The sequence below is a fragment of the Globicephala melas genome, chromosome 10 (genome assembly GCF_963455315.2).
Source record: "Globicephala melas chromosome 10, mGloMel1.2, whole genome shotgun sequence".
NCBI lineage: Eukaryota > Metazoa > Chordata > Mammalia > Artiodactyla > Delphinidae > Globicephala > Globicephala melas.
The window spans coordinates 10,529,062-10,668,345 of NC_083323.1; the positions used below are offsets into that span (position 1 = coordinate 10,529,062).

General features: G+C 56.9%; 2 protein-coding genes across 17 annotated transcripts; one reads left to right on the forward strand and one right to left on the reverse strand.

Annotated features, from left to right (window-relative positions):
* The first annotated feature begins 847 nt into the window (after positions 1–847).
* On the forward strand, positions 848–58,290 carry ELFN2 (extracellular leucine rich repeat and fibronectin type III domain containing 2). 13 transcript variants are annotated; one of them, XM_070046404.1, is made up of 5 exons: positions 1,320–1,431; positions 10,148–10,287; positions 37,311–42,091; positions 49,606–49,845; positions 50,346–58,290. In XM_070046404.1, exon 5 carries the CDS (start codon positions 50,806–50,808, stop codon positions 53,263–53,265), a length of 2,460 nt encoding a protein of 819 aa, XP_069902505.1. In that variant the 5' UTR covers positions 1,320–1,431; positions 10,148–10,287; positions 37,311–42,091; positions 49,606–49,845; positions 50,346–50,805; the 3' UTR covers positions 53,266–58,290. The 13 variants fall into 13 exon arrangements, with proteins under 13 accessions (XP_060161625.1, XP_069902505.1, XP_060161623.1 ...); XM_060305642.1 differs by lacking the exons at positions 1,320–1,431; positions 49,606–49,845 and adding an exon at positions 848–910; XM_060305640.1 differs by lacking the exon at positions 49,606–49,845.
* A 45,758-nt stretch (positions 58,291–104,048) lies between these two features.
* CYTH4 (cytohesin 4) lies at positions 104,049–134,851 on the reverse strand. 4 transcript variants are annotated; one of them, XM_030856057.3, is made up of 13 exons: positions 134,739–134,772; positions 125,961–126,043; positions 123,953–124,017; positions 122,686–122,752; positions 121,060–121,178; positions 119,308–119,388; positions 117,433–117,545; positions 115,329–115,477; positions 109,444–109,555; positions 107,917–107,993; positions 107,469–107,540; positions 106,824–106,978; positions 104,049–106,026 (listed from the first exon to the last, which is right to left on the reverse strand). In XM_030856057.3, the coding sequence occupies exons 1-13, from the start codon at positions 134,755–134,757 to the stop codon at positions 105,954–105,956; spliced, it is 1,185 nt and encodes a 394-aa protein (XP_030711917.1). In that variant the 5' UTR covers positions 134,758–134,772; the 3' UTR covers positions 104,049–105,953. The 4 variants fall into 4 exon arrangements, with proteins under 4 accessions (XP_030711917.1, XP_060162508.2, XP_069902576.1 ...); XM_060306525.2 differs by lacking the exon at positions 104,049–106,026 and having other exon boundaries at positions 106,033–106,978; positions 107,465–107,540; positions 134,739–134,851; XM_070046475.1 differs by lacking the exon at positions 104,049–106,026 and having other exon boundaries at positions 106,033–106,978; positions 125,961–126,058; positions 134,739–134,824.
* Between the last annotated feature and the right edge of the window lie 4,433 nt (positions 134,852–139,284).

Here is a 139,284-nt window from a genome sequence, read left to right on the forward strand (position 1 = left end):
CCTGGGACATACTTCTCCACCTTCTTCAGTTGACCAACTCCTATTCGTCCGTCAAGATTCAGCTCAGGCAATGGCTTTTTCCAGGGAGTCTCTCCCATTCCTGGCCTGGGTGAGATGCTCCTTCTGGGAGCTCCTGCAGCCTGTTCTGCTGTGCACTACTTGAGGACAGGCACTGGCGCACAAGGCCCCATAAAAGTGATTGAGACGCATAGGGCTTGTCCCAGGCAGGGCTTCGACGGGAAGGTTTGCGGGTCCCAGGAGCCGAGACGGCGCCTGTTTCTTCCTGCACGTGACATGAGCCAAATCTCCTCACCAGGTACTTGTGTGCCCAAGTGTGTGTGTGTTGGGTGGGGGTGGGGGTGGAGGTATAGGCCCCGGATGTCAGAGCTTCTTTCTGCATCTCCCACCTCTGTGTGTGTTTACGTGGGGGGCGGTGGCCAGAGAGAGGCTAGGGCTCAAAGGTCTTAGGAAGCGTCTCTGGGCAGCAGCAGAGACCAGTGTGCCCCTGGGCATACTCCGTGAGGGGTGGGGAAAGGTAGTGAGCGGCAGCCCAGAGCCCTAGCCCAAGGGTAGAGAGACCCGGAGTCTACTACTGTCTCTGCTATCAAGCACGCTGTGTGACCTTGGAGGAGTCACTGCGCTCACCGAGCCTCAGTTGTCTCGCCTGTAAAATGGGAACGCAGCAGCCACAGTTCTCCGGTTGTCAGCGGTTGAGCACTGGACGGGCGAGCCGGACGGCTGCCGGGGATGGGGTGGGGTGGGGGATCCACCTGTAGTGGGAAGACCAGGGGGCTCGGGCGTCTTCGGGCGGCCGCTGGGGGGCGCTGCGCACCTCCGGCGGCCCGCCCCGCATTAAGTTTGCCTCCAGCTGTTGAATCCGCCGGCGGCGGCGGGACCCGGTCCCCGCGGGGTGAGCGGGGCTGGGGTCCGGGGCATGCCGGGGGCTCAGCCGTCCGCGGGGCCGCGGGTGCAGCTGAGGAGCCAGGCGCGGCCCCCGCCCGGCGGGCGTGTGTCTGCGAGCGTGCGTGTGTCCGTGGCGGCCTCGAGCCGGGAGAGGGGGCGGGAGGGGTCTCGCTGCGGAGAGGCCTGCGGAGGGGGCGGAGGGCTCGGGCGGCTAGGGCGGCGGACAGACCGCGGCCGCGGCCGCGGGCCCTGACGCACGCTGCGCTCCGGCCCCCTCCCGGGCGCGGGTCCCGGCGAGGCAGAGGCGCGGCGGGCGGCGGCGGGGTCTGCGCGCACACGGCGGCTCACAGACACACACTGGTCGCGCCACAGACACACGCCACGCACCGAGCCGCGGCCGGCGCGCCAAGCCCGCCGGGCGCCGCGCGCATCGCTCCGCGCTCGCACTCGCACTCGCCCTGGCGCGCAGGCCCCGCAGCCGCCGCGGCCGGAGGCGGCGCTCGGCCAGGAGCCCGGCTGGGGCTGGAGGTGAGTGAATTCCTCCAGATCCGAGCGCCCGCGGCCGGCGGAGACGGTGGGAGTGGGCGCTGGGACCGGCGGACACCCCCTCCGCCAGTGGGGGTGGGGCTTGGGAGGGGGACACAGCCAGGGGAGGATGAGACGGGGAAAGCCACCCGCGGCGCCTCCTGGGTCTGGGCATCCCCGTGAGACCCCCGGAGGACCACCCTATGCGGGGCGGCGGGGGGGGGGCGGTGGTGGTGGTGGGCGGAGGCGGGGTGGGAGGACGAGGAGGACGGTCGGTGAGGTGAGCAGTTTCGGGGGCTGGTGCAGAGGCTTGGTGGTGGACGGTCGTGCCAGCCAGTGCCACAGCGCACCTCTCTGCCCCCATCTTTGCGAATCGGGGGCCCTCGCTCCCCTCTTTCACGGAGTGCTGCCGGGTCAAGGGATTCATCTTCGTAGCTGGTAAGGGGGGTTTGATTGGTGCGGGATGACAGCTCCAGCGGGAGGGGGCCAGGGTGGGGCTTTCCCCCTGCTTCCCCGCAGGAGGGCGATGGGTTTGGTAAGAGGACCGGAATTGGGGAGTGGAGGCTCCCAGGGGGTGGGAACCCTTGCAAACGCTTTGCCCCTTTTTCTGGTGGCGCTGGTGTGGGGCAAGCAGGGAGGCGGCCCAGGGAGGCAGCAGAAATCGGCAGAGATCTGCAGACTGCAGCTCTGGCAGGGCCGGGGCCACTGCCGGTGTGTGTGTGTGTGTGTGTGTGTGCGTGCGTGTGTGTGTGTGTGTGTGTGCGTGCGTGTGTGGGCTCCAACAACTGGCAGAAGAGAGGGGCAGGGGGTGGGTGTGTTGGCTGGTGAGGCAGTGTGTGCACGTGGGGAAGGATGTGTGTGCTGTGTGTGCACACGGGGCTGTGTGCAGGAGTGGACCCTGTGCTGTCTGTCTGTACACACACACACACACACACACACTCTCTTCGTGGCTCAGCAGGGTTTCCTCGGAGTGTTTGGAGGGGAGAGTGCTGTTGTGTTCGTCTGTGTGTGCTCGGGGAGCTCGTGTCCAGGACAGAGGCGGCCAGGCTGTGGTGTGTCAGCCGTGCCCAAGGAAGGAGACGACAGGGGATGGTGGCATTCACCCTCTCTGGGCTCAGCTTGGGAGAAATGGAGAAACGTGGTACTTGAGGACACTTTCTGCAGCTCTGGGCTCCCTGCTGTGTTCCGTCCACCTGGACCCCTCCCACCCCAGGGGCTGCCTCTGGAGGGCGCTTCGATCCCGTTGCTGAGACACAGGTGTTGGACCGGAGTGTGTGTGTGTTTGTGTGTGCGTGCGTGTGTGTGTGTGTGTGTGTGTGTCCGGGCTGCGGCTGTTGGAGGAGAGAAGCTGGGGGGGGGGGAGGAGGGAGGTGCTGGCAGCACCTGGAGGAATGTGGTGGAAGCTGCAGGCCCCAGGCTGCCAGATTTAGTTACTGAGGGACATTTTTATCTGCCTCACCAGGGGAGTAATTTGCATGTGTATGTGTGTGTGCCTGGCTCGAACACCTGTTCTCAGGGCCTGTGGGCACCTGTGGGACGTGTCGTGTCTAGGCCATCAGCAGGGCATGGGGGCCTGCACATGTGTGTAAACGTGTGTCCTAGGAGAGGAATGTCTGCGCACTCGCATGCGCACACGCGCGCACACACACAGGCACCGTCCGTAGATGCCTGTCCTGAATGAGCTGTGTACATGGGTGGGGACCTCTGGGCCATCGGCCCCTGGGCAGGAAGAAATAGGAGTAGTTGAAGGGGGTATCAGGGAGCTCTGTGTGTGTGTGTGTGTGTGTGTGTGTGTGTGTATGTGTTTATGTGTGTGACGTCAGTGAGAACCTCTGGGTGTGACATCAGCTCCAGGTTGCCGGTGACGTCACTGGGACAGCAGTGTGAGGGGTCACCCCCAAGGACCGGGTGATGTCAGTGGGAGGGTGAGGGAGGTGTCATGGTGAGGGTGTGGGGCTCAGTGTGGTCACATCCCCTGTGTTGTGAGGGGTGAGGAGGGGAGAGGGATGGAGCCTTGGGGTGAGCAGTCCCTCCCAAGAGGTCCCATTTCCTGAGTGGACGTGGGACCCCTTTCCGTAAGGCCTGCCCCCCTAATAGCACATCTCTGTTGCCTAACACCCGACCCGTGGTGTCCCCCCTCCCCCTCCCCTGCCTGGACCCCGCCAGTTCCTGTTCTCCACCCCATCCCAACGGGGTTGCACAGACCCTTCGGTGACTGTGTTCTGGTGAGTGAATGTATGTGTAAGTGCAGGTGACAACAGAAAACGGCCACAGCGAGGGAGCCAGAGACCTTAGGTTCTAATCCCATGTTGCCTCTCTGTGTTTTGTGGTTTAGGCATTCCTGTCACTTCTCTGGGTCTCAATTTCTTGTCTGTCACCTGGAAAGTGGTTAGGGAGGCGAGGGGGGATTACAGGAGTTCATGGGCTTCTGGGGGGCCAGATGCCCAGCACATGATAGAAGGTCAGTCCACGTGAGCCCCATCCCCTAGCCTCCTGTCCCCCAGCCCAGAAGCTGCTCCCCTGTTTTGCTTTAACTCTGGCTTTGTAAACAACTTTCTCTTCTCTCCTTGGATCCTCACAGCAGTCCTGTGAGGCTGGTAGGCTGGCAATATTATGTGGCCATTTGACAGATGAGCAAACTGAGGTCCAGAGGGTAAAGTAAGCTGTTGTCGTTTCATTCCTTAGTGAGAACTCCCCTGCTTGGTGGGTGCGGGGAGACCCGTTGGATTGGCAGGGCACTCTCATTTAACGGAGGGACAGGGCGCTCTGCGCAGTGGGGGCAAGGAGTGGGAGGCGCCAGGGTGAGGGGCCCAAGGTGGAGAGGTCAGTGGCTGCAGTACAGGCTGCCTCCTGACTCGGTCCAGTGTCTGCTTGTTCTGCCCCATGAGATTCCGAGATGGCCCGGCTGATAGAAATGGCCGCATCCAGCTGCTTAGCCGCCTCTAGTGAGGTCAGCCAGGGGTGCTCACAGGAGGCTCTGTGCCTGCTCCCCGGTGTGGCTCCCTTGTCCCCGATATCTGGTGGGGTGGCTGCTGTGGAAGTAGACCTCGTGCCAGTGACACCTCTGCTGTGTCCTGGCCGCGTGTGACGCGGGGATCAGCTCCTGTCTGTGTCCGAGGTGGTAGCAGCTTGCCTTGTGGGCTTTGCTGCGCGAGTGTGAGAGTGTGGCATCCCCATGCAGGGTCGGGACTGCACCCATCACAGCTACTCTCACCGCTTCAGCTCCGGTGCCCCTGAGCCAGGTCCTCTCTCCTGCCACCTGCCCCCCACCAAATCTGCTAGGACAGTGCACTGTGCAGACACGACAGCCAGGAAGCAGATTGCCTTGAAGCCCAAGACTCCTTAACAAGTCAGGCCTCTTCGGGGACAGCGTTAATAGTCCAGGTTAACTCAGTCCTCTGTCTCCTGCTGTCCCAGCCCAATCCTCTATTAAATTAACCTTCTCCTGGCTCAATTAGCACCTGGGGCAGAGGCGCTGCCGTTAGTACTGGGGATGGTGTCGGGGGAGGGGGGGTTGGAATGATAGAACCCCCTCCTCCTCCTCCCAGCTCTGCAGACAGTCCCCAGAGAGCCCCTGAGGGCTGGCGAGCCACCTGGGCAAGCTTACATTCAGGGTGCCAAAGGAAGGGCGCTGGCTGCATGATGCTTCTGACGGCAGTAATTATAGTGATAATAATAATGATATTAGCTAATATTCATTGAGTGTGTACTGAGAGCCAGGCCTGGTGGGAAGCTCTTTTAGGGGCACTCATTTAATCCCACAAAGCCTTCTGTAGTAGAGCTATTATTCCTCATTTTCCAGATAAGAAACAGAGAGGTTCCAGACCAGCTCAGAGCCACACAGCAGTGGAATGAGGACTGGAAGCCCCACGGGTGGACTCTTTGCATCATTAATTGTTAATTGATGAACCCTTTTGCTAGGGAACCCTGGGCATCTTGGGGTGCCCCTCTCTCTGAGGGACCTCTCAGGGCCTTGCTTTGCTTATCTGTAAATGGGGGCAGTGTAGGGAAGCAGTGGGTGTGGCTGCAGGCAGAGAGGAGCAGAAAGGCTGCTGGGTCTCAGTTCTCTCTGCATTCCTCCTGTGCGCCCCCCCTCCATAGTGACCTGTGACGTTCCCAAAGGTAGCTCCTTGCTCCCCGGTTCTCCCACAGCGCTGGGAGTACAGGGGGTGCTCGGTGGGGGCTCCCCTCAGAGGTGGAGGGGCTGCTGCTCCAGGATCAGTATGTTCCCCAGGCCTGAGTCTGTCGTGGCCTCAGCCGGGGGCCCCTGGCCACTCGGCCACACTCTCCCTGTCTCGCCTGTGGAAGAGCAGGGAGGGGCTCAGGGCCCAAATTCTGCCCCTTTTCATCCTTGATGTGTGTCCTGGGCAAGAGAATTCACTTCCGGAAGGTTCTGTTTCCTCAATGGAAAGTGAGGGTAGTGGTACCGAATTTCTAACTCTGCCGGGTTAGTTATATAAGAGAATGACAAGCGTGTAGCATTGTGTCTGGCACATAGTAGGTGTCAATTAGATGATTTCCCTCCCCCTTCCCATCTGTGTCCTTTATGCATTCCTGGTTCCCTGGAATGGGGCTTGGGCTGCGAGTCTGTGTGTGTGTCCATCCTTCCCTCTCTTTTTAGCCTCCACTTTCATCCCCTGAAATGCATAGAAACTCTTTCTTGGAGCCAGGCTGGGGGGCCCAAGGAAGCATGAGAAGGGCCTGGGAGCTGCGTACCCCACAGCTGGAGCGTGTAGAGGGGTTGGGGGCGGCAGGGCATGCTTTGTGGGTGTGTCTATGCGTGTGTGTGCACACTGGTCACCACCTCTCTCAGGGGCAAGCGGGGAGCCATTCTCAAGGGCCCAACCTCGTGGCTCAAGCCTGACTCAGTTTCCCTCCTTGGCCTGTTTCTATCTTTTCTCTTCCTCTTGGAACTTGGGGAGACACAGGCTGTGGGGTCAGCCTGCCTGCCAGCCTCCCTTCCTTGCCCTTCTCATTACCTGTGGGGGGGTCTCCTGTCTGTCTCTCCTGCAGCGTGTCAGCTCCAAATGGGTAGAGACTAGTGGGCCCTCAAAGAATACTTATTGAACAACTTTCTTTCATTTACGTGCTATGGAGGATGGGCTGATGTATTTTGTATTCAGTCCACACACACACACACACACACACACACACACACACACACACACACACAATTATAAGCACGTCTCACCCAAGGATAACTGCTATGCCCAGGACTCAGGTGGAAACCCCCAGAGATGAGCTCCTGTCCCGAGGAGACGGGAGATACCTGGACCATCTGCCAGGTGCCGGGCGTGGGGCCTGCACACAGTAGGGCTTCCTTGACAGGGGGTCCCTGTTAGCCTGTGGCCTGAGCCAGCCTTGTAAGCAGGGCTGGAGAGGTTGGGACGACTTCTGCTCTGGGCACTGTAGAGCCCCCATGATTGCACACCTGCTACGTGCCAGGCATAGGGCGAAGCACTCTCTATTATCTTGTTTAATCTTGGCTGGAGTACTGTGGAAGAGGTCCAGCCGGCCTCTGGGTAGGGGCATGCCAGGTGGAGACCATGTGAGCCGAGGTCTGGAGGTAGGAAAGCCCGGAGTGGATTTTGGGAAGGTGAGTCTGGACATGTAGTTTGGGGATCAACCACACAACAACCTAAATGACCCTGAAATCTGGACGAAGAAATCCAGCATTATCCTCTTTGCCAGAGCGTGTCAGAGGCTCTGGCTGTTTGTTAAAATGCAGATCCTCGGGCCCTGCCTGCTGAGAGTTGGATTCAGTACGTTGGATGTGGAGCCCAGGAACCTGCATTTTTAGTGCATTTTAGAAGGTGAATTCGCCCATGTTTGCTGGGTGGATAGCAGCTGAGGGGGCTGCTGCGTGTTCCCGGGGATCTCCGGACTCCTCCCACGCAGCCTGGGAGGCAGCAACCCGGTTTCCAGAGGAGCCTGAGCTCAAGGAAGTGAGGTGCCCTGCCTTGGGTGACACAGCAGCAAGACCGAGACCGACACTGACTAATACTAATAATCTTCGTGTTCACTGACTGATGTTCTAAGCTCAAGAAGTCCTTCAGTAAATCCTCAGAACGACCCTCTGCATCATCCCTGTTGCACAGAGGAGAAACGGAGGCAGGGTGTGCGGTCACAGTTCAAGGCCTCACTGCTGGGAAAGGCCTGAAGTGCGGTGGGGATGAGGTGAGGCTGGAGAGGGCCTCCCTCAGCATCTTGGACAGAGCGATGCCCTGATGCCCTACGTCTCCCTTCCTTTGGTGCGAGGGCGCGGGTGGAGCTGAGCCTGCGGCTGTGCGTGTGAGCAGAGGCCAGAGGCGGGGGTGGAGGGGGGAGCAGAGAAGCCTGGAGGAAGGCGGAGAGCCAGGAAGGCGTCCCGGAGGAGGCGGCGACGCAGAGTCCCGTAACGGTGGCCAGAGGCTGTTCATCCGGTGGGCGCTCTGGCCGCGGCAGGTCCGGGTCTGGCGGGCGGCGGGGAGCATCCGTCCCCGGTGCGCGTCCCGGGCTGGTGCACGCGGGCGCAGCCCCCCGCTGGGCACGTGCGCGGCGGCGGGGTGGGCGGGAGCTCGCATACAGCCTCCGCCCCGGGCCCCCAGCCTCCAGCCCGCGCGGCAGCGAGGCCCCGGGGGGTCCCAGACCCGCCGGCCGCCGCTCTGCTGCGCCCCCGCCCCGCGCGGCAGGCCCGGCTGGGTTTCCGCCTTACTTCCCTGTGCTTAGAATTTGCAGCCGCATCCCCTGGCGCTCGCAGCCAATTTCACGGCCTCTGGGCTCGGCGCGGTGCTCGGGATCTTAAACCGGCCCGCGCGCCTCCGGGGAAGGGGACGGAGGGGCCTACGGAAACGAGGACCAGCCGAGTCGTTGGCGAGGGGGTGTGTGGGTCAGGTGGGTGTGGACGGCGGGGGGGCGGGGCGCCGCCGTGAACTGCCCTGGGAGAGCTGGGGCGGGTGCGCAGGCGTGGCCATGTGTGTCCGGAGCCGTACCCCGCTTTGGGAGCTAGCTTGGAGCATGTATGTGTTGGCCTGTGAGTCTTTTCAGGGACCCCTGTGCCCGTGGGCATGCTTGTCTGGGTGTGTATGGTGAAAACTGTGTGTGTGTGTGTGTGTTGGGGGCCCGTCCCCAGTGAGTGGGCGCCTGTGTATTTCTGTGGGTGTGTTGACATGTGTCTGTGCAGTGTCCCCAGGCGTGTTGGCACATGTGCTGGTCTGCAAGTTGGAGCAGACACCCCTGTGTCTGGGTTCTGTGGGCAGCTGGGTACAGTGCATCTGAGTCTGTGTGCACACGTGTGTCGGAGGGAGTGTGAAATTCTGGTGTGTTGGTTGCTGTCTGGGTGTGCCCTGTGGCTGCTGGTGTGTGTGTGTGTGTGTGTGTGTGGGCATATAGTGTGCAGCCTGGGGTGCGTCCCATCCCTGCTGCCGCTGGGCTCGGGGTTAAGTGGGAGCCGGGTAGCTAGGGGGAGGGTGTCCCTCCGGACCTGGACCTGGAGCAAGCTGGCTGCTTCCTCCTCCTCTGCCTCTGGGTGTGGGTGGTGGATTGAGGTATGGCGTGATGGGGGGCGGGTTGGGGGGTGGCCGAGAGTGTGTTTCTGTTTTGTCGCTGCCCCTGGCTGCCAGCACTCGGTGGGTATACATATGTTTGTGAATGGCAATGTCGAGGGGGCCGAGGTGTGAGCCCCTGCCTGCGGGGGAGGGCCAGGAGTACCATCTGGGCTGATGGGGTGCGGGGCCAGACAGAGAGAGGGGCCTCCGCGGGAAGGGGATGAGTGTGTGTGTGTGTGCACGTGTGCGCACAGATGGAGGGCAAGTTCGGCCGAGGCACGTCAGTCTGGGAGTCTGTGTGTCTGCGCACGTGGAGGTCAGGCAGGTACAGTGCTCTAAGAGTGTGTGAGCACGTATGGCGGGTGGTGGGGCCGAGGTGTTACCCCTGGTGGCACACGGGCGGGGGGCCCCAGGGGTGGGTGCCAGTCCTTGCAAAGTTTTGAATAAGAGATGTGCTGGGGGGGAGAGGGGTGCTGGTTCCCTGCAGCAGAGGGGATGGGGCCCAGCTGTAGGAGGGAGTGGGCCGAGAGCGGGTGTTGGGGTGACCGAGAGCGGGTGTTGGGGTGACCGAGAGGAGGCCGGCGTGGCTGGAGGGGTGTGTGGGGGTGCTGGGCATCAGGTCAGCGTGAGGGTGTGTGTGGCCATCCCCACCTGGGTGTGTGTCTGTGACTGGGAGTGAGGTGTGGGGCTGGGACAGTGACTTGGGAGGACCGTCCAGGCTGAGAGGCCCAGCAGGGGCTGAAGAGCACGGATGGGATGAGGTGGGTGGGAGTGGGGGCCCTTTAGCTCCCAGAAAATCTCTCCATCTGTTGCTTGCACCTCCTGCCCAGGGGCCATGGAGGGATTGGAAGAAGCCCTGCGGCCCTGGCTCCTCCCCTCTCCTCACCCGAGAACCCTGGGGGGTAGGGTGGGGAGTCCCCAGCCTTCCTTCTGGCTCTTGAGGCCCTTCCCTTCCCTCTTTCCTGCCCCATCATCTTTCTGTCTCCATCTCTCTGCATCTCCCTCCATTCCTCCCCTCCCTCTGCCTCCCTCCTCTCTCTCACAGTGATATTCGTTTGTGGTATATTCGGTTACCATGGGAAACCTAAGAAAAAAGTGAGTGTACCCTTCAAGACTTCAGCATTTTTCCCTCCTCCCTCCCTCCTGCTGTCCCCCCCTCCCTCCCCGTTCTCCCCCTCGCCTCCTCCCCGCAGAAGGAGAGGACTTGGGTGAGGAGCTGCTGCCGCCCGAGCTGGACCAGGACCTGAGACTCCATCGCTGCCGCCGCTGCTGAGACCAGGCCAGGGACAGGGCTTCGCTGGCCGCAGGGGCTCCCTCTGCCCGCAGAGATCTGGTAAGGACAGGGTCCTTCTGACGGCGTGTGAGTGTGTGGCTGTTGTGAGCACGGCCCACGTGACCTGGCCTTGAAAACCCGTGATGTAGCCCAGCCTCTGCCTCCTGTTTGTCCCTTCCTGCCCTGCCTCACCCCTGCCCCCAGCTGCCGGCACCCCAACTCTGCTCCCCCCCCACCCGGCTTCCCTTCCACAGAGCCTCTGAGGCAGCTGGCAGAGTGGTGGGCCTTTGGGGGGCTGGAACAGGTCCACTGGGGAGGGGAGGGAGGCAGCCCCTGTTGGCTCAGAGACCCCACTTCTGCCCCTTTGCCCGGCTGAGAGCCTGAGCCTGGCCTGCCTGCACCCCAGCAGGGCAAGGGGCATCTGTGCCCCAGCTGGGGGTGGCGGGACCGGCCTCCAGGGGATGGCCTGGAAGAACATGGCCTCTTCTGTCTCGGATGGGGCCTTTCCACGTAGAGAGGGGCGGACGGAGGGGCCGGGAGTGAGCGGGGAGCAGGGGTAGTGCCGGCAGAGTCAATACCAGGCCTGATCCAGTGTCATTGAATTTGGGAGGAGGCAGGGGAGCAGTCTGACACTAGGAGGCCGCAGGCAGGCAGGCAGGCCGGCCACTGGCAGGAGCTGTCCAGGCTGGGGCTGGTGGCTGCCCTGGAGAGGAGAGGCCGAGGCTGTCGCTGTCACTGTGGCTGTGTTGGTGGTGGCCACGTGGAGGGAGCTGTTGTCCAGGCGGGGCGCTGAGTGACGGTGGTTGCCGTTGCCCTGGCGAGGGAGCCGCCTCTGTGGCATTGTGGTCTCCATGGAGAGAGGAGGAAACAGGGAGGAGGCTGGCTGTCTGGGCTTGCTGTTGGTGGTTGCTAAGGAGAGGGAGATGCCGTTTCTAAGATGTGGTGGTCCCCATGTGGAGGGGCCGTGGCTGCCAAGGTGTTGGGGTTCCCTGGGGAAGGGCTGGTGATGGGTGCTCCATGGAGGATGGGGTGGGGGGGTGACGGGGGAGGGGCTACTGCTGTGGACTTGGTATTGCTGGCACAGGCTGAAGCAGGGTTCTTTGGTGGGGGCAGTGAGGCACACTGGGTGGGTCTGAGCTGTGCTCCCCACTTACGTTGCGCATCCTGCCCTGTCCAGGCCAGACTGCGGCCCCTGCTGCACCACTGGCATCCCTCCTCCCATGGCCTTCTGTTGCCTGTCCTTCCCTCCCACTTCGTGGCCAAGCTCTCCTGCCTCTGTTCCTTGAGCCCTCTCCCTCCTCGGGGACTTGGAGCATACTAGCCCCCCATCTGGACGCATGTTCCCTCCTTGTCCCCAAATGACTTTGTCCCCATCCTTCATGTTTGCTGAGCTCTGGGAAGCCTGGCATTGATGCCTGCCTTTGAGGTATCAGGTAGGGGAAGTGACTTGCCCAAGGTCACACAGCATACATGTGCTAGGCCTGGGATTTGACCCTGGGTGCCTGCCTCCCCAAATATTCAACTCATCAGGCCTAACTCCTCCACTAGGACTCCGGCCCCCCCATCCTGCCTCCCGCCGTTCAGAGTTGTCTCTCTTCCCTCAGTCCCCATGTATTCATTTCATTTTGGTAACAGTAGGAGGCAGCGTGGAAGAGCACAGAGTTCCGGGTTTGAATCCTGGCTCTGTCACTTACAGCTGTATGACTCTGTGCCTCAGTTTCCCCTTCTGTAAAATGGAGATGATGCACATGCCTCTCGAGGTTGCTGTCACTTGGGATAATGTCTGGATGCTCTGGTTCCTGGCACCTAGTAGACTCTCAGTAAGTGGTAACCACCACCATCATCGTTACTTTCTTTAAAAAATGATTTTCTGACATGTCTGGGGTGGACAAGGTGCCTTCTCACCAGAGATCTGCCTCATTTTTCCTTTCCTGTGTTCACTGAGCAGCGGAGGTATTGACCTGACATCAAGGAAGCAGGAGGCGGGGCTTGGAGAGGAGGAGGGTCATGCAGCACCTTGGTCGTGGAGCCAGGACGGAACCAGGTGTGGCTGGCTCCCTGTCCGGTGCTCCCTGCCTGCTAGCTCCAGGGGCCTGGGTGTGCACTTTAATCATGTGGGCCTTGTCCCCCGAGCTGTGCCTGAGCCCCCAGCCTCCTGGCTTCCTCCCAAGGGCCCAGTGTTCTGCCAGCTCAGCCAGCCCTGGCTGGTGGTACCCTGGGAGTATCAGGGGAAGTCTGTCCTGTCAACCTTGGCACCACCAGGGGACAAGCCAGGCAAGGGACTGAAAAGGATATCCAAAGAGGACTTTTTAGGGGTTTGCGGAGTGACAAGCAGGATGTCTTTTGAGTGACAGAGATCTGAGTTCAGATCCTGCCTCCACCACTGTCTAGGTGGATGGCCCTAGCCACGTTTCTCTACTTTTCTGGACCTCAGTTTCTTTTTTTTTAATAATTAAAAATATATATATATATATATATATTTAATTGTATACTTTTTGGCTGCATTGGGTCTTAGCTGAGGCACCCAAGATTTTTGGGTGCAGCATGTGAGCTCTTCGTTGCAGTGTGCAGGCTTCTCTCTAGTTGTGGCATGCAGGGTCATTAGTTGCGGTGCGAGGGCTCTCTAATTGTGGCACACAGACTTAGTTGCCCCGCAGCATGTGGGATGTTAGTCCCCTGACCAGGGATCAAACCGGTGTCCCCTGCATTGCAAGACGGATTCTTAACCACTGGACCACCAGGGAAGTCCCTGGACCTCAGTTTCTTCATCTGTATAATGGGTATGATAATCCTTACCTCACCTTGCCAATGTGAGGCAGGGGAATGAAGTTAAAGCACTGGGCCTGGTGCCTGGGGAGGTGTTTCCTGCAGCGGCAGCTGCTCTCTCTAACCTGTCAGCCTTCTCACCTTTCTGGCTGACTTGGGTAAGAGGAGATAGAGAGCAGTCCTGGGTGGTCCCAAATGGCAGAAGTGGGACCAACCAGGCATAGACCTCAGTTCATCACAAGAGACTTTCTAACAGAGCTGTCTTGGGATAGAGAGAAGGAGGTTCTGAGCACTCTAAGTACAGTGAGACCACAGAAGGCTGGCAGGAGCACAGAGTTTGGGATTACAAGACCCAGGTTCACATCCTAATGTTGCCCTTTATGGGCTGTGGGATCTTGGGAGCCTCAGTTTCCCCACCTGCAAAATTGGAGGAATAATAATGGAACAAGGGTTACTTTGTTTTTTAAATTTTATATATATATATATATATATATTTTTTTAAGTTAGATTTTAATTTTAGTTTAAAATTTTTAAAAAATTAACTAATTTATTTTTGGCTGCATTGGGTCTTCGTTGCTGTGCGCAGGCTTTCTCTAGTTATGGCGAGCGGGCATACTCTTTGTTGTGGTGCGCGGGCTTCTCATTGCGGTGGCTTCTCTTGTTGCAGAGCGTGGGCTTTAGGTGCGCGGGCTTCAGTAGTTATGGCTTGCGGGCTCTAGAGCGCAGGCTTAGTAGTTGTGGCTCATGGGCTTAGCTGCTCCATGGCATGTGGGATCTTCCCGGACCAGGGCTCAAACTCGTGTCCCCTGCATTGGCAAGCGGATTCTCAACCACTGCGCCACCAGGGAAGTCCCAAGAACAAGGGGTACTTTAAATGAATTCATGTAAGTGGAAGAGACCTAGGATTCCCTTGAATCCTCACAGCATCTCATTTTCCAGAAGAGGAAAGAAAGCAAGATGCAAGGAGCTTAAGGGGCTTGTAGCAGTAATACCAGTACCTGCTGTTTACTGATTTTCTGCTACGGGCCAGGCATTTTCCCACATGCTCCAGGTGTCATTGAATTCCCCAGCCTTTGCACTTGCTGTTCCTTCTACAGGAGTGGCCGTTCCTTCTGTGCCTGTTGATGCTCCACAGGCTTGTGGCGTGCGTGGCTGTCTCCTGTTCTGTCTCACTGTCACCTCCTCAGGGAGGCCCTCCCTGACCACACTGTTCATTGCTCTCGTTCTTCCCTCTCTCTTTGTTTCCTTCTAGCCCCTACCACAACCTATGCTATTTTGTTTATTTGCTCGTTTATTATCCACCCTCCTACCGTGAGAGCTTAGAGTATCAGCTCTGTGAAGGCAGGAGCTTTTTCCGTCTTGTTCCCTGCTCCATCCTAAGGGCCTTGAATGGGGTCTGGCACATAGTAAATGCTCAGTAGATATGTGGTGAAGGCGTGGGCTAACCCTGCCAGCTACCCTGGGAAGTCATCTCATCATTCCCATTTTACACATATGGAAAGTGGCTCTAGGGAAGCTTGGTAAACTGCCTGTGAACACGCAGCTGGAAGTAGGTGGCAGACCTGGCATTTGACCCCAGATTGGGCTGGTTACGGGTCAAGTGCTTTTCCTGCTGCGCTACACCGCCTTGGGGAGCTTTGCATTTTAGGTTAGAGAGTTTAGACTTTACTCTGAACACAGAGGCAGAATCACAGAAAGGCTTTTAAGTAGGGAAGACTCCTGCCTGAAGGAAAACCTTATGTTAGCAGCCAGAATTGTCAAAAGAAATGAGTTCAGCTGCTCACTACCTGTGTGGCCTTAGGCAAATTACTTAACGACTCTGTGTCTCAGTTTACATGTCTATAAAATGGGGATACTATCTTGAATCAGTTCAGCTGCTCACTACCTGTGTGGCCTTAGGCAAATTACTTAACCACTCTGTGTCTCAGTTTACATGTCTTTAAAATGGGGATACTATCTTGAATCAGTTCAGCTGCTCACTACCTGTGTGGCCTTAGGCAAATTACTTAACCACTCTGTGTCTCAGTTTACTTGTCTATAAAATGGGGATACTATCTTGGCTGATCTGGGCTGGCTTCTGGGAGGCAGTGGGCTTTGACCTTTGATTTGCAGCCTTGGCTTCAAGTCCCCCTCCCCAGGGTGGAAAGAACAGCATCTGCTGAATCACCCTGGTCCCGGGGGGCCTCACTGCCGGCCCTGAGGGATTTGAGATTTTGACTTCTGAATGGGGGACATTTTAAGTGCTTGGAACAGGCCATTTTCTGCCCTAGCAGCCTGGGCTCTCTTATCCTACCCCAGCCCCACCTCCCTTAAAGAAAGAGAGAAGATCAGAGAGGAGAGAGAAGGTTTTAATTGAGCACCTACTACGCACCAGAGCCATTCTTATTTGTATCCCCTTTCACAGTCACAGCAGCCCCTGCAGAGTATATTCGTTATGCCCATTTTACAAATGACCAGACTCAGGCTTGGGGAAATTCTCCATGGGGCACAGAGCAGGGACTTGAACCTAGGCTCGGAGGCTCCTGTCTGCTCTGTCTCATAAGAGGGGAGAGAGTGATGGAGGTGCCCGGGATGGGTCTGCTCTGGGGTTACCCAGGGAGTGAACTATTGGTCTCAGCCCCACCAGGATGGCGCTTAGAGTGGCCCCGATTTCAGAGGCTGGACCTTGAGGGGTTGCGGATGGGCAGACCGCTCCCACCAGCCTGGCTCCCCCCACCCCAACTGCTGGCAGCCTCACTAGCCCCTGGAATAGATCTGGCCTTGTGTGCGGTTATCCCAGTGTCTCAGTCAAGACCCCATTTGTTTGGGGAGGAGAAAGGGGGGTTTGTGGTGCCCAACAGAGGTGGGATTCATGGACAGGGCCGGGGCGGGGGTAGCCTGCCTGGTACGGGCCAGGCCTGGAGGAGGGCCAGGAGGGAGTGAGAGGAGGGGGCTGGGGCGTGGCCTGGGGTCCTGCCTGGGGCAGAGTCTTGGGCGGGGGGGCTGTGTGGATGGAGGTGCAGGAGGAGCGGGGTGGGAGTCCCACTCTCATGACTCCTGGTCTGAAGGAAGGAGAGCATGTCGCTCTGTCCTGAGGGAGCCCCAGGTGTTAGGGGAGGTGGGGAGAGACCGAGCCATCAGGATCCTTGTTTGAGGGAGACACAGCCTGACTCCAGGGAGTGCCCCGTCTGAGGGGAGATAGAGCCTCGACTCCCAGGAGCCCCAGTCTGAGGGCGGAGGCACTGTGGGTGTCCTGGACTCCATCTGCTTTCTGAGTGCAGGAGGAGGGGATGGTCCCACTGAGTGGAGTCTCCCTGAGTTCTGGGAAGCCTTCCTGGAAGAGGCAGTCCCTGAGGACTGGGAAGGGGTTGGATTCAAGGCAGCACCTACAGGAGGGCCCGTTCTGTGGTTGGAAGGAAGGCCCGGTGGGTTAGATCCTGATTCTGAGTGGTCATGTGCACCTGAATCTCAGTTTGCTCATCTGTGAAATGGGGACACTGCTGGGCACCTGGAGGGGATGGGATGAGATAGGCTTGGAGGGAGGAGTACCTGTAGACAGTAGGCCCACAGGGCTGTTGGGGGCTGCATGGTTAGTAAGGCCTGAGGAGTTCCAGAAGCTGACGAAGGCCCATGCCCCCACCCCCTGCCTCCACCTGGGGTCACAGCTCAACTAACCCAGCTTCAATCTTTACCAGCATAGGAGGGAGGGCAGACTCTGGACTGAGCTGTGAGGTGGACACAAGGGCTCCTTCTTGCCTCCAACTTGCTGTGTGACCCTGCCAAGTCCCTCACTCTCTCTGGTCCTCAGGGGTGCAGTTGGGGCCTGCCAAGGACCCCGAGCATCCTAGCAAGAGACAGACTACACAGAGGGGTCAGCAAAGCAGAACAGGTACCCCAGACGATGGTGGCTCAGGGGCCCTGGAGCTAGGCAGGGCCTGGGGGAGCAAGGCCTTTCCTGCCTCTGCCAGACACTCTGGGGTGCTGGGGTGGGAACAGTGGGTCAGAGCAGAGAAACTCCTGGGGCTGTAAAAGGGGGTGACACAGTGGTCAAGCATGTGGGCCCAGGCCTGGGGTCAGCTCCTGATTCTGCCCATAACAAGTGCCTCAGTATCCTCATCTGTAGAATGGGAGTAAAAATAGTACCCACCTCATAAGGTGGAAACTATAAAGTACTTGGCACTGCACCTGGCATACAGTGAGTGCTCAATAAACGCTGACTCTGCTTCTGGTGGTGGGAGCAGGCAGGCAGGGCTTCACGGCCTTTCCAGCCACCACCTTTTAGGCTGTTGAGGACAGGCTGTGGCTTACGGAATCCCAAAGCCTGGGGTGCTGGGCCAGGAAATGTGGGGCTGTCTGCCACTGTGGCTCTTCCCACTCTCCCCAGTGCCTGCTGAACAAGATGCTGTGGAAAGAGCCAATGAATTTCGGAGTAGGCAGCGTGGGTTCCATCCCAGCTCATTCATCCCCTTGCTGCCTGGCTCTGAGCAAATCATTTTCTGAACCTCCGTGTCTTCATCTATGAAATGGGATCAAGGGCCTTCATGAGGATTAAGTGAGAGGATACAGGAAGGCAGGACCCATCTGCTCCTTCTGTACGGATGCGTGTTTGTACCTACTGTCTCCTGTAACTGCTCTGCTCTTCCCCTCTCTGATTTGGTGCTGAGGTTGCTGGCAGGGAAGGGGCTTTGGAGACGGAGTTCCCAGCCTGGTTGAGATGGCAGCTGACCCAGAAGCTCTGTCCTGGATTCCGGAGGGAGCTTGGGGTGGGGGCTGTCCTCGGGGACCATCTGGGCCTCCAGGGCAGCTGCAGATGCTGAGGGACCTGGGGAGGGTTGGGAGCTGGGCTTTTTTTAAAACAATTAATTAATTTATTTAATTTTATTTTTGGCTGCATTGGGTCTTTGTTGCTGCACGCGGGCTTTCTCTAGCTGCAGCGGGCGGGGGCTCCTCTTAGTTGCGGTGTGTGGGCTTCTCATTGCGGTGGCTTCTCTTGTTGCGGAGCATGGGCTCTAGGTGCGCAGGCTCAGTAGTTGTGGCATGTGGGCTCAGTCGTTGTGGCACGTGGGCTCAGTAGTTGTGGCTCGCGGGCTGTAGAGCACAGGCTCAGTGGTTGTGGGCTCTAGAGCACAGGCTCAGTAGTTGTGGCACATGGGCTTAGTTGCTCCGCGGCATGTGGGATCTTCCCAGACCAGGGATCGAACCGGTGTCCCCTGTGTTGGCAGGCAGATTCTTAACTACTGTGCCACCAGGGAAGTCCGGGAGCTGGGCTTTGATGGGGGATCAGGACCCCAGAGCACTGGAGAGTCCCAGCCAGCAGGGTCTGTGCTCACGGGCATGCTGATGCCCAGAGAGGTCCTGGCCCGGGGTTACCCTGCCCCGACTGGCTGGGCTGAAAGTGGAATGTGTTCTGGCGGCTTCTAGCTTAGGCACTCACTTTCCGTGGCCCCTGGGCCAGGATGAAGTGGCTGTGTCTGGACAGGGTCACCCAGGGCCTGGGCTCAGCTTTCTTAGCTCTGCGTCTGTCTCTCTCTCTGTCTCCTTCTGCCCACCCTCTGGCCTGTGCCCGCCCTGCAAACAGCCTGGCCCTGTCTGTTTATGGCAGCCTTCGTGTCCCTCCCTCAGCCACCTGAGGGAGGTGGAGGGACCAAAGCCGGGTGTGCGTGGGTGTGAGCACATGTGCCCCGGGTGGTTTTGTGTGTTTGTTGTGTGTTGGAGGGTGTGCACCCCCTTTCTAACTAGGGGCCTGACACATGCTCTCTGTGTGTAAAATAAGAGAGGGGTAGGCTGCTGCCCCTTCCCTGTCACTGGGGGCCCTTCCCCATGTTTCTGGGCACCGGCGGATACCTGTACGGCATGTTTTCTTCCCCATGGGATTTGCTGCGCGGCCTCTACCCGGGAGGCCCTGACTCCGCTCTCCAGGCACCTCCCCTCAGGGCACAACGGGGCCCATCCTCATCCACCTCGGCCTGGGGTCTCCTCGCATGGCTGTGTCTGTGTTGTGGACGGCTGGGTTGGTCACAGTTTTTCCACTTTCACCAGTAGTGCACGACTTCAAATCCTCACCCCTCTGACCCACATGGGCCGCCCTGTGACAGGGGTGGGCTTGTTTGTGGGCGTCTGCTGCCGGGGCTGAGTGTGGACGTCTGGGCTCCCCTTGCAGCTCTGGGCTGAGGGTTTTGGGTGGGACCCCCATTCTGGATGGGATTCCTGCCTGTGGGACTCCCTGGGGCCTGGGGAGGGGTGAGGTGTGGGGGGCCTGGGCCGGGAAGCCCCTGGCTGCCCCTGGAGCAGGATGCCGGGGGGCCCCACTGCCCCGTGCCATCCCCACTCTCTGGGTCCCAGGACCAGTGGGCCTTGGGCCATCGGTGCCAGGGGGAGCTGCTTCACCACCTGGCTGCCCAGGGCCCCTGAATGGCACAAGAGTGCCTGATGCCTTCTGGAGCTGGGGGTGGGGGAGGGCGGGTGAGTGACAACCACAGAAGGAGGAGGTGCAGGAGTCTGGGGCAGGGTCCGGAGGCCTGGCCCCCAGCCTGCACTCTCACCCGCTGGGGCCTGAGTCTGGTCAGTCCCGGGACTTCTTCGTTCTCTCGCTTGAGTTGGAGGCACCTCGCTGCTGTCGGGAGAGACCTGGGCTCGGGGTCTGAGTGTCAGCTCTACCCTTAACCCTCTGTGGGACCCGGTTCTCAGGCGGCCTGTAGAACCTAAGGGAGTCATTTATTCTTTCTATTTAACAACATCTGTATAACACTTACCAAGTGCCAGGCACTGTTCTAAGAACTTTACAGAAATTAAATCCTCACAAAATATCATTATCCCCATTTTACAGATTGGGAAACCAAGGTGCTGAGAGGTTAAGGATCCTGCCCACAGCCACACAGCGGGCCAGTGATGTGATCGGGATTTGAACCAGGGCCGTCTGGCTCCCTGGGCTGTCCCAGCCACCTTGCTGTGTTGCAGGCCCGTGGTAGTCTGTGGAGGGTGGTGCTTGGGCCGGGCCTGGGCCAGCCTGGTTCCTTGGTCTGAGCCTTGACGGTGGGCCAGGAAGGTGGTCTTGGCACACAGTAGGCGTGGCAGCTTGGGATCAGGCCAGATTTGAGTCCCTAGCTTGTCACTTACTAAGTCACTTGACCTAGCTGAGCCTCAGTCTCCCCATGTGTAAAACAAGGTAACAGTACCTGCCTGGCAGGACTGTTGTGAGAATTTGGTGCGATGTGGTGTGCGGGGCACTCAGCATGTGGTGGGCAGCTGTGATGGCCCCATGGCAGGGTGAGAGGGAGGCAGTTTAAGGGGTGCCCCGTGCCAGCAGAGGGCAGTGTGTGCCCCTGGGAGCCTGTGATGGACTCCCTGTCCATCTGGTGCGTCCGCTGTGCAGCCGGGCTCGAGGCTGGGACACACACAGACACACGCACAGTGGAGAAGCAGCTGAGCAGCCTTGCGTGTGAGGGCTGGGACGAACCCTGGATACCGTCTCACCCTGCTCCCTCGTTGTTGCAAGTGGGAAACTGAGGCCCGGAGTGGGGAAGAGATTTGTACTGGGACCCACAGTGAGTTCAGATTGTCTGAAATTTCATTGGTGGGCGGGGCCTTTTCCAAGAAATGCAGCAACAGCCCTGCCTACAGCGGCCCTGTCCCGGCCACACTGGCCCACATTCTGCAGGGTCCGTGCCCTGCCGGGCATTTTTGCTGGTCTGTTGACCAGCTTACGTGCGACTTCCTGGCTTGTTTCCTGGCTCGTCCACCACCGTGGAAGCCGTGAGGACTGGGACCTTGTCTGTCCGTTCACAGCTCAACCTGTGTCCCCAGCACAGAGCCTGGTGCGTATACAGTAGGTGCTCAGTAAGCATTGGTTGAGGAATAAGCGACCTTAGGAAACATCCCCTCTGCCTCTGTCGTGGGAAAGTCTGAATTTCAGACGGGTAGAGCTGCCCAGGGCCGAGCCGGGCACTGAAGCCAGGCCTCCTGGCTCCCAGCCCTGAGCCCTCTGTGCGTTTGTGAACATATGTAACACACAGAGACACCCGCGCACACACACACAAATGCACACACTCTACGCCATGATTCAGAAGCTTCACGCTGATCATTGCTCAATTTTCTAGCTTCAAAGTGTCCATCTGTCCATCTCTCTGCCAAGGCCGTGGGCTGGACACCTACGGAGGCACCTGCTCTGGGGCCTCCCCCACAGCCTGAGGCTGCCCCCAGGAAGGGGCAGGGGTCCTGGTAGGGGAACCTGGGAGGGTGCAGCCTGCCCAAGTGAATCCCCCCGCCCCAGGTGCATTCCCTGCTCTATGCCCAGTGGATTCTCTGTGTCCCCTTCTTCTGGCCACGTCCACCTAGTCCCACCTTGACAGCCCACCTGCCCAAGCCTGATCCCTGCCCCCATCACTGGGCTGTCTGAGGCTTTGGGGGAAGGGGTGTCATTCCTGGGGACCAGGAGGATGGTAATTAGTATGAGGCAGGCTGGTTAGCTCAGAAGTTAAGTCTTTGTTTTCCTCACTCCCCAGTTTCTCTAATTGAGCAGATGTAGAGTGGGGGAGGGGGAGGGGCTGCTGGGTTGGTCCCAGGGCTGGGTGGGGGCACGCATGGCTGTGTGCTCGCTGCAGGGGGTGGCAGGGTGGGGGGCACCCAGGTGGGGGGCGGCCTGGTGGAGGAATGCCAGGGCAGGAGCGCCCACGGGCAGGTCCCCAGGCTGCAGCCCTCTGGGGGTGTGGTTGCATGGCTCTGGGAGGGCATCACACCTGGGACGCCACTGTGAGTGCTCGTCTGCGTTCGTTCATTCCTTCCGGTCTTCGCATCCAATCGCGAATCATAACTGCTGTGATTTATTGAGCACGTGCTCTGTGCATTCCCTGGGCTGGATGCCGTTCGCGTATTACCTCGCTCAGTCCTCAGACGATGGTGCAGGTATGGGACCCTCATTTCTTAGGGGAGGAATCTAAGGCTCAGAGAGGCTAGGTGACTAATCTAAGGTCGGAGTGGCCAGGGCAGGGTTCAGACCCCGGCTGTCTCCCGTGGCCCTGCCCTGGGCTTAGGGAGCCATTGGGGCTGGGAGAAAGGGGAACCTGTGACCAGGTGGTGGCCAGGCCAGGCCCTGGACACTAGGGTTGTTAGGCCTTGTCCTTCTCGTCGGTTGCATGGGGATCAGTCCATCCACCTTCTCAGGCCGTTGGGAGGAGGAGTAACAACAACTGTGATAATGGCAACGGTGATGATTGGTTGAGTGCTTGCTGTGTGCCAGGCAGGTGACAGATGCTCTACATGTTTTCATATTTCATCCTCGCAGCAATCCCGGGAGCTCTGGGTAGACACCCTTATTACCCCATTTCACATTCACAGAAGCCAAGGATCTGGGAGGTAAGGAGCCTGCCCCAGTCCCGGTTCGTAAGTCGGGGACCCAAGATTTAGCCGGGAGCCGTCTGACTCCAGGCCCTTCCTCCTTGACTGCCACTCCATGTGGTGTATAACCCCTGTGAGGTGCCTGCCACATGGCAGGTGCTCAACAAAGGTTAGTGGCCTGCACCCTTCCTGCAAGGGCTGGTTCCTGGAGATCCTGTGTCTCTGGGGCTTAGCTGAGTGGTCCAGGGAGGACAGCCCTCCTCATAATATCCTGTGGGGTAGGTATTACTTTTATTTCCATTTTACAGGTGGGGAAGTTGAGGCTCAGAGAGGTGAAATGACTTACCCAGGATCTCACAGCTGGTGAGGTGAAGGGGCCGGGATTTGAACCCAGGTGGTCTGGGTCCAAGTGCAGCCGTGCGGCAGGCTCCTGGGCACAAGCGTCTGCTCCCAGCTGTGTCCGTCCCTCAGGGGTGATCCTCCTGGCCTGATCCTCCACTTCCCTGGCTCCTCTTATCAGCCGTGTGCGGGGATGCCTAAGTTTCCATCCTCCACTGTGCCCTGCCTCTGGCTGTTGGGCATTGGGTGTGGCCACCTGATGACTGGACATGTCTTTCGGGGTGTCCCTCTGGCCCTGAAATCTCAACTTGTCCAACGCAGGACTCTGCCTCTCTCCTCCTGCATATCAGCCCATTTGCTCCTTCTCTGAGGCTCCCCGTTCCAGGGTGGGCACTACCGTCATTCGGCCACCCATCTGGACCTGGAAGTCATCCCCGAACTCCACCCCTGGTCTCCCATCTTCATCCTGTAGGTCACCAAGTCCTGTTCTTGTCCCATCACCTGTCCACTCCGCTGCCCTCACCTGCATTGAGTCACCATCGAGAGCCTGGAGCATTGCAGCAGCCTCCTCAAAGGCCAGCTCTCCCCGCCTCCAATTCATTCCGCACCCTTCTGTTGTCCTGGGCTCCCTAGCATGTCACTGCTTCCTGTTGTCCTGGGGCTGAAATCCAGGAGATTGGGTTATTTATGATACAGGTGATTCTGGCTTTTTAAGTGAGGAGGCCATAGAATTGCAGCGTTGTATAGTTATGGTACTCGATTGGTAATTGTACCAGTCAGAATCAGCCTGGATTCTGGGACCTGTTGGACTCGGCCCAGCCATGGGGCTCCTGCCTCTGGGCTCCCTCTCCCTGTCCCTCTCACATACCATTATCCCGTCTCCTGGCCTCGTTCCAGTTTCTCAAAAGTGCTGTCTTCTGGGTGCTGCGTAGGCAGTTTGATCACCAGGATCACCCTCAGCAAAACGTTCCTTGACCCCAGGATAGATGAGACCGCTCAGGTGCCTCTGCACTGGGGACGGCCTTCTAATTCTCCTAAGAACCCTTGGAGGGGAGCAGTGCTGCTCATTTTGCAGATGGGGAAGCTGAGACTCAAAAAGCTAAGCTGGCATCTGAACCCAAGTCGCTCGCCATGGAGCCCGTGTTCTCCCCCGTCTGTACGCGTGTGTGTGCACGTGTGCGCACACTGCGGGCTCTGTTGTCTGCTGTCTGAGCCAGGCGGTGTTTGGGCTGGGATGAGCCGCTGCCACCTTGGGAGAGGAGGTCCGAGGTTGCCTCTGGATGCCGGAGCCCGTCTCTTCCTGTAGGGGGTGGAGATGCTACATGTGAACGTTGTGTGTGGGGGGGTGTCAGTCCCTCGCTAGCCCCCGAGATCACAGCCTCCCCGGCTCCTCCAGCTTCTCTCCCCTTCCTTCAAAACAAACACCCGCGAGCCCAAACCACCCATCCAGCCAAGGCACAGATAGAGCCAGAGTTGGAATTAATTAATCCTGTTGCCCGGGCAACTGGGATCCAATCTTCTCCGTCCAGCCCGCCCCCGCCTGCCAGGCCCCGCCCCTGCCTGCCAGGCCCCGCCCTGCCTCTCTTGGCCCCACCCCTCAAGGCTTTGGCCCCACCCTCTCCCCCACCGGCAGCTGGTGGTGCCCTGGTGTCCTGGGAGACTCTTCCAAAGTCGAGGACGGAGAGGGTAGGGATATCTAAGAACTGGGTTCAAGAACCCACTCAGCCACTCTTGGGAGCTTGGGAGCGTGGGAGCGTGGGCAAGGCCCTGAACCACTGGGAACCACGCTATGACTCTACTTACCTGGGGAGGGGCACCACCGGGGGATTTGAGAGATGTGTGAGAGAGGAAGAATGAAAGTGGCCTGAACTGGCGATACCATTGAGACCAGCAGTGGGTGTGCAGGGCTGCAGGAGCAGGTGTCCAGTGACAGGAACTGTTACAGCTGCAGTTGACGGCAGTAATGGGGCCGCCTCCCCTGGCCACAGGTTCTGACTCAGTTCCCCCTCCTCCATCTCGACCTTCCTTTCATCCTCTGAGCCTGCACCCCTCTGGCTGGACACCAGCAACCAGGGTCGTGTTCTCCATCCTTGGCTGTTGGTCTGTCCACCAGTCCACCCCACTCTGTCTCTTCCTGGGTGACCCTGAGCAAGTTACTTAGCGTCTCTGTGCTTCCAATTCCTTGTCTGACAAATGGGCCTAGGAGCCCGCACCTAGGGAGCCGTGGAAAGCCCCCTGCGTGGTGTTTAGTCTGTGCTAACCACCCGGTTGCTTCTGTGCCGCTGCTGGCCGCAGGCCAGGGGGTGCCCTGTGAGAGGGGCTGTGGGGAGCACAGGGGACAGTAGTCCCACCTTCCTCTCGGGGAAGTCGAGGGTCGTGACCATGGCCACACTGTTGGGTCGTTGAGGCTCCCAGCCCTACCACTCTTCTCTCTAGGACCAGCTCACCGTGTCAGGCGCAGCCGTATGGCATTGCAGATGGGGAAATCAAGGCCGGCGTGGGGTGGGGGTGGGGGTGGCAGTTGTAGCTGGTGCTTCAGGGGCTGACCTTTCTAGCGTGGCCCTGTTTTCTGGATCTTGCTGGCTGGTGCTGGCTGGAGGGTAGCACAAGCCAGGTCTTTGAAAGCCGGAGCTTGAGTCTCCCTCTGTTGTAACCGTAGGGAATGTGCTTCTCTTGCTTGGGCCTCAGTTTTCTCTTCTGTGAAATGGGAGATCATGGGGGTGTAGCTGGTGGTAACTCTGACTGAAGCAGGTTGGAGTCATGGCTTTTTAGGCTTTGTGCTAGCAGAAGGGGGCCAGTGTGGGCAGACGAGGTGCAGTGTCTGGCCAGGGCCATTCCTGGCGGTGCTGTCAAGGTGGAGGATATAGAGGGAACCTGAGAGGAAGATGCCAGCTCTCACCCCCAGCCCCCATCTTTTGGAGTCCCCCGTTCTGGACTCTGCCGAGCTTGGCAAACTCAGCGGTGAGCTGGGATGAGGCCCAGGGCAGGCCCTGGCTCCTGCTCGGCCTCCCACCTGGTCCTAAGCCTGTGGAGGCTGAGTGCTGGGCCTCCCATCATCTGTCTAATAGGCCATTTGCTCCTCTGTGTGCCAGGGAGGTGTCTCTCAAGCTGGCATGGTGGGGCAGGGCCTCTGGAGAGAAAATGGCCAGGACTGGTGATGGACCTCTCCTTGGCTCCACAGCCCCTTCCTCAGGCACTGTGGGTAACTTGCTGCCCCTCCTGAGCCTCAGTTTCCTCATCTGTGAGCTGGGCCTAATGATGCAGTCAATGATAACACCTGTTGTAAAAGCTTTTAAAAAAATTTTTTTTTTATCTATTTATCCATTTATTTATTTTGGCTGCGTTGGGTCTTTGCTGCTGCGCGCAGGCTTTAGTTGCGACGAGCGGGGGCTACTCTTCATTGCTGTGCACGTGCTTCTCACTGCAGTGGCTTCTCTTGTTGCAGAGCATGGGCTCTAGGTGCGCGGGGTTCAGTAGTTGTGGCGTGGGATTAGTTGCTCCTCAGCATGTGGGATCTTCCCGGACCAGGGATCGAACCCATGTACCTGCACTGGCAGGCAGGTTCTTTATTTTATTTTTTTCATACATCTTTATTGGAGTATAATTGCTTCACAATGTTGTGTTAGTTTCTGCCGTACAGCAAAGTGAATCAGCCGTAAGCACACACATATCCGCATATCCCCTCTCTCTTGCGTCTCCCTCCCGCCCTCCCTGTCCCATCCCTCTAGGTGGTCAGAAAGCACCAAGCTGATCTCCCTGTGCTGTGCAGCAGCTTCCCACCAGCCATCCATTTTACCTTTGGTAGTGTATGTATGTCTGTGCTACTCTTTCACTATGTCTCAGCCTCCCCTTCCCCACGGTGTCCTCAAAGTCTGCATCTTTATTCGTGCCCTACCACTAGGTTCATCAGTACCATTTTTCTAGATTCCGTATATACGCGTTAGCATACGGTATTTGTTTTTCTCTTTCTGACGTGCTTCACTCTGTATGACAGACTCTAGACCCATCTACCTCACTACAAATAACTCAATTTCATTTCTTTTTATGGCTGAGTAATATTCCATTGTATATATGTGCCACATCTTTTTATCCATGCATCTGTTGATGGACACTTAGGTTGCTTCCATGTCCTGGCTATTGCAAAATAGTGCTGCAATGAACACTGTGGTACATGACTCTTTTTGAATTATGGTTTTCTCGGGGTATATGCCCAGTAGTGGGATTGCTGGGTCATATGGTAGTTCTATTTTTAGTTTTTTAAGGAACCTCCTTACTTAGTGGCTGTATCAATTAACATTCCCACCAACAGTGCAAGAGGGTTCCCTTTTCTCCACACAGTCTCCAGCATTTACTGTTTCTAGATTTTTTGATGATGGCCATTCTGACCTGTGTGAGGTGATACCTCATTGAGGTTTTGATTTGCATTTCTCTAATGATTAGTGATGTTGCGCATCTTTTCATGTGCATATTGGCCATCTGTAAGTCTTCTTTGGAGAAATGTCTATTTAGGTCTTCTGCCCATTTTTGGATTGGGTTGTTTGTTTTTTTGATACTGAGCTGCATGAGCTGCTTGTATATTTTGGAGATTAATCCTTTGTCAGTTGCTTCGTTTGCAAATATTTTCTCCCATTCTGAGGGCCGTCTTTTCATCTTGTTTATGGTTTCCTTTGCTGTGCAAAGGCTTTTAAGTTTCATTAGGTCCCATTTGTTTAATTTTGTTTTTATTTCCATTACTCTAGGAGGTGGGTCAAAAAGGATCTTGCTGTGATTTATGTCATAGAGTGTTCTGCCAGGCGGATTCTTAACCGCTGCACCACCAGGGAAGTCCCTAAAAGCTTTTGAGAGGCAAAAACGAGGGGTGGCAAACTCAGATGCCCACAGGGGCCGGGTCACGAAAAGTGTGCATCCGGGCAGAGGAAGGCAATAGGGTGAGGCGGGGCCGTGGTAAATGCCCGCGCTCAGGCTCTGCCTAATGGCATCAAACTCGGATTTGTATCAATACCGAGACTGCCAACAGAAGTGATCTGTGGGCTGCGTTTGGAGCTGCCGGCTTGCCCCAGAAGGCAGGCTCTACAAATGGATTAACTAGGAGGGGGATATTTAACTCTACTTTACATGAGAACAAGGGCTAACATTTATTGAGGGCTTCCTCTGTGCCAGGAGCAAACTCAACACTTCACTCGGATTACCATGTTTGATCCTCACACCAAGGGACCCGGAGGGCCGCAGGGCGCAAGTGCAATTCCTGCTTTGTGGATGAGCCAGTTAAACCAGAGAGGTTAAGTCAGAGCCCAAGGTCACACAGCTGTGGGGGAGGGAGCAGGGCCCCCCCTGGGACTTTGGATTCCTTATTGGGGGTTTTCCCCTCCGGCCTCATGGGGGCAGAGTGGTGGAGGCGGGGGGCAGATCTGCTTGGCACAGAAGCACCCAAATCTGTGGCTTTTTGTTTCTCTCATAGGAGGCTGGGAGAGGGAGGAAAACGGAATTAAACAGATGAAAGGTGTCGTGGGGCTGAGGAAGAATAACGTTTTTTGTGAGCTTGTTAACATTTGTGAAGTTAAGTAAGCAGAAATTTATGCCGTTCATTTGCATGCATTAAAGGGAGGGTTCCCTGGGCCCAGTGTTGTACCTGGAACCTCACCAGCCTCCCAGGGCAGCTGACCCTCAGCCCACAGGAAGCTGCTCCCGCGTAAGGAGGATTTGTTTTGGCTATTTTCTGTGATTTCTTCAGATCCACCTGTTTCTGGATGGCCTACTGTGTGCCTGGCACTAGCCTTCTGCAGCTGTGGCTGTCCTTGCTGTGTTTGGGAGCAGCTGACCTGGATGCCGTCAGAGCGGCCTGGCCCTTCGTTCAGAGGCTGAATATTCTAGATACGGTTTCCAGCCTCTCCAGGGGCTACAGAAGGTTCGGGAGGCCCAGGGACCACCAGCTTTGCTGCCCAAAGCTGGGGGACCCAACTTTAGCTCTCTGGGCCTCAGTTTCCTCATCTGTGAAATGGGGACAGTAGCAGTACATGCTCGTCTGAGATGACATTGGCTCGTGGGGGTGGTCTGCCCCCTTTGCTAGTTGACATGGCGCTTTGGGTCCCTTGGTTTCCGGTGGAGCTGGATGAACTGAGAGCCAGCTGATCCTTTCTCTAGGAGGCCTTCCCAGACACCCCTCATGGGCCTTGGCCACCTTTTCTTGAAGCCCCACGGCACCCCCACTTTCTCCCCCAAATAACTGGTCTCCTGCACTACTGCCTTTGAGCTGTGAACTTCCTCAGGGCTGAGCCACCTGTGTCTTGGTCACTGCGAGGCCCTGCTCCTGCCCCAGGGCTTGAGACATGGTACTAAATGAATGAGTGGGTGAAATACTTAACCTCAGCCTTGTTCTCACTGCTTTGGAATGAAAAGTCCCTTCCAGGTGTGTAGTGATTCGTGGTTTTAAAACACTTTCAGGCTGCTGCTGTCATTTGATCTCTACCTTTTGATCCCCACGTTCCCTTTCCCGCTCCCCCGCCCAGGCAGGAGCGTCAGGATTTGAACCCAGCACTCATTCATTTGGTTTTTTTTCATGGAAGCTTTTGAACTCCTTCTCTGTGCCGGGTATGGAGATTCTTATAAGGAGTAAGACAGGGTCCTGCCCTCCAGGGGCTTTGAGGCTGCATTCAGACACAGTGAGGGTCAGGGATCAGGAAGCTGCAAATCCTCGTTCTTTCATTCACCCAAGAGGAGCAAGGTGGCCTTTGGTGGGGCGAGCACGTGAGTGAGGAGAGAGGTGAAGACGTGAAGTCAGGGAGGGCTGTGGATTTTATTCAGATGTGATGGGAGTCAGCAGGCAGGGGAGCGTGTCGGCAGGGAGGAAGGTGATGGCCACTGCAGTAGTTCAGGTGTGCAGCTGGAGGCCAGTGGAGGTGGGGAGAAGCGGGTGGGTTCACACTGGTCGCGCTTGGCTAATGAACTTGTTCCCTCTGCCGCCAGGAGCTCTGGGAAGGCTCAGGAGGGAAGCAGCGTGTTTTTTCGGCAGACGGTTCTCAAGCATCTGGTGTGGGCCAAGCATCCTGCAGGGTTCTGGGGGATTGGGGGTGAATGAGAAGAGTCCCTGCCTTCAGGGATCCCACAGCCAAGGGGAAGGCAGAGTAGGCTGACTGATGCCTGGGTAGGCTGGAGGGCTTCCTGTAGGAGGCAGCTTTGAGTCTGAGGAGTAGCATTCAGGAGGTGGGGGTAGGGCATACCAGGTTGTGGGAATTTCAAGGGGAAAGGCCAGAGGTATTGGGTGAGAAGGGTGACGCTCCCGTGCTAGGGCCTGAGCGTGGGGAAGGAGGACGCAGGAGTCTGGGGAGGAGGGCAAGGCCTGTGAGCTCCCTGCAGGCCAGGGGAAGGAGTCCAGGCTGTGCGTCTTCCAGCAGCAGGGCTCACGCCGGGGCTTTAGAAACAGGGTTGCACATGATGCCATCCAGGACTGAGGGAGTGGCAAGAGCTGAGGAACTGGGGAGGGGAGTTCTCAGAGGTTCTCTGTTCTGGGGTCGGGTTGAGGGCTGGGAGGCTAGTGGTGGTAGAGGAGGGGTCGAGGGAGAGACACAAGTAAGGGAGGAGTCACAGGACAGGGTGGCCCAGAGCAGGGTGGTGGGAGGGGCATGTGTGTGCAGAGTGGGGCGCCGTTTTTTCTGACTGTACCCTCATTACAGGAGGCGTGTTGGAGGACAGATTTGCAGAGACAGGGCCAAGCCCGATCTTGAATGCGGGATAGGGACTAGGGAGGCACCGGAGGCTTCCAAGCAGAGCCGTGCCCCATGAGCCTGCTTCGGGACGTTTCCTCCGGCAGCTGTGCAGAGGCTGGGCAGAGGCAGGGTCGTCCGGGCATCTCCTTAGGAGACTGCTGCACCCGTCTGGTCCGGGGAGCTTTACCGGCTGGCATGGAGTGGAGGGAGTGTGGCAGAGCTCAGGGAAGGCTCAGTGGAAGAGGTGGCATTTGATCCGGGCTGGAGATGGTGAGAGGGTTCGGCTCTGTGGGGGTGGGGAGGAGGACACAGCAGGTGGCTGCAGTGGAGGTGGGAGAGACCAGTCTATTCAGAATGCCTTTGAAAGAAAGGAATATCATTATTGAGGACCTCCCCAACCCCCCGCCCCGGGGCGATCCTTCTCTGCCCAGGGCTGCACGCCCAGCTCCTCATGTACTGCCGCAAGGCTTCGGGTAGGTCCTTTGTGCCTTCATTTCGTTGTCTGTAAAATGGGGATATTGTTAGAACCTGACTCTTGTGGGGTCATTGCGAGGCTTAGGGGAGTTAATCCACCTGCTGCCCAGCCTGGGAGATGCTCTGTAGTTATTGGCTGTGGTCATTTCAGTCTCATTTAACATTCACAGCAGGCCCGCAGGGCAGCCTCCCATCTCCGGGGAAAGATGAGAAATCGGCTCAGAGAAGCTCTTCAGCCTGCCTGAGGCCACACAGCTGGGAGGGGTACAGAGCAAGGGTCTGAATCCAGGTTGTTTGGGACCCCGGTCTTGATTCTCTGTCCTCAGTGCCTGTGGCCTCCTGGAATGCCTGTAACAGCCCTGGACACTGGGTGAAAAATCGCTCCCTTCCTTCGGCTTCGAGAGCTCCTGGATCAGGTGAAAGGAGAGTAGGCAGGAGTCAGGCTCTGATCCCTAACTCGGCTGCCACTGGCCATGAGGCCCCAGATCAGCTGCTTTTGCCCTCGTAGCCTCAGTCTCCTCGTCTGTAAGCAGAGGCCCCATGTGCCCAGATAAGAGCTTCTGGGCCTCCTTCAAGTTCAGCTGTGTCAGCCCCCTGGCCCAGGTGAGGCTCCCAGTAGGGGCTCCCTTCACATTCCCTTGCTTCCCGTGTTCCTCCGCCCCTGCCTGACCACACTGCCCTGAGCGGGCTGGGGTCAGAGTGTACGTGGGAACCTCAGCACTGGCCAAGGCCCCAGTGGCCATATTATTGACGATAAGGAGCTGGGAGGCCCTGTTGTCATCATTAGTAGTAATGGGCCCACTCAGCGAGGGGGGCGGTGGGCAGGTGGGTGGGGGCAGAGGCCAGCTGGGGATGCCATGCCTGGGGGCTGTGTGGTTCTTGTGCTTTTTCAATTCCCTATGCCCCAGGCACCTCCTCTGTGCCAGGCCTCTTGTTGGTACTGGGGGCACAGAGCGACACGTGGTGCCGCCTTGGTACCGGCGTCCGGAACTTGTGCACTAACAGTTTGCTTTGGCCAGAATTACTGAGCACCTTCTGCGTGCAGACCCCTAAGATGGGGCCTGGGGCGGAGAGCGGACCCTGGCCGTGGTCCCCAAACCCTCAGCGCTCACACTGAGAGTGCAGTGAGGAAGCACCTGGAAATCCACGCGTGTTACCCTGCTTTGAGCAACCCTGATCTGTGAAGATTCAGATTCTTCATGAGAGAAATTGGAGGCTGGTTCTCTGTTTTCCAAACTAGTTTGCAGGAGGGTTTCCTTAAATAGCAGAAGTCCCCCGGGCACGGGTGCCGGGTCTCCCTTTGCCAGTGGGTCCCCTACTGGCCCCTGACTTCCTTGCCCATCTTTGTTTCTTCCACCGTGCGCCATCCTAGTCCAGGCGCACAGCAGGCGCTCGTTAGACGTGGAGTGTCTAGTTGGCAGGGTGCAGCCGCTTCGGGGATCCCTCAGAGGTCCTGAGCCCTCCCGGTTAACCATCAGCTTCTCTTCTGCCCTCCTGTGGGCTTTGTGCTGCTCTCGGTGGCAGCAGGCAGGCACTTGTACCCTGTTGCCCCTGAACCCTGAATGAGGCCCCTGCCCCTTCCCACCCGGGGTCCCCCACCCCCTGGTGATCCCCTGCGGGCCAGAGACTGGTTTTGCTAGCTCAGGGCCTGGTGCGTTGTAGGCCCTTAGGCGTGTGGATCACGTGCCGCTGATGAAGGGACACCTGGGTTGTCTTGTCACCCTCTTCCAGATGAGGGAGCCACAGTGGGCTTCTCACCCAGGGCAGCTCTGGCGGCGGAGGCCTGGGGAGATTTGAGCAGAGCTGGAGGAACAGACTAGCTCCACGGCCACAGCTTGGTGTGTCCCGGGCTCTTCCACTTCCTAGCTGTGTGCCCTTGGGCGAGTGGCTTCGCTGCTCTGGGCCTCAGTTTCTTCATCTCTCAAATGGGTATATAGTCATGCCCGTCTCGCAGGGCTGTGGGGAGGGTTGAATGAGTTAATGTAAAGCCTCACTAAGGCCTGGCGTATAGTTAGTGTCTGGCGCTCAGGCCCAGGCAGCAGGGGTTGATCCTGGCCCCACCACTTACTAGTGGTGACCCAGGAGCCCACTTTGTCTTTCTGAACCTCGTTTTCTCACTTGAGAAATGGGTCTGATGACATTTACCTTGTCATCCTGTTGCGTGGGGGCTGTGTCTGCATGCAGACAAAAGAGTGGTGAGGCCGTCACCGGGTCTTCCCGGGTTCCCGGTTGACACTGATGCAGCCCCGTGGGTTTGCCGTCTTGACGGAGGTGTTCGTTCAGCCTACAGCACTGCTGGGCTCCCTGTGCGGGGGGCTGGAGCTGCAGCGGAGAACACCCTATGCTCACTGGCTGGGCGATGTGGGAGGGGCAGACACCATCACAGGGTCAGACAGGAGACGGGAGAGTCACTGCGGCAGAGTGGAGAGCTGCCTTGGGAGGAACGCAGGAGGGAGGGTCTGGAGTGGGCGGTTGGGCCAGGCCTCATAGGGCCTTGACCTTTAGGAGGACTTTTGGCTTTAGCCTGGAGCCACGGAATTTTCTGGAAGGGCCTTAAGGGAGGGCCCTCAGTGGGTCCACAATAAGCAGGCTATTTTGAGAGGCTCTCTGGCAGCTAAGCAGAGGGTAGGGGAGGAACCCAGGGGACACTTGGAGATGCTGGAAGGCAGTGTTGCCATCCAGACGAGGGCCGTCAGTGGCTTGGGCACACAGATGTGTGGCCCGGGCAGGCGTCAGGGTGGATTGGAGATGAGGGATGAGGAAGAAGGTGGAGTCAGGCGTGATTCAGATAATGAGACCGAGGCACAGAGAGGTTTGGTAATGGGCCCCCAGCCTCACAGCCAGGGAGTGAAGCCTCAGGCCCGGCATTTGTACGAGGCAGCGGCCTGGCCTGCTGCCTTGGCGGCGGCCCCCCACAGAGACGCCCGTGGAGCAGAGGGGAGGGCAGTGGAGCGGCGTCCTCCCGCTGCGTTCCTGGCCTCTGCTCTGTGCCAGGCGTGATGGAGATCGATCAGGGCATCTGCCAGGGAATGAGGTTCCACTCCGTGCTGCCTGCAGCCCATTAGGCAGGGATTGGCGTATAGAGGAACCAGTCAGGGAAGGATGGGGCCAAGGCAAGGTGGTGGCCGACCTGAGTGACGGTGAGGAACTGGGGACCCCCGGTGAGATGGGGAGACGGCCATGACCGGCCTTGGTTTTCCCATCTGTAAAGCGGAGGGGGTTCTAAGAAGGATGAGGCAGTACAGGACTTCGCCCAAGCCCTGGGGCGTGGTATGTGCTCCGGAAATGCTGGGTGCTCTTATGATTATTGTTGTTGTTGTTGTCATTATTGTTTTGTGGTAGCTGGAGTCCACCCTTGCTGGCCCCGAGGGTCAGTTAGCCTCTCTGATTTGGGACATGTGGTCTGCCAAGCCAGCTTAGCTCAGGGACGGATGATGCTGGCTACAAAGCCCAGGCCCAGGCCCGGGTATGAGAGAGGCTGCTGGTGGGGGAGGATAAGGAAAACTACAGAGAGGACTGGTTCCTGTTTTGTGAAGAACAGAGGGTCATGTGAGTCCAAGAAAGACGCATAGGTGCAGGGAGGGGTCGAAGGAGTCTGCAGAGGATGGGACGGGCCGACTTTGACAAACCCAGGCGGTGCTTAGAGACTGTCCTTTGCCTGATTTTATGCAGGAGGCCCAGAGAGGGTGAGGGCCTGGCTCAAGGTCACACAGCAGCTGGTGCAGACCTACCAGCTTGGGGGCCTGGGCGTTGCCCCACTCTGTGAAGGAAGGATGTGATCATTTATCAGGGGAGTTTAATAATGAATGAAGTTGAAGTATCTTAAATGCAGGCAGCAGGCCCGAAGTAATAAGGGGCCTGTATTAATTCGGAAGTTAATGAATATGCAGGTGTGTCTGAATGATTAATGGGGCTCCCGAAGGCCTTGGAGAGGGGTGTGTGAGCTGCTGCTGATGGAAATATGAATATTGCATACATCTGCGAAGTTGGTTAAACCAGGGAGCAGGTGGGCATTAATGAACCAGAAGACTCTAGCGGCCACAAAGGGCTGAATATGTGGCTACAAAGGGCTGAATATACGGATACTTGGGGGCAGATACACAGGGTCATGGCCAAGTGCTCTCATTTCTTGCTGTGTGGTCTTGAGCAAGTCACTTAACTTCTCTGAGTTTCCATGTCCTCATCTGCAGAACGGGCATAAAAATAGTACCTGATTCCTAGTATCCTGAGGATGAAATTCATGACAGCTCCTTAGCACCAGGGGCAGGCATAGTGCGGGCATCTGATAAAAACTGTCACAGCCTTGTTAGAAAGGATGGCAGAGGAGTGGTTGAGGAAGGACAAGGAAAGTATAACAGTAATAATGAAACTCCCTCGAATATGGCTAGCACTTTACAGTTTGTAGGGGGGTTGGTCTCTCATCTGCTCCTTGAAGCAGCTGCGTGGGGCAGAGGAGATGGGTCTTGGGGAAGCTGAGGCTCAGGGCTGGTCCCTGCTCAAGTCACCCAGTCGGCAGAGGCAGAGTCAGGCCTGGGCCCAGGTCTACACCCCTTGCCAGTGAATTTCAGAGGGGATGGAGGTGGGACTGCCGGCTGGCAGGAGGGTCCCGCCGATGCACTGACCAGGAAGGGCCTTCAGGGTATTTGTTGGGCCCGGGGTTGGGAGATCCCACGTGCCCTCTCAGAGCCTCAGTTTCTCTGTAGTGTGAGGATCTGTCTGCCACTCAGAGCTGTTTTAAGGCTTTGGGGATAAAATGGGACACTGCACCCTCACCTGTGCTCAGCCTTTGGGGAGTCCCAGACTCTGCAAACATTATCGCTCTGATGCTCGCAGCAGCTGGACCGGGAGTTTGTGTGTACCAGCCCTTGTGTCTGGTGTCTTATGTGCGGGGAGCTGTGGGTCCTCGGCCACTCTTGTAGCTTTGGGTCCTTGGGCATATCCCCTAGCCTCTCTCAGCCTCAGTCTCCCCATCCTTCAAGTGGGCAAGTGATATATTAAGTGTGCGGGCTCCCTCCAGCTGCCCCACCTCCCCCTGCGCCCATGTCATGGCCTTGTGTATGGGCGTCCTTTCTTTGAATCTCTGTGGCGTTTTATTCATTCTTTTCTCCTTTTGTGAACATTTATGTAGCGCTTCCTGGGTGCTGTGTTGGTCTCTGGGTTTACAGGGTGAGTGAGATCACCTTCCCCATCCCTGTCCTTGACAAGGTCCTGGTCCAGGCACAAGACGAGTGTGAAGCGAGTGTCTGGTGAGGCAAGCTCGGATGGGGCATGCGAGCCAGAGGACGGCCTCTGGGCCCAGACATGGATTGCGGGGAGAGGTGCTTGTTTATCTTGCTGTCTTCGCCGCTGGAGCTTCTGCCTGAGGCTGTGTCTTTTGGCTGTGAGTCCTCTGCTCCCAGCAGGAGATGGTCAAAGAATGGCTGTTGGAATGAATGAGGGAGTGAATGAGGGAATGGCTGGTATCTAGGCCCCTTTCCCTGCCTCTCCTGGGCTCCAGGCCAGGGAGCAGAGGCCCAGCCAAGCCCTCCCTGGGTTGTCCCAGGTGGATGAGGGCAGCCTCTCTAACATCCTTTTCTGTTCCTTCCTGGGTCTCTAGCCTGGGCTGCAAGGCCCCCGCTGCTGGCCTGGCTGGGTCACAGAACTGAAGGTTGTTGGGTAAAGACCCTGAGCCGTCGTGGTCGTGGCGTAGCCTGCTGTTGACAGACGGGGACGCCGGGAAGGGGCCTGTGGGGCAGGGCTGGGGTTAGAGCGCCCGCTGGGCTGCTCCTCGGGCTTGGCCCTGCAGTGCCCAGCCTGGCTGTGTATTTATAGTCTCTGCTGATCTATATTAACACCAGGGCCTGCCCAGGCCTTTGCAGCCTCTGGATCTGAGGATGGCTTTGAACCAGCACAGCCCCGGGGCTCACGCTGGGCCTGGAGTTTTTTCGCCAGTCTGGGCCTGGGCTCTGGCCACCCTTTGGTGGGTTCTGTGTCTTTGGGGTTTGTTATTCCTCGCTTCCGTCCTCTGCAGGGAGACTGTGAGTACAGCATGGGCTCAAGCACTTGGGCTACGTGACCTCGGGGAAGCCGCCCTGCTCTCCGAGCCTCAGTCTCCTCATCTGTAGAATGGGCCATAATTCCCACGCAGCTTGGTGTCTCAGGCACTGAGCCCTCAATGCTTGTGAGCTGGAGTCACTGTTTACCCTCCTCACGTCTCTTCTGGTCCTCATCACAAGCTGTCCTCAGAGCTCCTAGGGACTGGAGTGTCATCTCCATTGGACAGATGAGGCCACCGAGGCCCTAGGGGTGGTGTGACTTGCCAGGGCCATACTGCCTGTTGGGGCAGGATTTCGGACTCATCTAAGTCCGAATGTTCCAGCTTCCCAGACCCCTTATCCTTTCCAGAGCCCCTCAGGGTCCTTGGGGCAGGCCGCCTCCTCACCCCACCAGCTTGGTTCCCACCCCTGTCGCCACGGGAACGGCTCCACTAACTCTATGCTTCTCTTACAGAGCAGAGACGACTGGCCGCCCTGAGCGCAATTCAATTCAACAGACATTTACTGAGTGCCTACTATGCGCCAGGCCTTAGGCTAGGCACGGGGGTGGGGGCACAGAGAGGAAGACGGAGTCCCATCCTCAGGTAGCTCCAGGCTGGGGGGCGTGGAGAAGACAGGCAAGGGCTAAGCAATGACAGCTCAGCTCCAAGAGAGAAGCTGCCTGTAGGGCTGGAAGCAGCAGAGGTACCTAGGTTCAAGTACATCCCTGGAGAGCTGCTGTCCCTCGCCTGTGCCTCAGTTTCCCCATCTGTAAAATGGGGGGAAGGGAGGTGGGGTGAGACAATCTCTAGGATCCTTCCAGGAGTCCATGGGGATGGAATCAGGGCACAGGGGCAGAGTAGAGAGGCCCACACTCTCCCTGTGGAAAGGAAATCTCTGAAGGCTTCTTGGAGGAGGAGGCATGAGGTCTGGGCTGCAGGGGGTGGGGAAGGTGGAAATGGTACCCCAGGCTCAGGAAGAGCATGAGCAAAGGCCCAGGGGACATGCAGAGGGGTGTCTCTGCAACTCCATAGGTTGTGACGGGGTGTCGTGGGGTATGAGTTTAGAGAGGGAGGGAGGGGCCCAAGGGCTGCATGTCGGGGTGTGAGCTCTGTTCTGTGAGCTGTTGAGGATGGAGAGTGAGGAACAGTGGTCCTGCTTTGTGCCACCCCCTTCACCTCCCCTCTCTCCTGGGTACACTTGACCATCACGTTCCCGTAGAACATGTGGCCATGGTGGTGCCCGTACCTTCCTAGACATGTTACACATTAGTCCCCATGGCAACCCCGTAAAGTGGGCATTACTGGGCCCAGTTCACAGATGAGGACACCGAGGCTGAGAGGGAAGCTTTTGCCTGTTATGATCTGACTCCCAGCTCCCCCATGCTTCTTCCACTAGCTGTCACTGTTGGGAGGGGGGCGGGTCTCTGTCCTGTGTTACACCTGCTATGCTAGGAACCCCCAAGCTCTGAGGAGTACCTGCCAAGGGGAACACAGTTGAGTTTGGAGGTGAGGGTGGGCAAACCCTCAGATGTTGTTAGCAGGACCGGCTTTTTCCAAGGCCTGAGCTTCTGCCCCTGCGGCCACCCTCTGAGATGGGGGTGAGGCAGGGCTCCTTCCCACTTTACAGATGAGCAGACTGAGGCCCTGGGGGTCCAAGGTCGAGGCAATGACAGCCTGGGCAGGGAGCACCATTTTCTTATCATCCAGCTGAGGCTGGAGGGAGGTTCAAATCCTCCGAGATCTGTGCCGAAGCTGACCCACACAGCCCTCCCCAGGCAGTGGAAAAGACTGGCATGGAATCACAGACCTGGGTTCAAATCCTGCTTTTGTCTCGCACAAACAATGTGATCTTTGTGAGCAAGTCATTAATTACTCTGAGCCTCAGTTTCCTTGTCTATAAAGGGAGAGCGCAGACCTCCTTCATTCGGTCATTAACAGACGTTCGTTCAGCACCTGCCGGGTTCCTGGTGCTGGGCTTTGATGGAGACTCAGTCCCTTCCTTGGAGGACTCAGTTCAGGAGTAAGAGCAGCAGTTTTCGTTCGGTTGTGATGGAAGAAGCCCAGGGGGCTGTGGGAACCCACAGGAGGGACCCCAAGCAGACCATTTAAACTGGTGAGGGCAGGCAGGAGGGCAGGATAGGAAAGCAGGAACCAGCTCTGCAGGACCCCAGGGCCTGGGCTTCAGATGTCTGTTGGAAATTTCCCAGATCAGTAGGGAGCCAGGGAAGGCTTTTGAGCACGGGAATATCGGAGGCCGGGAGCCCAGTGAGGATGCTGATTGAGAAACTCATTTGGGGTGAGGAAGGAGGCTGAGGCAGGGCAGGAGCAGTGGGAGGGTACAAAGGCCTTCCAGATGTGGGCAGCTGGGGCCGCTTCGAGCTGGCTCAGGGACCGGGCAGAGAAGCAGGGCTGGGGAGCATGTGGGCAGTGGGAGGCGAGTCCAGTTGTGGGGTTCAGGTGCCAGGGAGGGGTCCGAAAGGCAGCTGGCGGTCAGTACCAAGGGGATAACAGAGACCCTGAGAGGGATGGAGATGCTGGGGGGTGGGAGTGGGGAAGCAGGTTTGGGCAGAGCAGAGGACCGGAACCAGGACCTCAGAGAAGGTCACTGCAAAGTAGCCCAAGGGGGAGCAGCCTGGCAGGTAGGAGGAATCCCGAGGTATAGGGACTTAGGTCTGCCGGGAGATGACAGAAGTCACCTGTGTCGGGCACTTTGCCCAGTGCCAGGCTCACAGAGGGGCCCAGGAGGGTCAGTTCCCACCTGGCTTTCGCTGGAAAGCAGAACCGTAGTCTGTCCCCTGCCATCCCGAGGAGGAGGCTCTGAGGGGGAAGGTGTTTGGGAAGGAGGGAAGGGAAAAAAACATTTGCGTGTGGAGCAAGGCTGAAGAGAGGGAGAGAGAAAGAGGGAGCAGGGGATGAAAAGAAATTACCATCCGCCGGGATCTTGTCATTCAACCCAATTTTCAAAGGACCACAGCTGTCGCACTGAGATAATCTGTTAATTATAACAGCCATTGTGCTTTGGCAATGGGAGAGAAACTGAGGCTGAGGAACAGGCCAAAGGCAGGGGTGGGAGCCTTTGGGGGGCAGGAACAGGCAGGAAGGCAGACACTGTCAGGGGCCAGGCCTCATCCCTTCCTTGCCACCACTGTTGCAGCAGTGGGTGACGGGGACCCGCTGTGTGCCGGGCACTGTGGCACGCCTGTGAGCCGGGCCACCATAACCATTCTAGAGGCAGCTAACTTTATTGAGCACTTACTATGTGCCATACCCTGCTCTGAAGCTTTCATTCTCCCACCCTCTGAGGTAGTGCCCTTCTAGTCCCATTTTACAGAAGCGGAGACTGAGGCTCAGAGGAAAGAAATTGCCTGCCAGGGCCATGCTCTTCGTTCAGTGGCAGAGCCAGGATTTGAGTTGAATGTGGCCTGTCCTTCTAGGAGAACGCTAGGGAGGGCCGGTCCCCATGGGTTGGCCATGCGGCCTTGGTGGCCACATGTCCTGGGCTGTGGTCTCAGCGCAGCCGGCAGTCCATGGGGTAGCCCCCACCCCCACCCCGGGCATTTCCGGGGCTCCTTCTGCACGAACAGGGCTTCCTTGTTCTCTGATGCCACAGCTGCAGGCCCCTGCAAGCTCCCCCCCACCGCCATCCGCACCAGAGAAGCTAGTCTCAGGGCCAGAAGAGGGACCCCATACGACCGCCTGATTTGGGGTTGTGATGGGCTGCGGCCCTGGGAGGGGTCTCAGCCTGGCCCTGGCTGGCTGGCTATGGGGCCCCGGGTGCTGGGGCCTGGGAGAGGCAGTGGGGAGGGTGGGCAGGAGTCCCAGGTGAGCAGAGTGAGGGGATCCTGAGGCCTGTGGGGAGGGGCAAGAGCAAGGGGCCATTCCAGAAGGCCAGGGAGCTCTTTGCCGCAGGCCCTCCTCCGGGGTGTGGCTTCAGCAGCCAAGGCCTTAGGCCTCCTGGTGTTCACAGCGGCCTTGGCTGGAACCTCAGCGCAGCCTGGCTGGCAGCGTTTTACGGAGTGGGAATCCTGTTTGGGAGCAAGTAACCCTCAAACCCCAACAGGAGCCCCAAACTTGACCCAGCAACCCAAGCAGCATGGTTGGAGAGCCAGGGACCCCACAGGTTGACAGGCAGGTCTCGGAGGCTGTATGGGTGCTCTCCTGGTTTGGGGTCCCCACTCCAGTGGGCCTGCTTGGAGGCAAGCAGGGGTTGTGGATGGGCCAGGGCAGCTAAAAGTCCTGTAGAACTGGTGTCACAGAGGCCAAGACTCAGTAGACTTTTAGGATCAAGGGATTTGTAGAAACACTGTAGAACTCCTGCCTCCCAAATTCATAATTAGAGACCTCCCCCCGCCCAAAGAAAACGACCCGTGCCATTAGAGTGTCCCAGAGCCACAGAACCAGGAGGCAGGTACTGTAGCACCCTCGGGTCCCAACCGGGAGTCTCATGGGATTCCCCCCCACAGGTCCGGATTCTAATTGTCGCCACTCTGGGGTTCCCTCTGTTGCCCAGGGGTCAGTGGGAGCCTCAGCCAGAGAGGCGGGGAGGAGGATGGGTCCACCTAGGCCTGTGCCACCTGCTCTGTCTCTGCAGGGATGCAGAACCTGGGCAGCCAGTTCTTCCAGGTTTTTCAGTGGATTCCAGAAATGAGGATTTTAAAACTAAAATCTCCAGAGCTATCATCATTGGCAACTAATTAAAATTTTTTTAAAAAACGATTGTCCAGATGAAACAGGATCCCACAGCATCTCTTGACCCAGAGTCTGGTGCCATGGAGGGTCAAAACCACTATGTAGTCGTTGTGAGACCTCAGTTTCCTCCTCTGTAAAGTGGGAACAGCAGCATCGACTCGTGAGGTTGTGCAGAGGATTCAGTGAGTTAACGTGAGAAGTGCTTAGGCCTAGCCCGTGTCAGCCCATGACTCTGTTTTCATCTTGCCCCACGCTGCCCGTCCCTCCCCTGCCAGGCTGCCTCCGTGTGGGCTGCGCGCTTTGCCACCGGGAGCCCCCACGGCTCCCCGTGGGCTCCAGACACACCACTCTGCCTTGGGCCAGCCCTGAGGGTGTGGGAAGGCAGGGAAACGTTCACCCCTTGGGGCCCTGGAGAGGGAACAGAGCTGGGAGGGAGGCCTAGCCGGCGCCTGGCACATAGTAGGTGCTCCATAAATGTTTATTGAATGAATGAATGGAGGCCATGCAGGCAGAGGCAGCCGCGCGTGCGCAGGCACTGGTGAAAGAGCGGGTCCCGTGGAGACTGGTGAGTAGTGCCCGGGGCTGCAGCTGAGTGGGGCCTGGGGTTTGCCGAAGCCAAGGCGAAGGGACCAGCAGGGGTCAGGTGGGGGAGGCAGAGCCAGGTGGGGGAGGGCAGGGGTCGTGTCGGGGGAGAGGGGCAAGGTGGGGATGCAGGGGTCAGGTGGGAGAAGTCAGGGGTCAGATGGAGGAGGCAGTCCCTTGAATAGCCTGGAGGATTCTGGGAAAGCCAGAGATAACTCCTGGGGTGGGACTAGGAGATGGACTTTTAATACAGATCATTCTTGGCCATGAGCAGGAGGGTCCCATGCTCTACACGGCACCGGCGGTGGGTGGGGTGGATGCTGGGCTGCTTAGGGCTGGGGAGTGGGTACCAGGGAGTGGGCCGTGTGAGGGGGCCGTCTGTGAAGAGCTGCCCCCAGAGCCAGTGTTGGGGCTTCTCCTGCCAGGCTGCTGGGTGGTTTCCTAGGGCCAAGACCTTCTGCTAAAAACCCTTCCGTCCTCCTCCCTACCTCCTTCCTCTGAGGCCTGGACACAGCGCAGGTGCTAATGACAGATCCAACGCCCCTGGGAGCAGGGGAGGCCCAGGCATCAGTTGAGTTCCTGGGAGATGACCCAGTGAGCAGTTACAGAGGGCTTGGGGTGGGCCCCAGCAAACCAGAGAGACACAGGTGCTCAGCTGTTCTCCCCCTAAATAGATGAGGAAACTGAGGCCCAGAGGGGGCAAGGTGCTGACCTGCCCAAGGTCACACAGTGAGCCAGCCCTCTGTGTGTCATAACAGCTCGTGGCACAGCAGACTAGCCCAGCCCCCTTCTCTGGCCAAGGTTACTTGGCTTGGAGACAGATGCCCAGTACGTCGGGGCCTTGCCAACCCAATTAACCCCCAATAACTGTCAGCTGTTGCTGCTGTCGATGTGGCCATGTTCTTAGTAAGCTCTTTTGGGTAAGTCAGAAACTCGGTGAAGACAGGGTGCATCTGTCTGCAATACTGCACATCATAGGCGCACAGTAGGTGTGCAGTAAATACCTGCGGATGTGTGAGGAGCGCAGGTGAGCGTGTGGCTGGTGGCACAGCGTGCTTGACCTGCCCCAGTGGTGAGCTGCAGGCCCGTGACACGGATGCAGCCACGGCCTGCTCACCCAGCGCAGGATGGCACAGAGCTGGGAGCGGGTGCCGTAGTATCAAGGGGCAGGAGCCAGCTCCCCTGAGATGTGGAGCAGCTGGCACGGAGGGCTGAGACTAACAAGACGTGATGGAATGGGAGTGGATGGAAACCTAGCACCTCGGGTGAAACCCAAAGAGATACTTCCCAGAGCTGCCTGAGGACGTTCTGAGGGCATCGGGGCTGCCTGGCAGGATGTGAAGGGGCCCGGGGCTTTGGTTGACATCTAGGTCAAGGTGAGGACACACTGCTCTGCATATCCATGCTGCTCTCACGGAAGTGTGGCACCCGAACAAGGGAAGCAGAGGGCCCCCGGTGCCGGTCACTGCTCGGACCATGTTGACGCTGAGGCTCAGCTCCAGGTGACACCTTTTAGGAGGGATCTTAACAGCAAGCATGACCCGGGGCAGCTGGACCCAAGGGTGTGGGACTTGACACCGTGGCTTTGGAAGAGCAATAGAGGACGTGAGGCTGTTCATCCTGGATACGCGGATTGCAGGGGCATGAGATAACTGATGAAGAAATGTCAGAAGGACCTTTGCGGAGAACTCTTGGCTGCATTGGCTCCAGACAGGCCGTATCTGGCCAGTGGCAGGTTGGGACCAGTGAATGAACACAGGTACAGGAGCTAGGTTTGGCTTTGTAATATAAAGAACTCTCTAATAATCAGAGCTGTTCAGGAAGGGAATAAGCCTCAGATGGGTGCTGAGATCCCTGTCACTGGAGGTATGCAAGTTGGGGGAAGTCACATGTGCAGGGATCCTGGAAAGTCTGGTAGTTCTAAGAGCTCAGGCCAGTTCAAGTTCCTGGCTGTGTGGTCTTGGGCAGATCACAGCCCCTCTCTGAGCCTCAGTTTCCTCATCTGAGAAATGGGAAGTGTGGGTCATGGGGCTAAAAAGAAGCCTCAGCACATTTCTTGCACACCGTGAGCACCTCATCAGTGGTGGGGGCCCTCCCTCTGATAGTTATATAAAGTCCTGATTCAGTGGAGTCACGGACCCCAGGATCTCCCTCTGTGCCCCATCCCCATCCCTAGCCCTGAGCTCTCATTCCACACATCATGTTCTGGGCACCTGCTAAATGTCTGAGCCTGTTCCAGGTATGGAGGTTGCAGGTTAGCTCGAGATAAAGCCTACTCTGACTTTATTATGGGGGCAGGGAGGGGCTTATAAGGGACTAAGTGATGTCTAGTATTGTTGAGGGATCAGAAGGGACCAAAGCCAGGGTGGAGTGACCAGTGAGTCCTCTCAGATTTGGCGTCAGGGAAGGTGGGGTTGTGGGGAGCAGTTGAACAGAGATCTGAATGAAGTGAGGTAGTGGGTTGTGCAGATATTGGGGGAAGAGCATTCCAAGAGGAGACAGTAGCAGGTGCAAAGGCCCTGAGGTAGGAGTGTGCCTGGGGATATTTGAGGAACACAGCTGACCTGGACTGAGTACTTCCTGACTGATGGTAGAATTGAATTCTCTCTCGGTTTATGGGTGGTCCACTCTTGTACACTTTCCTGATAGGGAGGGAGGTGCCTACCCAAGGGGCAGGAAACTCACAAGATGGCCTGTGCATGTCCAGTCCCTGCAACGGACCCAGCTCTTTGGAGGAAGCTGGGGAGGGAGGGGGCCTCAGTTTTCTCATCTGTAAAATGAAGCCAACAGCACTCACCATGCAGGGCTGATATAAGATTCAAGGAATGTAAAATGTCAGACACAAATGAGCCATTGAGTAAAGGGTAGCTGCGACTATCTTATGGACAAGGAGACTGAAGTCCTGAGAGGTTGATTAATGTGCTCTATGTCACACAGCTCAGCATTCAATACCAGGACCCTTTGTCTCCAACATCCATGCTTTTTTCTCTCCATCCTGCAGCTGGGGCTCTTTGCACCTGAAATCCAAATGGTTCACTTACCATACAGTAGTTCAGTGGCGAAGGTATAATTATCCCATTTTACAGATGAGGAACGGAGGCCCAGAGCAGTCTGCCTGAGGAGCCCTGGTGAGGTGGAGGCAGCTACAAGACCCGGCATCCAGTTCCCAGGGGGTGGCAGGCTTTGTCCCGGAGGGTGGAGTGGTGGCAGCCCATCTCTGGAACCCCTGGCCTGGTGCTGCGCTTCCAGCAGAGGTGAGGTGGCTGCCCGCCTGTCGAGTTCTGGCTGGAACCCAGGAGTCCTCGGTCCTCGTAATCCTGGGTAATGGCATTGACACGGACAGGGTCAATGGCACCTTAGAGAGCCTTGGCCAGCCTGGCCCAGGGAGGAGCCCATGCCAGGGCTGATCAGCTGCTGCAAATGAGATTTCCCTGGCTAAGCCTCACGTCCCACTCCTGGGAGGTCAGAACACGGGCCTCACCTCCCCCATCCACTCCCTGGACCCTGCGAGCATCCTGCGGGAGTAGGACCTTACGAGCGGGCCTGCAACTCACCCAAGGTCTCAGAGCCGGCCGGCCCCGCATCTTCCCTGCTGACCTCTGCCTCCCCACTCCCCACCCCATCTGCCCTCAGCCGGGGGACACACAGGCAGACCTCACCCTGTCCATCCTCTCTGCCAGCCCAGGCAGGGGGAGCAGCCCCATGACCCCCTGGCCCTCACAGCCCCACAGCCTGGGGCGGAGAGGTCAAGGCTCCCCTCTGACTGGGGAGCTTGGGGGTCAGCCTGCAGTGGAGGGGTCTGTGGCCCAGGGGGTTAGGGAGCCTGAGTCCCGGGGAGCCCTACCCTTAGGTGATGACGGTTGTGAGGAAACATGAGAAAAACCTCATGAACAACGGCAGCTGACGTTTTCTGATGCTGCCTGCTACGTGGCACGTCTGGCGTCCGCACCCGCCACGCCAGCTCACTGCAGCCTCGCGGGCAGGGATCGTTCGGCCCACTTCCTCGGCAAAGGAGGAGGCTTGTGCCCAGTGTCCTGGGGTAGCTGAGTGGGCCGTGTCCGGGGCAGTCAGCTCCCAGAGGGCACTCGAGTTTGGCAGATCAGGATCTGTCGCTGCCACCCTGGCCCCTGAGCTGACCTCCCACCAGCTGGACGTGTCCCTTCCCCAGTGCTGGCCTCGGTTGCCCCTCTGACAGTGGCTGGGATTGGGCTAGAGCCAGGGCTCCTCGTCCCTGCTGCTCTGAGGCTCTGGGATTCTGAGTCCACGGAGGGGCCCTGAACCTCGTGGCCCCTGGAGGAGGGTGCAGAATCCAGCGGGACCGACCGGTGATGTCAGGGGGCGGGTATGAAACCCAGAGAGGGAAGGCCTTTGCCCAGAGTGACTCAGACTTTCCTTGGCTGTACCGAGCTCTGAACAGAGACCTCCCGTCAGCTCTGCCCCTCAGACCCGTACGGTCTTGCCCACTCTTCTCCCTCCTTTCTGTCCAAGGGTGTCCCCATGAGAGTGGACATCATGCAGTGTGTAGCCTGCTAGACGGGGATCCCTTGACGGCACGCTGCCCCCCAACTTCACCACATTCCTCCTTTCTGTGGTGGCAGGAGAGAGGGACCCTTGGAAAGGTGCTGGTTGGGCACTTTGGAGCTGCCCCCGCTCTGGCCAGAGTTCACTCATTACCTGACACCTGGGGGAGGGGTCCGTTGAGGTCAGGTCCCCTGGGAGCGCTGCTCTTTGCCCCCTCACGCCCTGGTGCCCTGGCCACTGGCCCACAGCCTGCTTCCGGGGTGGCCACGCCCTCCCAGGTTTAGCACCGTTTGGGTCCTAGGCAGAAGAGGCCTCTGCTTCCAGCACCTGCTCCCTGCCGCTCCCCACCCCCTTCCTGGGCTGCTCACAGGCCGCACTTCGGTGGCTCAGCCAGACCCAGTGCTCATCTGACCCCTGGATGGGGGGGGGGGCAGGCACTGTGTCCCCTCCCTCGCACCCCCGTATTTGTCATCTCGCTGTGCTTTGCTGTGCTTTTCTGCCGATCGATTCCTTTGTCTCCGACGCGCCCTCTCCGTTTATCTCTGTTCCTCTGCCTCTCCCTGCTCAGCTCTCTCCAGATTTTGGCTTTTCCCTCCTCCTCAGCCCTCGCCTCCTGTCTGCAGCTCCCTCACCTCCTTTCTCTCTCTCCCCAGCCCCCAGGTGTGCTGGGGTGGGTAGGGCCCTGTTCTTGCCACTGGTGTCTGGGCTGGGGCATCACTCCCGTGGGAGCAGGGGAAGGCCTGACCCCCAGGACCCTCAGCCCCAGGTCTGATAGCTCGGCGGCCAGCTCGCCCCTCCCCACACCTGGAGTGGGTGTGCAGCCGGGCGGGGGGCCAAGTGCTGCTGTCAGCGCCTTTGCGGCCTTGCTGTCCCCCGTCCCTGGATGCGTCAGGCCTCGACAGGTGGTGGGCAGGCAGCCCAGGGACAGGGACAGGCGGCTGACGCACACGGGATGGGGAGAGGGGGAGCCTCCTCCCCACTCTGAGTCATGGGGGGGAGTGGGGGGAGCCGGAGAGAGGGCGGGGTCACCTTGAGGGCCCAGTTGGGCAGCGCTCAGAGGGCCTGGGTTAGGGGCGTGGGGGCCACTGTACCCCCTGAACTGTTTGGGAAGGGAAGAGGCAGGACTGGACTAGTGCAGCCTCTCCAAGTCTGGGCGCCTTCTCCTACTCCCCTCCCTTCCCCTTCGCCTCTTCTTACACCCTCAGCATGGGCTGGGCTTTCCAAGAGTCTGGCCAGCTCAGCTTAGCCTGACAGCTGCTGGGTCTGGCCAAGCGGGTGACGGTTTGAGCAACTCAGATCTGAGGATGAGGGGGCTCGATGCGGCTAAAGTTACTCATGTGCGTATACATACATACGCACTCGTGTGGGCCACACATGTGCTTAACATGTCGACATACAGGCAGGTGCGGGCCTGTGTTCCCCAGAGACGCTCCACATGCATCCCTTCCCACCCCTCCACACACAGGCACGCCCTCGTTCACTCCTACGTTCACTCCTGTAGCTGGCCAGGCAGGCACACATCCTGTGCACACGGGCATACGTGTGCACAGCCGCCGGCCTGCACACCCGTCTACTCGTACACGTCAGCACGCCCCTGCTCCAGTGCTCTGAGCCAGCGCACACCTGCGCGTCACCTGCAAACAAATGCGGTCCCCAGACATTCCCAGCCAGAGGGCAAACTTGGCAACTCAGCCTCTTCCATTACAGCCTCGCTGCCTGAGGGGGAGGGGAACTGAAGCCACCGGAGGGGTAGGTCTGGCCTCAGGCCCCCTAGGAGCCAGCGGCCACGTCGGATGGGAGCCCTGGTCTCCCGACTGCAGCCCTGAGAATTTTTGTGGCACAGCCAAGGACAGAAACGCTCTCTGCTGCCTGTCCTTGCCCCCTTCTTGGCCGACAGCCTCGTGGTTGCCCCCTCCCCTGCCTCCGTCCGGCCTCTCAGCCTAAGCTGGTCCTGCAGGGGACGGGGAGGTGTGAGGCGGGCCCCCCCGGAGGTCCTGATCGTCACAGCCTCTGACGCTGCATCAGCCTTTCACCCGAGGGGTCACCTGGACGCCCTGTTCACTTGCCACCTCAACAAAAACTGCCTGCCTGGGCTTCTTTGGGGACTTCTCTCCCTCTCCACTTCCCTTTCCTCTGTTCCAGCCCTCTGGGACTCAGGGCTGTAAATTGGTTTCGCTTTAACAGCAGAGGTTTCACATTTTTTCTTAAAGTGCTTTTTTCCTGGAGTTTCCCGGGAGGAGGAGCAGGACGCAGAGGTGGGCCTTGTGAACAGTCTTCTGCTTTCTTTATCCAAACATGGATTTCTCTGGCCTAATCTTCACATCCCTGACCAGTGCCCAGGGCGGAGGGAGGGAGGACCGAGTTCTTCTCGCGGTCAGGAGAGCACTGGGTGTGAGTTAGAAAGTGATGTGGATGAGGGGCCGTGTCTGGCTTGCTGGGTGACCGGGGCAAGCCCACCCCAGACTGAGGTTCAGTTTCCCCACTTGGAAAATGAGGGTCTGTGGGCTGGGAGCCCTGCACTGCCTCCCCTGACGCTCTTCATCTTGAGCACGGGCAGCATGGCTCACCTTACTTCTCCCCGCATCAGATGGCCAGGCAGGGGCTTGGTCCCCTACTTTATAGTTGTGGAGACAGACTCAGGGGTGGTGTGCTCCACCTGGCCAATCAGGCAGGGTGGGCGGGGCTCCAGGCCTCCGGATTCCTGCTGGCTCGGTAGCCTTCATCCTGGCCCAGGCTGTGGTGTGTGTCTCTAGGCAAGTCACTGCTCCTCTCTGGGCCTCTGACTCTCCCAGCCACTGAGGGGTTGCCGGGCTTCGGTCACGGGATTCCGGAGGCCTCTGGCTTCTTCTGCCTGAGGCGTCCCCTGCAGGATCCGCGCCCCCTACCGGAAAGCGCTTTGCGGAGGGGCTGTGGAGGGTGTGTCTGGATTCCCAGACTCTCACCCTCTCTTTCCCTTGGCTCTGCTCTCGCCTGCAGGATGAGCTCATCTTGTGACCTCCCACTGCGGGAGACCCCAGCCTCTATGCATCCCCCTGCCTGGGGTCCCACGGCCATGCTGCTCTGCTCCCCCTCCCCCATGGAAGCCGAGACAAGGGAATTATTTTTGGAACAGCAGCAGTTACACAACAAATGAATGATTTATCTTTGGGCTTGGAGGAGAGGAAGCATTTTGCTGGGCATCTTAATTCTTCTCTGGATTGGAGGGTGGCTGCTTGGGTACGTGGCCACGCGTGTGTGGGCCTGTTGTCATACACAAGACTGCAGGTGTGCGTGTGTGTATACACCTGTCGACGTGAGCATGCCGTGGAGTTCTGGCTCATGTGGGGGCCTGTGGGTCTTTGTGCAGGCAGGTGGACGAGTGTGGACACTAGCGTGCTGGGGCGTGTTTGTGTGTGTGTGCGCGCATGTGTGTGTATGCACCTGGCCTGTTAACTCTCCAGTCTCCCTTCTTTGCCCACTGGCTCCAGACTCTATCCCCTCCTCCCTCCCCCTCCCTTGTTTCTTTGGTCTCCCTCCTTCCATGTCCTGTGGCCCCCTCCTCCCCCTCTTGCCACCCACCACCCCCCTTCTTTTATGTAACAGGGACCCAGAGTGCTGCTGGCGCAGGAACCCCCGGGAGGGGGTGGAAAAGGGACTGGGGGCCTGCACTGGAGCATAGTGGGGTTGCTCTGAGCCTTCACACTGATCTCTCACCCCCTCTTGGTGCTGCCTTTCAGGAACCAGGTGACAGATGGGTCTCTTCCTTCCTGTCCCCGTCTCTCGCGCTCCCCCCTCAGAGCTCCAGTCTCCAGCCTCCCGTGGGAATCGTCTGAAGTTCTGAGCCCAGAACCCCAGGGGGAAGAGGAGGAGGAGGGAGAGGAAGGCAAGCCTTAAGAGCCCGGGCACCCTCCCGGCAGGAGAGGAGCACCTCGGGGAAGCAGACTGTGGGGCCTGTAGCCCCCGTGGCCCTGGCCTGGCCGTGGCGCCCGGCTCCTGCGGGTAGCACCCCGGCAGGCCCCCGACAGTTGGCACCGGCTCTGCCTGCCTCGCTTGGGGCCCCCAAGCTGGGGGTCGCCCCCAAGATGGTGGCGGCCCCAGGGAGGACTGTGCTGCCGGCCCCAGCCTCTGGCCGCTAGGCCACCTGCGCCCCGGCCCCCGACCCCAAGCCCGGCCTGTGAGGAGGCCGCGGCCGGAGCCATGCTGCGCCTGGGGCTGTGCGCGGCCGCGCTGCTGTGCGTGTGCCGGCCGGGCGCCGTGCGCGCCGACTGCTGGCTCATCGAGGGCGACAAGGGCTACGTGTGGCTGGCCATCTGCAGCCAGAACCAGCCGCCCTACGAGACCATCCCGCAGCACATCAACAGCACCGTGCACGACCTGCGGCTCAACGAGAACAAGCTCAAGGCCGTGCTCTACTCCTCGCTCAACCGCTTCGGGAACCTCACCGACCTCAACCTCACCAAGAACGAGATCTCCTACATCGAGGACGGTGCCTTCCTGGGCCAGTCGAGCCTGCAGGTGCTGCAGCTGGGCTACAACAAGCTGAGCAACCTGACCGAGGGCATGCTGCGCGGCATGGGCCGCCTGCAGTTCCTCTTCGTGCAGCACAACCTCATCGAGGTGGTGACGCCCGCCGCCTTCTCCGAGTGCCCGAGCCTCATCAGCATCGACCTGTCCTCCAACCGCCTCAGCCGCCTCGACGGCGCCACCTTCGCCAGCCTGGCCAGCCTCATGGTGTGCGAGCTGGCCGGCAACCCCTTCAACTGCGAGTGCGACCTCTTCGGCTTCCTGGCCTGGCTCGTGGTCTTCAACAACGTCACGAAGAACTACGACCGCCTGCAGTGCGAGTCTCCGCGCGAGTTCGCCGGCTACCCGCTGCTGGTGCCCCGGCCCTACCACAGCCTCAACGCCATCACCGTGCTGCAGGCCAAGTGCCGCAACGGCTCGCTGCCCGCCCGGCCCGCCAGCCACCCCACGCCCTACTCCACCGACGCCCAGAGGGAGCCCGACGAGAACTCGGGCTTCAGCCCCGACGAGATCCTTTCGGTGGAGCCACCGGCCTCGTCCACCACGGACGCCTCGGCGGGGCCGGCCATCAAGCTGCACCACGTCACCTTCACCTCGGCCACCCTGGTGGTCATCATCCCGCACCCCTACAGCAAGATGTACGTCCTGGTTCAGTACAACAACAGCTACTTCTCCGACGTCATGACGCTCAAGAACAAGAAGGAGATCGTGACGCTGGACAAGCTGCGGGCGCACACCGAGTACACCTTCTGCGTGACCTCGCTGCGCAACAGCCGCCGCTTCAACCACACCTGCCTGACCTTCACCACCAGGGACCCGGTCCCGGGCGACCTGGCGCCCAGCACCTCCACCACCACCCATTACATCATGACCATCCTGGGCTGCCTCTTCGGCATGGTCATCGTGCTGGGAGCCGTCTACTACTGCCTGCGCAAGCGGCGCATGCAGGAGGAGAAGCAGAAGTCGGTCAAGGTCAAGAAAACCATCCTGGAGATGCGCTACGGGGCCGACGTGGATGCCGGCTCCGTCGTCCACGCCGCTCAGAAGCTGGGCGAGCCCCCTGTGCTGCCCGTGTCCCGAATGTCCTCCATCCCCTCCATGATCGGGGAGAAGCCCACCACCTCCAAGGGGCTGGAAGCTGGGCTGGACACGCCCAAGGTGGCCACCAAGGGCAACTACATCGAGGTGCGCACGGGCACGGGCGGCGATGGCCTGGCCCGGCCCGAGGATGACCTCCCGGAGCTGGAGAACGGCCAGGGCTCGGCCGCCGAGATCTCCACCATCGCCAAGGAGGTGGACAAGGTCAACCAGATCATTAACAATTGCATCGATGCCCTAAAGTTGGACTCGGCCTCTTTCCTGGGGAGTGGCAGCGGTGGCGGGGACCCTGAGATGGCCTTCGAATGCCAGTCCCTCCCTGCGGCCTCCACCACCTCCTCGACTGCCACCCCTGGGGGGCTGGAGCGGCCCAGCTTCCTCTCACCTCCCTACAAGGAGAGTTCCCATCACCCGCTGCAGCGCCAGCTGAGCGCTGATGCCGCCGTGGCCCGCAAGACCTGCAGCGTCTCCTCCAGCGGCTCCGTCAAGAGCGCCAAGGTCTTCAGCCTGGACGTGCCGGATCATCCGGCCGCCGCGGGGCTGGCCAAGGGCGACTCCAAGTACATCGAGAAGGGCAGCCCCCTAAACAGCCCGCTGGACCGGCTCCCGCTGGTGCCAGCGAGCAGCAGCGGGGGCGGCGGCGGCGGCGGCATCCACCACCTGGAGGTGAAACCCGCCTACCACTGCAGCGAGCACCGGCACAGCTTCCCGGCCCTGTACTACGAGGAGGGCGCCGACAGCCTGAGCCAGCGCGTGTCCTTCCTCAAGCCGCTGACCCGCACCAAGCGGGACTCCACCTACTCGCAGCTCTCCCCCAGACACTACTACTCAGGTTACTCCTCCAGCCCTGAGTACTCATCCGAGAGCACGCACAAGATCTGGGAGCGCTTCCGGCCCTACAAGAAGCACCACCGGGAGGAGGTGTACATGGCCGCCGGCCACGCCCTGCGCAAGAAGGTCCAGTTCGCCAAGGACGAGGACCTGCACGACATCCTCGATTACTGGAAGGGGGTCTCGGCCCAGCAGAAGCTGTGACCCTCTCCTCCCTGGTGAGGTTGGAGGGGGAGGGCCAGGGGCACGCGGGGAAGGGCCCGGGCGGCCGGGCGGGGCGCGCTGGGGGCCGAGGCCAAGGAGTGGACGTACACGCACACCCGCACGCACGCACCCACGCACACACCTGACCACCACCTGACTGTGAACCACCACCACCCGACAATACCGGACGGGAAAACAAAGACATGTTCACCTTAAAGTTTACACACTGATACTGAAACCAGTCGTCTCTACTGTGCTGCCCAGGGACTCTGCCGGGGTGTGCGTGCTGGGTGGGGCCGGCGGGCAGGCGAGGAAGCCAAAAGAGGGGGTGGGGTCTGGGGCTCTGGGACTAGGGACAGGTTTGGGGGCAAAGGAGCCCGGGGCGGGGATGGGCCGAAGCCCCCCCTGGGGCAGGGAGCGGGTCCCCCCGGCTGGGGGACAGGTCACGTGGAGATTTAGTAGAAGGTGGACAGTGGGCATCGTTTCCGTCCTTTGTGGATGGGGAAACCGAGGCCCAGAGAAGAGAATTGCTAACCCCAGGGTCACGTGGCAGGCGAGAGTCAGTCTCCCAACTCCCCGGCCCAGTGCAATCCCCCAGCCCCAGGAGCTCTCCCGGGGCCCTCACCCTCGGTTCACCCACTACCTGTTCTAGAGCTGTGGTCTCCTGGGGCTGTGGCACGTGAGAATCAGGCGGGTGCTTTTCCTTTCTAGAAAGCCCCATGGCCACGTCCCCCCCTTCCCGAGCGTGGAGCTGTGATTCATCACGTACAGGGGCCTCTGCACCATACACACTCCCCCCTCCCCCCAACCCCCGCCGCCAGCACCCAGGAGAGGTGGGAGGTCCTGTGGACAGGGGAGGAGCAGGTACGGGGACGGTCCACCGGCCCCCTTCAAGTGTCTTCCAAGTAGCCTGAGGGCTGCCGATGGGGTCTGAGGAGAGCGGCTGAGCCAGCAGCCACCGCGTCTCAGGTGCAGGCCCCATGCCCTGGCCCCCCAGCCTCTCTGGGCCTCCAGGAGCCCTGCTCGTCCCAGAAGGGCAGCAGTATACTGTGATGCCTGGGAGCAGTGGGGAGGTGGGATCTAACAGGGGCCTTCCTTCCTCTGCCCCCGCATCCTGGCCTCCCACCGGCCCGATCCCCCCTCCCCCTCCCCGCCACGGCCCTCGGGGCAGCATCTCAGCCTGCCCAGAGGAAGGAGGGCTTTCCGGAGCTTTTCCACTCACCCCCTCTTGGTTGCCCATCCCTGCCCCACCCCCCTGGCCTGAGGGGCTCCCATGTTTCCCTGAAAATGGCCACTCCTCCCTTGCTGACCCCCATCCTACATCGAACAAAGCACAAATGGTGAGCACTCCCACCTCACCCCTGCTGGGAAGGAGCAGGCTGGATTCCCGGGGCCCCTCCCGTCCCTGGCCAGCCTCTGTCGCCATGGCAACCCAGAGCCTGGCAGTTGGGACCGTTGGCCTCTTGGGGGTTCTCTCTGTCAGTGTGGGTGGTAGAGGGCGGTGAGAGAGGGCAGGGCCAGAGGGGTTGGCTGCCTTTCTCAAGAGCTAGGGGCTTCCTGGGGCGCTGTAAGGGGGTGGGTCTGGGCTCCTGAGACCGTGGGGTCTTGAACTGTCAGGGTGCTGAGGGGCTGGAGTCGGCCGTCCCTTCCCCTGTGGATGGGAGGTGGGCCCGTGGGGGGCGGAGACACTGTAGCTTTGCCTACCTGCCAGTGTGCCCCTTGGTGCCTCACCCACCGCAGGCGGGGATGGAGCCCACTTGGCTCTCCCCACCCTCCTGCCTTTGGCCTGTCACCCAGTTGGGTTTCTTGAGATTTGGGGAGTGTGACCGTGGGGTGAGGGTGGTTGCTGGGAGGGGACCAGACCTGCACTGCGGGGGGCATTCTGACAGGGAAGCTATAGTGCCGTTCCCCTAGGATCTGGGGGAGGACCGTGGAGGGCGAGGGGACCTCAGGGCTCAACCCAGCCCCTCTCACACCTACTTGGGGCACGGACCAAGCCCGGGGCTCACTTTGGGGGTGACGTTTGCAAGGAAAGGACTGTTCTCCTGGGGAGTGGAGGGGAGGGCGCCAGCATGGATGTGCAGAGCAGACCTCCCCCGGCTCCCCAAATCCTGCCCCCCAGCCCCTCCTCAGACCGGATTGGGAAAACAGAAAAGCAAGCAGGCCGAGAAGCCAGTGATGTGAGGAAGCAGATTCCCTGTTATATTTGCATGACGATTTTACTGTATTTTTCTGAGCAAACATCTGTCGTGTATGTGCCAGTTTGTCCAGACTCCCTTGCCCCCCTCCCCCCCGCCCCCCCCATTCCCACAGTCCCTCTGTTGTGATCTGACAAGCAGCTCTTGAAACGTGGGGACGGGCCAGCTCTGCAAAAGACCCAAAACAGGTACCAGCGAAACACAGCCCCCGCCCCACACCCGCCTCCTATCTTTCCGGATGTTGGGCCCACAAGTGCCGCCTCCTCTCCTCCCACGTGGCCTCGCCCCTAGGCCTCTTCCTTGCTCGGGAAGGACAGCCCCGGGCAAGGGGGCGTGGGGGGACCTCTCCTCTGTCCCACTTGCTCCCATTTTGCAGATGAGGAAGTCGGGGCCCCCGAAGAGGGAGGGGGTCTGGTGATTTGGCTGCCGGCTGGGGAGGGTCAGGCACACTGCTGAGTACAGGAAGCCCAGAGCTTGGGGCTTCATGGGTGGCCCTACGGGGAGGTTTGGGGCCCTGAGGGAGGAACCTATAGGCGGAGGGGTCCCCCCGTGACGTTGGCCTGGCCTCACTGGAGACAGAGCCGCCTTCGTTCCCCCATCATTCCTGGTTGAAGATGACCTATAAAAACCTCGGACAGGCCGGCTTCAGGGCGCTCTAAAGGATAGATCTCCATCTTAACCACAAGGGTCTTCCACTCCCAGGAGGTGAACCGACATTCACAGCCCAGGTCGTACAGATCTTTGAGGAAGAAGACGGTCCCCCAGCTGCCCAGGCCAGGCCGTAGCTCTGGGGAGGGGGCCGCTGCACTGTAGCTCACCCTGGAGGCCTTCCTGCGTCTGTGTCCTGTGTCCTGTTCAGGATAATTTTTCCTCGGGGGGCGGGCAGGGCGAAATAGTCACGAAAGTCAAATGAACATTTATGTCAAGGAGTCTGGCTGGCCCCGGTCCTGTGTTTGTAATGGAGGTGAGCACGGTGGACCTGGGCCATGGCCTGGGCGGGCCAGGAGGGCAGGTAACCAGGAGAGAAGGGAAGGTACCGGGGAGGAGGAACGAGGGACCTGGTGGAGTGGAGGGGGCGAGCCAGCTGGAGGAGATGTGAGTGCCGCATCCTGGACCTCCTGGGACCTGCCTTGGGTCGTGCCCAGGCTTGCCATCCCTTATCACAGAATCTCTCGAGCCTTCTGGGCGCCTGTTCCTGGGAAGGGGCACCCGTGGGTCCACGCTGTCCTGGAGAGCACAGGTAGGGGCCGCGAACCCTCTGTTGGAGCTAATGGCCTTCCAGAAGTGAAAAGCGGAGGTCTGGCAGGAAGAAAGCTTAGTCTGGGGCGGCCGCCTCCTTGGGGGTCCCAGGCTTGTTTCTCCCCTCTGCAGGAGGGGCCTGTATTGGCCACCCGAAGGCCCCTCGTCTCTGACCCCTCCTAGGGGACAGAGCAGGAAGACGGTGGTGGCGTGTGTCCAGGCCAGGAAAGGACTGTGTGCGGGGCAGTGGGAGTGGAAAGACCCGCTTGGGGAGAGTAGGTCTGGAGAGCCCTAGAGAGGCAGGGTGAAGAGGCTGGGCCTGGCCGAGGGGCTCTGATGGTTCCCAGCAGGAAGTCGCTCACCTGCCCCACTCCACGTCCTGGACATTTAACAGAGGGGGAAACAGAGGCACAGGAAGGGGAAGGAAAGAAAGCTTCTAAGGTCTCGAAACCAGTTAAAGACAGACTGAGGCCAGGAAAGGGGCCCGGGCATGGGAGACAAGAGTGACAGGTCCTGGCTTATAAGGGGCCTACATGCAGTGACGGGACAACCTCAAACTGTTCCCCAGTGATGGGCACTGCACGGAGAATTAAAATAGGGCGACGGAGGGTAAGGGCCTTGGGGAGCCCTCAGGGCAGGGGTGACCGGCAGCCGAGCTCTCTGAACGACAGAGTCTGAGGACTAGACTGCTGGCCGAGGGAGGATGAGACGGGAGTGGGAGGGAGTAGGGTAGGAGGAGCTGGGTGTCCCCAAGTACCTCCTCGGGTGCCCCCCACTCCCCTGGCCCTGCCCTGCGAGGACCCCACGGCTTAGCAGCATCCCACCCCATTCCTGAGGGAGCGGGGCTCTGTTTCCGGAGGGGGGGTTGGGTGGTCAAGGCATGGGGAAGCCCTGGGGTGTCCGGCCCCCACGGGGCTTAAGGGGCAGGGCTGAAGCTTGCCCGCCAGGCCAGTGTGAAGGTTGGGGCTCGCCTGACCACAACGCTGATCTCCTCTCTGCCAAGACTTCTGCTCCACGGCCACCTGTCCATCCTCCCACCTTTAAGGCAGAACCAGTGTTTAGACTCCTGTTCTCACGCCTGCTCCAGAGTCCCCCCTGTTAAAGGTACACCTCTGCTGCCCAGCAGTAGGGAGAGGAAGGGGGGTCGAATGGGGTGCGGGGAGAGGGTCTGAACGGCCTCTCCTTCCCCTGCCTGTCGCCAAACAAGCACAGGGCTGGGGAGGGCCGAGGGGCCCACTCTTGGTTCCTCCCTCCCCAAGGAGCCGCCAGCCCCTCGGCCCTGCCCTGCCGCCTGGCACCTGGTTTGGGTCTGCAGAGTTGGGCTCCTGGCCCCGGGCTACGAACCTGTGAACCCTAGCTGTGTGTGGACCCTTCCTCCCTCGGTGGGGCCTGAACTGTCCTTTTCTTCTTTTCGGGGTCGGGTGGGGGGGAAACTTCATTTATTTTCTCTTCCCTATATCTGCCTCCCCTTCCTCCCGATTTCCTGTTTTAAACCGAATGGCACGAAATTGTTTTCCTCAACTCGGAGATTCCTGTATGGAGAGAATCAATTTCTATATTTGCAATAAATTTCTTATTTAAAACAACAGGGCCAAGGTCTTTGTTGAATGCCGACCCCTCCCTCTGCAAGTTGGAGTCTCAGCGCCTCCAGTTTCTGGTGCCTGGTTTCCGTCTCCCTTTCTCACCAGAGCCTCACACTCAGGGTTATGGCAATGCCTGCCCCTGGTCAAGGAAAAAAGAAGTGTGTCCGCCAGACAGGGTGGGCCAGCAGGGAACTGAAGTGTCAGTGTGCCTCTAACCGCCAAGCCTAGCCGGCAGGGGGGCCTCGTGGCCTCTCCCCGCTGGAAACCTGGCAGCCCGTATGCCATGTGCCCCCGCTCCCCTTCCTGGTGTCCTGGCCTCCATCCCTGGATCCAGACCTTAGGGGTGGAGGGGCATTGGGGCATCACTTAAGTCTCAGCTGATTCCTGGGATTACGCCACCTAGTCAGTATCCGAGGGCCCCAGTTTCTCATACGCCTGCCTCTAACTGCCCGCAGAGGGTTGGGGTGATGCGGGAGGACCCTAAGCAGGTCCCCTGGCCTTACCGAGGACAACTTCCAGACTGCCTGCCTCTTCCAGCCCGTCTGCTGTCCTTTCCTCGCTGGGCCCCCGACCTGGGCCCCCTTACCTGCCTGTCCCCCGCCCTCCCCGCGCCACCAGTCTGCTGCCCTTTTCTCCACAGCTGTCAACCACCCCTGCGCCTTCTCAGGGATCCAGAGATGTCTCTCTGGGCAGGCATGGAGCTCGGGCCCTCATCTAGTGACCTCAGGCTGAACTGCCAAACGTTCGCTCGGGCGGGGGGAGCCTGGAGCCCACCTCCAAGCCCCAGCCTCCGTGTCTTCCCAGGAGGCAGAGCCCCTCCCCCTCTCTTCCCAGACCCCTGCTCTCCAACTGCTGCAGACCCTCCCCTGGGCAGCCCCTGGGTTCAGCCCGGATTGCTACAGGGGCACTTGGAGTGGCCTCCCAGGCACTGAGCTCTTCCCCCGCGAGTGATGCCACACGGAGGCATTCGGCAGGCCCCGCCCCGGGGTCAGCAGTCCCTGTGGCCCTGGTGGCTCTTGGCCCATGGACCCTTCCTGATACCTTTTGCCTCCCTGGGAGTTGGTGTGGACTGGGGGGAGGGGCTCCTTGGAAGGGCCCAGGCTGGAGCCTCAGCTGGCCTCCTGTCCCCTCCAAGCTGCCCTCAAGCCGCCTCAGTGCTGCTGTCCCAAGTTGGCCGCAGCCTGGGCCGTGGTCTCCCTCTGCTCACTGGCTCTTCCCAAGCAGCTCGTGTCCTGCTTCCTGAGGGAAGTTTCACTGTGAACTTGCACCGTGGTGGGGTGGGGGGCAGGTTTGTGGGGGAGGGTTCAGAGGAGCAGGTATTGGAATCTCACAAGTTCCGTCATCTCAGGTCTGCAGTTGGGACTGGCCTAGGGTCCCCCAGCCTGGCTCAGGCTCAGGCTCACCCAGCCCAGCTGCCTTCCCCTTGCCATCCACGAGGCCTCCCCAGGCCATTGTTGTGAGGATGGGGGTCTGCTACCCCTTCTTCCAGGATAGCCTTCAAATTCTGCTCCCTGACAGTAGGGTACTTAAGGCGATTTCACAGCAGCGGAGGTGTTTTCCTCAATGTTTTCCAGAATGTGGGGCTGGAGAATCCAGTTGTGAGTCTGAACTTTCTCTTGGCCCCAGCGCACCCCGCTTCCCTGGGTTACGGGTCCCAATGTCAGCTTCTCAGCCCTGCATTTGCAGCCTCCTGCAGGGGTAAGGTCTCAGCCCCCAGGAGCCACCTTCCCAGGGCTCTTTACCTGCAGGAAAGGAGACCTCGTGCCTGATGCAAGTCAGGGCAAAGGTTCTGTGCACGTTCATTGTTCCCCCATCGCCCTCCCGCGGCTCACCCGGTCCCCATTCCTAGCTCTGCTTTCCGCCTTGCTCTTAGGGAACTCAGCTACTGTCTCCTTCCTCGGGCCCTTAGCTCTCGGAGTGTCCTCCCCTTCACCCTTGTCTTTGGCACCAAGACATCCTGATGTGTGAGCCTGGATGGCAGGGTCTCTGGTTAACTCAGGGCTCACCTGCGTCCCCTCGCACTGGTGCCTGGAGGGGTTTGTGACTGGATCTCCACGGTCCATCCTCCACGTGAGGTCCAGGGCTGCCTCTCTGCCTGGCCTGGGTCCCCTTTCTCTTCCGCTAGGCCTGGAACCCCGGCTGGTCTGTCCTCTCTCCTCAGTACCAAGTCTGCCACACCCATTCCTGCCTAGCTCCCCTCGGAACTGGGAGCCCCGCCCCGAATCTCCTTTCTTGGGCTGAAACGGCCCTCCCCAAAGTCCCCGACAGCTTGTCTTGGGTCCTCATGGTTCTTGCCAAACCAAGCAAGATCATGTGTGAGGGAGTCACGGTGACGGGTGGAGACATGGGAAGTTGTAGCCTCTGAAAGTCCTTGTCCTCAAGAGTCTTGCCTTCCCTTTTCCTGACCTCCTCCAACAACTGCCCCTTCCTGTCGTTTGGAGAGCTACCAGAACCTGTAAGGAACCCGCCCACCCTCCCCTTCCTCCAGTCGCTCTTGCAAACAATATTTCTGGCCCCCCTCTATTAGTGAGGCACAATAGCTGTGAACTGATCTACTTTGCCCTGGGCTCTGTTGCAGACAACAGAATTCTCTATAGCTAACTGAGCTGGGGAAGGATTAGAGAGGGGACCAAGAGTCATACAGACTCATCTGGAGGGCTGAAGACCCAGACCCAGACTGGAGTCATACAGACTCATCTGGAGGGCTGAAGACCCAGACTCAGGCTTGTGCTTTGTGGACTCACTTTCTAAGTAACAGCGCAGATCTGGACCACCTAGCAGGCTGCTGCCCCGTGGTCCATTAGCAGGACCCGGGCTGCTGGCGCCAGGACCACAGGAGCCCAGTGGATGCCCGTGGAAGCTGGTGATGGGCTGAAGGTTCCTCTGCTAAGGCAGGGGATGGTCACAGAAGCATACCCTCGGCCTCACTGCCTCCTTCCGCGTCTCTCCAAAGAGTAACCGATCTGCAGACCCGAAACCGCCTGTGACACTCAGCTTCAGGAGGGTCTTGCTTGGTGGTCCATTTTTAGCTTTCTGGCGTCCACAGTGCCAGGAGGACCTCTGCAGGGTGATGGGCCAATCCCACGTATCCATCACACAGACCAAGTTGCATCTGATTCCCACAGCAACCCTGTGAAGTAGGTGCTTTATTTAGCTCTGTTTTGCATTTGAGGAACAGAGTCAGCAACAGGAACTTCCCTGAAGTGGCATTGCTCATCCGGGGCAGCTGGGAGGGAATGCCACCCCATTTGACTCCCATGCTTTACCTGTTCCTCTAGATGGTTTCTTCCAGACATCCCCTCAGGCCAACGTCCAAAGGCCTGAGGCCCAGTTAGGACATGGCAGCATGTCCCAACCTGTAGTCCAGCAGAGAACAGACAGAAGGCCAGCTTTGAAAGAGGCCCAGGGCCTGTGACTGGCCTGAGCCTCGGACTTATGTGAAGATGTCCCAAGCTCTGTCAGACCCTGCATTCCGATTCTTGCTGTTAAAATCCTGGCTACTTCTAAGCTATCTGTTACAAATTCCTCACTTCAAGATGAGACAAATGAAGTCCAGAGAACGGGGAATGGGGAGAGCCTTTCCGGTCATAGGGAGCGTGGCATGACCTGGGAGGACGGAGGCCGGGCCTTAAAATATTTCGATTAGGCCCGAGACATGGGAAGGAAAGGAGGCAGAGGTCAGGACCAGGGTCAAGAGGGGCCCTGCCCTGGGCCGTGCACATCAGAGGGCCTACTTTGACCTGCTTCTGCCCCCGCCCCCCGTTTCTCCCTGCAGGGCGATGAGTCTGCAAGGCCAACATGTGCATGCCCAGGGCCTCCTCATTTCTAGACCCTGTTCAAAATACCTGGGATCCCCGGGACTGTCTGCCCAGGTGGCCTTAGGTCTGCTTCCAGGATCTGCCTTTCCAAGGGCGGACAGGGCCACCCATGTGGGCACAAGAGATGGCCAAGGGGTAGCCGTGTGTGGGAAGTGCGGGCAGAGCCTAGATGTGTGGGCTGGGGGGCTACGTGCATGCACGTGAGACCCCTTAAGTTGTGGGACAGCTCTGGAGTGAGAAGAGAAGGGGTGTGCGGTGGGCCAGAAAACAGGGGCTTGCTTTCCCTGAGCTGCCTCATTCAACGAGTCCAAGAATTTGAATTCAGATCTGTTGTAGGTCATTATGAGGCATGTTTGTCAAAGCAGGAGGATGTGCTAATGATTTCTTAGCTTGATGTGTCCCTTAAATATTTAGACTTAAAGTATTTGAGCTTCCCCTTGAGCTTCCCTTTGAGCTTGCCCAGGTCTTGCAAGCACTGGGGGAGGGGCGGGGAGGGGCTGGGCTTCAGGATTAAGGGAGCCCTCGGGGAAGGGTTGGGGGAGGGACCCACTGTTTGGAGGAAAAAGCTCAATAAATGGCTTTGGATGAGGAAATGGTTTTGCTTTTTTGTGTCCGGGCCGGAGCAGGGTGGGCTTGAAGGCCAGTCACGGAGGAGGAGATGACACTGCAAAGAGGGGAGGAGATGGGAGCAGAGATGGCACAGCTCGGGCCCAGGAGTTGGGGGGTGCTGGACTTTGACCTCCTGGAGGAGAGAGGGGATGAAGGAACTGGCTTCTGGGGGAGGAGCGATGGCAGGGATAAGGGGAGGTCAGAAAGGCCATTTGCATTTGGGGTGTGTCCTCCCTTTGCCTTTGTCAGCTGAGTAAAACACCTATTTTTTCTTCCTTCTTCTGCTGCTCGGCAGAATCCCCAGCGCAGGTGGTTTTCCTAGTTTCTTACTCTGAGGGTCGACCCACAAGCCTTGCTCTATGTGCCGTCTGGGGCCCTGGCCCTGGCTGGCATCTGCAGTGGAGAAACCTAAAGGAGACATGGCCTCTGGCTCCTGGGAGGAGCACACTGGCCAGGGCCAGGCATGGGAGCTGCCGGATGTGATTATCCCTTAACTATTTATAAAGTTCCTTTCACATTCTTCAGGTGAGGAGTGAATACTGGGAATGTAACCCTAGTAGATAATGGGGCCTCATGTGGCTCAGTCTCTGAAGTGAGTACCATTCCCAACAGCACAGCCCCACCATCAAATAGCAATGAAGGAGGAATGCCACTCTTTGCTCTCTTGAAGAACATCTAGATTGCATTTCGGATTCACAGCAATCCTTCTCATAAGCCCTTTTTTTTTTGCGATACGCGGGCCTCTCACCGCTGTGGCCTCTCCCGTTGCGGAGCAACAGGCTCCGGACGCGCAGGCTCAGCGGCCATGGCTCACAGGCCCAGCCGCTCCGCGGCACGCGGGATCCTCCCGGACTGGGGCACGAACCCGCGTCCCCTGCATCGGCAGGCGGACTCCCAACCACTGCGCCACCAGGGAAGCCCCTCAGCCCCTCTCTTTGAAGCAGCCAAAGGGACCTTGGTGGGCATGCATGTGGTTGTGTTCCTCATCTGTTTAAATAATCTCATCGCCTCCTTCAGCCAGGCTGAGAAAGCCCTTCATCCAATCACGCCTCTGGGCCTTTGCACCTGCTGTTCTGTCTGCTGGGGGTTTCCCTCCAAACCCCCATGTCTCCCCTTTACCTTCCCTGAAAGAACCCTCAGTAGGTTCAGGAGAGCTTTCCCCACATACACACACCACTGGACATGGCCCTGCCCCCAGCTCCAGGCCAATCTGGATTGGGCTGAGCCAATCATGGTGGCCCTACCCCCCCTTGCCAGTGATTGGTTTAGGAATGGCCACGTGACCCACTTCCTAACCAAGGGAAGGAAACCTATAAGGGAGCTTTGAGGGGAAGGGTCTCCCGTGTTCCTCAGGATGCCCTTGTTGTATCTTACTGGGATGCGGACACGGGAACCACTGCAGCCTTGTGGCCGCGCGGGCCTTCTCTGAGAGCAAAGTTGACACACTAGGAAGGCCAAATGGAAAGAAAACAAAGGTCATATTTGAAGAAACGGTGGAGCTGAGGATCGCACTGGGCCTGGACCTGCCTGCCTCTGCTTCTCACATGAGATGACGTCTCTTTAGCTTGAACTTGCTTGAGCAGGGATTTCGTGTGACTTGCCGCCGTGTGCAGATAGACACCATCAACGTGTAGCTCCTGCTTCCGGAGGTTGTGGTAGATTTGGGCTCCGTGTCAGTTCGCAGAGTGACAGAGCTGCTTCTAGGGCTGATGCGGCCATGGGCCACATTCGTAGAAACATAGGGTCCAGGCTGGGGGAAGTGAGGGTTCTCTGCTCTTCTGTACTGCCCAGAACCCATCTGGAGAGGCTGTGGTCAATTCCAGGACCCACTGGGGTCCCTCTCCTGAGAATAATACCATTTGGAAGGGTTTGGAAATCCTGTCAGACAAGGGACACGTGAGAAAATTGGGGTTTTAGCCTGGCAGAGAGAAGGCTCGGGGAGGCCTCATTACTCTGTTCAAGATGTGTGCGGGGCTGCTGAAGGGAGGAGACACCGGCCATGTTTGTGCTGCTCCAGACAATGAAGGGGAAGCGAATGACAGCAGAAAGAGGTTTGCTAACAATTTAGGGCAAACTCAAACTTTGGCGGGTATCATTCTCACCCGGGGAACTTGGTAAAGCCACAAGGTCCAGTCCCTGTCTTCTTTCAATGAGTCCCGGCCTCTGCCTTCTTAGCCCTCCAGGGGCCTGTGATACACGCCAACGTGGGCGACCCCTGACTTAGGGGAAGGACGCTATTTGTGGGGTGCCTAAGATGAGTCAGGTGCTGAGCTAGGCCCGTCACTGTGTCTCCCATTTGATTTGGACACAGATCCTTAGAGCCAAGCATCGTTGTTACAGTAGTGAGTTCCCCACAAGAAGCATCACTAAAAATAACAACCAATGCAATAGAGAAAGAAGAGGATGAAAAGATAATTCTCAGGTGAAGAACTAAAAATGGCCGAGAAACCCGTGCAAAAATACTCCTCCAGTGTGGCAGAGATCACAGGCTGTTCTCCAGTCTACCTTCCCTTCTTCCATAGGAGAAGAACTTTTGGTTTTTGGCTGGGAACGTGATCATCTAGAATAAAGACATTCCCCCCTGGGCTTCCCTGGTGGCGCAGTGGTTGAGAATCTGCCTGCCAATGCCGGGGACACGGGTTCGAGCCCTGGTCTGGGAAAATCCCACATGCCACGGAGCAACTAGGCCCATGAGCCACAACTACTGAGCCTGTGCGTCTGGAGCCTGTGCTCTGCAACAAGAGAGGCCGCGATAGTGAGAGGCCCGTGCACCGCGATGAAGAGTGGCCCCCGCTTGCCACAACTAGAGAAAGCCCTCGCACAGAAATGAAGACCCAACACAGCCAAAAATTAATTAATTAATTAATTTAAAAAAAAAAAAAGGCATCCCCCTGTCTCCCATCTAGGTGAGGCCATGTGCCCAAGTTCTGGCCAATGAGAAGTAGCAGATTCTGGGAACCTTCCTGAAAAGACAGCTGGTAGGTGCTTTTTGTCTCTTTTTTCTTTATCCCTTCTTTCTTCCTGTGGCTGGAAGACAGGACATGATGGTTGGGGCTCCAGCAGCCATATTGGACTGTGAAGAGATCTTGGGAACAGAGATCACACACAGCAAAGTAACAAGAGAAGGAGCCTGAGTGATTGACACCGTGGAGTAGAGCTGCCATGCCAGCTCTAGACTACCAACTTTAAGATTTTCCTTGAGCAATACATTTCTGGCTTAGGTCTCTGTTATTTGTACCCATGCCTAATCCTAACTGATAAAATGACAATAGAGAAATGCAAAATAAGAAATGAACTGTCACTTTCCACTTATGAGATGGGTAAGAATTAAATGATTATTATGTCACTGGAGACAGTGTAGCCCTGTGGTTAATATCGCACCTGGGTTGGGCTCCTGCCTTGGACTTACCGGCTATGGAAACCTGGATGAAGTATGTAACCTCGCTGCCTCATGACTTTTTCAGGTGTTTCCTTACCTGACAAAAATGATTGTCAAAAAACAGTACTAGTCTGTAGCGTCATCGTGAGAAATAAATTCTTAGAAAAGTGCCTGGTACAGAGCAGGCACTAATGTGTCTGCCCTTAGTATTGATCCTTAGCTATCACATTTGCTGTTGACTTGGGTGGAGGAAGTGTAACATGTAGACAGCCATTCCAAAGGGCTCTTGGTTATATCTATTAAAACTTTAAAAGTTCACGCAAGACTCTTTCTAAGCGTCCCCTCTAATGGAGTAATTGTACTTCTAGGAACCTGAAATCCTTGGGGCCAGATTTGTTCCAGATTTTAGGAAGGTAATTTAGTGCATATGCCACATTCTTTGTCACTCTCCCACAGGGTCTGGGGGTGTCCCGTGCTGGGGTCTTCAGCCCACTTTTGATTTCAGCCTCATGCAGACAAGGTCCCACCTCAGGTGCAGCTGGGAAGTTCTGGGGAGCGAATGCTCCTTGGGGCAACCCTCAGCTAGGGCCCAGGGGCAGGTGGGTAAGTGCCCAGCAGCCTCCATCCTTCAGGCGAGCATGAGGTCCAGGCTGCTCGTGAGGTCCCAGAAGACTTGACCTCCCCTCTGTAGTGACCTTGACAATGACCCTTGTTTTGGTATCTCCCTTTCCCTAGCTCACTCTCTCCAGTCCTCACCTCCTGCTTCCTGGCATCACCTTCCAAATAAACCACCAGCACCCAAGTCCTGTCTCTGGCTCTGCTTTTGGGGAGCCCAGCCCAGGATAACCCCCTAATGAAACACAGTATTTCTTCAGCAAGCTGCCTACATATTCATAGTAAGTGGGATAAACAAAGACTCTAAGTAGCCTCACATCAATTTGGTTCAGGTTTGCTGCCATATAGGTAAAGAGAAGGTTTGCCGAGCACTGGGAGTTTATGGCTGCGGATAAGGGACCGGCCTGTACTTGCCTGGTACACAAAGGTGCGCCCTCTCATGCCCGGTTCAGTCAGTGTGAGTGGAGAATGTTCAGGGACCATGGACTGCTCTCAGAAGGCCCCGAGGACACAGCAGCGACCAGCACGTTGAGGACCTGCCCTCAAGGAGCTGACATCCAAGCAGTAGGAAATGGTCGATAAATACAGCTAGGTAAACAAGGTGATCTGACCTCTGGGAACACTGGGGAAGGAGATCCCAGGGTGGTTACATACGATGGGGTGCTCCGGGGAGGCCCATCTCTGAAGATGTCTGAGCAGAGAGCTGACAAGGAGAAGGAGCCCAGGACGCATGGTCCAGGCATCGGGAAGAGCAGATTCAAAGGCCCTGAGGCGGCGTGGCGTTTGACCTGTTTGGGGAGGAGCCACAGGGGTAGAAGGCACAAGAGCTGGCTGGCAGGGAGATGGGAGCAGGCCCTGGTGAAGGTTTTCTAGCTTCTAAGAGCAGAGGGATGGGCTTCCCTGGTGGCGCAGTGGTTGAGAGTCCGCCTGCCGATGCAGGGGACAGGGGTCCGTGCCCCGGTCCGGGAAGATGCCGCGGAGCGGCTGGGCCCTTGAGCCATGGCCGCTGAGCCTGCGCGTCTGGAGCCTGTGCTCCGCAACGGGAGAGGCCACAACAGTGAGAGGCCCGCGTACCGCAAAAAAAAAAAAAAAAAAGAAAGAGCAGAGGGATGGACTGAGGGACTTCAAACAGGGAGCACCACGATCTGCTTTGAAAGAGCCCTCTGCTTGTCGCTCGGGGAGCGGATGGGAGTATTAGTGGCAGCAAGGCAAACTCAGAATCAGCAGAGTGGCCTCTGCTGCCCACCAGCACCCATACCGCCTTTTTCCTAGCGGTAACCATGCCCATTCTGGCTCCTCCCACCTCCAACAGGTGCTTCAGGAAACACCACCACCACCACCACCACCACCACCACCACCACCACCACCACGACCACGACCACCACCACCACCACCACCACCACCACCACGACGACCACCACCACCACCACCACCACCACCACGACCACCACCACCACCACGACCACCACCACCACCACCACCACCACGACCACCACCACCACCACCACCACCACCACCACCACCACGACCACCACGACCACCACGACCACGACCACCACCACCACCACGACCACCACCACCACCACGACCACCACCACCACCACCACCACCACCACCACCACCACCACCACGACCACCACGACCACCACCACCACCACCACCACCACCACCACCACCACGACCACCACCACCACCACCACCACCACGACCACCACCACCACCACGACCACCACCACCACCACCACCACCACGACCACCACCACCACCACCACCACCACCACCACCACCACGACCACCACCACCACCACGACCACGACCACCACCACCACCACCACCACCACCACCACCACCACGACCACCACCACCACCACCCCCCCCCCCACCCCTTGATTGGTCGAAGGGGGACCACACTCTCTGCCGGTGATAGGTCGGGAGTGGGCAGGTGACCAACCCTACCCAATGAAACATCAGGGAAAGTGGCGCGGACCTTGCTGCGGAGTCCACGGACACAGCCAGCTTGGGGGTGACATCTGCAACGCCAATGAGATGGGGGTCAGCAAAATGAGGGTAGAGGCTGCTTCCTGCGTCCAGGAACCCAAAGCTCACTCCAGGCTTCCTGCTGCGCAGAAATAGGGATGTACTTGTGGTCACAGCAAGATCGAGCAGGGGTTTCTGTTGCTTGCAGCAAGAAACCTCAGAGGGACAAGCAAAATGTCTATCAGAAGGGAAGGCTTAACGAATCAGGGCACTTCTGTGCTATGGAACACAGTAGAGCCGTCGTAAAGAAGAAGGGGATCCTCACACCCAGGAAGGGAACCAGCCACAGGGGATACTTCTGGTTCTCAACCAGGGATGATTTTGTCCCCAGGTAGCTTGCCAGATTACGTAAGTAAAAATGCAGGATGCCCAGTTAACTATGAATCTCAGGTAAACAGTGGATAATTTTTGTATATAAAAAAGTCCCAGATCGTGCATATTAACTGGATGTACTGTATTTTGTCTGGCAACCCTACCCTTGGGGCTTTGACAGTGTCTGGAGACTTTTCTGGTTATCACGACTGGCAGGAGGGCACTAGTGGGTAGAGGCCAAGGATGCGGCCAAACATCCCACAGGGCACAGGACAGCCCTCCCCACAAAGCAGGATCCAGCCTGAGGCGTCAATAGTGCCAAGACTGAGGACCCCCGTAATGAAATGAAAAACAACAACCCAGTAAGATACAGTGGAATCCCATATGCGTTAAAATTCCAACTAAATTTATGGAGGTCACACTCCAAAGTCAGGTGGGGCAGGGAGTGAATATACTCCTCACTCTAAATCCTTCTGCAGAGTTATTTAAAGTTAATATATTTGAAGTTAACCGTAATTAAAGTTAACATATATATGTACACACACACAAAGTACATAGACGACAATGATGGATTTTTCACCAAGTGAACACACCCATGACACAGACACCCCAGATGAACACCAAGAAAATGACCAGCATTCCACGAGGCCCCTCATGTCCCCTTCCAGTCTCTCGCCGCCCTGCAAGGATAATGCCTCTCCTGGAGGCTAACCTGTTTTGAACTTCGTATAAACGGAATCACACAGTGTGTATGTCTGTGTATATGCGTTCATTCATTCACGTCTGTCTTCTTTCCCTCAGTGGTGTGTCTGTGAGAGTCATTCGTGTTGCTGAGTGTCACAATAGTTTGTTCCCCTTGCTGTGCAATATACTCTAATTTCTTTACTCATTCTCCTGTTGACGGACATTTGGGTGGTTTCCAGTCTGGCACTGTGATGAATGAAGCTGGTATGAACATTCTTTCACACATCTTTCGGTGGCATCTGTACTCCCTCCTGGTGGGTGTGTACCTGGGACTAGATCATTCTGCCGTAGGGGGTGTGTGTATGATCAGTTTTACTAGATATGACCAAAGAGCTGCTGAAGTACTTGCACCAATTTACACGTCCCCCAACTGTATGTGAAAGTCCTTACCAACCCTTGATGCAGTCTAGTGATTTCATTTTGGCCCCTCTGGTGGGTGTATGAATTGGTAATCACTGCGAGTTTAATTTGCATTTCCCTGAGTAAATAAAGTTGGGCACTTTTTTATATCTTTACTCACCCTTTGGATATCCTCTGTTGTGAAATGCCTATTCAAGTCATTTGTCATTTTTCTATTAGGTTATCTCCTTTTCTCTCATTGATTTGTAATGAAGTCTTACTTGCAAATATATTTTCCCACTGTGTGGCTTTTCCTTCATTCACAGTGCTGCATCCTTTTCTGGGTATCATCCAGGCTCAGGTCATAGAAGGGAGACTTTTTGAAAGCGGCTCAAGGCTGAGAAGGTGACAACCACTCAGCATTATATAATAAGGTATGGGATAAAGACACCCTTAGCCGAAGGTTAATCTCTGCAGTGTGAAAGGTCTGGTTGTTTTTTCTTTTTTTGCGGTACGCAGGCCTCTCACTGTTGTGGCTTCTCCTGTTGCAGAGCACAGGCTCCAGACGCGCAGGCTCAGCGGCCATGGCTCACGGGCCCAGCCGCTATGCGGCCTGTGGGATCTTGCCGGACCAGGGCACGAACCCGCGTCCCTTGCATCGGCAGGCGGACTCTCAACCACTGCGCCACCAGGGAAGCCCTGGTTGTTTTTTCATAAGTGCCACTACTGGGCTAGACCCCATGAGGGCTCTGCTCCTCCTCTCCCCTTGAGGACCTTAGTGCCCGCCCCCTGTTCCCCACCAGAGCAGTTGCAGAAACTGGATAAAACTGAGAAGGACGGGACAGCACGTGCTGGAGACAGGACTTTGGTGGAGAATTAGAAAGAACCAAGGTATGCAGTGAAGGGCAAAGGAATGTGAAGGTGGGGAGAGGGTCCTAGGAAAGCACTTCCTGCTCTCAAGGATGGAACAAGTTCAGTGGACCTCACCCCATGGACCGGCCTCTGTTAGCCAGAACCACTTCTCTCCGCGCTGCCACCGTGCCTGTGCCATCAGCATCTCTTGTCTGCATTCCTGCAACATCCCTTTAACTGGCCTCCCAGCTTCTATTCATGCCACCCCACCCTCAACAACCCATTCTGTGCCAGCAGCAGAGCATGGAGATGGCTTAAAATGAACAATAAAACACATTTTCCTTGTGCTTAAAAGCTCCACTGGGTGTCTGTTGTGCTTAGAGTGCATCGCCAGCAACTTCCAGGATCCACAAGGCAAGATGCGACCCAGCTGGACCAATATCTCCGACCCCTTCTGCTCCAGCCATGCTGGCTGCCATCCTCAGATAACCACATGTTCCAGACTCAGGGCATCTGTACTTGAGGTCCCTCCATCCAGAATGATACTCCCCCCAACCCTGTCATATTGGCCTCTTGTCATTCCGGCCGCATCTCAGTGTCACCTCCCCCGAGGTGTCTTCCCAGAGCCCTCGGAATCTGGCCCCGCCCTGAATCATTGTTCCCTCCCTCTGTTCTGTGTTTTTCGTAATGCTGGTCACTCTGAAATGATCTACCTTTGTATTTAGTTGTCTGTAGACTGTGAGACAAGAGGACTTGTCTGTCTGTCAGCTTCCTTGCTGTGTCCCCAGAGTTCCAGCAAGTACTTGGCACACAGTAGGTTCTTTTTTTTTTTTTTTTGCTGTACGCGGGCCTCTCACTGTTGTGGCCTCTCCCGTTGCGGAGCACAGGCTCCGGACACACAGGCTCAGCGGCCATGGCTCACGGGCCCAGCTGCTCCGCGGCATGTGGGATCTTCCCGGACCAGGGCACGAACCCGCGTCCCCTGCATCGGCAGGCCGACTCTCAACCACCGCGCCACCAGGGAAGCCCATGGCACACAGTAGGTTCTTGATAACGATTCTTCCCTGCAGGTTGCTGGAGTCTGGACTGACGGGAGGGCCCCTGGGATCCTGTGTGTCCTCTACCAGCTGAGGGAGGAGGCGAAGAGGCTACTTGTTGGGGTTTCTTGTTACCTGGGTAATTAAAAAATCATTACAAAAGTAATATTAATTACAAAAGAAAACTGTTGATCTGGGTGAACCGTTGGCGTCCTCAACCCTTGCCAACTTCTGACACCTACAAGGTCTGAGGAACTGAAACTGAGCTGGACCCTTGAGACTAGGGTTGGCTTTGGATGGGAGCAGGTGGGGGGCCAGGCAGAGGCACCCTCTTGGGCTTGCCTGGGAGCAGGCGGAGGTGGGGTTTGGGTTACCTAAGTGCCCGCTGGCCCTGGGTGACTGCCGGCTCGGAGTCGGGGAGCCCAAGGGCCCCAGGAGGAGCAGGGACACTGTCTGTTCAGGGCTCAGGCAGGAGCAAAGATGAGTGAGGCAGCCCCAGCGACAGAGGGAGTGACAGGGTCTGTGAGGAACTGGAACTCTGTGCCCGACCCCAAACAATTCATAATAAAAACAAAAAAATGAGGCCAGCCACCAGAGCAGGTACGGAGCGTGTTGCTTCGGAGGAAACACGGAAAGGTCTGTAGGCCACACGGCCTGAGCCAGAAGGGCTCCGAGGCGGAACCCCATTTTACAGATGGGCAAACCGAGGCCCAGAGAGGGAGACTGGCCGGGACGTGGTCTCTGCACTGCCAGCCTAGTGATCTTTCCTCCCAGCTGTGAATTCTGCTGACAGCCAGAGCTCAGGGGAGGGAAAGGTCGAGCAAGAGGAGGGGGTGGCTCGCTCCCATTTGGGGAAGTGAGGGGAGCCTGCAGGCCTGGGGTGAGGGGGGGAGCAGCGAGGTGGGTGGGCTCATCCCCAGGCCAAGCCCTGCCAGGGAGAGGTAATCGGGGAGGAGGAGGGGGCAGGGCTGGGCTCATTAGGATTCCAGACAGCTCCCGACACCCAATTTTCCAGCTGGGTGCCCTGGTCTGCTCTCAGAGCATCCTGCCAGAGCCAGTCTAATTGACAGGGAGACAGGAGGCGGCTGAGGGGTGGGGGTGGGGGAGGAGGCAAGGACAGGGAGAGGAGAGGGACAGGGGTGGGGGAGAGGGAGGGGAGGTGGGAGAGAAGTGGGGGATGGAGACAAGTGCGGGCAGGAGCTGGGGGGCGGGAGAGGTGGGAAGAAGGGGGCAGAGGAAGAGCCAACCCTTTGGGGCAGGCAGGTAGACACTGACCCTGGTGGCTGCCAGGGAGGAGGGTCTGCAGGATGATGCAGCTGGAAGGGAGTCGAGAAATGCCACCCACTGGTTTAAGAGAGGAGGAAACAGGCCCAGAGAGGAGAAGCTACTTACCTGGGGTCACACAGCCAACGGGAGGCAGAGGCAGGATAAGAAGCGCCCTGGTTTCCTGCCTCCCTAGCCGCAGGAGGAGAGAGAATCCTGAGAGGGGAGGGGAGGGGCTTCTGGGGCGACTGGAGGTGAAGGGAGACTATCTGGGGGGTGGTCGCGTGGCCCCGACTCATGGGAAAGTGCTTGAGCACTGGCCGCCTGCCCTCTGCGTCCGCACAGGCCCTGTGCACTGATGGCAGGAGTGGTGCAGAGCAGGGACAACTGGCGTTTCTGACCCTGGGTAGATGGCTGGGGTGGGCGCCAGAGCCGCCGCCCTCCGTCGTCCCCCACGTTGCTGATTGGAGTAATTAGCGGTAATGACAGGATTGGGGGCTCTGTTCCCATACGCACGCGCACACACACACACACACACATGCAGGTCCTCTGGGGCGCCATCTGAGGGAAGGTGGGAGGTAGGTGGCCGATGGGCCTTGGGAGAGGCCTGAGGTGGGGAGCACGGAGGGCAGCAGGGAGGGGAGGGGCGCCACAGCCCCCCCAGGGGGACCTGGGCCTGCTTCAAAGTGCTCCCCAGCACCGTCGGGTTGGTCATTGGTGTTTCCTCCGCCGCTGGGCCCAGAGTGTCCACACCCCCTCCCCTCCCCCACCAGGGGAGGCCACTGTGTCCCCTGCGGCTGCCTGGTGCCACTGTCTGCTCACTGAGCAGCACACTGCATGGTGGGAGGGAAATTCCTCAGGCCACAAGTTCAGGTGGAATTTACCGGAGCTAAGCTTCACCGTTTTCTGTCCCCGACCCGGACCTCCTGCTTTTTATGTTTCAGCTGCTTAGCCCCTTAGAGACAATCCCAGCCGAAATGAGGATTTCCTCACGTGAGCTGACAGGCATCCCCCTGGCAGGGTCAGGATGTGATGGGCTTGGCACTGCCAGGCCCTGTCGGACGAGGCAGCCCTCCCTGTCCCATGGCCTGGGCAATGCCTGCAGCAGGAGCACCAGAGGCTGCAGGGCGCTGCCCCCTGTGGGCAGAGCTGGGGGCTCCCTCTCAGCCCCTCGGATCCCAGAGCCCACAGGGGCTTCTTCCCACAGAGGGAGGAAGGCCCACGAAGCGGGTTCTTCGTGCCAGGGCTTACGCTATGCCAAACTGGCAGGGCTGTGGGTCTAGGATGGAGTTGCGGCTGGATGTGAGGGCTGGCTGAGGCCCCTGGGGGGCTTCTCAGGAACCTCCAAGCATCCTTGAGCAGAAGTAGGCCGGTCCCTCAAACTGGGACAGGTGCAGGGAATCTGGGCCGGCGGCCTGGCTGGTCTCTAGGGCTGTGCCTTGTGCGCTGGTGCCTCTCCACGGCCCGCCCCTGCTCAGGGGGTACAGGGCAGGGCCGCCTGCCCACCCACTGGTCAGTCCCTGCCCTGCACAGGCTCACAGCTCTTTGTGGCCCCTGGCTCAGTCATGAGGCCCAAAGAGGCAGAGTAGCCCATCTCCGACCCCACAAGAGCTGGGTGGCGGGGCTGGGGGTCTGTAGGCAGGCCTCCTTGATGTTAGGGCTTGGCCTTTTCCAGACCATCACACTGCTGTCGGGGAGCCAGAGACCCAGGACTGCCTGTCGGAGTCACCAGCCCAGCCCCGGCCAGTGCCCGGCACTTAGCAGGTGCTCCACAGACATCTGGGGACTGCCTGGTGGTGGAAAGCACTCAGCATGCAGTAAATGCTCAACAAATGGGAGTAAGCTAGTGGGTAAGGATGTAAGAGGTGTAGACACCATGGCTCCCAGGAGGCCCCTAGTGGGCAGATCACCCCTGCCCATCTCGGCTCCCTTCATATCCCACGAAGCAACTGGGATCTTCCCCAAGCCCCAGTCCTGCAGAAACTGACTCTGCATCCTCTCCCACTATCCCACCCAGGCCCCCTTGGTGGGGGAGGGCTGTACATTCCTCAGACAGCAGGCAGATGGGTGGGCCTGGGAGCCGCAGGCAGAGGGAGGGCCTAGGGGAGGCTCATGAGTGTCCTCTCTGGGGCAGCCTGTCCTTAAGGAGAGAGGCCCAGACCATGGACTCCCCGGGAAGGGTGGCCGCTCCTCCGTCAGGGCCGTTGTGCTCATCCCAGCCCTGCCTCTTTTTTCATGAATGCTTCATCCCTTCCCCGCTCAAAACAGGGCCCCATGTCCATCACCCCCCCACACTCACCCTCTCTGCACAGTGCCCCTAGGGGCTGCCCACCCCAAGAGGATAGCCCCTGCTTCCTATGTGTGTGTGTGTGTGCGTGCATGCATGTGTGGCCTGGGGAAGTTTTCTGTCCGTAGGCCTGGCAGGGGAGGGCCACCTCTGCAGGTCCTCTGAGGCTGACAGCAGCCAGAAGAGGAGATAGTTTGAAGCCCCAGGGAAAAAACCCAAGATCCAAGGTGGGAGAAGCCCTGAGGGCTAGAGTTCAGCTCAGCATAAGGGGGGAGGGTCTCAACCTTCACAGGAGATGGTGGAGAGCAGGTAGGAGTGAGCTGCCCAGTCCTAGAGGTGTGCAAGGACCAACTGCCCTAGGCAAGGATATTGTAAAGGGAGCTGGATATCAGAGGGGTTGAACTAGATGGAGTTTAGTTTCTTCTGGCCCCAGATTTAAGGAATCTGGGGGTTCCTGGCCTTAGAGTATGAGAAATTATGACTTTCCCAGGCATAATGCATCTTTAGAGAGAAACCTTCGAAATCTTCCAGGTGCAAAAGAATAGGATGATAATGGTATGTTGGAAGCCCAGTGAGTGGCGCGTGCACGTGTGTGCGCATGTGCGTGCGTGCGTGTGTGTATTGCCACCTATCAGCTGTGCAACCTTGGGTGAATCCTTCAACCTCTCTGAGCTCAGTGTGTTCATCTACAACATGGAGGCCACAGTCCCAAGCAAGGAACTGCCCTGTGTGGCAGGGGCTGCTGGGAGAGATGTGATATCGAGAGCAGATGTGCTCCAGTGCAGGAGGAGAGGGTTAATTACACCCCTGGATTTGGTTGTGATCGTTGTCCAGCCAGGTAATAGGGAGCCCATGAGTGTTAATGGATGAAGTGGTGATGTCTGATCATGCATACCTGCAGCTTCAGATCTGGAATGGACCTCTGGAACAGGCAAGAAATAATGAGGGTGAGGCTGGTCCCAGAGCAGGATGCACTGGGGCATTGGGGGGTGGAGGTCGTCCAGCCACGCCCCCTCCCTGCCCTGCTGAGGGGGTTGCAGGGAGGTGGCTTGGGGTCCCTGAGGGGTGGGTACAGGCTGTTCCCCGAGTGTGGACTGTGCGTATGTGTGCATATGCACGCGTGCTCGTGTGTTGTGTGTGTGACAGTGTGTGTGGTTTGTGTGTGTGTGCTGATGTGTGCATGTCAGGTCCCCGTGCCCGCCTGTGCACACATGTTTTCTGCTGTCAAAGAGAGAGATGCGCACAGACCCTGCAGTCTCCGGACAAGAGTAGAGGAATTCTCTATTTCCATGGCCTTCCACGGTGATTAAGTCTTGAACTTCTCCTTAACCATCATTTCTTCAAAATGAAAAACCCAATTGCATCTCCAAGCAGCTTGGAAATCGATTTCTTTCAAAATGAACTTTTGGGGAAGCGATTCCAAATAGAAATAAGAGGAGGAAGGTGGAAGGGGGTACAGGGTGGGGTCAGAGCGGCTGCCGGGGCCTCCGAGGGCAGGGGGTTGGTGAGGAGGGGCTGGGAATTCTCGACCTGTTGCTGGATTGCTTGTTTCTCCCCAGCCTCTCCTGGGACAATCTTAGCTCCCCCAGCCCCTCAGTTCCGACCCGTCACAAGTGGCCTGGTGTGGAAGGCTTCAGGAAGTGTCTCCCCCATGCACAGGCCTGAGGTCTTCCGGGGTGGAAATGCGTCTTAACAAGAAACCCAGGAGGACTTCCCTGGTGGTCCCGTGGTTAAGACTCCATGCTTCCGATGCAGAGGGCACAAGTTCAATCCCTGGTTGGGGAAGTTCTGCATGCCACACAGCCAAAAAAGAAAAAAAAGACAAAAACCCAGGAATAACCGTAGCCACCATGTTTTCATTTAATCCTTATAACAGTTCCTGTTCTGTATTATCATTCCATTTTAATGACAAAGAAACTGTGGCCCAGGTAGGCTAGGGAGTTTTTTTTGAGGGGGTAGTGGATTCAGGTGAGAACAGATGAGAAGTGCTTAGCACCATAGGATCAGTATGGGGGTCAACAGGCTTGGGGGGACCCCTGCACCGTGGAGAGTTACAGCCAAGTCAAGGGATGGCCCTTCATGGTGGGAAGAGGTGTATGCCTCAGAATTTGTTGCGCACCTACTGTGCGCCATTGGCATTTATGAATCCATTTTCCACATAAGGAACTCAGGCTCGGAGAGGAGGAGCAACTTGCCTGTAGTCTCACAGACAGGGAGAGAACCCAGGTCATCCTGGTCCAAAGCCTGTACACCACCCAGGATCACCACAGAGAGCGTACAGGGAGGGCTTCCTGGAGGAGGTGGCTTCTGAGCAGCGGTCCCAACCTTTTTGGCACCAGGCACCGGTTTCGTGGAAGATAATTTTTCCACGGACGGGTTGGGCTGGGGATGGTTCCGGTGATAATGCGAGCGACGGGGAGCCACAGATGAAGCTTCACTCACTTGCCCACCACTCACCTCCTGCTGTGCGGCCCAGTTCCTAACAGGCCAAGGACCAGTACCAGGCCCCGGCCCGGGGGTTGGTGGGACCCCTGCTTATGAGGATGATGGGGAGGGAATAGCAGAGAGGGTGTTCCTGGCAGAGGAAACTTCACAGTGACAGGCAGCAGAGGGTGGGAAAAGTGGGGGTGGCAAGGAGGAGGCTTGCAGTCTGGAGGGGGCACAGGCAGGGAACAGACCCCTTCAACCCCTGTGATGGGAGGGGAAGGGAGTGCTGAGGTGGAGGGAGGCCCAGAGCCCCGGGGTGATGCCCCTGGGCCAGCTCCTGGTGGGAGAGTGCTACTCAACAGGCAGAGAAGGGGAACGGGGAGGGCGCCTGGCAGAGCTCACAGAGGTGGGGGGATGTGGTGAGGACGGCTCACTGACTGAGCTCTTGCTAGGTGCTAGGTGCCATTCTAAGGGTCTCGTATTAACTAATCTGATAACCTGATGAGGTGGGTACCACGACGATCCCACTTTACAGGGGAGGAAACTGAGGTTCAATGAAGTTAAGCCAGAGCTAAGAAGTGGCTAAGCTGGGAATCGCACACAGGCTTGCCCGTCCCTGCCGGCTGCCGGGTAAGAGCGGGGGTGTGGAGGTGGGAGGGCAGGGTGCCTGCTGGCTGAGGGGACAGCTGTGGGCAGGGGGAGGAGAGAGAGGGTGGAGGCGGCGGGCATGTGAGGAGCCTCGAAGGCCATGCTAAGGAGTTCAGGCTCCCCCTGGAGGCTGGGGGTGTGGGAGCCTTCAGGGAAGGGGTGGGGGGCGATAATGTGACCAGGGCCATTGTCACATTATTCCCTCCCCTGTCGCCAGCAGAGGCAGCAGGGTGAGGGCCAGGAGAGGAAGGCAGCCTGTGAGGGGGCCGCAGAGGTGCGCTCTGAGGCGGAATTTCCTAGGGTGTGACCAGGTCTTGTCTGCTCCCAGCGCTGTGTCCACCTGGCCCCTGAGAGCACAGAGCGCCGGGGGCTTCTGTGGTGGGGTCAGAGCTCCTGCGTGTGTGTGTGTAGGTGTGTGTGAGTTTGAGGTGTCTGTGGGGTAGTGTGTGTGTGTGTGTGTGTGTGTGTGCGTGTGCGTGTGCGCCTGTGTGGACAGGGCTGCATGTGTGTGTCTGTGGACTTTTGTGCCTGTGTGCCTGTGTGTGTGTGTGAATGTGTGTGTGTGCTGCTGGTAGGTATGGACGCGCAACACAGCCAGCCCAGGGCGGGAGGGTATCTGTCACGCAGAGTCTGCAGAGGGTGCTGAGCCCTGGGCGCCAGGCAGTGGGCGGGCTGGTTCTCCGAGCTGCTGGTCCCCTTGGTCTGGTAGACAGGTGGGCAGGTGGGTGAGCAGTGCTCAACTCTTCCACCCTTTCTTCCCCCTCCCCACTGCTCTGCCACGCCCCTCTATTTGGGGGAGCCCAAGGGATCCAGAGGCCTGAGGCAGGGGGGCTAGAGGAGACTGGCAATGGCCAGGGGGCAGGAGGGTTGGGGACATCAGGAGGGGTCTGGACAGGGCTGAGGGGCTGGAAGGGTCTGGGGATGGGGGACTAGAAAGGGTGGGGGGCTGGAGAGCCTGGAGGGGGCGCTAGGGGTTTGGAAGGGGGCTAGGGGCTGGAGGAGACTGGAGACTGGACGGAGTTGGGGGCCTGCAGGGATCTGGGGGCTTGGAAGGGGGCTGGTGGGGGGCGGAAGGGGGTGGGGCGCTGGAGGTGGAGGTGGGAGTCTGAGTAGGTGGGGAGCACAGAGATTTCTGAGCCACAGTGAAAAGTGCCAGTGAGGCTGCTCCCTGCCGCGCTCCCTCCCTCCCTCCCGGGCTGGCAGCTGGGGTTTTGATCATCTTCACAGCGCTGAGCACCGAGGGAGCACTGAGAGGGGGCAAGGCGGGTTCGCAGCAGGAGGGAAGCCCGCCAAGGTGGAGGTGGAGAAGGCAGGAAACACACACAGCGGAGCCATGGGGGCTGACGGAGAGACAGACAGAAACTCAGACTGGAGGCGGCTGGTGGGGGGGGGCGGGGAGGCGGGCACCTCTGTGCCAGGTCCTCACCCACAGGCCAAGAATTCGGCTGGGGTGGTGCCCAGTTTCCCTGGGGAAACGGAGGCTCAGGGAAGGCGGCTAGTCCGGCAACTCTCCAGTCAGAGCTGGGATCCCAGGGCCCACAGGGCTCCTTCCTCATGGGAGGAGGGAGAGTGAAGGGAGAGGGTGGGGCTGTGTGTGGTCTAGACCTTTGGGCTGGAGACGCCAGGGCCTCCCCACCGGGGCTTCCTGGATGGAGGAAGGAGGCTGGCCCGAGGGCAGGAGCCCTTAGTTCTGCTCTCCGCCCTGCTGGGGCCTCACTGTGTGTTCTTGGCAGGTCCCTGGCCCTCAGTGGAGCTCCGTTTCCCTGTCTGTGAAATGGAGGAGGCTTTGGACCCGACCGTCTGCCATATTTCTTTCAGTTTTTGTGACTTGGACCCCACGAGACTCACCTTGCCAGCATTAATGGGGTGCTGAGTGGGCCCAGCTAAGCTCCTTAGTCAGGACAGTCCTTCAGCTGCTGTGGGACCTTGGGCAACTCTCTCAAGCTTTCTGTGCCTCAGTTTCCCCTTGCTTCAATGGGGGGCTTGAAAGGGATCTGTCTGCCCAGCTAGGCACAGAGTAATGGGATGACTGCGGCTCCCTTCGCCTCCTCTTCCCGCTCCTCCCCTCCCCATCTCCTAAAGCCTCTGCAGGGGCTGGTTCCGATGAAAGGTTCATTTTCCTTTCATTGAGCAGGTGACGAATTCTGCCGCCAATAATCACTTGTGAAAAATCAACAGTGAAGCTCAGCGGCTCCCAGGCCCCTGGAGAAATATGAATGGATTTCCAGAGGAACGGGTGGAGAAAACCCAGGGGTGGCGCTGCGATTTGGGAGTAGGGGGGCCGGGGAGGGGCAGCCACACTCAACAGTGTGCCCAGGTCCCCCCTCCCACGCCCCAACCCTTCTTATCACCACCGGGAGCCTTTGCACAGGCTGGTCCCTTCCATGGGGAATGGCCCGAGTAGACTAGTGTGGTATGGTGGGCGCGCTCCGAGGCTGGGGGTAGGCAGGCCTGGCTGGAGGGGAGGTTAGAGCCAGGGGAGTGATGGTGGCAGAGAAAGACAGAAGGGAGGTGGCGTCCTGTTCTGAAGGCCCTGAAAATCCACAGAAGACGGGCTCCTGTGGTGGGCAATGGGGAGTCGCAGAAAGCTGTGGAGCAGGAGAGAAACAGGTGTGTGAAGGAATCTCTGTTTCGCCTGTCTCCTCTGCACCCTTTCAGGAGGGGCCCTTCCTGGGAAGACTCGGCCTCCAAGGACCTAAGCCCGCATCCTGGGGAGGGGGCTGGGAGTGCGTGGAGCAATGGGGCAGGGGCAGGGAGGCTGGGGGCAGGCACCCGCCTAACACGGAGGGGACCGGGTTATCTCAGGGATCCCCGCAGGGCAACGCAAGTGCTAAGTGGCTGAGTCTGACTTTGAGCCGAAGTCTACCTGAAAATAGGGCCCCAGCAGGAAGAGGATCCCGGTAGTGCTCTGTCTTGCGGGGAGATTCCCCTAAATGGTCTCGTTTATGCCTCTTCCTCGTTCTGAGGGTGAGGCTCTGCCCTCACTGGCCTATTTTACAGATGAGGAAACCAGGGTTCAGAATTGTTAAGTGTTATAGAGGTCACCAAAGAAACCAGTATTTCAGTATTTCCAGTCTTTCTGGACCAGTGCTTGGCACACAGTAGGTGCTTAATGAAAGGACAAGAGTCAGGACCTGAGCCCCCTCTCTGGACTCCAGAATCACTGCGCTCCTGATAGCATCAAAGAGCTTTCTCTGAGCTGGCGCTGTTGTCAGCACGAAAGCCCCACAAATAGAACCATCTGAGAAATGTTCAACCATCTTGGAAACGTGGCCCAGAGAGGGAAAGTGACGGCCCAAGGGTGTACAGTAGCAGAGCAGGGACCAAGATCCAGGTCTTCAGACTTTCCCCCTGACTCTGGGCCCAGGTGGTGAGCACCCTGGACTCAGCCCTGAGCTGGGCAGGAAAGGCTGCCCAGCTGTGATGACTGCTCCCTGGCTCTGAAGCTGGGCAGGAGGGCCCTGGATGGGCAGGGAGGAAGGGCAGGTGCCATGGCAACGAGCCACAGTGATGGGCAGCAGGTTACAAACTGGACAGCAGCGTGGGAGGAGGCGCTGAGCCCCGTTCAGCTCCTGGGACCCCCAAGCCAGAGCCCTGGGAGGCAGGCCTGGCCAACTCAAGTCTTCCACCTCCACTCGGCACCTAATTTCCATTTACATGGCCGCCCCCATGGCTGTCGGTGAGGACAGTGGGTTTTTCTCCTCAGCTCGGTGCTTTGTGACCGCCTGGAGGGGTGGGATAGGGAGGGTGGGAGGGAGGGAGACGCAAGAGGGAAGAGATATGGGAACATAGGTATATGTATAACTGATTCACTTTGTTGTAAAGCAGAAACTAACACACCATTGTAAGGCAATTATACCCCAATAAAGATGTTAAAAAAAAAAAGAAGATCCTTCTTGCTTGATCTTTCTGTCTCTCCATTTCTCTCTATCCCTCCCATCCTCCCTCCCTCTCTCCATTTCTCTTCATCTCTCTCCCTCTCCCCGTCTCTCCCTCTCCCCGTCTCTCCCTCTCCCTTTCCATCTGCTCTTGTCTCTCAGACTTCAGCTTCAGACAGATGTGGATTCCATGTCCCAGCCTGAGCATTTTTCAGCTGTGTGACCTTCGTGGAGCCATGCCCATCTGTCCACTGCCTTGCCCGGGCCTCACTTTTCTCATCTGTACAATGGGGTTAATAACCAGAGTGCCAGCCTCTCCAGGCTCACCATGTCTACAGAGGCCCGTGAGCCTTCAGCAGGTGCTCACTCCACGGTAGCCGCCAGACGGTGATGGGGATTTGTGATAAAATTCACTGGACTCCGAGCGCCTCACCGCCTACCCACCACCTGACACCCGCCTTCCACCTCTCCACCACAGCGGGGGAGGGTGGGCAAGCTCCCCACTCCTGCTATTTCTCCTCTGGAGCCTCCCAGGAGGTTAAAAGCAGCTTCTCACTGGGATGTTTGGCTTTTTTCGAGTCTCCTCTGCCTCTTTGCTGTGAAGATATTCCCAGGGTGGCTGCGGTGGAAGGGAAGGAGGGGAGACTCGAGGCATTTACCGACTAAGAGGGGCACTTAGGGATGGGAGGGGGTCTGGCCTGGGCAGGACGTGGACCAGGCAGTGCCTGTTTCCAGAATAGCTCCCAGATGCTGGGCTGGGTTTAAATGTAGCAGAAGAGGCTCTGGAGTTGGGTCGAAGGTTCCATTGACCCTAGCCCAGGTTGTTGGACTGTGGAGGGGTTTCTGAGTCTGTTGGGACCTCAGTCTCCTCTCCTGGAAAATGGGCCTGATGACCCATGCCCTGCCCCCAGGGAAAGGACAGAGTTTTGTGAGCTGCAGATAGAGGTGCTGACGACATGCTGCGGTGACAGGGCTGGCTGGCAGAGCACCGAGGGTCTCCCTGGCTTACCCCTGGGCCCTTGGGCTCCTGTTCTCCACCCGCCCTGAGCTCAGGGCCGGCCCCAGGCCCGAGAGGAAGGCAGAGCTCTGGGCGGCCCTTCTGCTGCCCCCGGCTCAACACAGCCCCTCAGAGCTCGTGTTTCCACACCCTTCCCTGGCGGGGGCCCAGCCAGCCCTGTGTGGTAAGGGCTGACCACTTTCCTTGTTTTGCATTTTTTAAAAAATGTCATAAAATATGTGTAACAAAAAACTTACCATCTCAACCATGTTAAAGTGTACAGTTCTGTGGCCAGTTCTGTGGTGCTAAGCACATTCACAATACTGCACAGCAGTCACCGTCATCCATCCCAGAACTTCTTCACTTTCCAAACGGAAACTCTACCCATTAGACAATACCTCCCCGTTGTCCCTCCCTCCCTAGCCCCTGGTAACCACCCCTCTCCTTTCTGTCTGTATGAATTCACCTATCTGAGGCACCTCGCATAACTGGAATTACACAATATTTATCCTTTGGGGTCTGGCTTATTTCACTTAGCAAAATCGGATGGTCTCTTTTTTTTTTTTTTTTTTTTTGCGGTACGCGGGCCTCTCACTGTTGTGGCCTCTCCCATTGCGGAGCACAGGCTCCGGACGCGCAGGCTCAGCGGCCATGGCTCACGGGCCCAGCCGCTCCGCGGCATGTGGGATCCTCCCAGACCGGGGCTCGAACCCGTGTCCCTGCATCGGCAGGCGGACTCTCAACCACTGCGCCACCAGGGAAGCCCTCGGATGGTCTCTTTTAACGGATGAGTAAACTGAGGCACAGGGAGACCATGGGGCTTCCCGAGCTGTGCCCTATCCCATATCTTTTCCGCCGTTTCTTTTCTGTCCTCCCATAGTCCTGTCACTGTCCCAGTTCGCCTGGCATGCCCCCATTTCACAGAGAAAGAGAAACCATGAGCTCCAAGGCCCCAAGGGGCTAAGAACTCCTGGGTTCCAAGCACAGTGCTCAGACAGTCAGGGGAGCCACCCGGCTCTGCCCAGGAGGGGCCAGGGGCTGGTTCAGTCCCAGTGTTTTTTTTTTTTTTTTTATAATTTTATTTTATTTATTTATTTTTCACTGTGCTGGTTCTTCGTTGATGCGCTCAGGCTTTCTCTAGTTGCGGTGAACAAGGGCTACTCTTTGTTGCGGTGCGCGGGTTTCTCATTGCGGTGGCTTCTCTTGTTGTGGAGCACAGGCTCTAGGCTCGCGGGCTTCAGTAGTTGTGGCTCACGAGCTCAGTAGTTGTGGCTCGCGGGCTCTAGAGCCCAGGCTCAGTACTTGCGACTCACAGGCTTAGTTGCTCCGCAGCATGTGGAATCTTCCCGGACCAGGAATTGAACCTGTGTCCCCTGCATTAGCAGGTGGATTCATAACCACTGCGCCACCAGGGAAGTCCAGTCCCAGTGTTTGAAGGGGAACATGCCAGGGACTGCCATGTCTCTTTGCAGGTCCCACGGTCTTTTTTCCCGAGATTGACCCCGTAACCAGACCCTGCGGGTTGCCTTGGGCTGTGCCGACATCACCCCTCCCTGGGGCTCTCAGGGTAAGGGAGGGGACAGGCTAGCAGAGCAGCATGGCCTGAGAGGCCGCCCTAGGCAGAGAAGAGCCTGATCGGGGCTTTGGCCTCCCGGCGACCCACACTGCCTGACACAGTTCCCTGTGCCTCCTTCTCCAGCCGCCCGCGCTCAGTGCGTGCGTGCGTGCAAAGGGCCGCGGTGGCTGGGAAGCTTTTAAGAATGGGGAAACACGTTTGCTGTGCTGTCAGTGTGAGCTTGGGGACATAAGCAAGTCAGGCATCTGATGAGGAAAGAGAAGATGGAAAGACGTTCCCCGTGTCCCACTCACCTTCTTAGTCTAACACTTAAGGCCTTTTGTGATCTGGCCCAGCCCATGTGTCCATCTGCAAATCCTGCTATGCACTGACCCTTTCATAGATTCATTCATTCATTCATTCAGCAAGTATTGACTGAGGATGGCTATGTCCAGGTGCAGTATCAGACACTGGGGCCACGGCCACAGCTGTGCAGAAGACAAACATGCCCTGCTCACCTGGAGTTCCCGAGCATGTGGTCCAGTGGCAAAACCCGACATTTAGCAAACAATCAGATGATGCGTAACCACAGGCAGCGTGCAGGGCTTTGAGGCAGAAGGCAGGACCTCGTGAGGGATTAAGAAGCGAGCTGGATTAAGACTGGGAGATGGAGGGGGCCTTCTTTAAGCTGCTGAGCAGAGGGATGGACACACCAGCCAGGCAAAGAGCTTCAGGAAGAGTGTCCTAGGCAGAGGGAACAGCATATGGAAGGGCCCAGAGGCACCTGGTGAGAGATTGGAGAACCTACACGAGGTGAGGGAGAAGCAGCCATAGAGAGTGAGAGTGGGGGGCAACGGGGCTGAGGTCTGGACACACGTAAGTCACCATAGGGGGCTGCTTACACAGGGTGACTAGAAGAGTTAGAAGGGGACAAGGAGAAGAGATTCCCCTAGGCTAGGGGGACAAAGGAGGGGTAGAATTACTGGAGTTTAAGGGCCTTGGAACCAGGCTGAGCGTTTCCAGCAGGAGCTGGAGGCTTGGAGGAGACACAGTCATGCCCAAGGCAGACAGAGAGGGAGAAACACCCAGACTTCTCCCTTCTTCCCATCCTCCAGGCTCCCAGCCATTGACCAAATCTAACTGGAAGCCAACTGATATGGCAGCCCAGGAAACACGGCCTGTGTCGCCTTGAACGAGTCATTTAATCTCTTTTTTGGCCTTGCCGCATGGCTTGTGGGGTCTCAGTTCCCCAACCAGGGATTGAACCCTGGCCACGGCAGTGAAAACCCGGAATCCTAACCAGCCTAACTCCCTCTCTTAATCTGTCTGAGCCTTAGTTTCTTCATCTGTGAAAGTGGCCCCTTAACACCTGCATTCTGGGCGTCGGCCTGGAGGGAGTGAGGCTGGAGACAGAGAGACTAGTGAGGGGGTTCTTTCTAGGGGGTCCCCAGCCCTGCCTTCCTGGGGCTGCTAGGTGACCCCTTCTCCCCTGCCCTGGAGCCCTGACAGATGCTGCTGCCTGGATTCTGGAAAGGTTCCCAGTTCCTGGACCAGCCCCACCCTGCTGTGGGTTGAGGCCACACTGCCACACCTCAGACTGGGCCCAGGTACTGATTACTAGGTGCCATTTCTGGGTACAATCTCGCCCATATGGGAAGAGGAGAGGTGGAGGAGGCCAGGGAGGGGAGGGGAGGGGAGGAGCCTGTCCATGAGAAGAGGGTCAGTGAGTGGGCCAGGGTCTCTGCAGTGTGCAGCATGGTGTGGTCCCCATGATGCCGTGAGAGGCTGGTGGGAGGCGCATCTGTTCCCATCCCTTCCCCCCCGGCTCCACTGTCACACATCCCTGCTGCCCTCCACCCATAGGCTACAGCAGGAGTGGGTGGGGTGGGCGACAAGGTGCTTCTTCGGGGAGAAGAAGAGGAGGAGGGGAGGGAGACGAGGAGAGGCAGGGAGGAGGTGGGGGAGGAAAGGAAAACAGAAATTGAGAGCAGGCAAGAGCTCTAGCGAGCCGGCAGTGACAATCAAAACAGGGACGGTTCACTGAAACTTCCCTGTGTCTGTCTGCTTCACACACACACATCTCACAACACATGCAGGTACCAGTATTATTTCTAAAGTTCAATTTTGTAAATGTTTGCGTTTTATTTAATCTATTCATTGGAATTGCTAATGCATTTATATCTCAGTAGTTAAAAGGTAAGTGTGTGTTACACCGGGTCTCTGTCTTTCCGTCCCTTCCCTCGGAGGACCAGGCTTTTCTTCCTGGAAGCAGCCGGCTACGCCTGCGACTTTGCTTCCCTTCCCGGGTGTCTGCGCCGAGACAAGCAAACACGCAGAGGAAAGCAAATATATACACATACATTTCCCCTTTTCTTAACCCATTAAATGGTGGCATTCCATCACCGGGGTCTTCTAATTTTTTTTCCACTTAAATCTATACCGGAGGCCACTACTAAAGCTCAGAGAGGTTAAGTCACTCATCTAAGGTCACACAGCAGGGACACAGAAGTGGGCGGAGACTGCGATAAACCAGCCGAGTGGGGTTGGGGGCGGGGGAGAGGACCAGTTTCCGGAAAGAGGCTGGGGAGGAGGAGGGGAGCCCTCCGGGAGCCGGGAGGCTGGCGGAGGCGAGCGAAGGGGGAGGGTGGACCGCCGAGCGCGGAGGCGCTAGCTGGGGAGGGAGCGGCGGCGCTGGGGCAGGCGAGGCTCAGTCTCCCGCCGCCTCCGCTCTGGTGGGTGCGGGGGGGCGCCTTCCTGGGTGTCCTCCTACACCCGCTTCCAAACCCTCTTCTAAGTGCCGGTCGGGTCCTTGCTTCCTCCCCTCATCCCTAGTCTCTCGCTGAGGTCTGGCAACCGAGTGGAGAGCAACTTGGTTCTAGTCTTGCTCCCGACCTAGGACGAACCACCTGTAAAATGGGTGTGTGGCGGGAGTGGGGGAACGCAGGAATGGGATGACGGAAATTGGACTTTCTGGGGCTAGTCTCTGTTGGCACCTCACCCCAATTTGGTGTCCCCCCCATCCTCCTCCCCCAGTGCACTCGCGCCCTTCCCCCCGCCACCGCCACCTGGCTTGGAGGAGGGGCGGTCACCGAGTAGAGGGGACTCTGCCGCCCCGCCTCGCAGCCCGCGCCCCCTTCCCAGCTGTTCTCCCGCCGACGCTGCGGGTCCGTGCCGGGAGCGCCTGGGCGGGGCCGCCGTCGGCAGCTTCCGCTTCGCTGAGCTTTAATGAAGGCCCCCGGGGCGCGGCCCGGGGTACGCCCCGCCCCGCCCCGTCTCCCGTGCACCGCCGGGTCCTAGAACGCTGCCGTCACTGACTGACACTGAGTTCGAATTCGACCAGAGCCGATTCTCCGTGCTTGATCTGCTGTGAAAGCTCCCTCCCTGAGCCTCACTTTGCTGCTCTCTAAGGGTTGGCGGGGGCAGGGAGAGGGTGGAGAAAAAGGGAACACCTCTTAGATGGTTGAAAGGATCGACAAATCCATGCCGGTCCCTCAGTTCAGTGCTTGGACTTAGTAAATGCTCAATAAATGTCTGCCGGGGTGGGAGGGGGTGGAGGAGGAGGAGGAGGAGGAGGAGTCCAGCTGGCCTGACTGCAGGACTCTGGAGCCAGAATGGACTTTGGAGAGACATCATGCGAATCCCCAGCCCCCTCTACATTCAGCGACGGAGGAGTGACTTGCTCAAGATCACAACCAACACTGGGGAGGGAAAGTGGTTCAGAGTGGAAATCTGAGTGTTCTCAGCTCTGGACCCCTTGGCAACACTTCCTCTCCCTGGTAGTGGGTGCCACACCTGAGCCCCCTTCACTCTGTCTTTGCCACCTTCTTTGAAGTGTTTAAACTGGAAGGGCTGTTAGGTCATCTGGCCTAACCCTCTGGTTTGCTGTGTGACCCTGAACTAGACACTCACCCTCTCTGGGCCCACATTCACACCTGTCAACTGAGGGGGCTGGACTAGCCTGGCAGTTTCCAAATGCCCCAGCAGCATATTAGAGTCTTTTGGAGAACTTAAAAAAAAAAAAAAAGTCAGCTCCTGGACCCCTTTTAAGACCTGGTGAGCCAGCACCTCCAGGATTTGAGCTAGCTGAGTCCTGGTCCCCGATCTGTTCCTGGGAGGCACAGACTGAAGAGCCTTCTAGCTTTTGACTCTGCCCCTCCCCAGTCTCTTCTTGGGACAGATGAGGACCCTGAGACCCAGAGGGGGGAGGTTGGCTGCCCTCCTCCCAGTCTCTTCTCTCACTGGGCCCCCTGTCCAACCTTCTGCCCATTCTCTTGGGCTGAGCTGAAGCATCTAAGGACCAGACTGACCTGGTGGGAGTGGAGGGAGCATCTGTGGCCCTGCCTGTGGCTGACCCTCCTTGTGGCCCTGTCATCTGGTTATTTCCTCAGCGCTGGGAGCCCTGCCTCACTTTTCTGAACCCCCAATTGTAGGAATCTCTTGGGTGGTACCTGGAAAGGACAGACGTGGTGCTGGCGGGGGAGGGGGAAGACAGGCATGTAGGAAGTAGGTTCATCTGTCTGTGGCCTTGAGGAGCTTGTGTTCTGGTCCTGGCTCCTCTTAGGAGGGATGGTTTGGGAGAGGAACTGATTGAAATGTACTTTTCGTTTCAGGAAATTAAAGTCCTCAATTTGAGAGCATGGTGGCAATTAGCGTTTGATCACGGGACGGTAGAGCGTAGGGGAACGTCCCCAGCGCACGGTTGGCTGGGCTGATTATCAGGCATGCTTCCTCCTGGGGGGACTGAGGCTCATCCCTCCCTTCCCCAGGACAGATTAAAGGTGGAATTTGATGAATCAATTTGTTTTCTGGAGGAGGGAAGAGGGAAGCAGAAATATGATAATAACTCGAATCAAGTTGCTCCACCCTGTCCTACAGGAGCCATTAGGAAGGGGGGCAGGGAAAAGAGGCTGACCCAAAAGTCGGGGCCCTGGGGTCTTCCTAGGTATTTGCACTGATGTGTCGGCCTTTGAAGTCTCACAGACCTGATTTCGAATCTTGATTCTGGCCTATATCAGCTGTGTGACCTTGAGAAATCCACTTCCCCTCTGTGTGCCTCCATTTCCTCATCTCCAAGAGAGGGACAGCTCAGCAGGGTGGCTGGGCTAACATTTGTAAATGTGCCTCGTGCAGTCTCTGGAACATAGTAGGTGCTCAGGAAAGGTGACAAGAGAGAGATCACGGGGTCTGGAGTCCAGCTGGCAGGAAGGAGAAGGAAGCTGGAATCAGGTTGGGTGGGGCCTGCAGTGCTGGGCCAGATGGCTCTCTCTGCAGCACATTCTGGGTCCCAGCAGACAGAGCACAGTAATGGGGGCCTTCTAGGCAGACAGCAAAAACTCCAAACAGTGGGTAGCAGGAGCAGCTTGTGTGATGCTACTCCCAGCCTGAGGAGTGAAAATAACCTCTTCCTTCCTCCCAGAAGTCTCCCCATCACCCTAAACCAGGTTTGGTCCCCCAGCGCATCTCAGCGTCCCCTTGACTTCCCTTCTGTAGCCCTGTGAGTTGTGGTGGGCGCCTAGTGAGCCAGGCACACAACAGGTCCTCAATCAGTGTTGAACACTGGGGAGAGCTGGGCAGCAGTGGCGCAGGGTGACGGGCTGTGGCTGCAGCTGGACTGGCCAGGAGAGGCTGGGCTGTAGCAGAGAGGGCTCAGGTCTCAGTCGGACCGACCTGGGTTCGAACCTTGCCTCTTCCTCGTTGTGTTGGGTGCGGGGCAAGTTGCTTCCCTTTTCTAAATCTCATCTGTAACTTACATTTTCCTGGGCTGGTTATTAATAACGGTAGCATTGGCCTCCTATCTCCTCCTAGAGAAGGTACCCTAGAGGAGCCTTAGCTCAGCTCCAAGGGGCCCTCTCTCCACTTCCTGAGTACAAGCCACATTCCAGGCTCTGTCCTAAGGGCTATACACGCTTTGTTTGACTTCATCACTCCCCTGTAAGACAGGGATAATTATTCCCACTTTCCCGACAGAGAAACTGAGGCTCAGAGAGGTCACCTGGCTTGCTCAGGCTCACCAGCAAGGAGCCAGTTGTCAAACGTGGGGCTCACTCTGACTCAGAGTCTGGGCTCTGTCCCACCTGGCTGGCACTGTGTGGAAGATGGGAGATCGGGGCTGGAGGCTGTAGCCGGCTGTGGGTGGGCAGCTCGTGGATCTCGGCTAATGGTCCCTGATGGGCCTGGTGCTAATGGGTACCGGAAGTGTCACACATAGATTTAGTGGGAAGGTAGGTGCTGGCTGTAGTGGGGTCAAGATTTTCTCTGCTCCCCCCTTTCCTGCTCCCACTCTTCTGGCCAGGAGGGAGAGGGCTGAAGGGAGGGTCTCAGGGAGGGAATGTATGCCCAGTTTCGCCACCGACTCTCCAGCTGGGCCTCAGCTTCCCCTTCTGCCCAGGGGGTAATGATCCCCACCCCTCAGGCCTGTTCTGAACACTGAGGGCAGTAACATATGGGAATGAAGCTTGTGGAAATCAGGTCAGACGGAGTGGTCGCTCTGTCCCCCCACGTTCCCCCCCCCAAGAAAATGCTCTCTCTTTGGGGATCCCTGGGTCTCAGGGATGCAGGCAGGTGCCCGCAGATTATGCCAGGGCCCCCTTGTCTCCCCCAGAGTAGTCCTAGGTGAGGGACCTGCACAGCCTGGCCTGAGTGGGTGGGTGGGTGGCTCTGGCTCAGCCTTGAAGTGCCTGCTTCTGATTGGAGGGCTGGTTGCTATGGTGACCGATTGATTGCCTGAGCTGCAGAGACTCAAGGGGAATGAGCAATGGGCCTTTCTCCCAAGCTGGATAGCTCAGGCTTGGGCGGAGAGGCCAAGGCAGGGGAGACACCCACGACTCCTCTCAGGACTGAGGGATCCACTGGGAACAGAAGGGCACCTCAGCTCAGTCCAGGAGCCACTATTGGGCACATACTGTGTGTGTGTGTGTGTGTGTGCGCGCGCGTGTGTCCCGAGCTACCAATGTGATGGAAGGAGGGGGAGGGACAGCATTTATGAAACACCTACTATGTAAAAATGAAGTTGCTGGACAAATATCATATGATATCCCTTATATGTGGAATCTAAAAAAAATGATACAAATGAACTTATTTACAAAATAGAAACAGACTTCGAAAACAAACTTATGGGTACCAAAGGGGAAACGTGGTGGGGGAGGGATAAGTCAGGAGTTTGGAGTTAACATATACACACTACTGTATATAAAATAGATAACCAACAAGGACCTACTATATAGCACAGGGAACTCTGCTCAATATTCTGTAATAACCTATATGGGAAAAGAATCTGAAAAAGAATGGATATATGTATATGCATAACTGAATCACTTTGCTGTACACCTGAAACTAACACAACATTGTAAATCAACTACGCTCCAATATAAAATAAAAAATTCAAATTAAAAAATGAAGTTGCTGGGACTTGAACCTGGCCCAGCAGACTCTCAAGCTGTTTGTGAGGACTAAACACATTTATGGGGGCCCAGCACGCACCTTCGGTCCATCAGAATGTAATCCCAGTAGCATCAAGGGTGAGGGAGAGACAGTCATTGCTGAGGGATGTCGGGGCTGGAGTGTCTGAGGGCCGGAAGAGTCAGGGCACACGGACTGGGGATGAGTTGAAGTGTTTGGAGTGGGGGAAATAAAGGCGTCCCTTACGGGGGGTGGGAGCACTGACTTAAGCAAAGGCAGGGAGGTGGGATGAGCAGGGCATGTGGCAGGAATCGGTCCCGCCATCTGTGATGCCGACTTGGATACGCTGAGAGGGATGGCAGTGATCTCTCTGGTTTGTTAGCCCCAGAAGTCTGTGCTGGTCCCACCCTGCCCCCTATCTTAGCCCCTCCCACTCCCCTCCTTCCAGCCTCCTCTCTGGGTCTGGAGATAAGCTGGTCTCCACTGTGCTTCCCCTTTGCCAGGGCCCCGGTGAGTCCTTGCCCTCTCTGGCTACACTGGCCCCACCTGCCAAGGGAGGAGATTGGCACAGGTGGGACTGTCCCCAGGACTCAAGTGTCAGTGGCTTCCTCCTCTCATCTCCCTGCTCTCACTCCCCTCTTAGATTCCTTTCCTCTCCACCTCTTTCTCAAACTGTTTCTTTCTCTCCCCTGACCTGGGAGGACCCCTAGCTCTCTCACAGTCTCTGTTTCTGCCCCCCCGGGGGTGGCATGATTTTGTTCTGATCCCTGTACCAGCCCCATCTCCCCAGTGAACCCAAACCCTGCTCCAGCCCTTATGGTTCCTGCCCCAGCTCTGCCTCATCCCAGCCCCATCCTGTGCTGCTGCCAGCCCCTGGCCTACCCTGCTCTGCCCTCTCCTATGCAGCCTCTGCCCCAGCTTCATCCAGAACTCCTACCCTCCCCCCCCGCTGCCCCTCTCCTACCCCTGCCTCAGTCCTGTCTCTCTCTGCCTCGTCTTCATTCTGAGCCCCTTTTCCAGCCTTGGGTTCCCAGATAGGTTTTCTTAGGTCTTGGCCTCATTGTCATTCTGTCCACGGCAGTATAAGTTGCTGGCTGCGGGTGCTGTCGGGGGTGAGGGAGAGAGGGGAAGAGAGAGGTTGGGGCTGCAGGCTGCGGGGAGCTTTAGGTCTGCTCCCTGAGCCCTTTCTCTGGGCAAAAAGGCTCTGACCAGGACTGGAAGAGCTGCTGTTTATTGAACACCTACTGTGTGCCAGAATCTTTAGACCACAGCATCTCTAACCTCCCAGCAGCCCTATGAGGCAAGTGTTATTCTCCATTTTACTCCAAGAGGTGAAGTGATGGCCCCATAGTAGATGGCAGGGTTCACCCTGGACCCAGGTCCTCGTGGTCAGAGCCCCTACTCACTGTCTTTTGCTGTGGGATCTGGGGAATGTGACAGTAGTTGGCTTCCCTACATCAGGTGTCCCTGGATCCCTAAAGCCCTGTGAGGTCTCCAAGGTTGGCCTGGGCTCCCATAGGCACAAATGGGGGTGAGTGAAGAAGACGTCCAGGGAGGGGGAAATGCATGGGCAAATGCTTGGAGGTTAGGGCTGTTTAGGGGAGACAGGCCTGGAGGACCCAGTTCTGTTTCTGCCCACCCCCCACCAGGTGTGTGTGTGATCAGAGCCACTTCATATAAGGCTTGAAGACCAGGCTGGGTGCCTGGCCTTTATACGGGAGAACTGGGGAGCCACTGAAAGTTGTTGAGCAAGGGAGGGACGAGATTCCATATGTATTGATCCCTTCCTTCCTTCATGGATGCATTTATTAAAAATTTTACTAAGAGTCTTCTCTGCGCCATGCCTTTGCTGGGATTGATGATACAGAAATACCAGTCACAATCTTGGTCCTCAAGGGGCTCACAGGCTCACGAGGGGCTGCATATTCATGCAATCATGCATATTCATAATGGCACTGAAATCCCACTGGTGCCAGCATAGCTTTGTATACTGGGGGCAGTGGAGGTGGGTGAGGGATCTGGAAGGTTTTCAGGAGGAGTTGGGGCCTGAACTGAGTCTTGGGGAGGGGTCGAGTAGAAGATGCCGGGCACATTGGATTGGAGGTAAGGAGGACGATTCCAGGCCAGAGGGAAGAGCAGGGGAAACCGCCTGGAGGCTGGCTCCAACCTTCTGTGTTCTAGGATGTGCTAGCGGTCTGGATATTTGGTAGGACTGAATAAGGGCGGTAGGTGAGCTCTTTGTGTGCTGCACTGGGGAGCATGGCCTGAACAGAGACAGCAGTGAGGAGCCGGGGGGAGGTGTGACACAGGCCGGTCACCCTGTCTGCAGGGTCAGAGATGGAATGGAGAGAGCTCGACAGGGTCAGGGAGACTTCGCAGGAAATGGCGGAAGTCAGAGCAGAGAGAATGGAGAAAAGAGAAAGACTGCCAAGTATCCCCTCATCCGTTCATCTAGACCGTGTTTGCTGAGCACCTACTGTGTGCCAGGGACTGTGCTGGGCGCCGATGGGGAGCCAGCCGGCCTTGGTCGCTGATGGGTAGGGGGCTGGGGGCTCAGTTGATGAGGATGGAATGAGGACAAGCAGGATTAGGCAGTGGGCGGTGGACACTTTGAGTTCAAGGTGCATTCATCCCGGTGGCTGTGTTTCCGGGATGGGAGAGGAGCAAGTGGCAGGGGCTAGGAGAAAACAACAAGTATTTCCAAGGGGGGCTGGGAGAAAGGAGCTAACTTCCTGGTGCTTTGCTGCTCTTTTCATTTAATCCTCATTTAATGTTAGTCCCGTTTGTTCAGATGAGGAGACAGGCTCAGAGACGGTATCACTTGTCCCCTTAGTGCAAGGGTGGGCAAACTTTTTCTGGAAAGGATTTAGGTTGTAAATGTCTTTGGCTTTGAGGGCCAAGTCTCTCCGTCAAGATGTTTCAACTGGGTCGTTGTAGTGGAAAGCAGCGATTTCAGTAACCAATATTAAAAGGGTATAGCTGTGTTCTAATAAAACTATACGTATGAACATTGAAATTTGGATTTCGTATAATTTTCACATGTCAGGAAATCTTATTCTTCTTTTGATTTTTTTTTTGATTTTTTTTAAATATTAAAAAATGTAAAAACCATGCTTAGTTCCTGGCAGCTTGGTGGACAGGATTTGGCCAGTGGGCTGCAGTTTGCTTACCCCTGCTTGGCAGGTGGTAGAGCAGGGGTTCGAACTCGGTTCTGCAAGCCCGGTGGACTCCCAGACCAGATCAGCTCCAGGTGCGTGCGAAGCCTCGGCGTCGTCCCTCCTGCGGGCTCTGCTCAGTCTGTCTCCAAGGTCAGCTCATCTTGGGTTGCACATGCGCAGCCGTGCTCTTGGGAGGAGGCCGCGAGCTCTGGATCTGCCAGCCAGCCGGGAAGGGGGTCCCTGCTCAGCCCTCATCAGCTGGGAAGACCCGAAACCTCTCCGGGCCTTAGTTTCCCCCTCTGTCAAGTGGGGCTTAGTAGAGAACCCACTCTCAGGGGCGTTGTGAGAACCTGCCTGGAGACGTGCCTCTGCCCTTATCTGCCTCAGTTTCCCTCCCCTGCTCCTGTCTCTGAGGCTGGTCTGTAATCGAGCCTCGGCCTCTCCCGGCCTCCCCGACCCCCCGCCAACCCCCTTAATGGTGAGAGCGACGTCCCGGGTGTCTCGCAGTTGCCTCCCGAGCCCATGGTATCTCGAAAGCTTTTAAGAATTAGGCTCCCTCCGGGGTGGCGGGGTTGGTCGGGAGAGGGGCGCCCACCAGCCGGAGCATTCTTGGCGGGCGGCGGCGGCCGCTCACGGTCTTTTCGAAAAATCTGCGGCTGATTATTATGGAAATCAGGCCCCAGCGGCGCGCCTGGTGGCGGTGACGCGGGAGCGGGGAGGCGCGCGTGGCTCGTCTGCAGGCCGCTCGGCGCGGACTCAGCTGCCCGGGGGAGGTGGGGAGGGGCGCAGCCCCCTCCGCCCTCCCCGCACTACTCTGGCCTCTCTGAGCCCCGGCGCCCGGGCGATGCAGTTCCCGGGCAGGGCTGATGGGCTGAGCTGTCCCTGGAGGGTCTGGGGTCGCGCTTCGAAGCCTGAACGCGCAAGGGCTCTTTGAGGCGTCGAGATTCATTTCTGCGGAGACCTGGGGACTTGGGACCCGCGGTGCTGGGTATTTTCGGTCCAAACAGAGGAAAAGGCTGTGGGGCTCATGCCCCGCCCTGGGAACAGAATTGGGCATAACGACAAGACCCATTAATTGAGTGCTTACTTTGCACCCAGCAGTGTGCTAAGCGCGCTGTGGCTGGTGATCTATTTAAAATTTTCCATTCATGCGGGCATTATCTCCCATTTTGTAGATGAGAAAATAGAGTCTCAGGCGAATTCATAGGGCAAACACTTGAGAGATCTGAAACTGAGGCTAAGGTCTATGGCCAGTTCTTACACCCTTGGTCATCCTGTCCCCTTGCATTTCCAGTGGCCCCATCCAACCCTGAACTGCCCAGGGTCTCTCTGGAGGGGGTCTCTGCAGATGGGGAGACAGACAACATGGCTGTGTCTGGGGCAGAGCTGAGGGTGCGGCGTGGTGGGCAGTCCTGAGAGGCCCTGGGTTTCTGCATGTACCCAATACTCTGAGAGAGGGTTTGAGGTGAGCCAGGAGGGCACCCTCTCCCCACTTCCCAACCCCACCCCCAACTGTCAGGGCACAACAAATCCCATCATTTGAAATCCAGTTCATATATATATATATATATTTATGCGGTACGCGGGCCTCTCACCGTTGTGGCCTCTCCCGTTGCAGAGCACAGGCTCCGGATGCGCAGGCTCAGCGGCCATGGCTCACGGGCCCAGCCACTCCGCGGCATGTGGGATCCTCCCGGACCCGGGGCACGAACCTGTGTCCCCTGCATTGGCAGGCGGACTCTCAACCACTGCGCCACCAGGGAAGCCCTCCTTTATATATGTTTTCACATTCTGGGGAAGGGGGACAATCTCAGCTTAAAAGTCATAGAGGGAATAAAAATGGAAAAGTCAGACAGATTTGGCCACTCTGTAAAATGACCAGAAAAATGACCTCAGTAGAAAGGCAGGCAGCAACCCTGGAAAACTTTTGTAGCAAACAAGACCAGCCATGGGGTCTGTCTGTTATCTTTGCTCTCTAACGAGCTCGGGTAGACCATGAGGAAAGACAGGGAAACCTGTGGGCAAAGGACAGGAGCCGACGATTCATATTAAAAAGGAAATACAGGGGCTTCCCTGTATTTCCTGCGCATCCGGAGCCTGTGCTCCGCAACAGGAGAGGCCACAACAGTGAGAGGCCCGCGTACCGCAAAAAAAAAAAAAAGGAAATACAAATGCTTCATCACCGCATGGAAAAAAAAATCATTCCCACCCAGAGACATAAAAGGCACGAAAACTTTAATAAATGCAATTCTATTCAGATTAACAAATATTTTAAAGCATGAAGACATGAAGTTATTTAATCTACCACTGAATAACTGTAGCTATCTTTTTTTTTTTTTTTTTTTTTTTTTTGCGGTACGCGGGCCTCTCACTGTTGTGGCCTCTCCCGTTGCGGAGCAACAGGCTCCGGATGCGCAGGCTCAGCGGCCATGGCTCACGGGCGCAGCCGCTCCGTGGCATGTGGGATCTTCCTGGACCGGGGCACGAACCCGTGTCCTCTGCGTCGGCAGGTGGACTCTCAACCACTGCACCACCAGGGAAGCCCTGTAGCTATCTTTAACTGAGCTCTTGTGACATGCTTTTAAGAGCTCTCCAAATGTTTGCTGCGCTCATCCTCACAATGGCTCCAATTCACAGATGAGGCAACCGAGGCTGAGAGAGATCAGTTACACAGTTTGCCCAAGGTTACACAGCTGGTGAGTAGTTGAGCAGAATCGCCTGTCAAATTACAAAGCAGGGGAGTTAAACCACTAGGCCAGTGGTTCTCAAAGTGTGGTCCCAGAGCAGCAGCACCCGTCACCTGGGAACTTGTTAGAAACACAAATTCTTGGGCCCACCTCAGGACTACCGAATCAGAAACCCTGGGGGTGGGGCCCAGCAGTCCGTTTCAACAAGCCCTCCAGGGGATTCTGCTGCTAAGATTGGAGAATGATTGCTCAGGGCTCCGGATGAGTGTTCAGGAGTGGACCTTGCTTCTGCTGTAGAAGGCAGGTTGTGTCGTTCCAAACTCTTTTGAAATATGAAGGGACGGCGGGTATTCTGAGACTGAAAAATGGCCAGTAATTGCACTTCTGAGAAGCTATATGGACAAGGTTTTATTCATGAAGCTATTAAGACAGTGGATTTATAAACGTGTAAAACTGGAAACAATCTAAGTCTCCAACAATAGGGGATTAGGGAGGAAAACCATGACTCATCTGCTAGATGGACTGCTGGGCAGTCATTGAGAAATGAGTTTGTGAAGAATATATAACATGGTACAGGGAGGGTGAACAACTCATCCTGGTTTGCCCTGGACTTTCTCAGTTATGGCTCTGAGAGTGCATTCCAGGAAAGCCCTTGGTCCTGACAAGTGAGGACAATTGGTCATCCTAATTACAATGGGCATGAGTGCTGCAGTCCAAGTATTTCTATTCTCCCTTCTTGATAAGCAGGTGGTAGAAGGGTAACTCTCTGGCTCCTTGAAGTTAGGTGGCCATGTGTCTTGCTTTGGCCAATGAAAAGTGAGCAGAAGTGATAACATGTCCAAGACAGTACTCCCAGTGGCCTGTGTCACAATGGTACCTCCGCAGCCTGGGTCCCTGAGTGACTGTGATAAACAGAGGCCCCTGTCCGACACCCCACTGAACATACAGTGTGAGCAAGGCGTAAACTCTTATGTGTGAAGCTGCTGAGATCTGGGGGTTATTTGTTACCACAGCATAAACTAGCCTGTGCAGACTGGTACACATGGGGAAATATCGATTCCATGGTGTTAAGGACACGTTACAAACTTGTCTGTGCAGTAGAAGCGTTGCAGAGATGTAACATATACAGTGTATAGGTGTGCTGGTAATAATCTGAAATGTTTATGATATCAGGTAGAAGAACTCTTGATCTAAGTTTTTTTTTTTCTTCTTGATCATTGCATTTTCCAATTTTCTCCAATGAACATGTTTTATTCTTTCTTTTTTTTTTTTTTTGTGGTACACGGGCCTCTCACTGTTGTGGTCTCTCCCGTTGTGGAGCACAGGCTCCGGACGCGCAGGCTCAGCGGCCATGGCTCACGGGCCCAGCCGCTCCGCGGCATGTGGGATCTTCCCGTACCGGGGCATGAACCCATGTCCCCTGCATCGGCAGGCGGACTCTCAACCACTGCGCCACCAGGGAAGCCCTGTTTTATTCTTTTTTAATAGAGGATATTTTATTCAAAAAATAATTTCTTTGGGTCAAAGCTGGGTCCTTTCTGGGCTCTTTCATTTTATTAAATGAAAATCTTTTGGAGGAAACACGAAGAGAAGAGAGTTAAGCTTTAGTTTCAAGAGATCAAGGAGATTGTAAAGGTCATGGATTAATCCTCCACTTCTGCTGGAAACTCCCTGCAGGTTCCTGGCTCCTCCTGGCCTCAACAGCTCAACAAAAACAAGTTGATCAGATGCTGCTTCCTGGCCATGTAACTCTGGGCAAGTCACAAACTCACTGAGCCTCCACATCCTCATCTGTTAAATGGGAATAATCCTGTCTCCCTCGTGGGCTACTGGGAGGATAGATGAGATGAAGGATGCTCAATAAATGTTGGTACCTTCTGCCTCTGTCTTCCTCGCAGAGCCTCCGTGGTGAGTGACCCCTTAGCACATGTCCTTTGACCTCTGTGAGGCTCAGTTCTGCATGAAGAAGGGGAAGGATGATTTTATAGGGCAAGGAATTCCTGGATGGAGCTGGAGGTCTCTTTGTGGAAGCAGAGAGATGGGCCTTGGAGTCCAGCAGCAGAATCAAATCGCACACCCTCCCTTGAGCCTGGCAGCCCCAGGCTACGAAGCCAGAAGGACTACCTGCAAACAGCCTCCAGCCCCACCTGTCTCCTGCTGTGACCTCTTCCCCTTCCCCATCCAGACAGAGTCTAACTGCTCGCTGGCCAGCCTGGTCCCAGCTTCTATTCAACTCCAACTGCTGCTGTTCTAGGCACAGGCCCCCTCTGTGCCCAGTGAACAGTTCACCGCTCCCCAGCCGTGCCACGCTGCTGCACAGTCCTTGCCATGTCCCCCCAGCTGCCTGGCAGATGTCCCTCCTCATCCCCGACAGCCCCTCTTCCACTGGTCCTCCCAGGTGCCGCAGGCCCCCTTCCCACACCCCTACTGCAACCCCCAGCCCTTTGCCCCACAAGGAGATCATTCCTCCCTCCTCTGTCTGTCCTGCCTCCGGCCTCTGACTCTGATTCATTCTTGTTTCTCCTGGAGCCCAGTACCAGCCTGGAAGCTGGTACCGGAAGAGCATGTTCTCCGGAAATGAGGCCCTGTGGAATCTGGCTTGTCTCCTGGAGGGAAGTTGGTAGATTTCAGGCAGAGGAGGCTGTGCTCACAGCTGTCTGGAAGAAGCCAAATTAGGTAGGAATGACACTGCCAGACAGGGAGAGGGAGGAAGGGCCCTGGCTTGGTGGGCATCTGTCCTCCCTGGTGAATGTGGGACCAGAGAGGGTCAGCCACTTGTCTAAGGTCACGCAGCAATTTGGGGCCAGGCCACGACTTCGACCCAGATCTGCCTCACTCTGAAGCTTTGCTCTTCAGCCATTCTGGGGGGGGTTGGTGGGGTGGGGGGTGGGCAGGGGATGCTGGCTGGAGTGGCTAGGTCTCTGCTGCCCCTTGAGGACCAGGCTCTCAGGACAGTTGGAGTGGTCCTTCCATTGCCGAAGGATGGCTCCAGGCTGGCAGAGCCCGGGTGGGAGGAGGCCTGTCTTTGATTCTTTGATGCTCACAATTTGTGGACCCCTGGGGAGCGCCTGAGTCATCACTGAGCTGGCAAACATTTAGCTCCTTTCATCGTCTCTAATAAATCAATTTCTCCAGGTCTCTCATACCTGCTGCTCGACTCCTGGCTGCCTGCCCCCCATTTCCTGGCCCTGGGCATCCGGGCGCAGGGTCCCAGGGCCAACTCTGCGCTTCCAGGCCAGAAGTGCTCCGACTTCCCAGGCACTGGCAGGGGTCCCCCTTGCCCCCTCCTGCTCCACCCCAGGCCATCCGGTGCCAAGCTTATTCTCCCTCGTTCTGTGATGGCCTAGTTCAGCAGCCATGTTACTGGATCCCCAGCCAGAGCTTCATGACAAGGGGCTCGGTGGCCTTGGAGATGCAAGGGACTCCAGCATCGTGCACGCAGCTCAGCCCCTGGCAGGGCCCAGCTCCCCTCAACCTTTCTTCCTCTTGCTTTGGGGGCTTTTTGGGAGCTCAAGGGAGTTCCAGAAATACATTGCCTTATCAAGCATCCTTGTTTTGGCTCCTCCTGGCTGGAAGAGCCAGGCCTCCATTTATCTTACCTTTCATGGGCACCTCTGCCAAGAAGCCCACCCAGATCTACGACCCCCCAACCCCCCCCTGCATCTTTCCTCCTCCAGTGGTCCAGCCTGTTTTGTATCTCCATAAAAGCACGTACCTAGTTTGCCTTGTGATGGATAATAATAGCAGCATGTAACCCTGAGCAGGTACTCAACACTGTTCTAAGTATTTTGCATATGTTCTATCACTACCATTTTATAGATGGGGAATCCAAGGCTCAGAATGCTTAGGAAACTTGCTTAAGACACAGAGTCGAGTCAGGCCTGAACCCAGGGCCTCCGGATGGCCTCACTACTGCCCCCTGTGGCCTATTACAGTATGTGGCTTTTGTGGCACCTTCTCACTTGCCACCCACCCTGTCACACACAACAGTCTCAATTCACCCTAGGGCAGGGGCTGCCTGGTACCCATGTCTGAGACTCCCTTGCACAGGGAGGTCCCCGCTAAAGGTTTGTGTCCTAGAACTCACCTGTCAGAACCCTTCAAGGAGGAAGATCACATCTAGAGAGGGTAAGCTACTAGTTCAGGGTCCCGCAGCCAGAAAGCCAGGGCCCAGGGTATCCCGAATCCTAGGCTGAGCAGGGCTGACTCTGCCTGGCATGAGGGGAGAGGGGAGGCCCATGCTTATCTGTGCCCATGGGTGTCTGGGCCTGCTCAAGCCCGCAGGTCCTAGTCGACCAGGTGCATCCGTCTCCAGGAGGCCCAGTTCCAGGCTCTACTCTGGGCTGAGGCCTCATCCCTGAAAGGGGCAGCCGATCCCATCTCCGGTCTGGCTGTGTCGTGGAACCTCTCATCCACGGGTGGTGGGAGCCCCCTGCTGCCCAGAGTGAAGAGTGGCAGAAGGGTGGGAAGGTGGGCAGAGGCCAGGGGAGCAGGGGAGTTCCTGGGCCAGCAAGTCAGAGCTGGATCAGATTGTGGCCCTGCCTGCCTCTCTAGCCACGCCCCACGCCGCCCCCAGCCCGCCCGGCCCGGCCCGGCACCACCATTCCCACAGTTCCCTGCGCCTCCAGATATTTGCATCTCCTGATGTGGAGCCCCTGAGGGCCTTTTCAGTTGACTTCAGTCTAACCAAGAATCATTGTGCAACTTCCTCTGTGCCAGGCACCGAGCAGTGGCAGTCTGGCGTGTGAGGAGTTTGCAGTCAGTGTGTGTGTGGTGGGAAGAAGCAGATGTGAGTGAGCTCTCTCCCACCTGATTGCCAACACTCAAGCACAGCTCCTTTGTGAAGCCGCTTAGGTTGCCTCTCAGGTCAGCTCAGCCCAGCCCTCCACCAGTCCCTGTGCTCCACTCTATATAACCGGCAAGTGTTGGCCTGGGCTGTCAGGCCTCCTTTGCACCTGTCTTCCCCGGCTGACTGAGCTCCCTTTGAGGGCAAGGGATTTGCCTTGATCATCTTTGGACCTCTGGTTCTGTGTGTGGAACCCGGTACAGAGTAGGTGCTCCAAAAGCCTGGGCCAAATGAAAGCATGTTGATCAGTCCAACACCTTAAGGTCTTCAAGGAGGGACTCAACGGTGGCATTTCAGGCAGGGGGCTGGGTTAAGGTGTTGGGGCCACCTCAGTGCCTTACACATCCGAGAGTGCTGCCTAGAGTCCTAGAATTCAAGACCACCAAAATGTAAGCTCCATGTGGACAGGGATTCTGTCTTGTCCACGTAATGAACATTGTGGAAAGTACAAATAAATGAAGATGACCAAATTCAAGTCCCCCCGTAACACCCCAGGTGATCATTGGAGCCAATCTGTACTTGCATCCTTCTGCAGACAGGGAGATTATTACCTATCTCCTGAGCAGCATTCTTTCTCTCTTTAGACAGCGCAGCCTATTGGAAAGTTCTTTTGCTTTCCCCCGGCCTTGGCAGAACCAGTGCACTCCTGCCCATGCTCTGAGGGACCCCTGACACAAATCCAGCCCCTGGAGATCTGCCCAGTGTGGCAGCCCCAGTGCCCAGAGGATGAGGGTCCAGGGTCCTTGGAGTGTCCACTCTTCCCTGTCTGACCCTCCTGCACTCTGGCTGGGAAAGGGATGGTGAAGGGGCAGGGTGGGTTCAAGGATGGGAGATGTAGTCACAGACAGGACAGAGCCCCTCACGAGTTGACTCATGACCTTTATTCTCTATTCTGAGTGATTCCCAGAACAGTCACTCATGCCCAGAAAATCCCCCATTCCACCCTCTCAATGATGCGGGGGTGGGGGGAAGCTGAGGACCAGAGAGGGGAAGGAAGTGGACTAAGGTCACCCAGCCAGTGTATAACCAGTGGCAGGAGAGAACCTCAGAGCCCATGACGCCTGGCCGCCCCTTCAGGGGCCAAATGAGGCAGCAGAGGTGGCGCTCAGCTCCCAGGCTGACATGGAGTCTGTGGAAGACCTCAAACGTCCTAAAGCTTCTTCTTGCAGATGCCAAACCAGATCCTCGTCAGTGCAATATCATTACCAGGTTCTTGCACACCTCCAGAGATAGGGGTCTCACCACTGCAAGGCAGCTACTCTATCCTGACACCCTGGAGAGTGTGCATGTGTGTGGGAGATGGAGGGGAGGAGAGGTTGCCTCCTTTCCCCGGGGGGAATCCACCTTGCTCCGGCTTGCCCACGCAGGCTGGGAGTGGGGCAGAGGTAACCCCATATCCTGCTTTCCTGCCAGGGAACTTCCCTCCAGGGACACCCCCAGGGCCTGTGCGATGGGGTGAGAAGTGCTACTGAGAAGAAACCTGTTCGTGGAATCCTCCTCCAGGCTGGAATCTCCCTGGAGAGCTGCCTGCCTGTGGGCTGGGAAGTCAGTTCCACTCTTGATGCTGCTACCCTAGAGGACCTCAGGATGCTGGGACCCTGCTCACCACCACGGGAGCCCTGGGCAGTGGTCCAGCAGGGAAGCTGTAGCTGAGACTCTGCTACAAGCTTCTGTGTCACTCACTGCCATGGCCGCTGCCTCCAGGTAACCACAGGTAACCCTCTTGGTAACCACAGCTCACAAAGCTCTCTACTTGGCTTCTTGATTGTACCGCCAGTTCCGCCTGAGTACATCTGTCTGGGATGCTGTCTGCCATTTTCTTGAGGAGTCCCACCCGCCCCTTCTCTAAGATGGACATCCTTGAGGATGGAGCCCACTCTGCTCTCTGCCTCCCAGCAGCCTTCAGTCCAGAGCCCCCTCCAGCTCTGGTGCAGACATGTCCAGCCAGAAGCTCCTTGGGAGACCCAGTCCAATCCTGTCCTTCTACCGAGAGGAAGCAGTCTCAGAGGAGGGAGGTGGCCAGCTCACACCCTGCTGGGACCTACCTAGGGCCATTGCTGGCAGGTTGGAGGTTGCAGTGGGGGCGGTGCCCAGAGCCAGAAGGGCCAAGACATTTCTCTCCAAACACCGTACTTTTCCAGGAACCAGAGAAGGAGGGTGACTTGGACGAGGGCACACAGCAAGTTGGAGACAGAGCTGGGACTGAGACCGTGGCATCAGGGCTTCTAGTCCAGTGCTCTCGGGTCTCCCAGAGGTCTTGTCGGTGGGTCTGAGATGTGTACGTGTGTCCCTTGGGCAGGGAAGGCCAAGCCCCAGATGAGGATGGGGGAGGGGCTGGCCGAGAAACCTCCTGAGCAGAAGGAGGGGGCATCACCATGGCGGAGGGTAGGAAGCATGCAGGTCCCTCCTGCTCCGAGGGCTGACAGCATTTCAGAGGGCACGGAGACGTCTGACAGGAGAGGAAACTGAGCCCCAGAGAGAGGGCGGGGTGCCGGGTTCTGGGCTGCTTTCCTCACCCCTTACTGCGGTGGACTTGGGGCTGGGGCAGGGCCTTTCCTGGGTGTCCAGGGCCAGCGGCCTCATGGTCGGGCTTTGAGCCCTCGGTGGTTCCCACCCACCCTCTTTCTTGAGCCCTTCCTCCCCTCTGCTGTCAGCTTGAAATGAACGGGGTTGAGGGAGGATGTCTGCGGGCCAGGAAAGGGTACCCTGGGGTGGGAGGTAGGTCTCCAGGTACCACAGGTCACGGGGTTCCCAGGAAGCTGGGCACCACCTCCCAGGAAGCTCACTGCTTGTTGGCAATCTTCTTCTTCCGAGCAGAGACCAGGTCATAGAAGGGGACACGGGTGATGCTGGCTCTGGAGTGAGAGTAGGTGAAAAGATTTCAGGGCTGGGCAGGCTGACTTAAAGAGTCTCATATCCCAGGGAGGGGTCGGCCTGCCCTGCCTCAGGGGAAAAGCCAGATGACCCCAGCAAGGACCAAGCCAGGGTGTGTCCAGCTTCGCTGGCCTAACCCAGAGTCCCACAGGCGGGGCCGGAGGGGGTGAGGCTGAGGCCTGAGAGCCTTGGGAATTCTGCCCCCAAATGTCTTTGGACCCCTCCCCAGGCTCCCAACAGACTCTCAGAAGGAGGTGACAAGAGCCCAGGTGGAACCAGCAGAACTGCTTGCCGGTCACGGCTCTGCCCCTCACTGGCTGTGTGGCCCTGGGCGAGTCCCTCCCCTCTCTGGGCCTCAGTCCTCATGTGTAAAATGGAGGTGAGCGTGGCTTTGACCTGACGTGCCCCCTTGTTTTTGCCTGCATTGCTTGTTCCACCTAGAAAGGCCTCCTCTCCCCCTCCATCAGGTCTTTCCAGGGCCACTATGGGTCCTGATGCCAACAGGCGCTGGGCAAAGAGCTTTACGTGCAACATCTCCCGTGATCCTCCACCATCCCTACGAAGGCGGTGCCTCTCTCCCCTGTGTCCTGGACCCGGCACTGTGCCGGCCCAGAGGGGCTGCTCACAGAATATGTGTGGAAGGGATTTGCATGCCAGAAACAGGAGGGAGATTCTAGAGTTAGCCCTCTTTACAGACAAGGAAACAGGGCTCCAAGAGAAGTAGGTGCTTCTGGAAGGTGACAGGAGACACCTCCCCACCAGTCCGCCCACCCATTACCGAATGGCCTTGATCCACTGGTCCCGCTCCTCGGCGCTGGAGGCTGAGATGCGGTAGGACTCGTGCTTGCCCTCTACCACCTTGCCATCGCCGTCCGTCTTGCAGGCCTTTATCTTCTGGCCTCGGCAGCTGGGGTTGTAGAGCTCCAGGCAGAACTGCGGGGAAGTGGCCAGGTGAAGGCAGGGCAGGGGTGGGAGGAAAGGGCTGCTACACTGGGCTCTCCGGGAGGCTCAGAGAGGCCTAGACGCTTGGGCAAGACCAGCGCTTGGATAAGCGGCAGGACAGACCCGACCCCCGGGCCTTCCTGTGAGAGGCAAAGGGGCAGAAGCTGCAGCTCCTCATGCTGAGAACTTATTACGTGCCTGGCTCGGCCTAAATCCATGATTCTTCTTCAAATCCCCATTTGACAGATGGGGAAACTGAGGCTCAGAAATGAGTGGAGACTTACTAAACGTCCCCGAGCCAGTGTCAGGCTCTGAGAGTCAGCGAGGCCGGGCCCTCTTGATGCCATTGACCTGCCCCCAGGAGGGAGACTGAGGCAACCCTGAGCCACCCGGAAGGTGTGATGGGCACCCCCTCTCCTCCCACCCTGTTCTGGAAATTCCCGCAGCCGCTCTGGCCTCGGGCCTCCATACCGATACCTACTGGCTTCTTGGGGTCATCCACCTTCTGCACTGAGAGGTTCTCAAGGGGTATGATTCCCCGGGGCTCCTTGTCCTGCAGGGGAACAGGAGACAAGGTCAGGATCTGCAAATGGAGCTTCAAAGCCAAGGGCAGGGAGTGACCTTGGGGGCTCCCTAGACCCGGAGAGGAGTGTGCCCATCTCCCCCGACTCTGTGCAGCCCTGGAGAGGGCAGGGGAGCAGCACGGAAAGAGCCCTGGCTGGGAGTCAGGAGGCCTGATTTTAAGCCCCGGCTCTGCCTTGCACCTTGGCCCAGCCCCTTCCCTTCTTTGTAGCTCAGTTTTCCCCATCTGTAAAATGGGTATGGAGGAGGTCTGAAAGATCTCAAGGGGCCCCAAGCTCTGTCAATGGACCACTTAGTGGGAGTCTGGAAAGGGTTTGGGGGGAGGGGCAGGGCAGGGTAAGGCTCACAGTGGTGAACTCAAAGTAGTAGAGGCAGCTGTCCGTCAGGATGAACCAGCGTCGTTTCCACGTCTTCACGCGGCCGCCTGCGAAAGCCAGTGGTGGAGTCAGTCAGCCCTCCTCTGCCCTGGGCCACCAGCACTTCCCTCCACGGAACAGCAGGGCCTCAGACGCTCTCCTCTGGGCCCCGACCTGAGCAGCAAGCCCCCAGTCCCTTGCCTGCCACACCTTCCCCCTTATCTATCCCTTCCTGACTCAAAACCTGAGTGGCTCTATCACCCCCGCACGGCCCCTGAGTTGCCTGACCCAGGCTCCTCCATGATCAGGCCCTGGGGCAGGCTGGTCATTTCCTGCACTTTCCTGCTGCCCTCACCCCTCCGTTCATGCCTTGGCCCACTCCCTGCTTGGCACTATGCTAAGCCTTTCATCTTTCATTTGCCAGGCAATGTTCTAGAGATTTCAATAAACTTTCACTTACTAATCCGTATAACCACCTATGAGGAGGGGACCATTATTAACCCCATTTTACAGATGAGGAGACCGAGGTGCAGAGAGGCTGAGTCATCTGCTCGAGGTCTGGCTGCAGAGCTGGGATTCGAACCCCAGTGTCCCAGCCCCAGAGCCCAGGTGCTTGGCTTCCCACACATTTAACTGTCCCAGGGATGGGACATTTTGCAGCTGTGGAAACTCAGGCTGAGGATGGGTGGAGGAGCTGGGATCTGTGACTTAGAGCTTCCCTGGGACTGAGGACAGTCAGCTGGGCAAGGAAGGAGGCTGCAGTCTGCAGGGGGGTAAACTGGGAGGTGGGTCTGGAGAGATGGAGGGCTTGGATGGGCACCCCGGGCCAGGACCCCTGCTCCAACACGAGGCGTCTATCCTCCCCTGCCCTGGAGGACCACTGTGCCTGGCTGGGCTGCCCCTGCTGGGGCGGCGCCCAGGAGTGTGTGGGGGTGGCAGGAGCATACGGAGCCGCTGCAGCTGTGGCACCCGCCACAGCTCCCCTCTGCAGGCCCGAGGCCCTCCATGTCCCCTAGTCCCATTGAGGGGAGGCTCCCTGAGCCACATTCTGTCACACTCCCTCCCTCTGTCTTTCAAGGACACCCAACCCTCTGCCCACCAAAAGCCGCCACTGGCTGGCTGTGTGGCCCCGGGCAGATGCCCTAACCTCACTGGGTCTGGGCTAACTCAGAATCGCTTCAGGAAGGACCTGCGGTTGAACCGTTTATCTATGAATCAGTCAGCTTCCCGTCCCCACTTCCTGCTTATCGTTCCCCTCCTGCACTGTCCCCTTATCCCCAGGACAGACAGATGGACGGATGGCACGGGCAGACTGCTGCTCCAGGGTCAGGAGACCTGGGGCTGACCTGGCTGCACCCCCGAGGCTGCATGTCAGGTGCATGTGTGTGGCAGCCGCGTGGCGTGAGTGTGCAGGCACGTCGGTGCACGTCCCCCGTGTGCATGAGCACCTTCTCACCCGTTGCGTGAGTGTGCAGGCACGTCGGTGCACGTCCCCTGCGTGCACGAGCACGTTCTCACCTAGCTTGAGCAGCCAGCCCTCGCGGTCGGGGTTGAAGAAGGTGTGAGTGAGGTCGTTGCCATCGTCCTCGGGGATGGAGAAGGGCTCACTCTTGATGCTGTCAAAGAGGTTCTGCCCCGAGAGAAGGGAGGGAAAGACCCGCTGTGACATTCATCCCCGTCCAGGGCCTGGGTTCCGCCTGTGTGACCTCGGGCAGGTCACTGGCCCTCTGGGCAAACTCTTTCCCCTCCTGTTAGCTCCTCCTTGGTCCCTGGCTTTCTTGGGGAAACCCTCCCCGGTCCCCCCAGGCCCAGTGGTGCTCCCCTGTCCCCAACCCCATGTCATGCCTCCCCCTGTGCTATTGTAGAATGGAGCGGGTGGGGTGAGCCCCGCAGAGAGACCGTGCTGGCTGCGTCACCCACGGTCCCCGCAGCGGCCAGTTGTTTTGCTGTCAGTTTGCTTGCTGAGGTTGACTTCCCCAGGTAGATGGGGAGCTCCTCCAGGAAAGGCCTGGGTGTCATAACCCCAGAGCCTCCCCCAGGGCCTGGCCTAAAGCAGGGTAGCGACTGTTTGTTGACATAGCAGCTGATGGTTCCCATCTCCCACCTTCCTGCTGGAATCCCAGCCAGTGGCAGGAGAACGCGCGTGGAAGAGCACCTGCTCAGTGTCAGGCCACCTGGGCTGAAATCCCAGCTCGGTCCCTTGATGACTGTGTGACCCCGGGCACACCCCTCAACCTCTCTGAGCTGCTCTGTCTACAACTGAAAAATGGACAATGCTGACCCCCAGTGTTCTAGGGAGAGTAAATGGACTACACTGGAGTCAGAGCCCCTCCCTGCCCCCAAGTCGAGGGGAAGATGATGATGAGGAGAAGCCCCCACCTGCACCCTGACCACCCAGCACCGCTCTCAAGGGTCAGATGAGTGAGTCAGGGTCCATCACCCCCATGTCTGAGAGTGCTGGAGACAGGATGCTTGGCTGGGATGTGTACACGCACACACATGTTCACCAGTGTGCGTGCGTGTGCGTGCGTGCACGTGCACACACACACACGCACACACACACACACACACACACACACTCTCTGGGGCACAGCAGCCGGATTCAGTGCCTCTTTGGACAACATCTAAGGGGGAAGGGGTCTCCTCTTCTTTTAGGTGCAGTCGCTAGACTTCCAGGTGTATCGTGGGTTGGGGGACACAGAGGACCTGCTAGGGAGTTGGAGATTGGCTGCCCATGTTGTGACTCAAGGTGGGATGCTGACCTAGGCTCTTAAAGCCCCCTCTCCTAGGCAGAGGCCAGAGACCTGTTCTGGGGGGTAGGAATTTCTCAGAAAGCAGATTTTAGTTCTCTATGGAGGACTTTCTAGAAGTTGGAGCTGCTGAAATATGGAAGGAGCAACCTTGTAGGATAATGAGTTCCTTGTCACTGGAAGTATGCAAGCCAGGGCTAAGACGTCCTTGTGGGAGAGATATGGATGTTGGCAACAGATCACCCCTGTGTGTTTTGAACCCCCTGCCGTGGGGCACTGCGTTCCATAGACAACCTGCCCAGATTCCCCGAGCGTTTGGAAAACACATTCTAAATTGTCTAATTCTGCTGACTAAAGCCAGACACAATGCTGGGTCTCTATCCTTGAGATAATGACATCATTTCCTTCTGTTGCAGTTGTCTGTGCTGCTGTTCAGATGGTTTCCTCGAAATTTTAAATGAAAAATTTCCCAAGTACTGTTCGATTCCCCAAAGTTTTAGAAATGGTGTTTTTTGGTTTTTAAAGGGCTTTTCTGATCCAGGAGCTTAGGGGTGGCGGAGGGGTAAGAGATGGGGGGAGGAGAGTGCCGGCTGGAAGCAGGTCTTCCTGGGTTTGATGGAGTGGGCTCTGCTGGCTGTGGTGGGGTGAGTGGGGAAGAGCAGGGACCACTTTCTCTGTTTGGAATCCCTGCATCCCTAAAGCAGCTGGGAAGCCCCGCTTTACCCATCCTGCCCTGGCCCAGCCTGGCCCTGGGATTCCCCAAGTGGCGGTGGCCGGTTGAACAAGGTCTGTGGCAGCAAGGCCTTGTCAGCAAAGCTGGCAGCACAAATATTCTGAAGGCCCAAGGAGGTGAGCAGGGGGACAGGGAGGACCTCATCCTTCATGACACCCACAGGAAGCCCCATGGCAGCTTTGGCTGGCACCCTACAGCCTACACATTCTGCCCCCACAAGGGAAACAGCTCAGTTCACCCACATTTCCTGTACCTTGTAAACCCCAGGCTCCCCCCGCCCTCACCCCCTGTAATATAACATCCTTGCACCTGGACTTTCTGTCCAGGTTGCTGGGTGGGTGGGGGGGTTGACACTCACTGCCCACCTGCCACGCCCCCAGGCTCCAGGAGACTGTGAATGACTCCCATCTGGCTAATGAGAGCATTTCATCCTACTGGTCACAGCCACGGGTTCAGAGAGGGACCTGTGACCCACGCCAGTCAACAAGCCTTAATTCACTAAGCCTTAATTCTGGGACTCTAGTATAAAGCAAGATGGAAGCCTGGAGCTGCCCAGGCCATCTTTGCTGCAACTTGGGGAAAGCCTGTTTAAGAGGGAAGCCAACTTGGAAGAGGAGGTTGCTCAGAGGTGGAGAGACCAGACTGCGCTCTTCTGACCTCACTGAGCAGCTGGATCTAGCCGAGCCTGAAGCCAACCATCAATCCCCCATCTTTTCCATGATATGAGCTGAGATTCCTCCAGCCAGGAAGACACTGGAAGCTGGGAAACATGGCCAAGGTCTCCATCCCCTAATCTTGCTTTCTGGTCTCTGCAGAGGGAAGGGCTTTGGAGTCAGACAGACGTGGGTTTGAATCTGGACTCCTCACAGACTGAGACCCTTGGCCAGCTACCTCTGTTGGAGCTCAGTTTCCTTCGCTGTAAACTGGGGATGGTACCTGCTGCCTAAGGTTGTCGAGATGGCTTAATGGGTCCAGTATATGGTCAGTTCTGATGGAGACGCTTGGACAGGAACCCAGGAGGTCCGGCCTTGCCTGCAGCAGAAGATGCCCTGAACTGGGAGACTGTTCCCTTGCCCGGACCTCGGTTTCTCCACCTGTGGCACTGGAGAGTGGACAAGCCCTCCTTCTATCCTCTCTGCTTCTTCCCCATCTCCACCCTGGCTCCCTCTCTGGGCAACCCTGTCAAGGTGAGTGGTGCCAGGTGCTTGAAGTGCTTTGTCTGCTTCTCAGGAGAACAATGTGAGGTCAGTGTCATCAGCCCACTTTGCAGATGGAGAAACTGAGGCTCACACGCAAGGGCACACAACCATAAGGGCAGAGCTGGGATTTGATCTCCCATCTTCTGAGTCTACACCCTGTACCTTTGGGCTGAGTTTCTTAGGCACTCGCCCCGTCCCCATCAGGGTGGCCAGGGCAAGACCCGCTCAACATGCCTGAGCCCCAGCTCCCATCATGCACCTCTTTGAAGCCTTTCCCAGCTGCGCACCCTCGTGGTCACGGGGTGACCTCTCTTTAGGTGATGTATCTGTGTCAATTTAATTTCATAAATCAGGTCACTTAAAAATGTTATGTGTCCTGGAGAATCCTTTTGCAAAGCTGCAAACTCAATACCTGAAGGTGCTTAGAGCCGAGTCCTTGCTTTACACATGGGGAAGATGAGACCCCAAGAGAAAGCAAGAGGACCCCCGGTCCTGAGCAGCTTCCTGTGAAAGCCTTGAAGAGCAAGGCTTTGAAGAGCAAGGACCAGGCCAGTGTGGTTCACTTTGTGTCCTGGGAAGCTTCTGGATTAACTAGCCAGTCCAACGACATAGGTGCTGTGCTAAGTACCTTACTAATCCTATAAGCTTACCTACACTAATCCTATAAACCGGGAGCTCAGAGAGGTCAAGCCACTTACCTAAAGTCACACAACTTGAAAATGGGGGAGCCAGGACTTGGATGTGGCTGTGACTCCAATGCTCTGTTCTTTTCCCTGCTCAGTGCCTGCCCCTCTCGGCTGCCAAGGAGGATAATAAACCCTTCCCAGACCTCCCAGGAAGAGCTTGAAGCTAAATTGAGATAATAGACCGGAAAGCCCTATGAGAAGAAAGTTACAAGCTCTATACAAATGCAGTGCATTGTTACTAACAAAAGGCTTGAATTGGGAAAAATACCTCTGGAGGGAAGGAGGCTCTTTGGGGGCTGAAGCAATAAAGTGGCACCTGGGAGATCCCACAGGACTGGTGCTGGCGTGTCCTTAACTCATTACCTGCTGGACAAGGTGCGCCCAGCTTCCGGCCCCAAGTACCGCGATGAGATGCGTTCCCAGTTTTCAAATGCTTTTCACGTTTTAGGCATTTTACTAAGGGCTGGGGGTTTTAAATGATTATTAATCACTCTTAATGGCGACCTAAGCTACACTTTAGAGCTTGTGCTATGTACCTGGCATGGGCTATGCCCTTTACAGTCTTAAAAATTACTACTCACAGCAGCTGTGACGCAGGCATCGTTATCCCTGTGCTCCTGGTTGAGGAAATGGTGGCTCCAAGAGGGTGAGTCATTATTTAAGGTCACCCAGCGGGCAAACGGGGAGATGGTACTTGACCTGAGCTCTAACCTACTTTCAAGCCCTCATTTTATGTCGTGCCCCCTGCCCACCAGGATAAACTGTCTGGGGATCAAGGAGGAGGGTGGGCTAAGGGCGAGGCTGTTCTCAAACACCGAGGGGCACCAGAATCGCTCCAGACTCAGGCTCTCCCCCCACCGACCAGACTTCTGCTGTCGGAGGTACACAGGGTGCTAAGCTGCCGGGGTGGGGTTCACACCGTCTCCTCCCCTCCTGCCGTGCTCTGACCTGGAGGGAACTGAAGCTCTATTGAGCTCTGGGGCGTCTCTGGTCCTAGAAATGAATCGTCAATTCATTTTTGCAGAGCCAGGCTTTGAATCTCACTCCTGTGTTTCTAAAACAGCTCCTGGCTCCGCTTTGCCCATAGGAAGCAGGCAAACTCCTGAGGCTGTCGTTCGAAGCTATGGTCTCTCTGGCCCAACCTCGGTGCCCATCACGGTCTGTATGTACCCAGCTGGCCACTCTGGATGCCCCTCCCTTTCCCAACCAGGTCAGATGCTGGCCAGTTCCTCTTTCTGGAATGTCCTTTCCCTGCTTCTCCTCTGGGCAAACTCCCACTCAACGTTCGAGGCCCAGTTCAAAAGTCACCTCCTCTGTGGAGTCTTCCAGGATGGCACCCTTCCCCTGCTCCCAGGAGAGTGATAATAGTGTCCTCTGTGTCTCCATAGCTGTGTATCCTACGGTCAGTGCAGCATGAATCACGCAGGGTTATAATTCGCATGTGTATCATCCTCTCACCAGACCCTGAATGTGGGTTTACTCATCCCTGGGTGCCCCGTGCCAGGCACAGGGCTCGGTGCAGTGTAGCAAGGGTGGGACTGTTTGAGGAGGGGATGGGAGGCCTGGGTTCTGCTCGACTCCCGAGCTGATGTGTAGCCTGTGGAAGACCTGTTCCTTCCTCTCTGAAAGAGGGAGGGGTTTGAGCAGAGTCTGGGGATTTTCAGTCCTGACCCACTGAGAGTCTAAGAATCTGGGATTCCAAAAAATAGATGTAGGCTGCGTGAGGCACCCTTTCTGGAAGGTGTGAATGATGGGTGCCCAGAGTTCCCCGAAGGCTGAGGTCTGGGAGGACCTCCTGGGTGTTCAGTCTTGGACCTCCTTCTTAAGATGGGCCCACGTGGGAAAGCCCTTCTCGGGATCAACCTCTTTTGTGATGGTCCCTCTCAAGACAGTGACCAACCTGGGAGGGCCATCTCAGCAGCGCCCTCTCCTGGAGCGGCCTGTCTGAGAGGAGCCCCTCTTGGGCCATGGACCTAAGGACAGGCTCCTCCTGGATGCCTGGGGACGGGGCTAGGTGGGGCCACACCCCTCTTACCCGCAGCTGCTCCTCAGGCAGGTCACTGCCATCATTGATGCCACGGTTCATGGACACAAAGCGCTCGAAGGGCGGCCTGTCCCGGACATTGGGGTTGTGCAGGCTGGTGTTGAGCATGATGATGGAGAAGGACAGGACGTAGCAGGTGTCTGTGGGGACGGGACAGCGGGCACAGTCTTAGCTCTGGCCACTCCCCCCTCCCCTGCCCCAATCCCTTCTAGGGGCCAAGAATGGGCCGTTTCAATGTCCTGAAGGTCCACTCTGTCCTCCCGGCTTGGCATTTGAGGCCTGGCCACGCCTCCCACTCTTATGGGACTCCCTGCTCCAAACAAGCTTCAGGTGTCCGTTCCGGAGCCCCTATGTGCCTTCCTACCCTGGTACTTCTGCTCCTGCTGGGGCCCCTGCCAGGCACTCCCTCCTCTTCCCTTTCTACCCACTTAAACCCTCCCACTCTTTCGGCCCCAGTTCCAGCCCTCCCCCCCACCCCAGCCCTCCTCCCCCCGAGCCCTCCCCCCAGCTCCAGCCCTCCTCCCCCCGAGCCCTCCCCCCCAGCTCCAGCCCTCCTCCCCCCCCAGCCCCCCCCCAATCCAGCTCCCCCCACCCCCCGAGCCCTCCCAGCTCTCCTGCCCACTCTGTTCTCTGCCTTCTTGGAACTCAGAGGATGCTTATTGTTGGCAACACCGTTCAGGGCTTCGTCACGTGCCACTTGGTAATCTTATTAGCACTGTGGGGCTCCCGGCCGCGCTCCTGTTCCATTATTCAGACTTTCACATGCTCGGGAGCGAGGCTGGGCTGAGCGTTTGGGAAGGAGGTGATCGCTACTCTATGATGTTTTAAAGCCCTGGGTCCAGAGCCAGGGAAGTCCAGCTGTGTCCCCAACTCTCCGGTTGACCTTGGAAAGTACCTGAGTTCCCAGAGCCTCAGCTTCCCCATCTGCAGTATTAGGAGGTTTAACTTTGAAGTAGCTTCATGTTCTAGAACATCGATGATTCTCCCTCTGGTAGCAGTGGCACTAATGTTGGTGCTTGCCCTGTGCTAAGCTCTTTACAGCCCTTGACAACGCTATGAGGTAGGCACTGTTACCACCATCATTTTACAGATTAGGAAACGGAGACACAGGGAGAGTGAGTTTACATGTCCAAGGTCACAAACTTAAGTAGTGAGACTGTGATTCAAATCTGGTGCTTTAAAATTCCTTCCTTCCTACAAATATCTATTGTGTACCTCCTAAGTGCTACAGAATGGGGATTCACTGGTGAAAAAATCTGTATGGTCCCCATCCTTGTGAGATATTTAGACTTGTGGGGCCGACAGATAACAAACAAGCAAATCCCTAATTTATATATAACTACAAGGTAGGCAAATGCTTTGTAGGACTTGCCCATGGATATGCTGCTGAAAAGCTCCCTTCGCTTCTCGGAGTCTGTGTTCTGCAGGGATGAGAACCCTGATGACCTTGTAGAGTGGATGTAAGGATTACATGACTTTGCATGGGTAAAGCACTTAGCACATGGGGAGTGCTCAATATGTGGACTTGGTTATTGCTATGGTATCTTCAGACCCAGAGAAGAGGCCAGGACAAGCCTGCCATGATGACTTTTCGCCCACCATGTTGGGGGATGTGGGGGACTGAGCTTTGCTGATATCTTTCTATACCCCTTTGCGCCCTGCATCCTGCTCAGGCTGTTTCATGCTTCTGTGCCTTTGCTCAAACTAGAACTCCTGTCCAAAAGGCCATTTCTCCCCTTGAACTCCTGGAGAACTCCTATTCATCCTTCAAAACCCCACTCAGACCTCAGGACCTCAGGGAAGCCAGCCTGGACATGCTGAGTTCCCCCATCCCTGCCCTCAGATGAGGCACTGATGCCTTAGCACCCTGTGCCATTATTTCCTGCCTTCTCTCCCAAGGATCATGCCCTGAGGCAGCTCTGCCTGACAAGCACCCAGCAGAGGGCCTGGCACAGAGTTGGAACTCAGTGAGGGTTCATGAGGGGATCTGGGCTCCCAGGGTCTGGGTGCTTGGGAGAGACCTGAGGGGGCAGAGAGGCCGAGGAGCCTCAGAAGGCAGATTTGTGTCTGGCAGGGTCCCCTCCCACACTGGCACCTGTGGATTGGAAGACACCTGGGTTGCAGAGGCAGTAACGGGTGGCAAAGGTCTCCATCATGCGGTCGATCTTCTGGGCCTCGCCTGGCAGTCGAAAGCTCCACAGGAATTGTCTGGGGGAAGAACAGAACCATGGGCAGTGGAGGTGGGGGAGGCTCTAAGAGGGGGCTTAGGGGGTACCCCATCCCCCCACCCCATAAGCTGCTCTGTGTTTCCCAGGCGTAGTCTCTTTATCCTGTAAATGAGAGACTCTGCACCTGTCATCTAGGTTCATGGGGGGTGGGGGGGTGTCAGTGGAATTTGTTATTCTGAGCACCAAGACTGCAGGAGGGATCCAAGAAATGCTTTTTCTTCTAGAATACAGGAGCTGAGCGGGCACACCCCCCTGCCCATCTGAGACCCAGCACCATTTGCGGCCCAGTCCACCTTAGCCCTGTGGATTCCCGGGTCTGAGGCCCCTCCCCGCCAGGCCACTGGGCCCTGGGATTTGACTGTGGGACCCTGGGGGAGTGTCTTCCCTTGGCTGGGAAGTAAATGATTTCCACAGCTTCCAACTAAGTTCCCCAAGGGCAAGGGCAGTGCCTGCTCCTCTCACATCTCCTGGTGAGCTGGGACAGCCAGTAACTGCTCAGTAAAGGCTAGCTGAATGAGTGAAAGAATGAACAGGTGAATAAATGAACAAATGAATGTTGGAGACTCCCAACCTACCTCTCTCCTTTAAAAAGCATGGGGGTTAAAGGGAAGGCCACATTGCTTAGATGGTGATGGCTTCTTCCTTCTCTGCCTAGCAAACTCCTAATCATCCATCAAAGCCCAGAACAAATGCCCCTACTCAGGAGCTGATTTTCCAGGCATCATCTGCAGCAGCAAGACTTACTAAGCACTGACGGTGGACCAATTCTAAGCATTTTCTCATTTAGTCCTCACCACCCTATGAGGTTGGTACTGTTAGTATCCACATTTTACAGATGAAGAAACTGAGGCACGGAGAGGTTTTTTTTTTTTTTTTCTTTGCGGTACGCGTGCCTCTCACTGTTGTGGCCTCTCCCATTGCGGAGCACAGGCTCCGGTCACGCAGGCTCAGCGGCCATGGCTCACGGGCCCAACCGCTCCGCGGCATGTGGGATCTTCCTGGACCGGGGCACGAACCTGTGTCCCCTGCATCGGCAGGCGGACTCTCAACCACTGCGCCACCAGGGAAGCCCTGGAGAGTTTTTTTGTGTGTGTGTGCGTGTGTGTGTGTGTGTGTGTGACTTTCCCAAGGGGTGAGTAGCAGAGATAGGATATGAACTGAGCAGTCTGGCTCCAGAGCTTGTGCTCCTAACGCATATACTGTAATGCCTCCCATTGTTGTAAAAATGAGTAGCAACAATAATATCCTAATTAGAAAACAATAAGTAATAATAAATGCAGTACACACTAAGCTGCATTAATAAAATAAGTAAAACAAGCACTAATCCAAAGAGCAGTGGGATGGGAATGGCATCATAATAGTAATAATGATTATGATTTAATATTATTATAATAATGATGTAATATAATAATAGTAACGAGCCAGGTACTGATCCAGGCAGTCCACACCTATTATCTCATCTAACCTCAGCTCTATGGGGGGGATAATGTCATTAATTAAGTTTATTTATTTATTAAAAAATTTTTTGGGGCTGCACCACGCAGCTTGTAGGATTTTAGTTCCCGGGCCCTCAGCAATGAAAGCGCTGAGTCCTAACCACTGGACCGCCAGGGAGTTCCCTCATTTATTCATTCTTTCTCCTGATGCTTTGTTTGTGCTGTTAGCCATGTGGGTGGTGATGCCCCAACCCTTCCTGCCGTGCCACCCTCGGGGGTCAGGCCCCTGCCCCCTGCACCACTCACCTGAGGGCCTGGACAAGGTTGAGGTTGGCGAACTCGTGGCAATCTACGAAGGCCTGGAGGACCTGCAGGTTGATGGGGTCCCTGGCGAGGAGGCAGAAGGGAGGGCGGGACACACTCGGGCATTTGCTGACACCCACCTCCGGGGGGGCGGTTGAGGTGGGGGAGGCCAAGGAGGGGAGAGATGTCCTCCTTCTGAATCCAGCCACCATCTGGTCTGTTCCCATCTGTCTGAGCCCACATCACAGTCCCCCCCGCCCCCGTGTGCACGTCCATGTCTTCCCACACACAGCAGACGCCCCACCCCGCGACGGCTCACCAACACTGTCCTCACCCAATAGGGGAGCTCTGGTTTCAGAGCGGCCTGCCCTGAGTCAAATCCTTCCTCTGTCACTTCCTTCATGGGTGACCCCACACAAGCCACTTGACCTCCCCAAGCCCCAGTGTCCACATCTGTAAAATCAGAGAAAATGCCCACCCCCTTTTCCTCCCCCTTCCCTGATCTGAAATGAGAAAGCGTTGCCCTTCTTGCCACCTGGGTTCCCTGCTTGCTTAGAAGGAGAGTGTCCTCTGGGGAGCCTGGGGGAAGGGTCCCTGGCTTGTTGGCCCAGCTCCACGCCTGTCCCCTATAGTCTATCTGCCACCCAGCAGCCAGGAGGGTCCCCTCAGACCACTCCTCTGCCCAGAACCCTCTCAGGGATCCCCACCTTGTCACCTGCTACTTTCTCCCTTCCTCTCTTCCAGTCTCACTAGCCTGCTGTTCTTTAAGCAGCTTCTGCCCCAGGGCCTTTGCACACACTGTTCCCTCTGCCTGAAATGCTCTTTCCCCAGAGCTGCACTGCTCACCTCCTTTAAATTTCAGTCAAAGTTCACCTTCTCTGTGAGACCCTTTGTGTCCACAACTATTTAAAGTCCACAGCCTTTGAAGCATGGTTCCCAGAACTTTCTCATCTCCCTTCCCTGCTTTACTTGTATTCCAAAGAACTTATAATTTTCTAACGTATTTTACATATTTTGGGATCTGCCTTCCCCATTAGAATGTACCTCCTTGAGGGTAGGAGCTTTGTGATTTTGTGTTGTCTTTGTTTTTGACCGTGCCGCGTGACTTGTGGGCTCTTAGTTCCCTGACCAGGGTTGAACCCAGGCCCATGGAAGTGAAAGTGCCGAGTCCTAACCACTGGACATCCAGTGGTTTGTTTCTTTTTAACTGAAGTATAGTTGATTTACAACTGTGTTATTTTCAGGTGCACAGCAAAGTGATTTGGTTATACATATGTATGTATATATCTGTATTCTTTTTTTCAATTCTTTTCCATTATAGTTTATTACAGATATTCAATATAGTTCCCTGTACTACACAGTAAATCCTCGTTGTTTATCTATTATATATGGTAGTGTGCATCTGTTAATCCCATACTCCCAATTTAATCCCCCTGCCCGCCCCCCCGACCAGGAGTTTTGTCTATCTTGTTCACTGGTGTACATCCAGGGCTTGGAACACTGTCTGGTACACGGTAGATACTAAAAATATCTACTTGTTTTCTAAATGAGTGAAGGAAGGAATGAAGGCCGGCAGGCAGCCCTTGGTTCAGGGTCTGGAGGGACGTGATCAGTTAGGCCGCTGAACCCCAGGAGTTATGACTTTCCTAACATGACTCATTCCCTTACTTACCTGCACACACAATCCCTTCACCCACACTGGTGCACACCAGCACACCCTCATCCTCTACCTCCCTAAGGCCCCGCCCTCCTTACCTCTCCCCCAAGTAGGTGCCGATGGCCGTCTTGTTGAGGCCCTCGCCCTTGTACAAGAACTGGGCGATATCTTGGACATCCGGGGTCAGCAGCTTGTGCTCAGTGAGGTACTGGATGCCCTGGAGGTGGTACACAGAGCCCGTGAGTAGCCCCGCCCAGCAGCTGGCCTGGGAGGAGGGAGGGAGAGAGCCTCTGTGGCCAGAGCCCTGGGCCTGGCATTCTAGCATTGGCACAGCTTGTTCTGGGAAGTCGTGTTCCCTCCTTAATAGAAGTTGCCTGTGTAAGGTGGTGAGTTCCCCATCAGCAGAGATGTGCAAAGAGAGATGGGGTTCCTGCCGTGAACCAGGTTCATGCCAGGTGCTCCCCAGGGTGCCCTTCAGTCTGACACTCTTTGAGGATATGCTTCGATGATTCTATGAATTTATAATTTTAAGATTGAATGATTCAGCCCTTCCTTTTGTCCCCCTTAAAATTCATATTATTTAAACATAGTGTTTCATTTTTTCTTACAAGTAATCTATGTCCATTGTATAAAAGTTAGAAAAAAACTGCTCAGTCAAAAGGAGAGGAAATTGCTCAGTCCTACCACTCGGAGGTAGACAGTTTCCCTGGTGGTCCTTTCCTCCCTTTTCTGTGTGAAAATGGGAGTGTGCCTCGCCGATTTTCTGATCTGACAATATCTCAGACATCTCTCCCCACGACCCAGGGAATGGAAGTCTGTCATCTAATTTTAGGAGTTTGAGGGGTTGCTGTCTGGTTTTCCGTGATGATGCCTTCGAGTCCCTATTCCTTTTGGAGAAGAGGCTGCTGGGAGAGGGGGGACAGGTTGTGGAGGGCTCTGAGTGACGGGCAGATGGCCCAGGGGATCCCTCAGGGGCCCCTCCCTGAGGGGCGCTCAGGCAGGATCAGGTAGGAAGTGAGTTAGCGCGCGCGCGCGCGTGTGTGTGTGTGTGTTTGTGTGTGTGTGTGTGGTCTGTGTGGTCTGTGTGGATGGGGGCAGGGGTTGATTGCTGTGCCACTGGGACACGGGAGGCCTGTGATGGGGAAGAGGCAACCTTCTAAGCGAGAGCAGTAAATTTCCAGGGACCCCGTGTCTTCCCTGACCCCACCTCTGTGTGTCAACTTCTGGCTTCCTCCTGTCCCGGCTCCTACAGGAAAGGAGCCCAGGGCCACCTGGCTGGGCGAGGGGTGGGGACTGGGGGTGCTCTGAGACCAGTGGGGGTGGGGTTAGAGCGTAGCTGAGCCCTGAGCACTCAGGGCTCCACGCCAGCATCTCAGGACTGGCTCCCCAGCCGAGGGGCTGGAAGACACTTCTGGAGACTGAGTCCCAGAGTTTAAGGGCCCCACTGTCCAAAGTCCAACTCACAGAGCGGGGCACAGACATCACAGACCCCATCGCATCCTCCTGGCTCCCACCTCATGCCCCGGAGCTACTATGCTGTGGGGTGGCGGAGCCCCCAGCCATAACAGGCGTGGGGCAGGATAAGATGCTGAGCCCGGCGGGGCTTCAGTTTCCTCATCTGTAAAGTGGGTAATTGTGTCAGTTGAGGGGGAACAAGAGGACATCGTGGAGGGCCCCAGCATGCAGCTCTCCCGGCCCCCTGACTCGGCCCCCGCACTGCCTACCTTCACGGGATCCATGTTGAATTTCTTGCGCCCGATGCCCAGCTCCTTCTCTTTCTGGGCCATGCGGCTGTAGACAGGAAGACATCAGCCTGGACGCCCCCGGACCCCAGGACACCCCTCCAGTCCCCGAGGACGCTTCCCTCAGCTAGAGCCAGTATTCCCTAAGGGCCTCCAAGTGGGGCTGGAATCACCGGGGAGAACGTGAGAAATGCAGGGCTTGGGCCCCTTCCGGAGCTGCAAGACTGTATCTCCAATGGGCCCAGCTCTGGAGCTGTGGCCTCAGGGGCCAGAGATGCTCCTGGGGGGATGTAGAGGGGCCCCGTGCTTAGAGGGGAGCAAGATAACAGGGAGGTTGTGGGTAACAGCACAGGCTTTGGAGCCAGGCTTCTGGTGCAAATCCCACTCATCTCTCTGGGACTCAGTTTCCTCATCTGTAGCATGCGGTGACTATCACCTGCCCCCCAAGCATTGTTGAAAGGTTAAAGCATTGAAAATAGCTAGCGTTAGGTGCCGTGTAAATGTTATGTTGTTGTCATTTTTGGGGCTGGAGACACGGGGGCGGTGCACGTGTGTATGTGGGCGTGAGTGCGTGCACGTGTCCGGGCTAGGAAGGTGGAGATCAGAGGCATCAGAGAACTGAAGGCTGGCAGGGGCAGGGTGGGGATCTCCTGGGACACCGTATGGAGGAGTCAGTGCCCTGGGGCCCTAGGGGATTATGTAGGGCCCAACCTTCTCATTGTACAAGTGGGGAAACTGAGGCCCAGTTAGGGGAGGACCGACCGCAGGTCACAGAGCCAGGGGCAGTCTTCCTATAGAAGGGGTGGGGTGATGACACCTTACGGGTGGAGTGAGGTGGACCAGCCTCGGCCTTGCCACAGGCCAGGCTCCTGTCCCTCTAAGGCCCCTGGCTTCCTTATCCTCATACTTGGGGCTGAAATTCCCCTCTCCCTGGCCCAACCCAGGATGCTCCTGGCCAGCGATTGGTCAGGGGCTGGGTCAGGGTGGGTTGGGAGAGACTTTGGGTGGAGGAGGTGGGAGATCGGGGCTGCTGCTGAAGAGAGGGGTTGCTGGAAGCAAGGACCAGACCAGACCACGGGATGGAGTGTCAGGGCCGCCCTCTTCCTATTTCACCCCCCTATGCCTCCCCTCTGGGGGTCCAACCCCTGATTTCACCAGGGCCCGGGCTCATTCACTCTCACTCATGGCATGTGACGTCCTCAGGAAGCCACTGTGGCAGCTTCCCAGGGTCCTCTGCCGGGCCCCTCACCTCTCCTCTGCTGTCTCGAAGCAGTCGATTTGAGCAAACACATCTTCGATCTCGTCCTTCAGCTTCTGTGGGGTGGCGGGCGGGGGGAGGGTGGGGAGGTAGAGTCAGGGGGCGGAGCCTGGGACAGAAAGGGCTGCACGACCCCCCCCTCCCCCCAAACACAGCCATTCCCACTTCCAGGCGTGATTCCCAAACCTCTGTCCTGAGCTGCCACTAAGAGACCCTCCCCCTGGTGGATCCCTTTCCCGAATATCTCACATCCTCAAAATCCCAAGTCAAACTTCTTGCCTCTGTTTATCCCTAGTTCTCCCGGGGCTCCTCTCGTGGCGTGAGGGAGCCCCCAGTCCCTAGCCTTTCCCCCACTCTATTTCTGGTCTTCCCATCTCTCACCTCTGCAGCTGAAAAGTGTCCTAGCCTTGAGCCAAAGCTTCCCGGCAAGCCCTCCTCCGCCCGGCTGCCATCTTTCTGAAGCACCGCTTGGTGCCGGCCCTTTTTCCACTCAAACTCCATCCATGGCTCCTTACTGCCTGGCCAGGCAGGAGGTACCCACTCTCACCCAATGATCGGGCCCCAACTCCGCTCTGGTTTCCCTCCCTCCATCCATTTACCCTGTCCCGCTCCCTGGACTCTGTGGCCACTACGAGCCAGGAGCTATGGGTCAACAGGGTACAAGACGGCACAGGACCTCTTCTCAGGGACTTTGCAATTCCAGTGAAATTTACAGAAGAGGACACGGAGGCCCAGAGAGGTGAAGGGACATGTCCAGCATCTTACTCCAAGCCTCTGCTTTCCCTGACACCCCCCAGGCTTCTTCCATCTTGACCTGGCGGGAGGTGCCCAGTGGCAGAGGAGACTCCCTAACTCAGTGGCAGCAGCAAGAGCCCCCAAAGGCACCCCTGCCTTCCCTCACCTCCCTGAAGATCTCTGGGATGGGAGTGGTCCTAACAGGGCTTTGTCCTGCGGCCCAGGAGCAGCATGGGGCCTGGAGCCTCGTTCTGAGCCCAGTCAGCTCCTGTCCATGTGAACTTGGCCAAGTCACTGAGTGGCTTCCCCACAAATAAAATGAAGGTTCACTCGTAAGTATTAACTGAGTACCTACTATGCTCTGACTATTGGACTCGGGATATAGTGGTGGGAAACAGACCCAGGCTCTCCTTACATGGAGCTCACCCCACTGGACTTTGGATCATGGGACAAATGAAAGGACCATGCAGAAGATGATCAGAGTAATGGTCTAGAAAGAGCCTGGCACATGGTAAGTACTTGCTGAGGGAGTTATCTTGTGCCTTCGTCTTTCTCTGGAATCTTAGGTGTACACGTGTTGGGATGGGAAGTGGGGTCCCACCAACTACAGCCAGAGTGGACAGGGCGACCCCTAGGAGGCGAGGCATTTGGGCTGAGAATGAACCAGGAGAAGAAGGAGCCATGAGGAGGGATTAGGAGAGTGTCAGGCAGAGGGGACTGTGAGTGCAAAGGTCCGGGGGCAGGACCGAGCATGGTGGCACATTCCAGGAGCAGAAGCAGGGCCTGTTTCAGAAGGTTGCTGAGAATCAGATGAGCTAATGTCTGAGAAACTGGTGAACTGACAAGTGCTGGGCAGATAATGGTGTTATCTTGACCAAATGGTCTACATTTTCGGGGGGATGAATCTGAGGTCCGGGTTGGAGATGAGGCCAGACTGAGGCCATACAGGTGGGGCTCTGCTCATAGTAGGTGCTGAACTGATGGTTCCCTTTCTCTCCCCTGCTCTCCTGGCTCTCTCTGAGCCCAGCAGCTGAACCCAGGAGTGGGGACTCCCCTGGGAATTCTGTTCTCCCCACTCCTGGGGGCTGGGGCTGAGGCTACCTGTGGGCTGGAATCTGGCCCCGCTCTTGGCCCAGGCTGGGTCAGGAGGTGTGCGAACATGTATGACTGCTTGCTTGTGGGTATGTGTGGTTTGAGGGTGTGTCAGCACGAACATGTGGGTGGACAAGAGCCTGTGTGTTTGTGAGCGTGAGTGTGAGCACACCTGGATGTCCTCCAGAAGCTGCTTCCGATGCCATTTGATCCGCTGCAGTTCCTCGGCCTCCCCGCTGCTCAGCTCCCCTGGGTCTGGAGAGAGAAGAACTGGTGGTCCCTGGCTCATTCCCCGCCCTCCCCTCCATCACTCGGCTCCAGCCACCCCAGCTAGCTCTCACTTCCCCAGGGCCCTCTTCCTTCTAGAAACCCATGACTTGCTTGCCCTCTTCATCCAGGCCTTGGCTCAGATGTCACCTCCTCCAAGAAGCCTTCCCTGACTGCCCTGTCTAAAGCAGTCCCTCCCCACACTCCCCTCCTACCAGCTTTATGTCTCTTCTGCCCCTCTGGGTACAGACCCCCTAAGCCATCTTGTTTACTTGCATCTTTTGTGTTCTACTCATTCCACTCAGCCCCATGAGAATAGGCACTTCAACAATTTTGCTCACTGCTGTATCCTCAGCCCCTAGAAAGAGCCTGACACAGAGCAGGAGCTCAGTGCAACACTTGCTGAAGGCATTCATCCTCTGCTGCAACTCTACTTCTTCACTGGATCACGCATCTGTCATTTATTCATTTGTTTGTATGACCGGGAAGTGGTGATCATTTTGCCTCACATCCCATTGGCCAGATGTAGCCACACGGTTACAGCTACCTTCAAGGGAGGCTGGGTAATGAGCCTTTAATAGGGTGGGCCTGATATCCTTACTACGTAAGATGGGGAAACTGAATTTGGGGGGACATTTCACAGTGCCTGCCCCAGACACTCAGGCTCAGAGAAGTGAGGTGACCTGGCCAGGGTCACAAAGACACAAGTTGTTGAGCCAGGTTGGGACTTGGGTTGGGATGAGGACAAAGTCTGAGTTCTTTCCCCGTCACCTGGAAATGAATTAAAGGAGACACAGGTGTGCCAATGTTCTGGCAATGTGCTATGACCATTCCCCCACCTGGGTCAGCTGACCTACCTCTACCCCCACCCCCCTTCCTGTCCCATCCATAACACTCTCCTGGTCAAAATCTCCATGGATTCCTTATTCCATAGGGGGAAAAGTCCTCATCCAGCCAGGCTTATTCCCCACCATTCTCAACAAGAGCCTGCCAGTCCAGCCTGCCTGCTCCTCACTGCCCCCAAAATGGTCTAACTCTCAGTCTTACTTCTCCACCTTTGCCTCTACAGCTCCTCCACCCTGTGATGCCTTTTCCTGTCTGCCCATCCACATCCTCTCGACTCTCAAGTCCTAGCTTTGGGAAGCGCCTGGCCACATTTCTTAAAGGTTTTGCAAGGACAGATATGATCTCTTCCAAATAAAAGCAGAGAATATCAAGAGGTCCCTTTCCCTACTTCCCCTCCTGTTGACTGAGCAGTCATCTTGGACTTTGAGATGTTAGCTGGGTATTGAGGTGGCAGAGCACCAAGCTAGAAGGAGGCTGGGCCCTGGGCAGCCATGTGGAGAAGAGTCATCACGTTCACCTCCACCAGCTACCCACTTGGACTTTTCAATGAGAGAGAAATAAGTTTTGAGAATGTCTCAGTCACTGCTATTCTGTGTCTTTTTGTTACATCCGCTACACCTGAAACTCAACTTATCCAGTGTCCTTGTCTCTGAAGCATGAACCATAACCTAGACGGCGGTGGTCAGGATTAAAAAAATCTGAATTTTGTCAAACACTCAGTGAGGATCTGACATACGGGAAGGGTACAACACACGTATAATGGGAGCCATGTTGTGTCACCCAGTTCTCCCCCTCAGGACCAAGGCACCCACTCCCTCAGCTGCTGTGTGTGTGTGTGTGTGTGTGTGTGTGTGTGTGTGTGTGTAGCCTCCTGATGACTCACAGCTGAGTCCCTCCTCAGGAACTTACCTCAGCCCAAATGGAGCTGCCTTGCCCAAGGATACGCCCCTCCCAAAGGGCAGTCACTACATGAAAAGCCAAGAGCCCTTGCCTGGTTTGTGGACCTGAGCAGGTTTTAGATTCCAGGCCCTACTGACTGAAGGAGAGGCCAGGCCCGCAGAAGGAAGGCTCCTGCAACACTGTGGCAAGTGTAAATGGTAATGATTCCCCTGTCAAGCAGCCAAGATGGGTCTGACCCACCAAGTCATAAAGTCAAGTGAGCCCAACAGCAACCCTTTGTAAGCGGTTCACCCAGGAACAGGTGTGAGCAGAGACAGAAGGCTCCAGGAAGCCCCAGGGACAGGTGACCCAGACCCTCATGTCATCCACTTGTTGTCATTCTGTTGTACCAGGTCCCTCAGCTCATACTATGTCTTTATGGATGGGTCCCTTGTGACCTCATGACAAAGGAGAAAAATGCCTGAACTCGGTTCCAGGATGGGTGACTCAGTGTTTGTGTACAAGTAAAACTGGACAGCTATTGAACTACAGACCTGCTCAAGGTGTTCAAGAGAGAGTGGTGAGAAGTCCTCCCAGTGAGCAGAGCTTTGGGTAGGGTACCTGGTCTATTTCATGTGGAAAGAGAAGCGGCATGAGGTAAGAATATACATGCATTCATGGGCAGTAGAAGATGCCTTGACTTCTCGGTCAGAAGGAAGGAAAGAAGGAAGTTTGGGAACAGAGAGGTTCCGGGGAAGAGTCAAGTGGGTGGCCCTATGGGAGTGGGCACAGGGTATGAAGATTTTTGTAAAACACCCTAATGTTCCCCAGGAAGCAGCCACCACAGGAGAGGCACTAAGTCACCAGGCGCATAGAATGACTCAGCCAGTTGACATCAGCGAGTCTCTGACTGGCTAGCCCAGTGCTGGTACAACGGTACACGAATGAATGTGGCCTCTGTGGAGGCTCTGCGTGGACCCACTCACCCAGGCTCTCCAAGCTACCACCACTGCTGAATGTCAGACCTGCCAGCAACAGAGACCCATTTTTTTCTTGAGAAGACCAAACAGCAACTTGGTGGCAAACCGATTACATTGGATCCCTTGGTCTGGATATGGTGGCCTTTCCTGCCCACAGAGTCTTGGCCAGCACCACTGTCCAAGGGCTTGATCTGCTGACCCAGAACACTGCAACACATCAGACTAAAGGATGACCCTCTTTACAGGAAAGGAGGTGTGGGAGGAGCATGTGGCCATGGGATGCAATGGTCCTCTTACACATTTCACCACCAGAGGATGCTGGCCTGATGGAACGATGGAGCAGTTATGGAGGTGCTGCTGACGTGTCAGCTTGGAGATGATGTCCTGCTTGGATGCGTCCTCCTCCTCCAAGATGAACTCTACACCCTAAATCAATGACCATTAGATGGTGCTCTTTCCCCAAGAGGTAATCTCCTGGGATTCAGGAACAAGGAAGGAATAGGAGCGCTACCATCCTTCTAGTGACCCACTTGGGAGTTTTCCTTTCTGTCCTTGTAACTATGAGGTCTAGAGATCCTGGTTTCCTGGGGGGTGAGGGGAGGTGGTACCTACACCAGGGGACAAAGCAAGAGTCTCATCAACCTCTAAATTCAAACACACCTATGCCAGCAGCTCCATGTAAATCATGTCATTTAATCTTCACAACTCTTTCAAGTGGATCTTTCCCAGTTTAAGACACTGAGGTCAGAGAGACGAAGTGACTTGCCCTGGGTCACATAGCCAAGAAGGGGCAGTGCTGGGATCAAAACATTAGTTTGCCAACACCTAAGCCTCCATCCCAGGAGAGGTGGGTTCTGCATGCCTTTGGGGACATGCAGGGACAGAAGGAGTGAGGGGCCACCCTCACGGAGACAGGAGCAGGGCCAGAGCAAGGGAGGCAGCGTTAGAGGCTGGGGCCCAGAACTCCTCTGTCAGGAGTGAAGGGAGGCTGAGTTCCATGGTGGAAGAACCCAATCACCTCTAGTTGACTTTGGGGTGAAAGATCAGACTTTTGTGTTTTGTTTGCTTTTCGTTGTTTTCCTGTTGGCTGGGGCTTGTGTCCTGAAGGCCTGTTTCTGGCCCAGGGCACACCTGCTGCTGGAGGCCACATGGACTCCAGACAGGGTGCTTGTTGGAGAGAAGCTGGGTGGGAATTCCGTGTTTCTATTGATAATCCCCAATGTGGATCCCGTGGCTGGGTCCCAGGCTGACTTCTCCTCTCTCCCCGTGGGGTCTCATGAATCCCCCTCTCCCCTCCTGGGCCAAGGAATCACACACATACCCTCAGCTCCAACCCCTTCCCCGAGCTTCAGACCCCTCCATCCCCCTGTGTCCTGACCAACGCTCATTTGTCACTGTGACTGAAACGGAACTCCTAGAATTTCCCATCGACCTGGCCTTCTTCCTGAGTTCTCAAGCTCTGGGAATGGCCCCCCAGATACCCCAGCCAGAACCCCAGGAGGCACCTTGACACGCACCCCCTCTCTCATCCTTGTGTCCATCACCAAGCCCTGTCCACCTTCTTTCTGTTTCCATGGCCTCCACCCTCCCCACAACCCTGGACTCCGCTGTCTGGATGACTGAGGGCCTCCCGAAGTCTCCCTGCCTCCACTCTGCCCCTCCCATGGCCTCCCATTGTCCTGGGGATAAAACCCCCAAATCTTACTGGGTCCATCAGACCTGCTGGTGCCCCACCCTCATCTCACATTGGGCCCGCCCCTGCCCCAGGCTGGAGGCCTCCTGGCTGCCCTTCACGTGTTCCAGTGAGCTCTCTCCCTCCACGGGCCTTCGCACATGCTGTTCCCCCTTGTCTGGAATGCCCTTCCTTCTCCTCTCTGCCTAGCGGCCCCTACTCATTGTCTCCATCTCCTCTCAGGGGCCCTCCTGTGCTCCGTCTGGGCACCCCCCCTCCGTCACCTCCTTCCCATCCCCGCAGCAGTTCTGGGATCTTGCTTCCTAAACAAGCCAAGCTGTTGGCTAAGGAAAGGCATTCTGGTTGAGCACCTTCTGTGCTTCAGGCCCTGGGGGCTCCAGGCTCTTGCCATCCACTATGTGGTTTGATCCTGACCACAGCTCTGGAGGAAGGTATTTCTAAATCTCATTCTATAGATGAGGCACCCAAAGCTCAGAGAGGTTAAGTGACCTGTCCAAGGGGACACAGCTGGAAGGTGACCGAGTTGTGATTTACACTCATCTGGGCCTCCAAGGCCACAACCCTCACATCGATCTTCAGAAGCCAGGTATCTCTGCGCAAATCATCAAAACCCCATCAAGACGCTAAGCTTGGATATTCTGACACAGAAATGTTGACCGTGGCTGAACACCAAGGAGAATGAAGACAAGATGCTGGGTGATGTCTACAGTCTGAGCCCCTTTCTCTTTTTGGGTAAGAAATAAAACAAGGCCAAGGGCTTCCCTGGTGGCGCAGTGGGTGGGAATCTGCCTGCCAATGCAGGGGACACGGGTTCGAGCCCTGGTCTGGGAGGATCCCACATGCCGCGGAGCAACTAGGCCCGTGAGCCACAACTACTGAGCCTGCGCGTCTGGAGCCTGTGCTCCGCAACAAGAGAGGCCATGATAGTGAGAGGCCCGCGCACCGCGATGAAGAGTGGACCCTGCTTGCCGCAACTAGAGAAAGCCCTCGCACAGAAACGAAGACCCAACACAGCCAAACAACAACAACAACAAACAAACAAACAAACCAAAAAAAAACAAGGCCAACATGGTAGAGCTGGGGAAGGTGCTTTTTCCTTTGTCCTGGGAGAGTGGGTTGGAGTGAGGGTAGAGAGGGGTTATTTGTCTTTTTCTTCATGCAGCTCTTCGTGGTTTGACAGGAGCATTCCTGAACCCTCTCAGTCCACTGTCCCCTTCTGTCAGGTCCTGACCCCAACAGGTGGCAGCTGGCCGAGTACATCTGAACCCTGAAACAGTGCTGACAGCCCCGAGCCTGTGGCACTCATCCCGTGGTGCATGGCGGGGGGTGTCTTCCAACCCTTCACCTATTTGTTTAAAAGTGGGGATTTCTCTCCATTTCAGAGCTGACGACACTGAGGTGCAGGGAGGGTGACAAGGACACAGCCTGAGGGGGGTCACTACTGACTCCAAGCCTAGTGATGATGGAGTTTCAGGCACTGGTGCAGCTCATGGGAGATGGATTTTAATGATAATAATAGTGACACTAATGATAAAAAACACAAAGATATTACAATGATGGTAACCACTGCCACCACCATGAGCTCTGTTTACTCCTCACCGCGCTGTGCTTCCCACACCTCGTGAAGGCCGCCCTTGGACACCGACCCATACGCCCCGTGGCTGGGCTGCCCTCCGCACCCCGTGCCCAGGCCAGCTGAGTGTGCCCAGGTGCCGTCCCGGCCATCTCCCCGGCTCCTCTCTACTTCCCCTTTGTCCTTCCTCTTTCCCATCATATTTTTAGAAATCTGCTCGCAGCCTGGCTTCCAGGACAGCTGGCCCCGCTTCCCCTTTCCAGGGCAGGAGGAGGGTGCGATCCTGGGGCCCTAAAGGCGGAGGCTTCTCAGAGTCTGGGTGCGAGGGGGTCTGAGATGGGGGGCGGCTAGCAGAGCTGCACCCCGCCCCAGCCCCAGAGGGCCTGCAGGCGCATCAGATCGTGTGGCTTCCTCCCCCAACCCATCTGCCTCTATTTTTAATCTGCAGTCTTGCTGCACCAGCCCCGCGGCTGTCTTTGGTCACATTGGGGCTTTGTTGCCTGGACCTCTCAGCTTTTCAGCAGACCTAGGGGGAGGGGACCTGCTTCTGGGTGTCAGACACCCACAGCTGGAGGAGGGCAGGTAGCCCCTTTGCCACCATCCTGTCCATTGTATGAGCAGGGAAACTGAAACCCACAGAAGGAAGAGGCCCATCATGACCACTGGCAGGTTGGTGCACAGCTGAGATCTGAGCCAGGTCGGGCTGACTCCAAATCCTTGTTCTTTCCCCACTTCCCCGGGGTGAGGCCAGGATGATGGTGTCCACTTAGAGGTGACAAATCGGAGCTCAGAGAGGGCAAGTCACCGGGCTGTGAAGGAGCTCCGAGTAAGACCCAGTCTGGGTAGCAGAGAAATGATCTTCCCTCCCTCCACTTCCTCCAGGAAGTCTTCCCAGATCTCCCTTGCCCCGGGTAGAGAGAGTCGCTCTCTCCCAGGCTGCAGGTCTGTGCCCATTTGCACATCTGCCCTGGGTCACTCTCCTATAGGGTTTTCTCCCCCTCCCCCCATTTCCGAGCCAGCAGCTCCCTCAGGACTGGGCTTGTGGCTGGGTCATTGCTGTCTCTAGCATTGCACAGCCCAGGACCTGCACACCACAGGACTACTTATTGAATGAATGAATGAATGAATGAGTAGATGAACTGATCAGTGCAGTCCTCACATCTCCCAAGAGACTGCCTGCAGTGACTCCATTCAATCCCTGTCGTCCCAGGACCAGCCTGAAGCAAAGCAGTGACTCACCTCTTGGCCTCCCTGGGAGGCCTCGCCCCTCCCCTCCCTGACAGCCCAGGCTCAGCTGGGGCTCTCGCTCTTCTCAGATCTTGTCCTTATTCTGCCACTAATTGGCCGCCCGACTTTGGGCAATTCCGTCCTCTCCTCCAGTTCACCTCTGTGAGCCTCAGTTTCCTCTTTGCATTATGGGTGCAACCACCCTAAGGACTTCTGTACACGAAGACCCCAAGAGTAACGGTGGAAAGACAGGCAGTGTGGGGGGGATTACTTCACTGTTTCTTGTCACCCTCGCATCTGCTGAGTGACCTTGAGCCAGGCACTGTTCCTTCTGGGTCTCTGCTTGCGTCCCTACTTGCCCCTAAGATGTGTTCACCGAGCCGTACAGTCTGCGAGCCACCTGCCCCCAAAAGCCGCCAGGAGAAGCTTGGGGTTCGGGGAGAGAGCAGTGGACAGGGAGCTTGGAGGTGGGGAGTCATCCTGCCTCAGCAAGACTGTCCCTCTCCTGGCCTCCTTTGTTCCAGCTGAAAATGGGGGCTGTTGAAATGGATCAGTGGTTCTCTGTGTTCCCCAGAACACTTGGGGCGAGGGGAGGCCCAGTGAGTGGGCTCAGACTGCTTTGTTTTAGGTTTTGTTTGAAGAAAGGGGTCTGTGGCTAACAGGGTTCACGTCATCTGGACCTGGGGAACTGGACAGCTCCTGGCAACCCTTGTCTTCTGGAGTTCCAGGCCATGTTGGAACATTCTGAGATGCAGGGCACAGAGACTTGGCCGCTCTCCTCTCGGCCTCACAGAAACACAGCACAACACAGTCCTGTCCTCTTCCTGTACCAACTGACAGCCTCCTCTCCTGCTTACCAGGTAGGGTCTCAGCCATGGTCCCCTGCTGGCCGCTCCACTGGCAAAAGTGGTGCCCTTAGCCTCCCCAAAGGCCATTGTCACCCACCAGAGGCCAAACGGGCTGCAGGGCCCTTGTTCCACCCAGACAGTTATCATTCTCACAGACATCATCATCTTCAACGCAAACAACCTTTCTCAGTCCCACCTCAGGGCCTTTGCACTGGCTGTTCCTTTGCCTGGAATATTCTTTCCCCAGAAACCCACACGGATCACTCCCTTCCCTCCTACAAGTCTCTGCTCAAACGGAGTCTCCTCCTGAGGACTTCCAGCCACCCATCTTCCTTATCTCACTTTACTGGTCTTCATTCTGCTTGTCACCACCTGACATAGTACATTCATATATTTACTGTCTGTCTCCCCCTCTACAGCGTAAGCTCACGAGGGCAGGGCCCATGCCTGCTTTGTTCGCGGGACTCCCAGCATATGCTACACAGCTTGGCGCCTAGCCTGAGCTCATAAATATCTGTTGCCTGCTTCTGCAAGTCCCGTCTGTGTTATATCTATTTACACACCGATTCCTGCGAGGCAGGCACCGTTATCCCCATTCTACAGAACAGGAAACTGACAGGTCGGCCCAGGTGCTTACCTGGGTGGCACAAGTCCATTCTGAAGCCCCCGGGAAAGGTGGCCTGTGCTCCTGTGGCCCACTGACCCAGCTGCTGCTCAGGCAGGGATGCGTCATCTCAGCTACAACAGGCCCCTTCCCGTTTGCCCCGCCCAGCACAGTGTGGGGAGGAAGTCCTGTCCTGCTGGGGTCTGGTGCGTAGTCTCTTGATGTCGCAGCACTTCCTAAAAACCAGCAGAGTTTTGGGTAGCGGGGACTCTGCATTTTGGGTGTGGGCAAGGGAGGGACAGAGGCAAAAGAGACAGAGAGGGATAAAAAGAGAAAGATGGTGACCCAGAGAAAAAAACACAAACACACAGATACACACACACACACACACACACACACACACACACACACCCAGAGGAAGATGATTACTGGAGGACAGAACCTCCCTGCATATAAGCTGAAGGATCATTCAACTTGGACTGTCCAAGCTGAGCCCAATCAGTTCCACCCCACAAGCTCTCCTTCATCAACTCTCCCTTGAGCAAAGAAAAATTAATTGAGTGCTAGGAAGGGCTTTGCTTCCCCTCAATGAAATGCCTGGCTTTTTCCTGCCTAGTGGTCAGTTGGGCATTATGTTCAGTTTCCCTTTTCCCCCAGGCTGCTAGGAAGCTCAGTCAAATCTGAAGCTCTTTTACAGCTGTTCTGTTGTAGCATACAGACTTTAAGGCCAGACTCAGCAGTGTGATTCAGCTCTGCCACTCAGGACCTGTGTGAAATTGGGTGAGTCACTTATCTGCCATGAGCCTCAGTTTGCTTAACTACGAAAGGGGAATAATAATCCTCACCTCAGGGTTATGGAAAAGATGGAGGGAGATAATGTGTGTAAGATGCTTGGCTATTCAATAAACACTATCTTCTTTACCCTTTCGGTTTAAATTTTCTTTGGGGGTTAAAATTCATAATTTTATTGCTTGTGCCTCTTTTTGGCAGGCTGATTCCATTCTTTATGGAAAAAGGTGCGGTGTAAAGAAAGATCTGTAAAGTAAATGCTCATTCCTTGTAACTTTGTGGCACATATCGGTTTATTCATCTGTTTCCCCACCAGTCTCGAGGCCCCATGAGGACAAGGTCACCTCTGTGTCCCATGTCTGGTAAATGCTGGGAACCTAGGGGGTGTTCAAGCGTGCAATGAATGAATGGATGAATGAATGAATGAATGAATGAAGGGCACACAGGGGAGATGGTGTGGTTGATGCAAAAGTTGGCTACAATTTCCACCACTTCCTGTCTCCACACCCCTTTGCACTGTGACGCTGCCACTCTTCCTATCAAGAGGTGGTCTCTATTTCTCTTCCCCTTGAATCTGGACTGGGCTGTTGTCTTTCTTTGACCACTAGAATGTGACAGAAGTAAATGTTACATGACTTTCCAGGCGAGGCCTTAAGAAAACTTGTGGCCCAGCTGCCCCGGGTGGCCTGCTGAGGATGGAGACACATGGAGAAGAGAAAACTGAGGCTCCTTTCGGGGACACGCTTGACCAAGTTGGAACTTGAGTGAGGAGCCGGCTGAGGGCCTGCAGCTGGGCCTAATCACTGCTGGTCTAGAGCTCTCAGGCTCTTCAAACCTGCCCCCACGCCAGCACCCACTGTCTGCCAGTTCTTGCCTAGCTCAAGGTTATTTCCTAGGAAACTTGCTGACATTATCTTCATGGTAAACTAGAATTTTCTCAACACATCAGGGCCTCAGGCACAAAAAAACCATTTCCTGGGTCACTTCAAAAAGAGAAATGGAGAGAAAGGTGTCATTCCCTGTGCAGAAGAGTGTTAACAGTGGGTCTGAGACCATTAGTCTTTAAAAGGACTGCTTGCACTATTTACAATAGTCAAGACAGGGAAGCAACCTAAGTGTCCATCGACAGATGAATGGATAAAGAAGATGTGATACACACACACACACACACACACACACGCACATGCACACACAATAGAATAGTACTCAGCCATAAAAAAGAAATGAAATAACACGGATGGATCTAGAGATTATCATACTAAGTGGAGTCAGACAAAGAAAGTATCATATGATATCACTTATAGGTGGAACCAAAAAAAAAGTGATGCAAATGAACTCGTATACAAAACAGAAGCAGACTCACCAACATAGAAAACAAACATAGGCTACCAAAGGGGAAAGTGTGGAGGGGGAGGGATAAATTAGGAGTTTGGGATTAGCAGATACATACTACTGTATGTAAAAGAGATAAACAACAAGGTCCTACAGTACAGCACAGGAACTATGTTCAATATCTTGTAATAACCTATAATGGAAAAGAATCTGAAATCTGAAAAAGTATATAGCTATATCTATATCTGAATCACTTTGCTGTACACCAGAAGGTAACACACACTGTGAAACAATAATATGTCAATTAAAAAAAACCCCATATACACATATATATAAAAGGCCAACTTGCATTTTGGTCCCCGGCTGGCATCTGGGAACTTGGATTTCAGGAGGGTTCCTGCTGTTCCCTGGTAAGAGTGACCCAAACTGTTTGTGCGAACAGTGTGGTTTGTACTGAACACCCGTTTCCTCCCGGGACTCCGGGATTTGGGTATGTGCTAGGCAGAGGGTGCCTACGCGAGCAGCTCCCAGTGAAAACCCGGGGAGCGGAATCTCTACTGAGCTTCCCTGGTTGACAGCACCTCTCATGTGTTTTCACAAGTTCTTGCTGGAGGAATGAAGTGTCTCCTTTGTGACTCCACTGGGAGAGGATGCTTGAAAGCTCATGCCTGGTTGCCTCTGGACGTCACTCCACGTGCTTTCGCTGAGTTTGCTCTGTATCCTTTTGCTGTAATAGAGCACAGCTGCAGGTAAGACTCTATGCCGAGTTCTGTGAATCTTCCTGGTGAATCACTGAAACTGGGGATGGTTTGGGGGACCACTGACACATGTTCTAATGCTACAGCCAGGCCCAGTAGGTGTCCCTTGCCCAGGGCCACAGTTTGGCATCTGGGACTTCCCTTTTTGTCTGAAGGACTGGTTGAATGGTTCAGTATTATTACTATCTCTTTCTCTAAGACGCAACTCAAATACCACCTCCTCTGTGAAGCCTTCGGTGATTACACCTTCCTTCGCTCTTCCCCTACAGCCCCGATCATGTCTAACAGCTTGCATGCCGGTAGCCTGGGAGGGAGGGTACTCTCATTGTGGGTGGCAAAGGGTTTGGTAGAGTCAGGAGTAGGGGAGCCATGGAGACCTGGATGCAAATGCTGACTCAGCATCTGCCAGTTTTGTGGACTTCTAACCGCTGAGCCTTGTTTTTTGTCATCTGCAAAATGGGGACAGATAAGATTAAGTTTGCTTGGGCTTCCTTGGTGGCTCAGTGGTTAAGAATCCACCTGCCAATGCAGGGGACACAGGGTCGAGCCCTGGTCCGGGAAGATCCCACATACCGCGGAGCAACTAAGCCCGTGTGCCACAACTACTGAGCCTGTGCTCTAGAGCCTGCGAGCCACAACTACTGAGCCCACGGAAACAGAGCAGCTGGTATTTGCAGCATCTAGGTGGGTGGTGGACGGCCCCGGCCAGGGAGGTGGCTGCTGGTGGGAACCAAGGCGTTAACCCGTGGGGCCCTGGAGAGAGATGCCACCACAGGGAAGGAAGGGGAGGAGTCGGAGAGACAGGAGGAAACCCAGGAGTGGTCAGAGACCCCAAGATGAGGGCTTTAAAAAAAAAATTATTTATTTTTATTTATTTTATTTTTGGCTGTGCTGGGTCTTCATTGCTGCGCGGGCTTTTCTCTAGTTGCAGCGAGTGGGGGCTACTCTTCGTTGCGGTGCGCAGTCTTCTCATCGTGGTGGCTTCTCTTGTTGCGGAGCACGGGCTCTTGGCGCGCGGGCTCAGCAGTTGTGGCTCGCATGCTCTAGAGCACAGGCTCAGTAGCTGTGGCACACGGGCTTAGTTGTTCCGCGGCACGTGGGATCTTCCCGGATCAGGGCACGAACCCGTGTCCCCTGCATTGGCAGGCAGATTCTCAACCACTGCGCCACCAGGGAAGCCCAAGAGATGACGGCCTTTTACGAGTTGGTCGTCAGTGTCCCCGGCAGGGTCAGGGGGCGGGGGGAGGGTCACTGTGTTATAGCCGGGTGACTGGGGTGGGAGGTGGCCAGGCAGGGGCCACAGGCCGGGGAGCTGAGGGAGGGGAGGCAGTGAACGGGGCTGTTGAGAAAGGAGTGAGAGGTGGGGGTTCGCTGATGGGCAGAGGAGGGCGTTTTTAAGAAGGGAGTGGCAGCCACCAGAGACCCAGGGCGTTTGTGACTGGAGAGGGTCCTGGGCAGGAGGAGAGGATGGCCCAGAGTGGGGGAGCAGCCTGAGGGGGGGGCCAGAGGAGTCCCCCCGCCCGAGGGCGCCTCGGCTTCCCGCTCTACAGACCAGGAAATGGGCTCAGAGGACGCTGCTGCCGGTGACCCTGTCGCCGCCAGCAGGCTGGGATTTGGCCTGGAGTTTGGTTCTGACTTCTGGGTTATTGTGGTTGACATCGAGTCATCTTCCTGGGACATCAGTTCTACTTATTTTGGAG

Excerpts from the sequence above, each read along its gene's own strand:
- ELFN2 (XM_060305642.1), top strand. The coding sequence starts at position 50,806 with ATGCTGCGCCTGGGGCTGTGCGCGGCCGCGCTGCTGTGCGTGTGCCGG.
- CYTH4 (XM_060306525.2), bottom strand. Across the intron at positions 122,753-123,952 it reads TTCGAGACAGCAGAGGAGAG|CCGCATGGCCCAGAAAGAGA; the intron begins GTGAGGGGCCCG and ends TCCTGTCTACAG. Across the intron at positions 107,541-107,916 it reads ACTACTTTGAGTTCACCACT|GACAAGGAGCCCCGGGGAAT; the intron begins GTGAGCCTTACC and ends GTTCCCCTGCAG.